At 43.2% G+C, this 111,274-nt stretch overlaps 1 protein-coding gene across 2 annotated transcripts; it reads left to right on the top strand.

Moving 5' to 3' along the window:
* The first annotated feature begins 21,987 nt into the window (after positions 1-21,987).
* On the top strand, positions 21,988-91,448 carry GNPDA1 (glucosamine-6-phosphate deaminase 1). 2 transcript variants are annotated; one of them, XM_075860032.1, is made up of 7 exons: positions 21,988-22,144; positions 32,998-33,127; positions 36,076-36,177; positions 54,419-54,601; positions 82,696-82,880; positions 83,798-83,972; positions 90,706-91,448. In XM_075860032.1, exons 2-7 carry the CDS (start codon positions 33,004-33,006, stop codon positions 90,804-90,806), a joined length of 870 nt encoding a protein of 289 aa, XP_075716147.1. In that variant the 5' UTR covers positions 21,988-22,144; positions 32,998-33,003; the 3' UTR covers positions 90,807-91,448. The 2 variants fall into 2 exon arrangements, with proteins under 2 accessions (XP_075716147.1, XP_075716148.1); XM_075860033.1 differs by lacking the exon at positions 32,998-33,127 and having other exon boundaries at positions 21,989-22,144.
* The last annotated feature ends 19,826 nt before the right edge of the window (positions 91,449-111,274 follow it).

The raw sequence follows: 111,274 nt of genomic DNA, 5'->3' as shown, positions 1-111,274 counted from the left end.
CTGCACGTAGTCCAGCCTCCTACGATGACGTTGCAGGCCATGTGACGCTGCAGCCTGTGACTGGCTGCAGCGGTCACATGGGATGAAACATCATCCCAGAAGGCCAGACTGCAGGAAGAAGGAGAGCGTTCTGGCTAAATATGATTTATTTATTTATTTTTTTCCGGAGTTGCGACTTTTGTGGTGTAATCGCTGCGATTATACTGCAAAAGTCGCAACACTTGGCTTTCTGTTGCAGGTTTTGCATCCCCATTGAATTCAATGGGGAAAACCTGCAACAGAAAATCAACAAAAACACCGCATAAATTGACATGCTGCGGAATTAAATTCCACACTGCAGGTTAATTTATTAATGTTTACGCTGCGTTTCTTTTCCGCAGCCGGGGCATGAGATTTGCTAAATCTCATCCACTTTGCTGCTACTGTAAATGCTGCGGAATTTCCGCACACAATCCCGTTGCAGAAATTACGCTACTTGGGAACCCGGCCTTTGTGGAAGATTTTTGAGCCAAAGCCAGAAGTGGGTCCAAAAGGAAGGAAAGGTATAAAGAAAAGTCCGAAAGTTTGCCACGAAGCCTGAACAATTTGATCTACATGCCTAAGATTTTTTTTTAAAAATACACTTTTATTTGCAAGGTGTGGTGCTATAGATCCTTTAAAGGGAGTCTGTAGAGCTGCTCTTAATGACATCAGTCAGGCGGCGGCACATTGGGCCAGCGAGGCTCTATGTAGCATGTACTAAAGCTGCCCAGCAATCACACACTTGTGGATCAGCACAATAATCACCCACTTTCTCCACAGTGCCTCCTCCCCACAGTGCCCCCTTAGTTACATATACTGTATAGCTGCTGTAAACGCTACGGTTAGTAAATAGTGTAGGGCAAACACTGTGGTTAGTCAGATTGTGGACTCCTGCAATGTTTACTGCAGATATACAGACAGAGGCCGCACTAAATTAATCGCCATACAACAAATTAAATTCTCCTACTTGACTAAAAATACTCCTTAACCCCTTAACGACCAGCACTCGTTTTAGTCTTTTCAGTGTCCCATTCCAATAGCCATAACTTTTTCATTTTTCCATCTACATGTTTTTTGCAAAGCCAGTTGTATTATTCTTTGGCATTATTTGAAGGTACATATAATTTATTAATGAACTTTTATTAACTTGTTTGTTTTGTTATGTTTTACTATTTTTGCATCCTTGGGCCATAACTTTTGAATTTTTCAGGTTGTTATGATTACTGCGATACAATTTATGTGTAATTTTGTTTGTCACACTTTTTCAAAATAATATCACTTTTTACGGGAAACAAAAATTCTGTAAATTTTTTTTACTGTGCACTTTCTGTTTTTTAAGAAACTATATTTCACTTAATTTTTTTTGTCCCACTAGGGGAGTTCAAAAAGCGATATTCTGATCACTGATATAATGCTTTGGTGTACTGTGTAAAACATACAACTAGTCCGGCAAAAACAAACTCTTACATGACTTTTGGAATAGCCAAAGTTATGGCTTTTGGAAGACGGAGAGGAAAAATTTTAATTTTAAAATCGCTGCGGAGGCAAGGGGTTAAGTTATAAGAGAATGTGGTGGTCAAGGCTCTTAAAGAGAAACTTTCACCAGCCCATACATGTGCATCTGAGTGCAGCATGTAATAGGCAGGGCTTCATAAACACTGTCTCACTTTACATTTTTTTCCTATCTTCCTCCGTTATTTACATATCGGTGCTATTATATTTGGCGCCCGATATGTAAATAAGCCACTGAACTGTCAATGGGGTGTTTCTATCTAACTAAATGGCAAGGGGGCGTGATCTCTTTGCTCTGACACTGTCCAATCAACTACGGACAGTGTCAGGGCGGCTTGCGCTGTGTTCCCTCCCGCGAGAACACACACAGACAGAGAACGTTCTCTGCAGAACCACCAGCCTGTGTGTGTTCTTGCGGGAGGGAACATAGCGCAAACCGCCCTGACACTGTCCGCAGCTGATTGGACAGTGTCAGAGCGAAGAGATCACGCCCCCTTGCCATTTAGTTAGATAGAATCGCCCCATTGACAGTTCAGGGGCTTATTTACATATCGGGCGCCAAATATAACGGCACCGATATGTACATAATGGAGGAAGATAGGAAAAAAATGTAAAGTGAGACAGTGTTTGTGAAGCCTTGCCTATTACATGCTGCACTCAGATGCACATGTATGGGCAGGTGAAAGTTTCTCTTTAAGAGCCTTGACGACCACATTCTCTTATCACTTAACCCCCATTGACAGTTCAGGGGCTTATTTACATATCGGGCGCCAAATATAACGGCACCGATATGTAAATAACGGAGACAGATAGAATTTTTTTTAAAATGAGACCGTGTTTGTGAAGCCCTGCCTATTACATGCTGCACTCACCTGCACATGTATGGGCAGGTGAAAGGTTCTCTTTAAGGCCCTTACGGGTGCTTTTGAACTGATTTTTATTTTAATATAAAAAGATAATCTATCTTGAGTGGATAAACACATTTGGATAGATGCCTTGACAGGCTGCTTTTTTCATTCCTGGGTCATTGGTGCATGCAACAGAGATTCCCCAGGGCCTATTGATTCACTTTTTGTTTGTTTAATTATTTTATGCAGCTTTATTTAAGCGCTGCTGATGTTTTGCATGCATATATATATATTTTGACTTAAGCACACGCTCCATGTACTGCTTTAGTTTGCATAATATTAAGTGTTTTGCACAAGTATGGTCAAATAATAATTTTTTTAATCTTTATCCGCTTTTTAATTAAACAGAAAGAAAGCACACAACCAAACTGCTCTGACACACAGGACAGGATTAAATATACAGGTTAAAATCAAGATACCCACACAAGGGCTTCCCATAGTCCACAACAAAACCCAAAGAACTGAGCAATTAAGTAAGATATCCGTAAAATATCAAATAAAACAAGAAAGAGGAAGGAAAAATCCAGAGGAAACTATCAGGGAGAAGGGAAGAGGAAAAGAGAGTTAGGGTATGTTCACATGACTTAGTTTTGGCCATTTTTCGAGCCGTAAACATAAGAAAAACGGCCGAAACATCAGAAGCAGAACGCCTCCAAACATCTGCCCATTGATTTCATTGGGAAAAACGTTGTTCTGTTCCAAAGGGGCATTTTTTTGCGCAGTCGTTTTTCAAAACGGCAGCATTAAAAAACGCCCATGAAAGGGAACTGCAAGTCACTTCTTGAGCCGTTTTTCATTGACTCTATAGAAAAACAGCTCCAAAAACGGCAGTAAAAAACGCCACGTAAAAAGTTAATTAAAAAACGGCTGAAAATAAGGAGCTGTTTTCCCGTGAAAACAGCTCCGTAATTTTCAGACATTTTTTACTAAGTGTGTGAACATACCCTTAAACAAAAGGGGCTGGGGAAGAAAGAGAGAAGTTAAGCACACTCAGCCCATATATGACCTGAATGCCACATAGTTTTAAAATGTTAGCCAGTAATGCTAGGATTTGAAAAACTAGCCATGAATGCTTCTAAGCGCGACAGTTAGGGTATGTGCACACACAAAATAAAAAACGTCTCAAAATACGGAGCTGTTTTCAAGGGAAAACAGTTCCTGATTTTCAGAAGTTTTTTAATCAAAGTCTCGTTTTTCGCAACGTTTTTAACGGCCGTTTTTGGAGATGTTTTTTTATAGAGTCTATGAAAAACGGCTCCAAAAAACGGCTGAAGAAGTGACATGCACTTCTTTTTCGTGGCCGTTTTTTCACGCGGCTGTTGTAAAGAAGCCATTTTTTTTATTGAAATCAATGGGCAGATGTTTGCAGGCGTTCTGCTTCCAATTTTTCTGACGTTTTTCAGGAAGTTTACGGCCCGAAAAACGTCTGAAAACACTACGTGTGCACATACCCTAACATGACCTCCTGGATCTTATTAAACCTTATTGGAATCGAAAGAGAAATGGTCTGTCTCCATAGTGCCATTATGCAGACCCTAGCAGCGTTCGCTAGATGCCGAACCACAGAGCGGTTATACGTATTAAGTAAAATGTCGCAGAGATGGAGCAGGATGGGAGATTTTGGCAAAGGAAAGGGGGTAAACTTATGTTATGCGCCACATATCTGACCAAAAGCCATTCAACACGGGACACTCCCAAAGAACATGCAGAATTGTACCTGTCTCGATTCCGCACCTCCAAAAGAGAGGGGAAGCTGACTGTATAAGGCCGGATTCACATGAGCGTGTGCATTTTGCGCGCGCAAAAGGTCCGTGTGTCATCAACATATGATGCGTGGCTGCGTGATTTTCGCGCAGCCGGCATCATTATGACACTCTGTTTTTATGTTTGTAAACCGAAAAGCACAAGTCCAAGTGGGTGTGTTTAAAAGTAAAAGTCCAAGTGGGCGTGTATTATGTGCGTACATCGGGGCGTTTTTAATACTTTTACTAGCTGGGCGCTCTGACGAGAAGTATCATCCACTTCTCTTCAGAACGCCCAGCTTCTGGCAGTGCAGATCTGTGACGTCACTCACAGGTCCTGCATCGTGTCGGACACATCGGCAACAGAGGCTTCAGTTGATTCTGCAGCAGCATCGGCGTTAGCAGGTAAGTCGATGTAGCTACTTACCTGCAAACGCTGATGCTGCTGCAGAATCAACTGTAGCCTCTGATGCCGATGTGTCCTCGCTCGTCTGACACGATGCAGGACACATAATACACACCCACTTGGACTTTTACTTTTAAACACACCCACTTGGACTTTTGCAAGCCTCATTTGCATAACTACAAAAATGGTCATAACTTGGCCAAAAATGCTCGTTTTTAAAAAATAAAAACGTTACTGTAATCTACATTGCAGCGCCTATCTGCTGCAATAGCAGATAGGGGTTGCAAAATCTGGTGACAGAGCCTCTTTAAACTCTGCCTCTTTAAACTCTGCTAAAGACAGAAGATCCTTGAGTCAATGTATACAATCGGTCCCTTTGTGCAGCCATAAAGGAGATATGGAGGTCCCTCTCCTAATTAAGTATATATGTCGGGGGCGATGAGCCCATTCGTGAAATCAGAAGTCCATAAATTGAAGAAAGTGTATCGTGTGCCACTCCCGATGCAGTACATAGTGATTTGAAGGCAGTTTTGGTTCTAGAGTAGCCTCTGTGACAATTCAGAAAACTCAAAAGTATGTGGGGTTCCGTCACTGTTGGCAAAGTCCGAGAGTAAAGTCAAATTATTAGTCACAAAGTTATTGTGTTTGACATCTACATTCATACAATCCTTGAATCAACTGTATTACTTTACACACCATCATTTCCACCAATTACTGCACCTGCTGTGTTGCACAGTGCCCCCAAATACTGTACTTCAGAAACAATGAGTTCATAACTAAAATTACCACAATAAAATAGTACCACACAGACAAACAATAGTGCCAGATAAATAGTGACCCCAAACAGTGGGGGTATTTTCACACGGCTTATTTTCGTAAGAACGCAGAATGCCTTCAAACATCTGTCCATTGATTTCAATGGGAAATACGGAGTTCTGTTCCGACAGGGCGTTTTTTTACGCCTCATTTTTGGAAAACGGAAAAGTGCATGTCACTTCTTGAGCCGCTTTTGGAGCCGGTTTTCATTCACTCTATAGAAAAACAGCTCCAAAAACAGCTGTAAAAAATGCCGCAAAATACGTCTACCCCCTAAATGTATGTGCACACACAAAATCCAAAACGTCTGAAAATACGGAGAGGTTTTCAAGGCACTTTACTCATTACTGCCCCCTATATTTCACTTATATTATTACACTTGCACATACACTATTCATTTATTATTTCTTACTACACATCCCATGCACCACACACCACTCCCCTCAAGACGGAGTGGCTATTATTATTTAAAGCACCTGCTCACTCTCCTTCATCAGCGTTTCTGACCTGGCTGTGTCCATTTGTAAGTATGGCCTTTTTCTGAGTTTTTGTATATATGTCCCCTTGTTTTAATCTGTTTTACTCCACAAAAGTAGTAAAACATTAAAAAAAATACATGTTTGTATCGCTGTAATTGTACCGACCCGTAGAATGATGGTAACATGTTATTTATGCTGTATGGTGAACAACGTAAATTTAAAACACAAAAAAAGCTAATGAAAGTTAATCAATAATCTATATGCACACAAAATGATTCTTTAAAAAAATATGACTCATCCTGCAAAAAAAGCTCTATACAGTTACATAATAATGACTCCCTTTGTGCCCACTACACAGTAAAAATGCCCCCTTTCAGTCTCAAAACAGTAATAACAATCCCCTTAAAGCCCTAAACCGAATCCCACGATGAGCCTATGGCTTCCTGCTCTGCCATAGGTTTTAACTGGATACACGTCATGAGGACGGCGATACAGTAGAAAGTGGCGCAAAGGAGCCGGCGATGTGCCCCGAATGCTCAGTGCTAGCAATGCCACTCGCTAACAATGCCACTGTGGTGCAGGTGGCCCGGTCGCAATTGCAACCGGGCATACAGCATGTTATATTTTAAGTCAATGTCTATACAGAAGGGATCGAGACTAAAATAAACCAGAAAGAAACGCTTGGGTGCCTTTGACTTTTCACCCTAAAAATGTAGGAGCCAAATTATATTTTTTGGCCGCATTGGACCATTTTAGTCGCCAACTGGAACGATGCACTTACAGTGGAGGAAATAAGTATTTGATCCCTTGCTGATTTTGTAAGTTTGCCCACTGTCAAAGTCATGAACAGTCTAGAATTTTTAGGCTAGGTTAATTTTACCAGTGAGAGATAGATAATATTTAAAAAAAAAAAGAAAATCACATTGTCAAAATTATATATATGTATTTGCATTGTGCACAGAGAAATAAGTATTTGATCCCCTACCAACCATTAAGAGTTCAGCTTCCTCCAGACCAGTTACACGCTCCAAATCAACTTGGTGCCTGCATTAAAGACAGCTGTCTTACATGGTCACCTGTATAAAAGACTCCTGTCCACAGACTCAATGAATCAGTCTGACTCTAACCTCTACAACATGGGCAAGACCAAAGAGCTTTCTAAGGATGTCAGGGACAAGATAATAGACCTGCACAAGGCTGGAATGGGCTACAAAACCATAAGTAAGATGCTGGGTGAGAAGGAGACAACTGTTGGTGCAATAGTAAGAAAATGGAAGACATACAAAATCACTATCAATCGACATCGATCTGGGGCTCCATGGAAAATCTCACCTTGTGGGGTATCCTTGATCCTGAGGAAGGTGAGAGCTCAGCCAAAAACTACACGGGGGGAACTTGTTAATGATCTCAAGACAGCTGGGACCACAGTCACCAAGAAAATCATTGGTAACACATTACGCCGTAATGGATTAAAATCCTGCAGTGCCCGCAAGGTCCCCCTGCTCAAGAAGGCACATGTACAGGCCCGTCTGAAGTTTGCAAATGAACATCTGGATGATTCTGAGAGTGATTGGGAGAAGGTGCTGTGGTCAGATGAGACTAAAATTGAGCTCTTTGGCATTAACTCAACTCGCCGTTTTTGGAGGAAGAGAAATGCTGCCTATGACCCAAAGAACACCGTCCCCACTGTCAAGCATGGAGGTGGAAACATTATGTTTTGGGGGTGTTTCTCTGCTAAGGGCACAGGACTACTTCACCGCATCAATGGGAGAATGGATGGAGTCATGTACCGTCAAATCCTGAGTGACAACCTCCTTCCCTCCACCAGGACATTAAAAATGGCTCGTGGCTGGGTCTTCCAGCGCGACAATTACCCGAAACATACAGCCAAGGCAACAAAGGAGTTGCTCAAAAAGAAGCACATTAAGGTCATGGAGTGGCCTTGCCAGTCTCCAGACCTTAATCCCATCGAAAACTTATGGAGGGAGCTGAAGATCCGAGTTGCCAAGCGACAGCCTCAAAATCTTAATGATTTACAGATGATCTGCAAAGAGGAGTGGGCCAAAATTCCATCTAACATGTGTGCAAACCTCATCATCAACTACTAAAAATGTCTGACTGCTGTGCTTGCCAACAAGGGTTTTGCCACCAAGTATTAAGTCTTGTTTGCCAAAGGGATCAAATACTTATTTCTCTGTGCACAATGCAAATAAATATATATAATTTTGACAATGTGATTTTCAGTTTTGTTTTTTTATATAATCTATCTCTCACTGGTAAAATTAACCTAGCCTAAAAATTCTAGACTGTTCATGTCTTTGACAGTGGGCAAACTTACAAAATTAGCAAGGGATCAAATACTTATTTCCTTCACTGTATATCTAACGCTCACTACTCACAACATCTTCTTTCAGATTGTCCTGAACTTTACAACCTCTGACTGCATGGAAAGACCCACTTTTTATTTTCTTCTTTAACTCCCATTCGCTCTATTAACCCCTTCAGGACTGAGCCTGTTTTGGCCTTCAGGACGAAGCCGATTTTTCAAATCTGACGTGTCACTTTATGTGGTAATAACGCTGGAATGCTTTTACCTACCCAAGCGATTCTGAGAATGTTTTCTCGTGACATATTGTACTTTATGTTAGTGAAAAAATTTGGTTGATACATTCAATATTTATTTGTAAAAAACACCAAGATTTAAAGAAAATTTGCAAAAATTTGCATTTTTCTAAATTTAAATGTATCTACTTGTAAAACAGATAGTAATACCACACAAAATACTTACTAGTTTATATTTCCCATATGTCTACTTTATGTTTGCATCATTTTTATGAACATCCTTTTATTTTTCTAGGACGTTACAAGGCTTAGAACTTTAGCAGCAATCTCTCATATTTTCAAGAAAATTTCAAAAGGCTATTTTTTCAGGGACCAGTTCAGTTCTGAAGTGGCTTTGAGGGCCTTATATATTAAAAAGTCCCCATAAATCACCCCATTTTTAAAACAGCACCCCTCAAAGTATTCAAAACAGCATTCAGAAAGTGTTTTAACCCTTTAGGCGTTTCACAGAAATTAAAGCAATGTAGTAGTGAAATTGACACATTTCTTTTTTTTTTTTTGCCAAAATTCATTTGTAATACATTTTTTTTGTACCACAGAAGGTTTTGACCCAAGAAACGCAACTCAATACTTATTGCCCAGATTCTGCAGTTTTTATAAATATCCCACATGTGGCCCGAGCGTGCTAATGGACTGAAACACTGGCCTCAGAAGCAAAGGAGCACCTAGAGGATTTTGGGGTCTCATTTTTTTAGAATATATTTTAGGCACCATGTCAGGTTTGAATAGGTTTTGTGGTGCCAAAACAGTAAAGACCCCCAAAACTGACCCCATTTTGGAAACTATACCCCTCAAGGAATGTATCTAGGGGTATAGTTAGCATTTTGAACCCACAGTTTTTTTGCTAAATTTATTTGAATTAGTATGTGATGATGAAAATCTACTTTTTTTTTGAAAAAACATAGACATTTCTAATTTTTACAAGCAATAAAGTAGAAAAAACACCCCATCATATGTAAAGCAATTTCTTCCGATTATAGCAATACCCCATATGTGGTAATAAACTGCTTTTTGGTCCCACAGCAGGGCTCAGAATGGAAGGAGCACCATTTGGATTTCTGATTTTGCTGGAATCGTTTTCAGTGCCGCGTCACGTTTGCAATGCACTGGAGGGATGAAAACAGTGGAAACCCCCCAAAAGTGACCCCATTTTGGAAACTACACCCCTCAAGGAATTTTTTTTAGGGGTAAAGTTAGCATTTTGACGCCACAGTTGTTTTGCTGAATTCATTGGAATTAGTCTGTAAAGGTAAAAATCTACTTTTTTGCTGAAAAAACTTAGACATTTTTCATTTTTACAAGGAATAAAGGAGAAAAAGTACCCCAGCATTTGTAAAACAATTTCTCCCGATTACGTAAATACGCCATATGTTGTAATAAAGTGCTGTTTGCACCCACAGCGGGGCTTTGAAGGGAAGGAGCACTATTTGGCTTTTGGAGCTCAAATTTAGCTGGAATAGTTTTTGGGTGTCATGTCGAATTTGCAATGCCCCCGAGGGGCCAAAACAGTGGAAGCCCCCCAAAAGTAACCCCATTTGTAAAACTACACCACTTAAGGAATCTATCTAGGGTTATTGTGGGCATTTAGACCCCACAAGTCTTTTGCAGTATTTATTAGAATTAGGCCGTAAAAATTAATATCAACATTATTTCCAATTTTTTCAATTTCACAAAGGATAAATGAGAATAAGCACCCCAACATTTGTAAAGCAATTTCATCCGAGTACGGCAATACCCCACATGTGGTCATAAATGCTTTTTCATTAGAAAGTAATTAATCCTTTCTGGACTGATCCATGTTTTGCTTTTTCTTTTTAATTTTTCCCTCCCCGCTTTCGGAGAGCCATAAAGTTTTTATTTTTCCATCAACAGAGCGGTGTGAGGGCTTATTTTTTGCGGGACGAGCTGTAGTTTTTATTGGTACCATTTAGCACTTTTTATTACATTTTTTGGTAGAGCCAAGGTGACCAAATATCAGCGATTTTGCCGTTTTAAATTCTTTATTTTTCACGGCGTTCACTGTGCGAGTTAAATAATGGTATATTGTAATAGTTTGGACTTTTATGGACGCAGCTATACCAATTTTGTGTGTTTTTTTTTTTTTTTTACATTACTTTAAAGAAAAAAATGTGAAAAGGTTTTTTTTTGGGGACTTTTGGATTTTTTCCACTAATAATAAGTATTTACTTTTGTTTTTACACATTTTATTAGTCCCCATAGGAGACTTGAACCAGCGATCGGTAGATCACTGGTAGAATACACTGCAATACTAATGTATTGCAGTATATTGTCATTTTTACAGGCTCCTGTAACAGTGCAATCGCTGTTTCTGTCCGTTAGTCCCAGATGTCAGCTGTAATACACAGCTGACACCCGCAGCGTATGGCGCGGGCTCAGTGCGTGAGACGCTCCATACATCACCCCCCACACCACGACATGCTATTAAGTCATGGTGCACGAAAGGTTTCATGCGCAGCGGATGGTGCAAAGTGAAAATTAAAATTTTCGACTGATGTGCCATTTCAGTGTACAATATGTTGTGCCCAGTTTGTGCCACAAATAAAATATTGACCGGGTTCTCCCGGGTATGGCGATGCCATATCGGTGGACGTAAACGGCTGTTTGGGCACGCTGTAGGGTTTAGAAGGGAGGGAGCGCCATTTGGCTTTTGGAGCACAGATTTTCCTTGGTAGTAGCTCTGGCGTTTTGCTGGTATTTCAGTTTATAATGGGGTACATGTAGGCTGGGCAGAGTACATCAGGGGCATAATAAGAGGGTATAATAATGGGGTAAATAAATAATAATCCGCAGATATGTGCCCAGTGTCGCACTTATAAATGGCGCTTGATCTTATCCGCTTTTGGAACACAGCACATTTTGCATCGCTATATTCTGGGAGCCAGAACGGTTTTATTTTTTTCACCACCAGAGCTGTGTGAGGGCTTATTCTTTGCGGGACAATCTGTAGTTTTCATTGGTACCATTTTGGGGTACATGCGGTTTTTTGATCACTTTTTATTCAATTTTTTGGCAAGCACGGTGACCAAAAACCATTAAGGCTGGGTTCACACGACCTATTTTCAGACGTAAACGAGGCGTATTATGCCTCATTTTACGTCTGAAAATAAGGCTACAATACGTCGGCAAACATCTTTTGATCACTTTTTATTCCATTTTTCGGCAAGCAAGGCAACCAAAAACTATAAATTCTGACAATGTTTTTCATTTATTTTTACGGCGTTCACCCTAGGCTATAAATGACCATTATATTTTATTCTGTGGGTCGATATGATTACGCCTATACCATATGTATATAGTTTTTTTATGTTTTGTGGCGTTTGCGCAATAAAATAACTTATTTATAAAATAAACTATTTTTTGTGTCACCATATTCTGAGAGCCATAACTTTTTTATTTTTCAGTCAAAAAAGCTGTGTAAGGGCTTGTTTTTTGCGGGACGGGATGTAGTTTGTATTGGTACAATTTTGGCGTACATGTGACATTTTGATCACTTTTTATTGTATATTTTGAGAGGCCTGGTGACCAAAAAATTGTGATTCTGGCATTGTTTTTCGTTTATTTTATTTGCGGTTTTCACCGTGCGGGAAAAATAATATAGTTTTATAGTTGGGGTCGTTACGAATGCGGTGATACCAAATATGTGTACTTTTTTTTTACTTATTCATTTTTTTTCCTATAATAAAAGACATAGGAAAAAAAGCAGTTCTTGTTTATGTCACTTATATCTTTTATTTTTACACTTTCTTTTAAATATTTGTATTCTTTTTTTAACTTTTTTTACTTGTCCCACTAGGGGACATTTAGACTTGCAGCTCTGATCGCTGCTAGAACACATTACACTACCTACTTAGTATAATGTATTCTAACTGTCATTGTGACGTGACCGTCACTCTGACAGGAAGCCTACAACGACCAGCCTCTGGCTGGTCCTCATAGGCTTCGGTACATGGCAGCGCGGAAGCCATTATCTGGTGTCCAGTTGCCATGGGTACCATCGCCAGCCCCCGTGATTTCACGTGGGGGCTGCCGATCTCCGCTAAACTCCTTAAATGTGGTGATCGGAATCTACCGCCGCATCGAAGGGGTTAACTGCCAAAATCAGCGGCGATGGGCAACAGGGAATGCAGGGCAGACACCCTGCACAATTAACCGCCGCTGCGGTGTAGCGCTGCGTGGCGGTTAACTGTCAAAGCACTGACGTAACTGCACGTCGAGGTGCGCGAAGTTACTGCTCATCTCGACGTGCATTAACGGCAAGGTGCGGGAAGGGGTTAAATAAATTATGTAAATAAATATAGACTAGGACACTTCTTTATTGTAAATCTGGGGAATAGCCACAGCTTTATTAAAATAACCAATTAGACGATTGGCCTGGAGGCTTAAATTAACAATCTCTTCCTCCTTTCCCGATACGTGCCAGCTGCTGCCCAGCAGCAGGCATGTAGGGTATCCTATCCCTCCTTCAAAACCATAGCTCCACCAAGGTGGAGAATCGAGAAACCTCCTCGAATCACCGACCACCCCCACCCAAAATCGCCAAACCCTTCACAGCACCATCCATGAGGCCCAACAAGAAAATGTTCAAGCCGATCTCATTCAGATGCACGCCATCAGGACCCAACAGACCTTTGTTATCCCCTTCCAGCTCGTGATGCCGGATCGCGACACCACCCAGGGAGCGGACGAAACGAGAGATACGGATATTCAACAAACTTTGTGCCCTTTCAATACCGTCAACATTCCTCGCATTCCTCCAAAATGTACGCTCAACTATCTCCGACCAAACTAAAATACACCGGTTGAAGAGTGAACGCAAATGATCCAGATCAGTCTTTATCAACAATAATAGTTCCGCTAATTTAATTTGTCCCAAATCATTGCCCCCGGCGTGAACTATAATAACCACCGGCCCTGACACATGCCAGCTAATGGCGACTATTTCGGGCTACACTTTTACCCACCGTAAGCCCCTAATGCCTCTCCAATACACGTCGCAGTTCCTAAGATACAACGAAGCACCATGGGGGTGCCAAGAAGCACGTTCGGAAGCCCAATGAACATATGAATGCCCAACAATCCATACTTGGGGCCTGGAAAAACCTACTAAAACATAATCGGGAGTTACTGGCCATCAAATTGGCTCTGGAGGAGTGGAGACATTTACTAAAGTGCGCAGCTCATCCCATTCTAATTTTTGCGAACCACAAGAATCTTACCTACCTCCAGACGGCCCAACGGCTGAATCCCCGTCAGGCCAGGTGGTCGCTGTTCTTTACCAGGTTCCAGTTTGCGCTCCATTATCCCCCGGCTGACAAAATTGTGAGGGCCGATGCCTTGTCCAGGTCTTTCGAGACAGAAGACACCATGGAAATTCTACAGAACATTATTGATCTTTCTTGCATTGTTTCTGTCAACCCCCTGCAAGTTGGGGACATTCATCCAGGGAGGACTTTTGTGCGCATGGCTGACAGAGGGAGAATCCTCCGCTGGGGAGACACTTCTAGACTGGTAGGTCATGCGGGGATCCGTAAGACCCGAGATCTGATTGCCCGTAATTTCTGGTAGCCCACGCTGCCCAAAGACATTATAGACTTTGTTTCTTCCTGCTTTGTGTGTGCGGCTAACAAGGTCGCTCACTCCAGAACTGCTGGTCTGCTCCAGCCATTGCCTGTGCTCGATGCTCCCTGGCAGCATATAGCTATGGACTTTATCACTGACCTGACTCTCTCTGCTGGATCCAGTACTGTCTGGGTGGTGGTGGATTGATTTTCGAAGATGGCCAACTTCGTTTCTCTGACCGGTCTTCCTTCTGCTCCTCAACTGGCCAAGCTTTTCATCCAACACATCTTCTGCCTGCATGGCTTGCCATAGTATATTGTGTCTGATTGGGGGGTTCAGCTCACCTCGAAGTTCTGGAGAGCCCTCTGCAGACTCCTAGGTGTAAAGTTGGACTTTTCCTCAGCCTACCATCCTCAGTCCAATGGTCAGGTCGAGACGATCAATCAGATCTTGGAGAACTACCTACGCCACTTCATCTCCAAGCAGCATGATGACTGGGTGCAGTTGCTCCCGTGGGCTGAATTCTCATACAATAATCACACCAGCGAGTCCACAAGGAATACACCGTTCTTTATTGTCTATGGCCAACACCCACCAATTCCTCTCCTGGTGCCTGATATGTCCGAGGTACCAGCTACTGACACTGCTTTTAGGGACTTTCTGCAGATCTGGCAGCAGCCTCAATCCTCCATCCTGCTGGCGGTTGACCGCATGAAATGGAAGGCGGACACAAGGAGAAGAGAACCTCCACAGTTTCTGCCTAGCATGAAGGTCTGACTGTCCTCCAGGAATATTCAACTGAGGGTGCCATCATACAAATTTGCTCCCAGGTTCCTCGGACCCTTCGAGATCCTAAAGCAGATCATCCCTGTCGCCTACAAGCTTCGGCTGCCTCCTATCCTCAAGATCCCCAACTCCTTCCATGTCTACCTCCTGAAACCAGTGGTTCTAAACCGCTTTAGCAAGACTCCTAGCCCTTTGGTTGCCTCCATCGGCCCTTTAGACACCTTCGAGGTTAAGAAGATCTTGGACACCAAGAAAGTAAGAGGAAATACTTTTTATTTGGTGGATTGGAGGGGGTTTGGTCCTGAAGAGAGGTCCTGGGAACCTCAATGCTCCTACCCTTCTGAAGAAGTTTCTCTCTCGCTCTGGCCCCAAGAAGAGGGGGCGTAAGAGGGCGGATACTGTCATGTCCATGGCCGCGGGCCGTCAGGCTCACTCATCTCCAGACGGCCGCAGTCATGGGTCTGCGAGCGCTGGCCCCAGTCTTCTCCTCAGGGGACGCCACCGCTCAGTTCCGCTCACCTCGGCCGGGTGCCGTAGGCTTCGCGCTCAAGCTCGTGCCCGCTCTTAAAGGGGCAGTGCACGCGCCGGACTTTAATGTAAAATTAGCCCATGAGTACCCTGGACTATAAGAAGGGCCCAGCCCTTTCCTCCCATGCTTGAGCGTTGTCATACCCAAAGTTTTTTATCTATGCAAATGGTCTCCTAGTGTTTTCCAGTTCCCAGTGTTTCCCGTACCTGTATCCTGTATCCTGTCCTATCCTGGTCAAGTGCCGCACTGAGATGTAGTCATGCTGTGATGCATACCACGCCTGTCCTGCTACACCACGCCTGATGTCTGCCTGCTGCCTAGTCCCAGCCGAGCCTGCCTTGCTACTGTCCAAGCTGCCACAGGTACACTATACAAACTATAGACTGTTACCTGCGCCCTGTTGGCCAGCTGCCATACTGTAAAGGCGGTATGGCCCATTGGGTCCATTAACCCAACGTGACACATGCATCCGTTGCCTTTGAAGCCCAAAAAATCTTGGGCGACAAAGACAAACGGCAACTAAATTCTTTGTCGTAGTACCACCAAGGCGCACCCCCGTGCAGCCTGTGGGCGCTAAAAATGGTGTCGAAGTACACGAACAGCTCTGCACCCTTTTCGGGATGACACTGACAGACTATTTGCACCAGGGTAGCGAAACCCTGGAGCCAATTATTGAACGTTCTAGCAACTTTAACCTTTTTATCCGAACCTTTTTCGAAAGTGTGCTCTTTATCCACCGTCACCTGTTCTACCGAGATCAAGGACCAAATATCTACAAACTCGTTTTTCCAAATCTTTTCCTTGGTGTCGGATAGATAGATGAGTGCATAGAGGAGCCACTCCACAGAACAGGGAATCCCTAAAAGTCAAACAAGATAAATTAGCTTACCTCGCAGACGAGGGCTTAGTCCTCCTGGTGGAACAGAAGGCACAGGTGCACCCTCACGTTTTTCCAAACCTGCCACCACGGCCTTTAGAACCAACACCAAATAATTTCCAGACAATAAAGATTTAGAAAGCCAATGTGTCTGCGCATGAGGACTCACCGAGTGCAGGGACCCCCGCCACTCCCGAAGCTACTTCTTCCACCGCTGGCGCCGCCGGAACCAAGGACTGCTCCCCATTTGGTGCCCGAGCCGAGGAGCAAACCCGGGACGACCCGCCCAGGTCTTTTTCTGCCCGCTGGGTGTCGCCATGTTGCCGTCTGTGGTTACGCCTGTCATCAGCATGGCTTGACTTCCTTGCCGGGGAAGATGATGCAGATGATGATGGCGACGAAGAAGAGGAGGATTGTCACTCAGAAGATGACGAGGGCGATCCCCGAGAACGTTCACCTCTGCCGTGTTGATTCTTGCGCCGACCATGTCTGAACCCACCTCCGGATATGCGTTTCCTCCCTCTTTTCGACGCTTCCTTTGCCGAACCTGAAAAAGAAAAAAGGTACAATGCAGAATCGCGTCCAACATCACATCGATACCCCTTTGCACCAACAGCATGAGCAACCATCCCTGCTCAAACCCTTCTGCAGCAAGCCAGAACTGGACGGTAAATTCAATAAATTATACAGTTGTGAAGGAGACCGCAGCCCTGGCTGAGACCGGACGACATCTTCTTCAGCTCTTGTCCTCTGATAGGGGGTCGGGCCATGCGATGCCCCTGCTGCAGTGCCCCTGCGGCGTCTCCTCTGGCCGGCCCTCCCTCCCTCCCCCAGTACCTCCCGACACCCTAGCCGCTGACCCCGCTTCCTCACCTGATCCAAGCTGAAGCATTGGTGCAGCGGCGCAGGGTCCCGTATCAGCGGTGTAGGCCACACGCAGTGCGCCTGCGCGGCCCATCTCTGCTGCGCAGGACTAGGTACGCTATCAGGGCGACCATGTCTTCCGGAGCCATCCCACCCCCATCGGAGCTCAGCGGGCGGGTAGCAGAGGCGCCATACGCCGCCTGGCTGACAGCCGGCGGCACTACACTCCGGCCATTACCCAGGTAAGTAGCAGGGAGGGGCGCAGCATGGGGAGGGATTCCAGACACAGACGAAGGGCTAGGGGAAGGGGGAACCACCTCCCCCGAAGATGTAGACGGCGAAACAGGTCAGGCCCGGCCTGTCTGCCTCCCTCCGCTGACAGGGAGAGCAGCCCCTGCTGAGTGGGTAGCCCTGGGAAGGGGACTGGGGCTTAATCTAACGGGAGGGTGGGTGATTCGCTGCGGCCTACCTCTCGTCTCTCCAGCCGCGGGTCCAAGTCCAGGGCCTGTTGCAGCATCCTCACTCTCTTTCTTTTTCAACAGGTCCTCCAGCCAGGTGGTGCCTTCGACTGCCACCTGCCGTGCCGCTTGCTGCAATAGCTCATCAGCCATGCTGGAAAGAAAAGGAAAGAGACCGAAATGAAGAAAAAAGTGAAATAAAATCTTCTTACCACACGGAGTGTAACTACAAGTTTTTACTTCACGCTGCAGCAGAAGGTACAGAGGGAGCTCTGCCCTTGAATTCTACCCTATATCCCTTATGCCACTACTTTAGCACATTGGCCCAATCACGCTCATGGACATTTTTTCAACTTTGTAACCAACTACTCCACGTCCCTGCAGTCCCTGGCGCTCTCCCTATGCGGTTCAGCGCCATCTAGACTTGGAGTATTCCAGCTTCTGCCTCTATGAATACCTCATTATCAATGATACGGAAAGAAATTGATTTACCATTGCTGTACAGATACTGCTAGAACGGTCTCATGCCAACTATTATCTCCACTAGAAATGTTCTCCTGCTAGAATTTTGCACTGACAAATGTTTCAACATGGCCGGCTATATGGCTAGCTTTTATTTTGATAAGAAAATGTGGAGTTTTTATGTGTATGTATATACATGTGTGATCCTGTCTGATGGGCCCTGTATCTAAGCCTGCCACAAGGTAGGCTTAGATACAAGACCCCAGCAGACAGTAATCTTATACAGTATAAGATTACGGTCTGCTGGGGCCCTGTATCTAAGCCTACCCTGTGGTAGGTTAGATACACAATCCAACAGACAGTATCACACATGGGCCCTGTATCTAAGCCTACTAGATGTGTTACTAATGTTTTTTGTTTTTTTTGTGTTTGTGCTTTTTTTTTTTACAGGTTTGGATGAAGGATTATGTTGGATTTGAGGACTACTTCGAGGATGTCATTTTTTATTTTCAATAAAATGGTTAACGAGGGTTGTGGAGGAGTTTTTTCTTTCAATAAAATATTTTTTCTATGTCTTTGTATTTTTTTAAAACTTTATAAGCCTTAGTAATGGCTGATAGACAGCGTCCATTACTAAGACGGGGCTTAGTGTTAGCTTGTGCAGAGGCTAGCACTAACCCCCACTATTACCCCGACACTCACCACAACCAGAGGTACCGGGATGAGCTGGGTGCAATCCAGTTGCCGACTATTTTTAGTGATGATCGGGCACTAGGGCGGCCGCAGGCTGGTACTATTATGCTACGAAAGACCAAGAACAGTGGCCTTCACACCCTGGTAATGCTAGGCTGCTGCTGCTATGTTGTATCTGGCTGGTTATGAAAAATGGGGGGGGCCCCACGTCATTTAAAAAAAAACTAATAATAATAATTGGAAAAACTATGTGGGGGGCCCCCCTATTTTTCATAACCAGCCAGATACAACATAGCAGCGGCAGACTAGCATTACCAGGGTGGGAAGGGCTGAGGTTTGTGCGCTTTTCCAGCCTAATAACACCAGCCTGCGGCTGCCCCGGTGCCCAACTGTCACTAGAGATGGTCGGGGACTGGATCACACCTGGCTCTTCCAAATAGACCCTGGTGGTGGTGGGTACCAGGGTAATAAGGCGGGGTTAGTGCTAGCCTCTTCACCGGCTAACACTAAGCTCCGCCTTAGTAATGGACGCTGTCAATCAGTCAGCGGCCATTACTAAGGCGGGAGTAATAAAGTTTAAAAATACAAGGACAAAATAGTTTATTGAAATAATAAAAAAAACACACAATCCTCGTTCACCATTTTATTGAGAATAAAGAAACACTGTGATCGAAGTAGTCCTCGAATCAGAAGTAGTCCAACAACCGAACTAGTAAAAAACACAAACACACAAAAAAAAAATTGTAACACATAAAAAAGCAAAGCAATTATTATACTTACCTTTCTTGGGTCCGGTGCAGGAGCTGCAATGTCAGCGAGCTGGGTCCTATATCTAATCCTATCATGTGTAATACTGTCTGCTGAGCTACTGTATCTAATCCTATCATGTGTGATATTCTTCTGCTGTGCCACTGTATCTAATCCTATAATGTGTGATGAAGTCTGCTGAGCCACTGTATCTAATCCTATCCATAGCTATAGGGTCGTAGTTCTACAGATATGCTGTCTCCCCTGACATTTTAAGACCTTAATGACGCCCCTGGCTGCTAGTTCTGCATCGTTGAGTGACTTAGGAGACCCAGCAATGCAGCTGAAAGCTGCGGGCCATCGACCATGAGAAGACGTTGGAAGGCCCAAGAAGGACTTTTGCATCGGGGCCCAAGAGCCTTTAGTTACGCCCCTGCATATTGCCACAATTCCAATACTAATAGGCAGTGGTGTGTATATATACCTAATTGGAGGTGATGTAGGGACCATATGAAGAAAAATATATATATTATTTGAAAAAAAAAAAGTGCTTTTTATACAGATTCGTTCAAGTCCCAACAATGAAGGCGTAAAGAGACAGGTTTCTATGACCATAATAAGAGGACCAAACCATCCAATTATGGTAGAAGTAAACCCCTCACACATGGCCCTGTCACGGCTCCAGAGACGGATATATAATCCGACATTAAGCCCTAGTAATGGGCCAACCTGTCCTGTAAAATAATACACCATATACAAATCAGGGTAAAGAACAAGAATATCTAAAAGATAACATCTCCAAATATGTCACTCTCATTCCATAGAAGGGAAGAAATGCAGATATCTATAAAATACTAAATGTCATACCAGATTCGTTAGATCATACAAAAAAATTTAATATTTATAAAAAAGGTATTAAGTAGTTACAAGAAGAGAAGGCTTCTTTCTTTTATTGAGAACAAGAGTGATCACATCCTGGTAATTACAGATGTTCAGTAGGGTGAGTGCTTAGCTGTGGATAAATGATGTGTATAAAAAACGAAACAAAAAAGATTAATATTACCATATTCCTAATAGTATATAAAGCTATATACAAAAAACACTCGCCCTAAGGACTTGTCCACATGTAACTGATTTGCTGCAGAAATTTTCTGCAGCATTTCCACTTAAGGGCTTATCTACACGTAGTGGAATTGCTGCGTTTTTTCCGTCCAGAAATGCGATCGGAAAAAACGCAGCAGAATACAGTAGCAGCAAAGTGGATGCGATTGACTAAAATGGACCTTTCTGCAGCATGTCAATTGTATTTGCGTAATCGCTGCATATTTGCTGCGGGTTTTAACCATTGAATTCAATGGGGAGGTAAAACCTGCAACAAATAGCAGTTTTGCTTCAAAAAACGCAACTCTGAATAAAAAAACACTATACTTACCTAGGAGTCTGTGTTTCTTCCTCCAAGCCGGCCTTCTGGGGTGACGCTTCATCCCGTGTGACCGTTGCTGCAGTCAATCACAGGCTAAAACGTCTTCCCAGGAGTGTGGCCTGCTAATGCGGCAGTTTTCCGCAGCGGACATTCCGGGCGAAAAACTACACCACAGTTTGGTGCGTTTTTTTGCCCGGAATTCCCTGGAGCGCACAGGGCGGATATTCTGTGTGCTTGTACACAGCGTATCCACCCCATGTGAACCTGTAATAGCAGGCAACGTATCCGCCCTGTGCGCCACAGGGAATTTCGGGTGAAAAAGCGCACCAAACTGTGGTGCAGTATTTTGCCCAGAATATCCGCTGTGGAAAACTGCAGCACTTAACCGGCCTGCTAGCATGCTGGCCTCCTGGGATGACGTTTCATCCCAGGAGACCGCTGCAGCCTGTGATTGGCTGCAGCGGCGGTCACATGGTAAATCACAGCGAACCCGCTGCAAAAAACGCAACAGCTGCTATTTGTTGCGGGATTTACCTCTCCATTTAATTCAATGAGGAAAACCCGCAACAAATAAGCAGCGTTTACGCAAATACAATTCCGCACCGCAGGTCAATTTCTGAGCGTTTTCTACGCTCCTTATTTACGCAGCGTATGGATGAGTTTTGTTTTATGTCATCCACTTTGCTGTTACTGTAATTGCTGCGGTTTTTCCGCAACTAATTCCATTGCGGAAAATCCACAGTATTTACGCAACGTGTGAACTAATCCTTATAGTGTATAACTAGGCAGATTGCCTTACAGGACCCTTTTAAAGCTGGACGACGAGCGCTTTGGCAGCCATGTTAGTTTTTAGCCAGCTTTTCCAGAAACAGGTAGAAAATAATTTTTATCAACTTGAGAGAAGAGGTAAAGCAATTGGGAGTCCTGCAGTTGTGCTCACTTCACAGTCTTTACCCGCCAAGGGACATTTTTATGTTGCATAACAACTCGATGGACGCAAGCAATGCAAACGGCTACCAGCAGAGGGAGCTCTTACATTTCTGCTCTGAAGACATAACAGATAGTGTCCGGAGCTGTACTACAGGACGCCATAGAGAAAATAGTTCATCTGCTGAGGAGGGCGGCCTGCTGCTCTGGACTGAGGGAGGAAGTAGGGAGCATCGTTCACCGAGGCAAACCTAACAAAGCAGCGGGAGGACGCAGACGCCCGCAGCCTCATGTGAGTCGTTCTTACACACGCTGATACCTTGCTGTATTCATTACAATATATGTATTTGCGCTTTATGAATTTTTAAATTTTTTTATATAAACTGCATTGCACTACTTTTATTACTTTATACTCTGGACAGATTACACACTACATAGATTAGTTATGTTACAGTTTCCTATTGTAATTCTTCATTACAGAGTTAATTCTTTATAGTTCTGCTGCCACTTCTAATACAGTGGCTTATTACATTTGAGTTGTTGCTTAGTAACAGAAGACCCAGCTGGCAGGGGACTACTTCACATCTGACACTGTTCACATGCAGCAGTTTTCTGACAGAAATTTCTGCCACTGAAAATCTGTTCCATACTTCTGAGTTGGGTTGCTACTGCAGCATATACATGGATTTCTGCAAATCCCATTCAGATATATGGGACAATCACAAAAATTTCGGCAACAAATCTGCTGTGTGTGAATATACTGACTATTGGCATGTGGGGATCGTGGATTTGATGGTGTTTATGGTATATTTTTAATGGCCGGTCAGGGAGATGCATTCAGGTACATCTAGCAATAGTAAGAAGAACGTCTTAAGTTTGGAATTTAAAGGGGTTCTCCGGGACTCTTACATTGATGGCCCGTCTTTAGGAGACCTCAAAACGTGACCCCCTTTATGACCAGGCCTTTTTGCTCGTTAATGACCAAGGATTTTTGTTCTGTTTTTTTCTCCACTGTCGCATCGCAAGAGTCGTAACTTTTTTTTTTATTCCGTCGATGTAGCCGTTTTTTGTGGGACGAGTTGTATTTTTCAATTACGTCATTTTAGGATGCATACAATACATTGATTAACTTTAATTTAGGCGGGAATTGAAAATAAACCGCTATTCCAGCATTGATTTTCATGGTATAAATTTATGCCACGTAAATAAGGCTTCGTTCACATCTGCGCTAGGGCTCCTTTCCGACGTTCCGTTGGAGCTTTCCGTCGGAACGGAGCCCTGACAGACGGAAACCATATATTTACGTTTCCATCACCGTCGATTTCAGTGGTGACGGATCTGGTGCCAATCGTTTCCTTTTGTCTCCGTTGTGCGAGGGTTCTGTCATTTTGACGGAATCAATAGCGTAGTCCACTATCGATGGTGATGGAAACCTCTTGGTTTCTGTCAGTCAGGGTCCCATCTCGACGGAAAGCTCAGACAGAACGTCGGGACGGAACCCTGGCACAGATATGAACGAAGGCTAACATGTTACCTTTATTCTATGGGTCGGCACTATTACTGGGGTACCAAATATATAAAGGTTTTATGTCTTCCTACATTTGCATTAAAAAAAAAAACCCTCCTAAAAAAAGTTACTGCATTCCAAGAGCCGTAACTTTTTTTATTTTTCTGTCGATTGTAGCCATCAGGGGACTTGGTTATTGCGGGACAAGGTGTAGTTTTCATAGGTACTGATTTGGTGTACGTGGGACTTATTGATTAACTTTTATTTTATTTTTTTGGGGGGGGGAATGGGAGAATAAAAAATGAATTTTGCCGTTTTTTGCATATATATTTTTTTGGACGCCGATCACTCGGCAGTTTAACGTATTAAATTTATTGTTTGAGTAGTTACGATCGCGGCGATACCATACATGTGTATGTTTTTTTTTTTCACTTTTACTAAATAAAACTACTTTTTGGGGAAGGAAAAGTGGTTTTATTTTTATTGTAATCCTTTTTTTTTTTCTTAATAAACTTTACTTGACTATTTAACTTTTTTTTGGTCCCACTAGGGGACTTCACCATGCGATCTGCTGATCGCTTATATATTGCTTTTGTATACTTAGTATACCAAAGCATTATTGCCTGTCAGTGTAAAACTGATAGGCAATTGCTGAAGGCAGACCTGGGGGCCTTTTTGTTAGGCCCCCGGCTGCCATGGAAACCCATCAGAGCCCCGAGATCTCGTTGTGGGGGTGCCAATGGGGTGACAGATGGTGCTCCCCCTGTCCAACACATTAAATGCTGTGGAAGTTATTGACAACGGCATCTAATGGGTTAAACTGCCGGAATCTGAGAGCGCTTCGACTCTGGCAGTTGCGGCAGGAGCATGGCTGTGTATAACAGCCATGCTCCTGCCGCTGATCTCTGGGTGCAGTGGCAGTAGCCACGAGACCAGAGTGACCGATATTTCCGTCACTATGCAGGCACTAGCTCGTGCTTGGTACGGATATATCAGTTCTTCGTCGTTAAAGGGGTTTTCCAGCTTCTGACCACTGCTGACCTATCCACCGGATAGGTCATCAGTACATGATCTATGGGTGTCCGACACCCGAACCACGCACAGATCAGCTGGTCCGGTGCCTCTGTGCACTGGACGTACAAGCCGGAAGCAGCTAGCTCCGGCCAAGGAATAGCGGCCAAGCTGCAGTACTGCAGCTCTGCTCCTATTCAAGTGACTAGGAACAGACCTGCCAACTGCTTCCAGGCTCTGTACATAGCATTATGTGCCACCACATCCAGTGCCCGCAGGCACTGATAGCACCCTGACACATTCATTTCTATGGGGCTATGCACACGTCCGTTGTTTTGACGGGTCCGTTCCATCAAAAGTAGTGCATGTCCTACTGTTGTCTGTCGTTCAGTGACCGTGGGGCTCATTGAAGTCTATGGGTCCGTCAAAAAAACGGACGGCACACAGAAGGCATCCGTGTGCCGTCCGTTTGTCACGGATCCGTTGCTAAGCAATGGCAGAGCTTGCCAAATTTCCCTGCATTCAACACACGATGAAATTTAACGGACCGTTTAAAACAGAAGACAAACGGAAGCACATCATCTGTTTAAAACCGAGGAACAGACACGGAGTGACAATGGAAACCACACGGATGTCACAACGGACACACGGATCAGTTTTAAACGGACGTGAAAACGGTCAAGGCTATGTTCACCTTTTGAAAACGTGTTTGTTTTTATTCCCCTATAAAACAGTGTATCGGTGTGTTTGGTGAAACTTTCTAATAACTTATTAAACTTTATTTTTACTTTTTTAGATACATCTGCTTTTTATTCTGTATACAGAGCAGCTGCATCCTGCACTGAAACCTGTATCCGTCAGGTCAGCGGCACTGAGGGTATGTGCACACGGTAGCAGGCTTTTACGTCTGAAAAGACAGACTGTTTTCAGGAGAAAACAGCTGCCTTGTTTCAGACGTAAAAGCTCCTCCTCGTATTATGCGAGGCTTCTCTGACAGCCGTAAATTTTGAGCTGTGCTTCATTGAGTTCAATGAAGAACGGCTCAAATTACGTCTGAAAGAAGTGTCCTGCACTTCTTTTGACGAGGCTGTATTTTTAACGCGTAAATGACAGGTCATCGGCACAGTACGTCGGCAAACCCATTCAAATGAATGGGCAGATGTTTGCCGACGTATTGTAGCCCTATTTTCAGGCGTAAATCGAGGCATAATACGCCTCGTTTACGTCTGAAAATAGGTCGTGTGAACCCAGCCTGATGGGTTCAGTGTCAGCAGGTCCTGCGTGGATCCACCTGTAATCAATCAGATCTTGGTTATAAACCTATATATGATCTATAACCGCTCTGACATGCAGGACCTGCTGGCACTGAACCTGTCAATCCCTCCTCGACAAACTTTTGAAAGGTTTCCCTTTGACCTTTTTATTTAAAAAAAAAAAAAACGTGTGTTTGAAACTTTATAATTAGGTTTTTATTCAAAATAATTTTTACTTTTTGAGATTACTGGTCTGTGTTCTGCAGCTGTATCTGTACCCATCAGATTCGCAGTTCAGTAAAAGCGGGTCCACGCAGGATCCACCTGTTATCCATCACATCTAAGATCATAACTTAGATGTGATGGATAACAGGTGGATCCACGCAGGACCTGCTGACAGAACCTGTCAGGTCGCCGGGACTGACGGATTCAGGTCTTAGCGAATGATACAGCTGCTCTGTATGCAGAATCTAGAGCAGCTGTATCTCAAGAAGGAACATTTTATTTTTAATCTAAACTAATTATAACGTTTCTCCAAACACACTGACCTTTTTATTAAAAAAAAATATCCCTTTCAAAGTTTAAACTTGGCTATTGGAGTCAGAAGAGTCAAACAAAATGGCTGCTATCTTCTGCAGAACACACTTTTTATACCTCAATGTTTTTTCAATAAGCTCTTCATCTTTTTTGTGTCCTTTTTATTTATTTTATTACTTTCAAATCTAGTGAAATTTAGAAAAACACTACATACAAAGCAGTTTGGTTTTTGGTGTCAGTGGTGTTTTTAAAAATGCAGCCTCCTTTTAGGTAAGGCATTTTTTCTGAAAATTTTCTCATAACCTTCCTTATAGGACTTTTAAAACGAAAAAAACCTTTAAACAGTCATTTAAAAACAGCTTGAAAATCATGGCCGTTTTTTTTTAAATAAATGCTTACAAATGCAATAAAAAAAATAGTGTGTGTGAAGGAGGCCTAAATGGGGTATTCCCATTTTCAGCATTAATGGCAAGTACACAGATTATGTCAAATGGTTGATAGGTGTGGGTCCCACATCTGGGATAGTATGGAGACTGGCGGCTGGTAATTGGCAAACAGAGTTCCCGTTCTCCTGATAGGTGAGGGTCCCAGATATGGGATCCGCACCTATCAAGCATTTATGCCAAACTCTGTGGCTGTGCTATAAGTGCTTAGGATGGGAATACCACTTTAGGGTAGGAACACGCACAGCATAAACACTGTGGATTTTCCGCCACTGATTAATTGCGGAAAATTGCAGCGTATTACAGTGGCAGCAATGTGTGTGAGATTTCAACAAATCTTGCCCACATACTGCGGTAAATATCCGCCCAAAAAAAACCCCGCAAGAATCGCAAGTAAGAAAAATAAATAAATAATAAAGTTATACCTACCCAGAGTTCCCTGCTTCTCCAGTCCGGTCTCCCGGGATGACATGGCAGGCCATGTGACCGCTGCAGCCAATCACAGGCTGCAGCATCACATGGCCTGCAATGTCATCCCAGGAGGCCAGACTATGTGCCGAAAAGAGGGAGGGGGTAAGTATGAACAGCGTTTTTTTACTTTTCTGGCACCCCCTTCGCAGCGGAAATCCTGCCGCAAAAAACGCATCACGATGTGGTGGTGTTTTCCGGACGACATTCCCTGCGGTGTTCAGGGTGGATACGCTGCGCAGCTTAACGCAATGTATCTGCACTGAATACGCGGTGTGTGTTCCTACCCCTAAATTGCAGTTTATAGTTGCTTGGTGTACAAATCTATTTCTCTGCTGTTTCATGTGAAATTCATTAAAGCTCATGTTTTGCTGACCTCAGCCACTTTACTGCAGGAAAAAGCAAAAGGCGGCTGTAATGATGGGGAATATGAGTCAGCAGAATCTCAATGCAAGCTAAAAGAAAACAAATATTCTGTGGGTTTTTTCATTCCACCGGAAAACTGCAGAAAATTGAATAGGTCAGCGTTTTAACTGCTTGTTTCCGAAATGTCTGCACATTTACTAACCGGAAGCCGGCAATGCATAGAGAATGCTTCCCCCGTACATGTCCCTAATGTCCTGACACGTTCCTAAAGTGTTTACATACACAGAATACGATGTAGCAACTGGTGATGTGCACTAGGCTAAGTTCATACATGCGTTGTATAATGCGATACTCTGATCTGTTTTTATATATCCACCGATGGTATCAAAATAACGGATGCAAACTTACTACAATCTGTATGTATCCATTTTACATTGACACCAATGATATAAATAACCCATCCATTAGACGTTAGTTCTTTTTGAACAGAGATAAAGTCCTGTAGTCTGCACTTTTATCTCTGTCAAAAAACGGATGACTAATATAACGGACGCAAACGGCAGCAATTAAAAATCCCATTGATTTTCAATGTGCTTTTTAACGGATCTGTTTTGATCTAAAAACGGATCAGCGTAATGGATTATACAACGTAAGCCTCATGTGCACGACCGTGCAGTATTTATGGTAAGTAAATGCTGCACGGACAGGCCGCAAAGTGCCACCCGCATTCGCAGAGCGTGCTCACAGTAATAAGTATAGGAGCACGGTCCGTAACTGAAAAAAAAAATAGGATATGTCCTATTTTTTTGCAAGTCGTTTCTACGGCCTAGACACTTACACGTAAGAATGTTGAAATGTGTCCGTGGCCAATAAATTAATGGGTCAGTATTTTATCCGCAGTTACGGATCCGTAATTGTGGATAAAAATTACGGTCCTGTGCATGATGCCTTAGCCACTTGGCTTTATAAATGAATTTCATGTTGGAAAATGACGTTTTCCTATCTAAGTTATATTTGTGTAAGCAGGAAAGCAATAACGTGTAAAAGCAAAATATCACCCTGTTTTGGGTCTTCAGGACACAGATTTATTTTATTGATCGTTTTTTGGCGGGGGATAAGTAACATCTATTGCTGGTAATCTGTTAAAACACAGATTCTGTGTCTAAGGTCGAATTCAGATGAACGTGGGGAAACTCGGACGTGGAAAAACTGCCGTTTTTCACGTCTGAGTTGCCCCCTTACGGGTTCTGTTTTAACGGATCCCCACAGACCTGAGTCTATCTAATCAGACGTGTTCTATTTTTCAACGGACCCTTCGCTTATTTTCGTCCGTTTTCCGGACATCTGCTCGTTGATTTCAATAGAAAAAAGGTGTTCTGTTCCAACGGGTGTGTTTTTACGCAGCTGTTTTAGAGAAACTCCCGCGTTAAGAAAATGCCCGCGAAAAAGAAGTGCATGTCACTTCTTGAGCTGTTTTTGGAGCCGTTTTTTGGAGCCGTTTTTCATTGACTCAATAGAAAAACAGCTCCAAAAATGGCTGTGAAAAACGCTAGTTAAAAAAACTGCTGACAATCGGGAGCTGTTCCCTTAAAAACAGCTCCGTATTTTCAGACATTTTTTGGTAAGCGTGTGAACATACCCTAAGGTATGTTTTTTGGTAAGTGAAAACAGCTCCTGAATTTCAGACGTTTTTGAAGCCGCTCGTGTTTTTCGCTGCGTATTTTACGGCCGTTTTTCAATGGAGTCAATGTAAAACGCCATTTTACGCGCTGTATTTTGACAGCGACGCGTAAAATAAAGGCCCGTGGGAATAGAACACCGTAAAACCCATTGAAAGCAATGGGCAGATGTTTGTAGGTGTAATGGAGCCGTTTTTTCAGGCGTAATTCGAGGCGTAAAACGCCCGAATTACGTCTGAAAACACTACGTGTGAACATACCCTAACACTAATGTGAGCAGGCCCTAAGATACTTGCCACAGAAGTTCTGTCCAAAGAGCAGTTCTTGGGCCTTATTCACACACACGTGTCAGTTTTGCGTGCGTACAAAATTCAGCGTTTTTCTTGCGTTGCAGTTCCATGTGACATCCGTGTACAGTGCGGGTCTGCGTTTTCTTCTCGCGTATGTCATGCATTTTTTTACATCCTCAAAAGAAACTGAATGTGTTTTTTTCCCCTCATCATTTCTTTAGCAACTGTTGCGTGAAAAACGCATAGAACACGGATGTGCGTCTGTGCTGTCCGTGATTTTCACGCACCCGTTGACATCAATGGGTGCGTGATGTGCATAAAACGCACAGGTATAGGACATTCAGTGAGTTTCACGCGCTGAGTGAAAAACACACTGTCTGAATGGCCCCATTGAATTTCATAGGTACGTGTGACGTCCGTTGTTTTAATGCGTGTGATACGGACATGAAATACGTTCGTGTGAATAAGGCCTAAATCACATGCAGACTTAGGCCCTATTCACATGAAAGGGATTCTCGGCTGCGTGACGGCGGTTTTTTGAACAGCCGTCACACAAGGGGGCTGTGTAGCACTACCTCTTGAGGAGAAGTCACTGACTTCACTCTCCATATATGGAGTGGAATCACCGGCCCTAGCGTCGACCGCTGTGGCCGGGGATTCTGCTTGAGGAGAAGTCACTCACTTCACTGTCCATATATGGACAATGAAGTCAGGGACTTCTCCTGGAGCGGTCCCCTACAGTGGCGTGATCTACGGGAAGGTGGTGTGTCATCTGTGTAATGGCGAGCTATGTACGAGGGGCTGTGTGACTTCGTGCTATGTACAAGGGGGGCTGTGTGATGGCGCTCCCCCCCCCCCTATGAGGGGGCTGTGTGACGTTCTCCCCTACGAGGGGGCTGTGTGACGGCGAAGAATTGACAAATTAAATTCATCAGTTTTTAAAACGGACAGGGAAAAAAAACAAATGGAAAACAGGTCAAAATCGGGCGTTAAAAATGGAAAAATTGCTCAGAACGGAAACTGATGCAAAACGGGTCAAAATCGGACGTGAAAAACGGCTCAGAACGGGAACTGATGCAAAACGACCGAGAAAAACGGACCAAAACGACCCTGTCGTGTGAATAAAGCCTTGGGTTGATAAATTATCCCCATTCTACACCTGTTTTCTGGCGTAGATAAGTCAGTTTGCTGTGCAAATTGCGACTTTTGCCCTTTTTGTGCCACTGGCGACTCTTTTTTTTGTAGAACGGGCCGTGACCTCTGGGGAAGAGAGATTATAATTTACGGCAAGCGAATTGTAACATAAGGACAGGTTAAGCATGTACGTCTGGAGCTTTCCTGACGTACACGCTAACTGTAGAGAAAAAGTGATTTTTAATGGGGCCTTACGTGTTTTTTTTTTTTTCTTTTTTTCGTTTTTTTTAACCTCAAGTCTCACTGTTCTCCTGCTGCTTCTATATGCACCATACCATTTATATACTGTATATTGTGTACTAGCGCATATATATATATATATATATATATATATATATATATATCAATATCATACCCACCCAGCCCCTGTCTTGGTATCTTTGTTCAGTTTATGTAACAAAATTGAGATTCAAATCTAAAATCGTCCATAGTGTTGGAAAAAATCTATTTGATTTTTTTGGCAAAATCACCCAGCCCTACTTCGGCATAAGAAAAATGTGACGTGAACCAGGCCTAATCTGTTAGAAACAGGAAGAGGTTTCGCCCCACGTGACCTAAGCACAACCTGCGGAATTTTAAGGGAAGTCAGTAAATTATTGGAAAATGACAAAAAAAAAAAGCAAAGTTAGGCAACTTTTCATGCATGTTCTTTTTGTGACTTCACCCGCAACAACCATACACACGCCATACGACTAGCTGCTCCCATCCTTTTCTGTTTATAGTAATCTGTAACGAGTCCAGGCTCACCATGACCTCTACCCAAACATAACCCTTTCCCGTCCTTGTTTCGTCTTCCTTCTTGTTTTTCCTTTGCCGCTTCTTTTGTCTGTTTAGATGAGGTTTCGCGTCCTGTGATAGTGTTCGATGGATGCCGATGCACTTTATGTTGCGCAGGAGATTAAGCTGTTATATCTCTTTTCCATTTCCCTGTATTGCTCCTGTTAACTGTCACCACATTATAAGTGGCCTACCTTCTACATAATGTGATTGGCGCTGTAATGTAGATTTACAGCAGTGTTTTTTTATTTAGAAAAACGATAATTTTTGACGGAGTTATGACCTATATTAGCTTTGTGCTAATGAGTTTCTCAATGGACAACTGGGCGTGTTTTACTTTTTTACCAAGTGGGCGTTGTGGAGAGAAGTATATGACGCTGACCAATCAGCGTCATACACTTCTCTCCATTCATTTACACAGCACCGTGTTCTTATTACATCACTATGTGCAGCCACATACATGCACACTAACGTTACTCAAGTGTCCTAACAGTGAATATACATTACCTCCAGCCAGGACGTGATGTCTATTCAGAATCCTGACACTTCTGTAGCGTCTGTGTGATATTTACAGCAAGGCAAGCGTAATCTCGAGAGATTACGATGTAATCTGTCATTTAAAACGAGATTACGCTTGCCTTGCTGTAAATATCACACAGACGCTACAGAAGTGTCAGGATTCTGAATAGACATCACGTCCTGGCTGGAGGTAATGTATGTTCACACGGCCTATTTACGTCCGAAAATGCGCCTCGATAGCGTTGACAAACATCTGCCCATTGAAAGCAAAGGACTGACGTTTGTCTGTTCACACGAGGCGTATATTTAAGCGCCGCTGTCAAAAGACGGCGCGTAAATAGACGCCCGCGTCAAAGAAGTGACCTGTCACTTCTTGGGGCGTAATTGGAGCCGTTATTCATTGACTCCAATGAAAAGCCGTGCCAATTACGTCCGTAATAGACGCGGCGTTCAAGCGCCTGCACATGCCGTTCCGGCTGAAATTACGGGGATGTTTTCTCCTGAAAACATCCCCGTAATTTCAGCCGTTACGGATGCTGCCATGTGAACATACCCTTAGGACACTTGAGTAACGTTAGTGTGCATGTATGTGGCTGCACATAGTGATGTAATAAGAAAACTGTGCTGTGTAAATGAATGGGGAGAAGTGTATGACGCTGATTGGTCAGCGTCATACACTTCTCTCCACAACGCCCACTTGGTCAAAAAGTAAAACACGCCCAGTTGTTCATTAAGAAACTCATTAGCATAAAGCTAAAATAGGTCATAACTGTCAAAAATGATCGTTTTTCTAAATAAAACACTGCTGTAAATCTACATTACAGCGCCAATCACATCATGTACAATATAGGCCGCTTATAATGGGGTGACAGAGCCTCTTTAATTTTGCTCCCACACACTGATATTGTGTATCGTCACTTGTCATAGGCTGTGGTTCTCACCTTCTTGTCGGGGCTCTACCCCTTTTTGTTATTTTTTCCCCCTTTTTTGTGTAAGTTCTTCCAAATGTTTTTATATATGACAGGGCTTAAATATTTTTGCGCCATCAGTAAGAGGAGAAGCGTTGCTTATATTTGTCTTTTTCTTGTTTCTTATTTATAGATAAAGATGAAACTCATCATTTTGGATGATTATGACCAAGCTAGTGAGTGGGCTGCTAAATATATTAGAAATCGCATCATACAATTTAATCCAAGTGCTGAGAAATATTTTACATTAGGCCTTCCTACAGGTGAGATGTTTCAGTCCGTTTTGTTGTTTTTGAGATCTAACAAATGCTTTATTAAAGAGGACCTGTCACTTCTATGTCTGTTTTAGAAAACTCTTCCCCATGAAATAGCAATACTGAAGCATCTTTTCTTAGAACTTTTGCCTTGTGCTGTTTCTATAATAAGGATAGGCCATCAATATTATAGTACCAGAAAACCCCTTTCGGGTATGTTCACACAGGACGGATACGCTGTGTAAAAGTATGCACCGTATCAGACTTGGAAGCCACAGGGAATTCCAGCCAAAAAACCGCAGCCAAATTGTAGTGCAGATTTTCGGGAGGAATCTCCACTGCGGACAACAGAGAAGAAAAAAAAAGCCAATGTGAAGTAATAGGATGCAATAATATTATTAATTCATATACATTAAATGGAATAAAATTCTGGATAACGGAACAAGAGAAGGACCTGGGTTTTCTCGTTACAAATAAGCTAAGTCGCAGTACTCGCTGTCAAGCCGCAGCTGCAAAAGCAAATAGGATTTTAGGGAGTATAAAAAGATGAAAAAACCGAGATTAAAGTGTAATATTACCCCTCTGTAAATCCCGCGTGAGGCCACATCCTGAATATGGAGTTCAGTTTTGGGCTCCACATTGCAAAAAGCATATCTGAGAATTGGAGAGGGTTCAAAGGCGGGTGACTAGATCATTAAATGGGATGGGAGGTGTCACTTAGGCTAGATTTACACGAGTGTTTCCGTTTTGTGTCCCCAAAAAACGGACACGTTTTTCATGTGTTCAGTTCTGTGTGCCATCAGTTGTTGATGTCAGTGTACACATCTCTTTATTTTATTTTTTTCTCTGCAAAACAAGGCACTGGTGCGTGAATCATGGAGAGCACATGGATGTGCGTCCGTGTGCTATCCGTGATTTTCACTCACCCATTGACTTCAATGGGTGCGTGATTCCCCATAAACCAACAAGAGTAGGACATGCAGTGAGTTTCACGCAATGGAAACACGCTGTGTGAAAACACCATGTCTGAATGGCCCCATTGAAGTGCATAGGTTCGTGTGATGACCGTTGTTTTAATGTCGTCTCACGAACCAATTAGGCCCTGTTCACATGGAGTTTTTTGGAGGCAGAAAATTCTGCCTGGAAAAATCAGCTCTGTTTTTTTTTTTTTTTTTTTTTTAAGTGGTTTTGCACCACAGGTGTTTTTTGCAGTGTTTTTTTTTTTTAACCTATTTCTTCAACAGGCAAGGGGAAAAAACGCGAGAGGTTTTTGACAAAACGTGTCAAATGCGTGAGCCCTTTTTTTTCTGTCGCCTATTGATTTCAATGGGGTTTTTGAGTAGGAAAACGCCTCAAGATAGGGAATGCTGCTGCTTTTTCCTGCGAGGGGGGAAAAAAAAAGTGTCTCCACCTCCCATTGAAAACGATGGGAGGCAATTTTGGCCATTATTTGCAACGTTTTTTGCCGCAAAAAATGTGTCTAAAGACTCCGTGTGAACAGGGCCTTAAGCTTTAAGAAAAGAAGCTTAATTTTCAGCGTCAAAAATGGCCGAAAATTATAAAGCTGTTTTTGAAGCTGAAAATTAAGCTGCCTTTCTTTTGAAGCTTATTTTGAGGTTTTTTTTTATTTTATTTTTTATAGTGTTCAATAAAAAATCAGCTCCAAAAAACACCAAGAAGTGACGTGCTACTTCTTTTTACGTGCCGTTTTTTAAAACCGCAGCATAAAAATATGGCCCGTATGGACTAAATATTTTTCCCATTTATTTCAATGGGCAGAAGTTTGTAGGCGTCCAGCTACCGTTTTTAAACTCCCCGAAATACGCCTGAAAACACAGCGTGTGAACATACCCTCACAATAACAGGCTAAAGAAAAAGACTTCTTGGGGTATGTCCACACGGCTTATTTTCAGCCGTTCTGCTAAAAATATGGAGGCTGAACGCTTCCAAACCTCTGCCCACTGATTTCAATGGGAAAAACGGCGTTTCATTCCCACGGGGCGTTTTTTTACGAGGGTGTTTGTAAAAATGGCGTGTAAAAAAACGCCCTGTAAAAAATAGTGCATGTCACTTCTTGAGCCATTTTTCATTGGGTCAATAGAAAAACCGCTCCAAAAACGGCCGTAAAAAAACGCTCGATGCTTAAATGCCTGAAAATGAGAGGCTTTTTTCCCTTGAAAACGGCTCCGTATTTTACAGCCGGTTTTTGTTTAGCATGTGAACATACCCTTAGAGGGGATCTTATTAACATGTATAAATGTGTGGTCAATACAAAAAACTAGCACATAATCTTTCAAAGGACTCTGAGGACATCAATATAGGAAAGGGTTCTTTGCAGTTAAGAGTAGTCGAGCTACAGAATGCTCTTCCCCAAGAGGTAATGATGGCAGATACTATGTCAGCATTGAAAAAAAAAAGGCTAGTTTATTTACTGACTAATGGCATTGAGGGTTATGACTAATGAAGCAATAAATGACGTGTAATCGATTGAGAGGTTGAAATTGATGGACCTGTGTCTTGTTAGATGTGTTTATTTAAAAACTATTTTAAAGGTGTACATAGCCTTTAGTTAGAATACAAGTAAGCAAAATGTTTAAAGACATTCAGAGTAATACAGTATGTAATGTTACATTTTCTGGTCTGTTCACATCAGAGTTGTCATTCCGTTGAGGGGTTCCGTCGGAGTCGACTGAGCTATTGATTCCGTAAAAAAAACGGAACCCTTTCAAAACCATGACAAACGGAAACCATTAGCAAAGTATCCATCACCATTGAGCTCAATGGTGATGCAAATGGAAGCTATGATTTCCGTTTACCTCTCCGTTGAGGGGTCCCCCGATGGAAAGCTCAGACGGAACCCCATAACGGAATGACAATGCTGATGTGAGCAGGCCCTTATTCATACATTGATTTCCATGTGTTTTTATTTTATTTTTTTCACCCTTTCAACCATACAGGTAGCACTCCCCTGGGATGTTACAAAAAACTTATCGAATACCATACAAATGGAGATCTCTCCTTCAAGTATGTGAAAACTTTTAACATGGATGAGTATGTGGGTAAGTATTAAAGGAAAGCCATCTGCGCTCTTACATTTTTATAAATGTTACTATCTTTCTGATGTCCTGATGCATTTTATTAGGGAGGATGCTATCAGTTTTGACATGAGTAGAAATTTCATAATATGTAATTATTATAATTTCTTAATATATGCGGGATCACACATATAATAAGGGCTTTGGAGGCTCAAATTCCCTGCCGTAGTCATAGAAGCACCATCAACAAATTCTAGGTGTGGTTTATGGCAGCAGCCTGTATTCTGCCAATGTTCTACTGATAGAGGTTCTATGGTGTATTTCAGAACATCACCGATCACTAATAAGGTTATAATTACCAATGCCCTTCAGAAAGACTGTAGAGGAGAAATAGTTTTTTTTTTAATCCCTTTTTGACGCTCTTGTGATTGGAAAATGGTCACCTTCTTGTTTCTTCCATGTTAGTTTTTGACGCTACTAAAAAATGCCCTTCTAGTATAAGGACTTTGCTTGATAACAACTCGTATCACAGCTTCCTGGACCTCTTTGTGTGACTCCAAGGGAAGTATGACATTTGGCTTTTACTTCACTTACACAGACATTTTGGTTCATTTAGGATCCCTATATATTTTCTACCCAAAACAGGATTGAACCCCATCAGAAAAAATGCAGAATACACAAATTGTAGCATGGCGTGTGATGCTTGAATTTTTAGGTCTTGAATAAAGACTAACTCTAACCCTTTAAAGGGATATTCCCAACTTAGACATTTATGGCATATCCTGTGGATATGTCTGAAAGATGTGTTCTATCTATCCTCGGATCAGAGACTCAAACCATTTTTCACGGACGCGATTCACCCGCTAAAGTGAACAGGTCCGTGAAGACTGTCTGGTGCCACTCGGATGTCATCATAAAACGGCCCGAATGGCACAACGGTGTGTGCATGAGGCATAAGAGTGACCGTATACCAGTCAAGTCATAACTTTATTTTTTTGTTGACAAAGCTGTATGTTGGCATTTCTTTGGTAACCTTTGTGAGGGTGCATAGGGCTCATTAATTAGCTTTTTTTTTGGGAGTGGGGTGATAAACAAAAACACTTTACAGTATTTACTGTGCAGGAAGGAAGTCCTTTTATATCACGCGTTATTCCGGTTGCAGACACTATTCCCTCTAAGTTATGTGGTGGCACAGCCGCTGAGGTACTATGCCCGCTCAGTAAAAATCTGTACCCGCACCGACTACCTGAGCTTTCCCCTTTAATAATCGGGCAGACCGCTCTGCCGGATTCCCTGCAGTTATCGCTATGATCAGTGCAGGGAGGAAATGGGAAGCTTAAGGACTTCGGACGTCTTTTTGGTAGCCTTTTTTTAACCCCTTAAGGACACAGCCTGTTTTGGCCTCATGAACCAGGCCGTTTTCTTTTCAAATCTGACGACCATTTATGCGGTAATAACTTTGGAATGCTTTTATGTATCCAAGCGATTCGGAGACTTGTGACACATTGTGCTTTATGTTAGTGGTAAAGTTTGATCAATTCATTGTTTGTCAAAAACACAAAAATTCAGAGAGAATTTGAAAAAATGTGAATTTTTCTAAATTGTAAATATATTTGCTTGTAAGACAGATGGTAATACCACACAAAATAGTTATTAGTTAATATTTGCCGTATGTCTACTTTATGTTGGCATGGTTTTTGAAAAAAAAATTTTTTCTTTCTCTCTAGGATGTTAAAATTCGAGGGAACTTTAGCAGCAATTCCTCACATTTTCAAGAAAATTTCCAAAACCTATTTTTTTTTAGGGACCAGTTAAGTGGCTTTGAGGGGCCTATATATTAGAACCGCCCCCCCCCCATAAATGGCCCCATTTTAAAGACTGCACCCCTCACAGTATTGAAAGAAGCATTTAGAAGGTTTCTTAAGCCTTTAGGTGTTTCACAGGAATTAAAGTGGAGCTGAAATATACAAAATTATAATTTTGTTTTTTTTGTGAAATTTCATTTTGATACAATTTTTTTCTGTAACACCGGTTTTGCCAGAGAAAAACGCAACTCGATATTTATTTCCCAGATTCTGCAGTTTTAAGAAATATCCCACATGTAGCCCTGAATGTTTTTAACATTCCATCAGTTCAGAATCAACTCGGGTAGCAGTCTGTAGACTCTTCCCTCTAGTATAGACCGTATATTAAAGAGACTCTGTCACCACATTATAAGTGCCCTATCTCCTACATAAGGAGATGGGCGCTGTAATGTAGGTGACAGTAATGCTTTTTATTTAAAAAAACGATCTTTTTTCACAACGTTAGGAGCGATTTAAGTTTATGCTAATGAGCTTTCTTAATGCCCAAGTGGGCGTACTTTTACTTTCGACCAAGTGGGCGTCGTACAGAGGAGTGCATGACGCTGACCAATCTGCATCATGCACTCCTCTCCATTCATTTACACTGCACTAGCGATATAGATATATCGCTATGTGCAGCCTCATACACAAGCTCTAACATTACTAGTGTCCTGATAATGAATACACATGAAATCCAGCCTGGACGTCATGTGTACTCAGAATCCTGACACTTCTGACTCTTTTTTGTGAGATTCCAGCAACGGATACGAAATCTCGCGAGATCTCGGAGCTAAACGAGATTTGGTTTAACTTGCCGGAATCTCACAAAAAAAGTCAGGATTCTGAGTACACATGACGTCCAGGCTGGATTTCATGTGTATTCATTATCAGGACACTAGTAATGTTAGGGCTTGTGTATGAGGCTGCACATAGCGATATATCTATATCGCTAGTGCAGTGTAAATGAATGGAGAGGAGTGCATGATGCTGATTGGTCAGCGTCATGCACTCCTCTGTACAACGCCCACTTGGTCGAAAGTAAAAGTACGCCCACTTGGGCATTAAGAAAGCTCATTAGCATAAACTTAAATCGCTCCTAACTTTGTGAAAAAATATCGTTTTTTTTAAATAAAAAGCATTACTGTCACCTACATTACAGCGCCCATCTCCTTATGTAGGAGATAGGGCACTTATAATGTGGTGACAGAGTCTCTTTAAGCGTACTGCTGTCAGCAGAGACTGACCATTACATCTATATGAGTGATAACGTTTTTGGGCTCATGGGTTGTTTTTAGAATATAGGGTACGTGCATGTGAATAGAACAATTCAATACCTTCTGTTAGTGTAGAAAATAGGGTTAGTTGCCTTATAGGCAAATTGTGTTTTGTCATAAAATTTAACTGCCACCTATTAGGTCAAATGTTTTTACTTTATTTTCAGTTTATTGTATTAGAGCTCTTTAAGTACCTGGCATAAACAATGGACTGTAGGACAAGGTGTGGAACAGGGTGTAGAGTAATTTTTGAATAGTAGCATTGAGCTTCGTAATAAGCAGAGCATACTGCCAATTGAACAGATCATACTAACCTTAATATAAATATTGCATCACATCGAATCCATAGTCCGACGCAATAAGACTTCATTAATTGACATTAAAGTACATGTAACCTAGGCTTTGCCAGAAATAGGTGATATATTATGTTTCAGAACACATTTTCCACTATACTGTGTAGTCTTGCCGTTAGAGAAATGCATAGTATCTGTTTCTAGGTTTTATAGTTACCTTTAGAAAGTTTGTTGTATTAGTAGATTTTATTGTGTAGATCTCATGATGTAATCAGATGGCGTTCAGCCTAAAAGTGGCCATAGATCTAAAATAACTGTCAAGGCCCATTTACACGGAACAAGTACAAGCGTTCTTCTAAATTTTCGTTTCCGATTATTGGCCGTGTAAACAGGGCAGCGGTCAGCCGACAAACAAGCCAGTCCTATTTGTCAACTGAGCGCATAGTTTTTGCAGTCTATAAAATAATCGTCGGCAGCACATGGCGAAATAGCGCCTGAGCAAACGTGACATTTTCAAAGGGTTGGGACATGTTGGTGACCTAATTTGTAGTGCCTTTTTGCGGATCCAGTAAATACGCATGCACTACGTATTTGCGGACAGGGTGCCAGATGTGCACATGACTACGAATCCGTATTTGCGGACAGTAAATAAAAACCACTATGGTCGTGTGCGTGAGGCCTGGCTCCCCCATAACCCTGCATGCTCAACTTATCCCCAAGTGTGCATGTTTATTTCAATGAGAAGAGGGGTATAAGCCACAGTGTAAAGGCTGGTGTACACGGGCAGATTTTTTTTTTTTTTTGCCATAACGAGCGCCATTCGACAATATAACCATTCGATCAGTGCTTGTTAACGGATCCTTTTACATGGGCCGATGCTTTCTGTATGGGGAAGAACAATCGTTAAATAGTAAGGCCGGGTTCCCACAGGCTGGATATGCCCTCGTAAAAATCACGCAGAATATTAGATGCGGAAGGAAGCCGTTCATGTTTAGCCCCTTGGATTTTTCTGCGTGTAGTCCGCCCTCCTACGATGACGTTGCAGGCCTATGTTCACAGTTGGCAGCTCTTTTCTTCCTCCCCAGCAGCCAGCGGTGCACAGTGTACTGCAATCACTGCACAGCCTACTACCAGAAGGCAGCAGTTACAGAAGTCAAGGACCTTCTGTTTGAGCCTGCAAGCTGCTTTTGAATAAAGCCAGGGATCTGTCTTCAGTGTGCTGCTGCACTGGCAGGACTCCTAAAGATCCTGTCTGCTCCTCCCTCTCCTGCAATGTTACAAGAGCCCAGCTTCTTGCTGTAACATGGAACAGATTGCTTTGTAGAGCAGTGTAGGAAAACCGATACAAGTCTCTTGTCCTCTGCCTCCCCCTCCTCTAGCTGTTCTCTACTGGCCCCTGCCTCCTCCCTCCTCTAGCTGCTCTCTCCTGGGGATGGGAAAGGGCCCATACTTAAAGGCTCTGTCACCACATTATAAGTGCCCTATATTGTACATGATATGATCGGCGCTGTAATGTAGATTACAGCAGTGTTTTTTGTTTAGAAAAACAATCATTTTTGACGGAGTTATGACCTATATTAGCTTTATGCTAATGAGTTTCTCAATGGATAACTGGGCGTGTTTTACTATATGGCCAAGTGGGCGTTGTACAGAGGAGTGTATGACGCTGACCAATCGGCGTCATACACTTCACTCCATTCATAACGTTACTGCAGTGTCCTGACAATGAATATACATTACCTCCAGCCAGGACGTGATGTGTTTCCATAATCCTGACCACTTCTCTGCACTTCTCAGTGATTTACAGCATAGCAGGCGTAGTCTCACGAGATTACGCTGTAAACTGTCATTTACAGCGAGATCTTGCTGTGCTGTAAATCACAGAGAAGTGGTCAGGATTCTGAATACACCTCACGTTCTGGCTGGAGGTAATGTATATTCCTTGTCATGACACTGTAGTAATGTTAGTGTGTGTTTATGTGGCTGCACATAGCGATATAGCTATATCGCTATGCAGAGTAAAGGAATGAAGAGAAGTGTATGACGCTGATTGGTCACTGGTTGGTCAGCGTCATACTACAGTCCTGTAAAACGCCCACTTGGCCATATAGTAAAATACGCCCAGTTGTCCATGGAAAAACTCATTAGCATAAAGCTAATATAGGTCATAACTCCGTCATAAATGATCGTTTTACTAAATAAAAAACACTGCTGTATTCTACATTACAGTGCCGATCACATTATGTACAAGATAGGGCACTTATAATGTGGTGACAGAGCCTCTTTAAGGTTTCCTTCATGTCAGAGGTCCAGATATCCGCTAACCGCAGAAAAGATAAGTGCCTGTGTATAAATACGATCTATGTGCATGTAATATCTATAAAGTGTGTGTGTGTAATGTGTATCATTTGTATGTGAATTCATATTGGGTATACATGTGTATGGTGTAAAATGTATGTGTGTAATACGTATGTATGGAATGTGTACATGTGCGTGAAATGTGTACTATTATATGTACACTGTATGACACTAAATTTTGCAGTGTATGTCCTTATTTTATCTCAATTGTTATCTTCAGCAGGTCCCCATTCTCTTTCTGCTCTGCACATATATTTCAAAACCGTTAATCAGACAGTTTATGTATTTGAGTCGTAACTAGTGTATATCTTCTGCTTGTTACATTCTTCTCTCATTCAGCAGTCCTGTGGGATTTACTGATTTATGAAATATCTGAGCATAGAAAGAAATGGCACTTTAAGGAACATTGAGAACTCGGTTCAGGCATTGAGAATTCTACACTGAACATGCAATATTTTTGTTTAGATGGAGGGGAGGCCCTCCGAATGAATTCATCTGGTGGGCCCAAGTATTATAAGTGACAGCCAGCACGGTTTTACGAAGGACAGAAGTTGTCAAACTAACCTGATCTGTTTTTATGAAGAGGTGAGCAGAAACCTAGACAGAGGGGCCGCTGTGGATATAGTGTTTTTGGACTTTGCAAAGGCATTTGACACTGTCTCTCATAGACGTCTAATGGGTAAATTTAGGACTATAGGTTTAGAAAATATTGTTTTTAATTGGATTGAGAATTGGCTCAAGGACCGTATCCAGAGAGCTGTGGTAAATGATTCCTACTCTGCATGGTCCCCGGTTATAAGTGGTGTACCCCAGGGTTCAGTGCTGGGATCACTATTATTCAACTTATTTATTAATGATATAGAGGATGGGCTTAATAGCACTATTTCTATTTTTACAGATGACACCAAGCTATGTAATATAGTTCAGTCTATGGAAGATGTTCGTGAATTGCAAGCTGATTTGAACACAGTTGGCAAATGGATGCCACTTTTTCAACCGTACTAACTATGTAACATTGGTCTGCCATTTGCTTTAATGTAAATAAATGTAAAGTTATGCACCTGGGTACGAACAACCTGCATGCATCATATGTCCTAGGGGGAGCTACACTGGGAGAGAAGGATCTGGGTGTACTTGTAAATCATAAACTAAATAACAGCATGCAGTGTCAATCAGCTGCTTCAAAGGCCAGCAAGATATTGTCGTGTATTAAGAGGCATCGACTAGCTGGACAGGGATATAATATTACCACTTCACAAAGCATTAGTGAGGCCTCCTCTAGAATATGCAGTTCAGTTCTGGGCTCCAGTTCATAGAAAGGATGCCCTGGAGTTGGAAAAAATACAAAGAAGAGCAACGAAGCTAATAAGGGGCATGGAGAAAAAAGACGACTAATGGGGGACATGATTAATTTATATAAATATATTAATGGCACATACAAAAAATATGGTGAAATCCTGTTCCATGTAAAACCCCCTCAAAAAACAAGGGGGCACTCCCTCCGTCTGGAGAAAAAAATGTTTAACCTGCAGAGGCGACAAGGCTTCTTTACAGTGAGAACTGTGAATCTATGGAATAGCCTACCGCAGGAGCCATCACTGCAGGGACAGTAGATGGCTTTAAAAAAGGGTTAGATAATTTCCTAGAATAAAAAAGTATTCGCTCCTATGTGTAGAAATTTTTCCCTTCCCTTTTCCCTTCCCTTGGTTGAACTTGATGGACATGTGTCTTTTTTCAGCCGTACTAACTATGTAACTATGTTTTACTAGAGAAATGCATCTCAATATTCATTGCCCAGATTCTGCAGTTTTTAGAAATATCCCATATGTGGCCCTAGTGTGCTAATGGACTGAAACACAGACCTCCGAAGCAAAGTAGCACCTAGTGGATTTTGGGGTCTCCCCTTTTTTTAGAATATATTTTAGGCACCATGGCAGGTTTGAAAAGGTCATGTGGTGCCAAAACAGCGGAAAACCCCTAAAAGTAACCGTATTTTGGAAATTGCACCCCTCAAGGAATTTATCTAGTCGTGTAGTTAGCATTTTGACCCCAGTTTTTTTTGCTAAACTTATTGGAATTATTCTGTAAAAAAATAAATCTACTTTTATCTGAAACCACAACAACAAATTTTTAATTTTTACATGGAATAAGTGAGCAAAACCACCCCAACATTTGTAAAGCACCTTATCCTGATTACGGCAATGCCACATATGTGGTAATATACTGCTATTTGGACCCACGGCAGGGCTCACAAGGGAAGGAGCACCATTTGTATTTTGGAGAGCAGATTTTGCTGTAATCGTTTTCAGTGCCATGTCGTGTTTGCAACGCCCTGGAGGGACCAAAACAGTGGAAACACCCCCCAAAAGTGACTCCATTTTGGAAACTACACCCCTCAAGGAATATTTCTAGGGGTATAGTTAGCATTTTGACCCCACATGGTTTTTGCAGAATTTATTGGATTTATGCAGTGAGATTGAAAATTATTATTTTATTTTTTTAATAAAATGTCGTTTTAGCTCATTTTTTCATTTTCACAATAAATAAATGAGAAAAATCACCCCACCAATTGTAAAGAAAACTCTCTTCTGAGCACACCAATTCTCCATATGTGGTGGTAAACTGCTGTTTGGACACACGGCAGGGCTTAGAAAGGAAGGAACACCATTTGACTTTTGGAGCTCAAGTGTTGCTGGAATGTTTTGCGGTGCCATGTCACATTTGCAAAGTCCCTGAGGGGCCAAATCAGTGAAAACCCCGCAAAAGTGACCCCATTTGGGAAAGTATACCCCTCATGGAATTTATCTAGCGGTATAGTGAGCATTTTGACCCCACTGGTTTTTTTTGCTGAATTTATTGGAATTAGGCCTCATGCATTCGACCGTATTTTTGTTCACCCGTAAATACGGGTCATTGGTCACACGTATTCGACCCGTATTGCACTCGTATTTACGGGCACGTTTTTGGCTACAAAATTGCACTGCACTAATCGGCAGCCCTTCTCTCTATCAGTGCAGGATAGAGAGAAGGGACAGCCCTTTCCGTAATAAAAGTAAAAGAAATTCATACTTACCCAGCCGTTGTCTTGGTGACGCGTCCCTCTCTTGACATCCAGTCCGACCTCCCTGGATGACGCGGCAGTCCTTGTGACCGCTGCAGCCTGTGATTGGCTGCAGCGGTCACATGAGCTGAAACGTCATCCCAGGAGGCCGGACTGGAGGAAGAAGCAGGGAGTTGTGGGTAAGCATGAACGTCCTTTTTTTTTTTTACAGCTTTATCTATATTGTGATCGGCAGTCACTGTCCAGGGTGCCGAAACAGTTACTGCCGATCGTTTAACTCTTTCAGCACCCTGGACAGTGACTATGTACTGACTTCGCCTAGCAACGCTCCCGTAATTACGGGTGCACACGTAGTCGCCCGTAATTATGGGAGCCCCATAGACTTCTATGGGCTGCCCGTGCCGTAATTACGGCCTGAAATAGGACATGTTCTATCTTTTTCAACGGCACGGGCACTTTCCCGTAAGCATATACAGGGAGCTACCCGTGGCCAAACGAAGTCTAGGGGCCTGTAATTATGGCCCGTAATTACGGGAGTTTTTACGGTCGTGTGCATGGGGCCTTAGACTGTGAAAATGAAAATCTACTTTTCTTTCCACTAAAATGTTGAATTTTTTTATTTTCACATGGAATAAAGGAGAAAAAGGACCCCAACAATTGTAAAGCAGTTTCTCCCGGCTACAGCAATACCCCATATTAGTAATAAACTTCTCTTTGGACAAATGGCAGGGCTCCGAATTTTGGTTTGATTGGTTTTTGGGCGCCATGTCACATTTGCAGAGCCCGTGAGGAACCAGTACAGTAGAAACCCCCGAGAAGTGACTCCATTTGGAAACTATACCCCTCAGGGAATTAATCTAGGGGTGTAGTGAGCATTTTGATCCCACAGGTGTTTCATAGATTGTATTAGAATAAGGCCCCATGCACACGACCTTAAAAACTCCCGTAATTACGGGCCCATAGACTTCTATTGGCCACGGGTACCTCCCCGTATGCTTACGGGAAGGTGCCTGTGCCGTTTAAAAAGATAGAACATGTCCTATTACAGGCTGTAATTACGGCACGGGCAGCCCATAGAAGTCTATGGGGCTCCCGTAATTACGGGTGACTACGTGTGTGCACCCGTAATTACGGGAGCGTTGCTAGGCGACGTCAGTAAATAGTCACTGTCCAGGGTGCTGAAAGAGTTAAACGATCGGCAGTAACTATTTCAGCACCCTGGACAGTGACTTCCGATCACAATATAGATAAAGCTGTAAAAAAAAAAAGATGTTCATACTTACCCAGAACTCCCTGCTGCTTCTTCCTCCAGTCCGGCCTCCTGGGATGACGTTACAGCCCATGTGACCGCTGCAGCCAATCACAGGCCAATCACTGGCTGCAGCGGTCACATGGACAGCTGCGTCATCCAGGGAGGTCGGACTGGATGTCAAGAGAGGGACGCGTCACCAAGACAATGGCCAAGTTACGTATGAACTTTTTTCTTACTTTCAAACGCTGCGGAAACTCTGGCCGAAAGGGCTGCCCCTTCTCTCTCTCCAGATAGAGAGAAGGGACTGCCGATTAGTACAGAGAAAACGGGTCTGTAAATACGGGCTGTCCCTTCTCTCTATCCTGCACTGATAGAGAGAAGGGCTGCCGATTTTAGTGCAGTCCAATTTTGCAGCCAAAAACGTGCCCGTAAATACGGGTGACACCGGACTCGTATTTACGGGCAAGGGTCCGTAAATACTGGTGCAATACGGGTCGAATACGTGTGACCCAAGGACCCGTATTTATGGGTGGACAAAAATACGGTCGTGTGCCTTAGGCAGTGAAAATAAAAATATTTTTTTTCAAAATATATGTAGTTTTACTCCCAATTTTAAATTTTCACAAGGGGTAATATGAGAAAAATAAACACACAATCCGTTACCCAATTTCTCCCAAGTACGGCAATACGCCATGTGTGGCCCTAAAGTGCTGTTTGGGCACATGGCAGAGCTCAAAATGGAAGGAGAGCCAATTGGCTTTCAGAGCCCAGATTTTGCTGGACTAGTGTACAGGAGCCATGTCACATTTGCAGAGCTCCCTTAGGTACTAGAGTAGAGTGGGAAACCCAGAGAAGTGACCCCATTTTGTAAACTACACACCTCCGCATTTCTCATTCGACTGAACATATGACACGGCTTAGGAGGAGTGAAAGAGCAAGTGCGCGTGTGAGGGCTATTTTGTTGATTTTCAAAGCATTGGCCCACAATGGCAGGGCTCTGGGGTCAAATAATAAAACAAACACAAGTAGTAACCCCGTTTTGGAAACTGTCTCTAGACAGCTGTATCACGGAGCTCCTCACAGTCGGCACGTAAGCGCTGCTGTTGGGAGCAATGTGATCGTTGTGACAGGTTGACATTCAGCGTGGTCTCCGGTTAAAGTTCCATGATACAGCTGTCTAGAGACAGCTGTATCACGGAGTTAAATGCCGCTGGGGAGCGACCCTGTAGAGTAAATTGCAGACCGCCCGGACGTGGCTAAACAGATGAGGAAACACGTGGTACAGTTACGTTATTTGTGACGTAACCGTACACTCTGCTAACCGGAAACCGGAAGTTGCTTATCGAAGCTAATGGACGGGTCTGCAGAGGAAGTGTCAATTTTGGATTAGAAAGCGGTCACGTGACTGAAGATGGGATATGCCACTACATTCATCAGATCCAACGTAAGTATATTGCAAAGTTACTTGTTTTGCATTGTTTAGTTTAACTAAATGTGATTGTTTGCTTCCGGAAAACCCCTTAAAGAGGCTCTGTCACCAGATTATAAATGCCCTATCTCCTACATAATCTGATCGGTGCTGGAATGTAGATAACAGCAGTGGTTTTTATTTTGAAAACGATAATTTTTGAGCAAGTTATGAGCAATTTTAGATTTCGTTTCTTAATGCCCAACTGGGCGTGTTTTTACTTTTGACCAAGTGGGTGTTGTAAAGAAGTGTATGAGGCTGACCAATTGGCCTCATACACTTCTCATTGTTCTAGCCCAGCATGATTCACAGCACAGTGAGATTGTGCAGTGAAAGAAGCTGGGCTGGAACAATGAGAAGTGTAGGACACCGATTAGTCAGCCTCATACACTTTTTTACAACACCCACTTGGTCAAAAGTAAAAACACGCCCAGTTGGGCATTAAGAAACTAAATCTAAAATTGCTCATAACTTGCTCAAAAATTATCGTTTTTCAAAATAAAAACCCACTGCTGTTATCTACATTCCAGTGCCGATCAGATTATGTAGGAGATAGAGCACTTATAATGTGGTGACAGAGCCTCTTTAAGGCAGCTTTTTTGTTTTTTTTCTTCTCCGCATTCCAAAAGGCATAGCTTTTTTTTTTTAACTTTTCATTGATTGTGGCTTGTTTGTAGCGGCATGAGTTGTATTTTTTTTAGTGCCGTTATTTTTGGATACATATAATGAATAATGTAGGAGCTGTTCTCACATGTTTGTACCTGTCTCGTGTTTGTGTGTATTTGGGTGTGTGTGTTTATTTAACTTCATTAACACTGACTATATCTGACAGAGACAGGCAGCTATATTATAAATCCTCTAGACTGTGAATACAGGCACAGTGAAGTAGTTTATCATTATAAGACCACTAGTCCTATTCACTTAGCCCATGGATGTATCCTCATGTTGCTGCAACACATATGTCATGTAACTCTGCCCTAGCATTCAGTTAGCAACAGAGGTGTAGGTCGGTTCTCCTGCACTCGAGGCAAAGCTTCAGCTTGGCACCCCCCCTCAAACTCTTTCCCGACATCTCCTTCCCACTCACCATGTTTGCTTTCTCTACGAATCAATGAGGTGTATTTTTATTTTTTTTACTTTTATTTTAATATAACTGAAGCATAAAGCCATTTGTACATTTTACAAGCAGTATAGTTCTATGTGCGGTCCTTGTTTCATGGATCCGTGATATGCAGCCGTATAAATGGCAACGAATGTGTGCTTGAGGCCTTCGGCCTCATGCCCACTTCAGATTTTTCATCAGGGTGCTATCCGTTGTTTGAACGGATAGCACCCTGACACATTCATTTCAATGGGGCCATGCACACTTCTGTTGTTTTAATGGAACCGTGCCACCGTTCCCTCAAAAATAGGGCAGGTCCTACTCCTGCCCATTTTTTATGAAAGTCTCGGCCTTTGCATTGATTTGGTCCGTGAAACAACGGACTGCACACGGAAGCCATCAGTGTGAGGTCCGTGATTCACGGAACAGTCATTAGCGGCCGTACAATGGCCGACGGAAGTGTATATGAGATCATACAGTCAAATCCTTCCTCCCCACTAAAACCATTTATACAGAATCCCCTCACCCCACACAAAAACGATTTATAAACACACACCCCCACCTGACAGCTCCCCCCTATTCACATACACAGCTGTACTTATCAGTCCAGAGCTCCGTGGAGGAATCTTCATGTTATGAGGGTTCACACGTTGCAGGCAGGAGGACAGCTGTGTGTAAGACTGCTCCTCCCCAGCCCTCTCTTCCTCCATCCTCCCTGCCGGTCTGCTAGCTGGGGCTGAACACTTCAATGGTGTTCTCCTCACAGGCATAGTGTACGGCCGGCTGCATTATATGACATCACATGTGATGTATAAAGCAGTCGACCGCAGCACACATGCTGTGCCTGTGCAGGAGAACATCGTGCATTACATTACACCACTCCTGTCCCATGCGCTGCCCCAGCTTTTAAATAAATGTAACAGCAATGGGTGGCCATGCCACTAAATGTCTATGGGGTACCGGCCCGGAGGGCACGTGCCTCCACTCGCCTGGTCGGCACCCCCCCCAGCTACGCCCCTGGCTTGGGTTGCACTATGTGTGTTTGTGTGTGAGGGGGGGGTGTCACTTGACTGACGCCATGTCTGGTCCTATCCGGTTGGCCTGTGGGTGCATTACACAGGACTATTCTAAGGGCTATACCATTCTACTGTGACGGGGGTTTCATGCACTATAAGAAATGTACGTGAGCAGAACTTCTAATACGTGTATGCTTGAAAACTGTATGACTTCCTATTCTACAAATAAGTAAAAATGTCTGACTATATGTCCAGATTGCAAGCACTTAACCACAATCACGCCCTGACTTTAAACTGTCACCATGTTAAGTGACACTGAGTAACTGTTGCGATCAGGACGCTGACACAGTTGCCGGGCAGGACTCACTGGCACGGGACCAATCGGAATGGTCTCATGTCGTCAAGCGCTGTAATGGGCCAGTCAGTACTGACTGGCCAATCACAGCACAGGTGGCAGGATTCAAAAACATCGCCGGCTCTGACCAGCTCTGTTGTGTGTGGGAACTTGCCCGAGTCGGTCGTAGTTAAGAATAGTGAAGTATAAAACATTCAGATCTGCCCACTGACCAGTGATCACCACCTTTGGTGCCCACTGGTCATCTGATTCATCCACCCAAAGTGACCTGTGCCTAGCCAACAACTGTTGTGCTGTGTCCCTAGACTGCCCATTGCCCGAGTTCCCTGTTCGGTAGCAATGACACCTCATTTAGAATTTCCCTGGTAGGTAGGGTATCCTCACTTATCAAATACAGCAGGGTCGCCGGTCTGTTCTCTTTGCTCACTTGGAAGCAGCAGGGTTTTTCTTGTTAAAAAAAAAAACCACAAAAATTAGCTTAGGCATTTTTGGTTTTAGTTCTTGTTCGTAAAATCTCCCAATATGGCCAGGACGTCTTTCACAGCTGAGGAAGCATGTGAAATCCTCTGCTCAGATACGAATAGCGCAAGTGAAGGTGAAGCGTAGTTCATGCTCTCATCTTCGTCCATATCCAGCGACTTAAGTCTGCACCCCGCCATCAGTGCAGTAAGGCCGTAGGTCCTGTTCTGCCCGAGCTGACGGGTAGCTGCGGACAATTATACCCCCCAGGTGCTTGAATTTAAAGCCACCTCAGGCATTCAAGTTGATGATCTATGGGGCTGAACCCTGTACTATTTAAAAAAAATATATATATCTTTTCTGACACCCTTTTAAATTTAATGATCCAGCAGTCCAACATATATTCAGGTCAGTTCATATCCCAGAACCTCGACTCGTTTTACACGAGAGGCCAAAATTGGACCCCCACAAACGCAGTGGAATCAGAGAAATTTTGGGGCCAATATTTAAGCTTTGGTGTCAGAAAGCCAACTATTTGAAAGTATTGGTCCCCTGATATTTTATAGAATATCCCCCTGTACCGCATAATTATGAGCAGGACAGGTTTTGAAGCGATCCTGAAGTTCCTGCACTACGACAACAGTCTCTGCCCATCCCCACAGGACCCAAGTTTTGATAGGCTCTATAAAATTTGACCGGTAATTGCCCACTACTCAAAGTTTTTCCCAAGTTCATACCCCCCAACAAAACGTTGCAGTAGATGAGTCATTAGTGAGCTTCAAGGGTAGACTGCAGTATCTACCCAATAAAACTTGTGTGAAAGTGCTGCCGGTTACACCCGCTCTTTTAGAGTTTGAGGGGAAAACCTCCCATATAGATGCCCCAGAATGCCCCCCCCCCCCCAAGGAATTAGTGGAAAGATCATATGGGATCTTGTTCATCCTTTGCGCGGCAAAGGATATCATTTATATCTGGACAACTTTTACAACAGTGTCCTGTTGTTAAAAGTTCCCACGTCCAGATCCACATTGGCGTGCGGAACAATCCGCAAGAATCAGAAGGGCCTCCCCAAAACTTTGCTGGGTCAGACACTGAAATTAGGTGAGAGCAGAGCTATCTGCAGAGACTATCTTCTGCTCCTGAAATATAAGGATAAAAGGGACGTCCTTATACTGACCAGCATTCAGGACAGCAGCTGCAGCCTTGTCCCTGTATGCGGATCCACCACCCAAGTCCCCAAACCATTTTGTGTACAGCAGTACAATAAATACATGGGTGGCGTTGACCTGTCTGATCAGGTCTTTAAAACCATACAGCGCCATGCGCAAGACAAAGGTATTGTATAAAAATATTTCTGTGCATCTTACACAGATGGCTTTATAAAACGCCTTTGTCCTCTGCAGATATGCCGGCAGTAGGGATACGTTCCTGCAATTTCAGGAAAAAGTCATCACGGCTCTGATATTTGCTGACCGGGGAGGGCAGCTCATCTGGTGCACCCGTCAGCAGGATGATTCCCGGCCAGCATTTCCCCACAGAAATCCCCCCCCCACTGAAAAAAAAAAAAAGCCACCAAAAAATTTAGTGTGTGTGCGCCAAGCGAGGCATTCATAAGGACACCACGTACCAATACGAGATGTGTCCCACAAAGCCCGGCCTGCGCATGAAACAATGTTTCAAAATATATTATACGTCCTTGGATTTGAGTGGATCTCATCCAGATTGCAAAACTGGGTGAGAAGAATAAATTCAGATGAGATTGGTTGTGCCAGCAAATCTTTTTTCTACTGAGGCCTTTGATTTATTTTTTTTGGGCTGGATTTTATGGAATGGTGGGTAGGTTGGTAGTCCATTCAGTCTCCCTCCATTGCGGGTTTTCCAGGTAGTCCTTAGTTACTGCACAAATGAAAAAACTCTTTACTATACGTCTAGGTAAATACCTAGGGGGCTGTCACTTCACAAATTAAATTTTTTTGCCGTACCCCTAGATGAATACCTTGAAGGGTGTTACTGTTCAATATAACATTTCTCACTAAAACACTAGATGAATTCGTTTAGGGGTTTAGTTTCCAAAATGTGGTTTCTACTATTTTGACACCCCAGAGCCTCTTCTTTCATGACACTGGAAATAACACCATAGTAGGCCTCCAATGTAGCATATTGCTCTATATGTTCTTAGCCCTTCCGTATACTCAAACAGCCGTTCCGTGACCACATATGGGGTATTGTTGTGCTCGGGAGAAACTTATTTTAAGAAATGTTGGGGTGCTTCTTCTCCTAGTTCTTGTGGAAATTAAAAAAAAAATTGGCTAAACCTACATTTTATTGAAAAAAAATGTAGATTTTAATTTTCACGGCCTAATTCCAATAATTTATGCAAAAAGCCTGTGGGGTCAAAATACTCCCTCTACTCCTAAATAATTTCCTTGTGGGGTGTAGTTTCTAAAATGGGGTCACTTGTGGGGGTTTCCACTGTTTTGTCCCCTTAGGGGCTTTGCAAATGTGACGTGGCCTCCGCAAACCATTCCTGCTAAATTTGAGCTCCAAAAGCCAAATGGCGCTCTTTTCTTTCTGAGCCCTGCCGTGTGTCCAGCCGATAATGACCACATGTGGGGTATTGTTTTACTCGGGAGAAATTGCTTTACAAATGTTGGGGTGCTTTTTATCTTTTGGTCCTTGTGGAAATGTAAAAAAAAATATTATTGGAAAAAATTGTATTTTTTTTATTTTCACGGCCCAATTCTAATAAAATCTATGAAACACCTGTGGGGTTAAAATGCTCATTACACAACTAGATACATTTCTTGATGGGTGTAGTTTCCAAAATGGGGTCACTTTGGGGGTGTTTCCTTTGTTTTACTACCACAAGACTTCTTCAAACCGGACATGGTGCCTAAAATATATTCTAATAAAAAGAATTACCCCAAAATCCACTAGGTGCTTCTGAGGCCGATGTTTCAGTCCACTATCACACTAGGACCACATTTGGGACATTTCTAAAAACGGCAGAATCTGGGCAATAAATATTAAGTTGCATTTCTCTAGTAAAACCTTCTGTGTTCGAGGAAAAAAATGGATTAAAATTGAATTTCTGCAAATAAAATGACGTTTATAAATTTGACCTCTACATTGCTTTAATTCTTGTGAAAAGCCTAAAGGGTTCAGCAACTTTATAAATGGTGTTTTAAATACTTTGAGGAGTGCAGTTTTTATAATGGAGTGATTTATGGGGTTTGTGTTGTATGGGCCCCTTTAAAGCCACTTCATAACTGAACTGGTCCCTGTAAAAATAGCCTTTTGAAATGTTCTTGAAAATGTGAGAAATTGCTGCTAAAGTTCCTTGCCTTGTAACGTCCTGGAAAAATAAGTGTGTTAAAAAAAAAAAACGATGCCAATATATAGTAGACATATGGGAAATGGTAATTAGCAACTATTTTGTGTGGTATAACTGCCTGTCTTAATTCAAATTTATAAAAATGCAAATTTTCAAAAAAAAAATTTGCTACATTTTGGTGTTTTTCACAATTAAATACTGAATGGATCAACTAAATTTTACCACTAACAAAGTCTAATGTCTTAAGAGAAAACAATCTGCGAATCGCTTGGATAGGTAAGAACATTATTCCAAAGTTACCAGATAAAATGACGCATATCAGATGGGGCTCTGCGGTGGGAAGGGGTTAATAATAATGTTGACAAGTTGTTTATAATGCAATCATGTGACCAAGGCACCTTCTATCTTAATATATAGATTATATTTAATTTTTTTTCTCTGACTTACAGGACTACCGAGGGATCACCCAGAGAGCTATCACTCCTTTATGTGGAATAACTTCTTTAAACACATTGATATCAGTCCTGAGAATGCTCATGTTTTGGATGGAAATGCTCCAGAACTTCAGACTGAATGTGAATTATTTGAAGAAAAAATTAAGGCTGCTGGTGGAATAGAGTTATTTGTTGGAGGTAAGAAAATATTAAGGTTGCCATTGATTGCAGGAGCAGAATGAGAGACCCACGAGACACTGCTGCAGTTTCTAGTAGGGCTGGCACAATACCAGAATTTGGACTACGATACCGATACTGCGTGTATTATTGTGATACTCTATACCAAAACGATACTTTACCAACAATGATAATAATAATTTAAAAAAAAAAAAAAAAAAAATGCTTCCCGTGGTTTGATGACTTTTGAACCTCCATGTGCCTCACATTAAGGGCCAGTTAACACGTTGCGTAGATACTGCGGATTTTCAGCAACTGATTTTGTTGCGGAAAATCCGCAGCAAATACAGGAGCAGTGAAGTGGATGAGATAAAACAAATGTCATCCACACGCTGCGTAAATACTGAGGAGAAAACGCTCAGAAATTTACCTGCGGTGCGGAGTTTTATTCCCCAGCATGTCAATTGTATTTACGTAAAGGCTGCTTACTTGTTGCGGGATTTCCCCATTGAATTCAATAGGGATGTAAATCCCGCATCAAATAGCACTTCCGATTTTGCGGCAGGTTCGCAGCAATCCCACCGCAAAAAACGCAACTCAGAAAACAAAAAATATCTATTTAACTTACCTAGGCTTCTGTGTTACATCCTCCTGGGATGACTCTTCATCCCATGTGACCGTCGCTGCAGCCAATCACAGGTTGTAGCGGCAGTCCCAGGAGACCGGCCTGGATGACGACAGAGGGCCTGCCTCCTGGGATGACTCTTCGCCCAATGTGACTGCCTCTGCTGTCACACAGGCTGATGGGGTTAGTTACTATCCATGTGAGGCACATTAAGGCTCCATGTCCTACCACGTGCCTCACGTTAAGTGAAAGAAAGCGTTTTTTATTTAATTTTTTACAGCATATATATCATGGATGACAATATTAATTTGTTGTGCAGGTTATTAGTCGCGACTATACCGAATATGTGAATTTTATATATTGAGACTTATTTAAATGTTTATTGTAAAAAAAATGATTTTTTTATTTTTATTTTTTTTACCTTTTTCTATTTTTAAACTTTAATGTACTGGCATAAATCTACTGTATAGGCCAGTACATTAGCCTGTAGTATGCCTTAACAGGAAATCTAGTCAGACATCACTAGGGTCCTACAATGGATCCTGGGCTGTTTACCCACATATGGTATGTCCCTCGATCGTGTCACAGGGATTCCTTATGACATGATCCAAGGGGCATCCCCCGTCTCATTTTCCCCTTGAATGCTACAGTCAGCTTTGATCGAAGCATTCAAGGGAATAGCGGTGGACACCTGAGGTTTCTCTGATCTCCGCCGTTATAGCGGGGCTTCGGCAGTGTAATAGTCATTGTCTTCAGGGCTGGACCCGCCGCTCTAATGAGCGTGCTGACCACACGCGCACACTTGTCAGGAGTGGGCAATGGCTGTATTACACTGCCGCAGCACCGCTGAAACTAATGTGTTACAATACTATGCTCTGCGGCTGCACATCTTTGTCTAAATAAATTAATTAACTGTATTGAATCGGCATCGAAATAGATATTTCGATACATCGTGCAACCCTAGTTTCTAGTAAGTGTTAGATATTACCCCAGTGCTGGATTCACTGCTACATTTCTCATTATTACTATGATGTCCTCCGAGCTGATATTGCTTCTTTATGTGCGATCGATAGAAATAGAAGAGCAGGATTCTCCTTTTCTCTCTGCACTATGTATGGGAGACAACACAGCAGTTAGGCTTCATCCACTAGCTCACGGAAAGCTGAGAATTAGAGAGAGAGCAAACAGAGGGGAAAACGGGTGAAAAATATAAGCTACAAATCATACAATGGCCAGAAATGGTGTTAGTCTTCCCATACACACACATGATGGCTTATTCTGAAAAGTCAACTGAAAGGTTATGTAAACTTTAAAGGTGTTAATGTCCTAGGATAGGCCATCAATGTATGATCATGGGGTTCGGTCCTCGCTGATCCGAAAATAAAGGAGCATTCAAGAGAGCTGGGCTGAGCTGAAGTACCAGGCACAGCCAAACTTGTATTCAATTGTGCCAGGTACTGCAGTGAAGGACCTGCGACGCTGATCGCTGGGGTCTGATTACTACCAATCAATCAGTGTAAAATCCCAGAAAACACTTAAATGAATATCATTATGTCTAAATTGTTTAGATGGTCCGTTCCTACTCGTAGAAATGTGTGCCATTGTTTGTAATGGTTTAAGGACTTGCTTTAAATCTTTGTCATTACTGATCTCTGCGATAGGAGCATTAAGTGATTTATCATACATGTTTTGCAATGCACATAGACATTGGATTACAACAATTTTCTTTGCGGCAAATTGTTTTGACCATTTCGTATATTTAGCATCAAATGCCCTTTTAAAGACCAGCATCCCCCCAATAGTGAGAAAAATAAGAAGGCTGGTTGGATTGAAGGCAAATTGAGATGTGTATGGCTAAATGAAGGGCATGGTTTTATCACTGGCTATCTGCTTTTCTTGCTCCGTTCAGTACCGCTTTAAGTGGAAGCAGACATGGGATGGTAATTCAGGTAAGGCAAGACAATTATTAGTTGTAGGGGATTCTATAATCCGGAAGACTGATGGAATAATTTGCCGCCAAGACCGCCTTAACCGAATGGTTTGCGGTCTCCCTGGTGCCAGGGTTCGGCATGTGGTGGAACGGGTAGATAAATTACTGAGAGGGGCTGGCGATGATCCAGCTGTCGTGGTCCATGTGGGAACCAATGACTGAATAAATGGTAGGTGGAGGAGCCTATTACGTCATGCTGACCGCACCGTTTGCGCTCAGTGACGGAGTAGTACATCACGGGGAAAATGCATCGCCATTTTCCGCCAGCACGTTCACGAGCTGTGACAGCTGCTGTTTCGGACAGCAGGCTATCACAGCTCAATACATCGGGACCTATCGCGATGGTCCCGCTGCCTCTATCGCCGCTATTGGTGAGTCAGTGACTAACAGTCTAATAGCGGTGATCGGTCTCTTCACTTCCTCTGCCTGACATCACATCCTGCTGCAACCGCCCTGAACGCCTCTGTTGGAGATAGCGAGGCGTTCAGAGCAGTTGTGAGAAGAGCGAGAGAAGAGCAAAGTGCAAAAAAAGTTTAAAAAAACCAATTGTCGTTTTTTGCTAATTTCTGTTCCTCCCCACGTTTTTGGTCAGTGATCTCCTATCACTGACCACTTCTTAGTCTTCAGGACCAATTTCTTGGTCCCTGGAGATTAATTATTTTTTTTATTTTTTTTCCTTTATAAAATATATAAAACCTATAAAAAAAAAATTAGTTTACACAATTTAGACAATTTAACTAGTTAGTTTAGTATTAGGGTTAGTTAGTGTTAGGGAACCGTCAAAAAGCTTAGTTAGGTGTAGCATCATGGAATTTATCGTCCGGAATCCGTCACCGTAGTTAGATCTAGTGTTAGGGGTCCATCACCGTAAAGTTTAGCGTCGGGAAGCTCGGAATAATCTAGTGTCAGGCACCCGTCACTGTAGTTAGGTTTAGTGTCAGGGATTAGTTGCCATAGTTAAATTTAGTTTCCGGAAAGTTCAAATAAAATCTAGTTAGGTTTAGTGTTAGGAACCCTCGCCCTAGTTAGGTTTAGTCTCAGGGAAGCCCATTCGTTCTATAAAAACACCAATTTTTTTTGGGCTGGCTTAGGTAGCAGCCTATTGCTCCTAGTTAGGGAAGCAAACAAACATGTCCCAACGGACATTTACTGCCCAAGAGGCATATTCATTTCTTGCCTCTGACACAGACTCATCGGATGGTGAGACTCTGTTTTATTTATCCACCTCCTCATCCAGTGATGAAGAAGAGGAACCCCCTAGGAGACGCCCCAGGACCACCACTACAGTTGAAACCTCTGAGCGAAATGACCCAGCCGCAGTTCAAACCCCCGAGCGAGGTAACCCCTCTGCAGTTGAAACCCCAGAGCGAAGTGACCCCATTTGGACCCACACACCACACATTTATGAGCCCCAAAACAGAGTACACAGGCAGCCCGGAGATCAAATTTAATACGGCAGAGCTCCGTGAAATGAACTTTTTCAAGTTCTTCTTCACTGATGATTTTATAGAGCTTATGGTCTCCCAGACAAATTGATATGCCCAACACTATATTACTAAGCACGCCACCTAATTTTATGCCCATTCCCACAGGTGGACTCCTGTAGATGCAGCAGAATTGGGCAAGTGCTGGGGACTTCACTTGAACATGGAGCTTCTGAAAAAACCGTCCATTAGGACCTACTGGAGCACAGACATCTTATATCACACCCCGATGTACCGTATGGCCATGTCCAGGATGCGTTATGAGGCAATACTTTGCTTATTACATTATACTGATAATGAGCAGTGCCCACCCAGAGAACCCCAGTTTTGACAGTTTGTATAAATTGAGACCCCTATTAGACCATTTCAGTGCCCGGTTTGCCCAAGCATACACCCTGGAGAAGTGTATTCCTGTTTGAGTCCCTGGTACATTTTAAAGGGAGGCTTCAATTCCGCCAGTACCTGCAGAGTAAGAGGGCAAGGTATGGCGTGAAGATGTATAAACTGTGCGAGAGTGCATCAGGGTATACATACAAATTTAGTATATATGAAGGGAAAGACAGCAGTATTCAGCCCCCAGAATGCCCCCCCCCCCTTACTAGGAGTTAATGCAAAAATTGTGTTGGATTTGGTGCACCCACTGCTGGACCAAGGTTACCACCTCTACCTGGATAATTCTTATACCAGCGTCCCACTCTTCAAGTGCCTCGCTTACAGCGCATGCGGCACTTCTAGAAGAAATCTGAGAGGCCTCCCTAAGACTCTGCTTGGGCAAACGAGAAGGGGTGAGAGCAGGGCACATTCTAGCAGCAACATATTGTGTGTCAAGTACAAGGACAAGAGAGATGTCCTTGTATTGACAACAATACATGGCCACACCTTTTACTCATGTACCAGTACGGAGACCCCCCCCCCAAACCAGACTGCATCCTGGACTACAATGGGTACATAGGAGGGATGGACTTGTCAGGTCAAGTCCTGAAGCCCTACACTGCCATGCGGAAATCGAGGGTGTGGTATAAGAAACTGGCCGTGCACATCATACAGATGGCATTGTACAATGCGTACGCGCTACGTCTATGTGCAGGCTAGAGAGGAACTTTCCTGGAATTTCAAGAGGTGGTTATCAAGAACCTAATATTTAGGGACCGTGAAGAGGGGGCACCCAGTACTTCTGGAAGCGAGACCGTACGCATTGTACCAGGGCAACACTTTCCAGGAGAAGTCTCCCCCCCCCCCCAAACTGGCAAGAAGGGGGAAAAGTCAAGAGGTGCAAAGTCTGCTATAAGTGGGGGATAAGGAAGGACACAATATATCAATGTGACGCGTGTCCCGAAAAACCAGGGCTCTGTATGAAAGGGTGTTAAAAAAAAAAAAATCAAGGGATGTATGATAAATTTTATCTACCCCAGTTTTACTTACCCTGATGCACTTAGCACAGCTTATCCCCCTCATCTTTCCCTTCTGAGACCTGCTGTGTGCACAGGCAGCTGTTAACAGCCACATGTAGGGTATTACCATACCAGGGAGAACCCACATTTCAGTTTATGGGGTATATGTCTCCGGTGGCACATGCTGGGCACAATATATCGGATACTAAATTGGGATATATGTATAGAACATGGCAAATCTCACTCTGCACCATCTGCTGCGCATTATCTTTTACACAATACCTGTGGGGTCAAAATGCTCACTACACCTCTAGATGAATGCCTCAAGGGGTATAGTTTTGAAAATGGGGTCACTTCTCGGGGGTTTCAACTGTACTGGTACCTCAGGGGCTTCTGCATACATGACTTAGCAACAGAAAATCCTCAGCAGGCCAAATGGTGGTCCTTCCCTTCTGAGCCCTGCCGTGTGCCCAGGCAGCAGATAGCAGCCACTTGTAGGGTATTGCCATACCTGGGAGAACCCACATTACAGTTTATGGGGTGCATGTCTCCGGTGAATCTGGACAATACATATTTAGTAGAGTTTCTCTGGTAAAAATTGAATAAAATTGAAATTCAGCAAGAAAAAAATAATTAGCAAATTTCACCTTTACTTTGCTTTAATTCCTGTGAAATGCCTAAAGGGGTAAAAAAAAACTTTATAAATGCTGTTTTGAATCCTTTAAGGGGTCTAGTTTTTAAAATGGGGTGTTTTATGGGGGTTTCTAATACATAGGCCCCTCCAAAGCCACTTCAGAACTGAACAGGTACCTTAAAAAAAGCTTTTGAAATGTTAAAAATATGAGAAATTGCGGTTTATCTTCTAAGCCTTGTAACGTCCAAGAAAAATAAAAATGTTCAAAAAACGATGCCAATGTAAAGTAGACATATGGGAAATGTGAACTAGTAACTATTTTGAGTGGTATAACATCTTCCTTACAAGCAGATTCATTTAAATTCAGAAAAATGCAATTTTTCTCCTACATTTTCTCAAAATGTTGCCATTTTTCACAAATAAACGCTGAATATATCGACCAAATTTTACCACTAACATAAAGCACAATGTCTCACAAGAACAATCTCCGAATCGCTTGAATAGGTTTAAGCATTCCGAAGTTATTACCACATAAAGTGAAATGTCAGATTTAAAAAATGGTCTCTGAGCCTTAAAGGGAAGGTGTCCTGAATTTTTTATTTTTTTTTATCATATTGCTTTTAATATGCTATTAACATAAATTTTATTTGTGTTCTCATGTTCTACTTTTTATTTTGTTCTTACTTTTACTTCTCTATGGGGGCTGCCATTTTTTTTTCATCTCTGTGTCGATTAACGACCCGTACAGAGATGGAAAACAGCACATACAACCCCATAGAGAATGCGAACGGGAGCCGTTCCATTCTCTGAAGCGTACGCCGTCTGTGTGGGAACGTCGCATGCGCCGCTCCCACACAGACCAAAACTAAGCTCGTTCGCAGAGCGAAATCCGGCGCCATTTTCATGTGGACCGGAAGCCGCTGCCGGACTGTAAGATGACTACTTCCGGCCATATATTCAAGGAAGCGAAGGCGCAAGGAATAGGAGCGGAGGCGGCGGCAGGAGGAGGTAATTTATGTTCGTGTATGTGATGTGTGTATTATGTTCGTGTTCTACTGTCTGCTGAGCACTGTATCTAATCCTACACTGAGCAGTCGCTCAGAAAATGGCGGCACACAGTGTAGGAGGTTTGAAGATTCAAACCCCTCCTTCTCCTGGCACTAGCCGGAATAAGGGAGGGGGAATTGTGTGAGGACACTAGAGTGTGTCTACCCCAAATTTACAGCATAAAGCAATGAGGTTGCTTTACCACATTGACCATGCTGCAATTTTGGGAACTGCTCCCTCTAGTGGCCAGCACATGGAAATGTTATAAATTAGAAACAAACTTATAATATTTCCTGACTTGTGAAAAAAATTAACAAAAATTAAAACAATGTGTAATCACTTAAATTAATAGTTTAACTAAAAAAAAAATAATAATTTCTAGCGACCCATTCCCTTTAAGGCCAAAACAAGGCTGCGTCCTTAAGGGGTTAAAGAACTAGGCTAATACTAGTGTATGTTCACAAATGCCAGAAGTCTAGCAAGTAAAATGGGGGAGCTGGAGGCCTTGGTGCTAGAGGAACATATTGATATAGTTGGTGTTGCAGAAACATGGCTAGACTCTTCACATGACTGGGCTGTAAATCTATAGGGTTTTACCCTGTTTTGGAAATACAGGGCAAATAGGAAAGGCAGCGGTGTATGTCTGAGAAGTGATATGAAAGTGAGTGAAAGAGACAATAGTGGGGGAAGATTCTGAAGAGATTGAAACCTTGTGGGTGGAATTACAAAGGGAGGTAAACACTGAAAAAAATTACTTTTGGTGGGTTCTATAGTGATAATAGGAGCTTTTAATTACCGGGATATTAATTGGTGTCATGCTTCAGCGAAGGGGAAAATGTCCTCAACCTGTTGCAGGAAAATTTTATGGACCAGTTTGTGGAAGTCCCAACTAGAGGTGAAGCTCTGTTGGATCTGGTGATTTCTAATAATGCAGAGCTTGTTGGGAATGTTAATGTTCGTGAAAACCTCGGTAAAAGTGATCACAATATAGTTACATTTTACGTATACTGTAAAAATCAAACAAGCTGGGAGGGCAAAACACTTAATTTTCAAGAAGGCCAATTTCCCCAGGATGAGGGCTGAAATTCAGGATATGGACTGGGAAGAACTAATGTCAAATAATGGGACAAATGATAAATGGGAGATTTTCAAATCCACTTTGGGTAATTATTATGCAAAATTTATTCCTATAAGTAACAATTATAAAAGACTAAAATTAAACCCCACATGGCTTACACCTTCTGTAAAAAGGGCAATATGTGAGAAAAAAAGGCATTTGAAAAATACTAATCTGAGGGTACAACTGTAGCCTTTTTAAATTAGAGCTTAATAAAATCTGGAAAAAGGTAAGTGTCAGTGAAAATACTAAATGAAAGGCGGGTGGCCAATGATGGTAAAACAATTCCCCCAAAAATTCTTCAAGTATGTAAATGCAAAAAAAAACCAAGGTCTGAACATGTAGGACCCCTAAATAGTGGTAATGGTGAGTTGGTGACAGGGGATCAAGAGAAGGCAGGGTTACTAAATAGGTTATTTTATCTTCTGTATATGCAACAGAAGAAAGAGCAGCTGATCTAGCCATTGCTGTTAATATATCAGTTGATTGACTAAATTGGCTGAATGTAGATATGGTGCAAGCTAAGTTAAATGTACACAAGGTCCTGGGACCAGATGGCTTACACCCTAGAGTTCCTACAGAGCTTAGTTCAGTTATTTCTGTCCCCCTCTTCATAATATTTAGAGATTCTCTTGTGACTGGTATAGTGCCAAGGGACTGGCGCAGGGCGAATGTGGTGCCTATTTTCAAAAAGGGCTCTAGGTCATCCCTGGGTAATTATAGACCAGTAAGCTTAACATCCATTGTGGGGAAAATGTTTGAGGGACTATATACAGAATTATGTGACAAAAAATAGTATCATAAGTGACAGCCAGCACGCTTTTAAGAAGGACAGAAGTTGTTAAACCAACCTGATTTGTTTTTATGAAGAGGTGAGCAGAAGCCTAGACAGAGGGGCCGCTGTGGATATAGTGTTTTTGGACTTTGCAAAGGCATTTGACACTGTCCCTCATAGACGTCTAATGGGTAAATTAAGGACTATAGGTTTAGAAAGTATAGATTGTAATTGGATACGGTCCTTGAGCCAATTCTCAATCCAGAGTTGTGGTCAATGTTTCCTACTCTGAATGGTCCCCGGTTATAAGTGGTGTAACCCAGGGTTCCATGCTGGGACCACCATTATTCAACTTATTTATTAATGATAGAGGATGGGATTAATAACAATATTTATATTTTTGAAGATGACCCCAAGCTATGTAGATGGAAGATGTTCGTGAATTGCAAGCTGATTTGAACACACTAAGTGTTTGGGCATCCAGTTGGCAAATGGATGCCACTTTTTCAACTGTACTAACTATGTAACATTGGTCTGCCATTTGACTTAATGTACATATATGTAAAGTTATTCATCTGGGTACAAACAATCTGCATGCATCATATGTCCTAGGGGGAGCTATACTGGGGGAGTCACTTGTTGAGAAGGATCTGGGTGTATTTGTAGGTCCTAAACTAAATAACAGCATGTAATGTCAATCAGGTGCTTCAAAGGCCATCAAGAAATTGTTGTGTATTAAAAGAGGCATGGACTCGCGGGACAGGGATATAATATTACCACTTTACAAAGCATTGGTGAGGCCTCCTCTAGAATATGCAGTTCAGTTCTGGGATCCAGTTTATAGAAAGGATGCCGTGACGTTGGAAAAAATACAAAGAAGAGCAACGAAGCTAATAAGGGGCATGGGGAATGTAAGTTATGAGGAAAGATTAAAAGAATTAAACCTATTTAGCCTTGTATGCGACATGGAAAGCCAGTGCTTCGCGCAAAATGTTGTATACTTACGACAAATGCTTCGCACCGGCTCAGAAGCGGAGTCGGTGCCATCATCCCCGGATGTCAGCTATATCTGACAGCTGACATCCTGCTGTAACGATAGCTACATTTAAGGCGTTTGCAGCTCATCGACACCCCAACAATGAAATCGCCGGGGTGTCGGTGGCTGCAATGGCAGCCAGAGGCCTAATACTGGCCTCCCGGTGTGCCTAGCATAGAAAACGTCCAGTCCCCGCCCGGAGGCGGGGCCTGAAAGGCTTCCGTAGTCGCAGGCAAGATGGCGCCGGCTCAGGAGCGGCGGATACCAGCTGTATGTTACAGCTGACAACCACCTGTAACGGCGGGAACCGGAGCTAGCTCCGATCCCTGCCATTAACCCCTCAGATGCAGCGATTTGATCCGATCGCTGCATCTTTGTGGTTGCTATCAGATCGGCAGCTGTGCCCTGCAATCGCACGACTACCGACTGCTATTATGACACCAGGAGACCTAACAATAGCCTCCTGTTTGCCATTACGGAAGCCGATTAGGCCCCGCACGGATGGGCGAAGCCTAATCGGCTTGCTGTCAGTGAATGACTGACTGATAGATCTAATACATTGCACTACGTATTTTTTCGGGAAAAAAAATCTGACAGTTGGACCTTCAAGTCCCCTAGTGGGACTAAAGTAAAGTGTGAAAAAAAATAATAAAAATTTTAAGTACTAAAATAAAACACAATTTTCCCTTATCAAGTCCTTTATTATTGAAAAAAACTAAATAAACCATACATATTTGGTATCGCCGCGACCCTAACGGCCTAAACTATAAAAATATTATATTTATTCCACTCAGTGAACGGCATAAAAAAAACCGTAAAAAATGCCAGAATTTCTGTTTTTTGGTCACCTTGCCCTACAAAAATTGAAATAAAGTGATCAAAAAGTCGCATGTATCCAAAAATGGTGCCTATAAAAACTATAGCTCGTCTCTCAAAAAACAAGCCCTCCTACAGCTCCGTCGACGAAAAAATGAAGTTATGGTTCTCACAACATGGTGACAGAAAAAATACATTATTTTTACAAAAGTAATTTTCTTGTGCAAAAACTTGTAAAACATAGTGCTATAAATTAGGTATCGCCGGAATCGTACTGACCTGCAGAATAAAGTTAACATGTAATTTATAACGCGTGGTAAACGCTGTATAAAAAAACCCTAAAAATCTATGGCAGAATTGCAGTTTTTTGGTCACCTTGCCTCTCAAAAAATAGGATAAAAAGTCGCATGTACCCCAAAATGGTACCAATAATAACTACAGCTCGTCCTGCAAAAAAACAGCCCTCATACCACTACGTCTATTAAAAAATAAAATTAGTTAAGGCTTCCATAAGTCAGGAAATAAAAAATATGCAGTTGTGCAGATCAGAGGGGAACATTTCGTCTGTTTCAAGGGGCGATTTATCGGGAACATATCTGCTAGAAGCGAGGGTCCCGTATTATACCAGGACAACACTTCCTATCAAAATTCCCCAAACTGCAATGGTGCAGAGTGTGGACCAAAAGGGGGATAAGTAAAGACACCGCTTATCAGTGCCACACGGGCCTGTGCAGAAAGGATTGTGTCACAGCGTAACACACATCTATGGATCATTTTATTGTTTACCCCATTATTATACCCCCTGACTATGCCCCTGATGTACTCTGCCCAGCTTACATATGCCCCACATTATAAACTGAAACACCAATAAAACTCCAAACAAAACTAGCACCAAGCAAAATCCACGCTCCAAAAGCCAAATGGCGCGCCCACCCATCTGAGCCCTACAGTGTGCCCAAACAGCAGTTTACTTCCACATATATGGCACCGCCATAGCCTGGAGAACCCTTTTAACAATTTTTGGGTTGTGTGTCTCCAGTGGCATAAGCTGGGCACGACATACTTGCCACTAAATTGGCATATCTGCACCATCCGCAGCGCAGTCATTTATGGAAAAGACCTGTGGGGTGAAAATGCTCACTACACCCCTTAATAAATGCCTTGAGGGGTATAGTTTCTAAAATGGGGTCACAACTGGGGGGTTTCTTTTATTATTTTCCCATCTGAGCATCTGAAATTGTGAACCAATTCTGTGTAAATTGCCAAATTAGGCCTCCATTTCGCATGGTATTCTCTCACTCCTGAGCCCTGTCAAATGTCCAGGAAAAAGATTAGTGCCTCATGTTGGGGGATTCTAAAACTGGGAAACACAGCATAATAATTAGAGAGCTGTCCTGTTATGGTGGCACAAGCTGGGCACCACATATTGGCATATCTATTGAAAAATCCAATTTTCACTCTTGCATAAATTAGTGTGCACTCGATATTGCAAACACCTGCGGGGTTAACATGCTCACTACACCCCTAGGTGAATACCTTGAGGGGTGTAGTTTCCAAAATGAGGGTCACTTTTGGGGGGTTTACACTGTTTTGATCCCACAGGGGTTTTGCAAATGCTACATAGCAACCAGAAACCAATCCAGCAAAATCTGTAGTCCGAAAGCCAAATGGCCCTCCTTCCCTTCTGAGCGCTGCCGTGTGCCCAAAAATTAGTTTATAACCACATATGGGCTATTGCCATACTTGGGAGAACTTGCTTAACAAATGTTGGGGTTCGTTTTCTGCTTTTATTTTTTGAGAAAATGTAACATTTTGCACTAAAGCTACGTCTTATTGGAAAAAAAATGTTATCTTTATTTTCACTGCCCAGTTCAAATAAAATCTAAAACCGCTGTGGAATCAAAATGCTCACTACACCCCTAGATTAATTCCTCAAGGGGTGTAGTATCACAAATGGAGTCCCTTTTGGGTAGTTTCCACTGTACTGGTACCTTAGGGGCTTTGCAAAAGCGACATGGTGTCAAGAAACCAATTCAGCAAAAAATTTATGACCACATATGGGGTATTGCCTTACTCGGGAGAAGTTGCTTTACAAATGTTGGGGTTCTTTTTTTCCTTTGTTGAGAAAATGACAAATTTTGAACTAAAGCTACATCTTATTGAAGATTTTCACTGCCCAATTCTAATAAATTCTATGAAACACCTGTGGGGTCAAAATGATCACTACACCCGTAGATTAATTCTTCAAGTGGTGTAGTTTCCAAAATGGGGTAACTTTTTGGGCGTTTTCATTGTTTTGTCCCCTCAGGAGCTCTGCAAATGTGACATGGCCTCTGCAAACCATTCCTTCTAAATTTGAGCTCCAAAAGCCAAATGGCGCTCTTTCCCTTCTCAGCTATGCCGTGTGTGCAAACAGCCGTTTATTACCACATGTGGGGTACTATTTTACTCGGGAGAAATTGCTTTACAAATTTTGCGGTGCTTTTTCTCCTTTTAGTCCCTTTGGAAATGAGAAAAAATTTGCTAAACCTACATTTTATTTGAAAGAATGTAGCTTTTCATTTTCATGGCCTACATCCAAAAATTTCTGCAAAAAAAACTGTCCGGTCAAAATGCTTACTTTACCCCTAAATTCCTCGAGGGGTGTAGTTTCCCAAATGGGGTCACTTTTGGGGGGTTTCCACTGTTTTGGTACCACAAGAGCTCTTCAAAGCTGACATGGTGCCTAAAATATATTCTAATAGAAAGGAGTGTCCAAAATCCACTAGGTGCTCCTTTGCTTCGGAGGCCGGTGTTTCAGTCCATTATCACACTAGGGCCACATTTGGGATATTTCTAAAAACTGCAGGACCTGGGCAATAAATATTGAGTTGTGTTTCTCTGGTAAAACTTTGTGTTACAAAAAAATGCATTAAAAATGAATTTCTGCAACAACCAAAAATTTAATTTGTAAATTTCGCCTCTAGTTTAGTTTTAATTCCTGTGAAACGTCTAAAGGGTTAAGAAACTTTCTAAATGCTGTTTTGAATACTTTGAGGGGTGCAGTTTTTAAAATGGGGTGATTTTTTTTTTTGAGGTTTCTAATATATAAGGCCCTAAAAGCCACTTCACAACTGAACTGGCCCCTGTAAAAATAGCCTTTTGAAATTTTCTTGATCATGTGAGAAATTGCTGCTAAAGTTCTAAGCCTTGTAACGTCCTAGAAAAATAAAAGAATGTTCAAAAAACAATGCAAATCTAAAGTAGACATATGGGGGATGTTAATTAGCGACTTATGTGTGGTATAACAGCCTGTCTTACAAGCAGATACATTAAAGTTTAGAAAAATGCACATTTTTGCAATTCGCTAAATTTTGGTGTTTTTCACATTTAACCCCTTAATGACCGCCGATACGTCTTTTTACGGCGGTCATTAGTGGGCTTTATTCCAGAGCGCCGCTATTCTACGTCGCTGCTGTAGAATAAAGTAAACAGAGCAGGGAGCCGTGAAATCTCCCTGCTCTCGGCTGCCAGAGGCAGCTGAGGGCTGGGGGCGTCCCTGCTCTGCCGGGTGAGATCGATATTAGTATCGATCTCACCCGTTTAACCCTTCAGATGCGGTGCGCAATAGCGAGCACCGCATCTGAGTGGTTTTGGAGAGAGGGAGGGAGCTCCCTCTCTCCCCCACCGACACCCGGCGATACGATCGCCGAGTGTCTGTGTCTCCAATGGCAGCCGGGGGTCTAATAAAGACCCCCAGGTCTGCCTGGAGCGAATGCCTGCTAGATCATGCCGCAGGCATGACCTAGCAGATGCCTGTCCGTTTTAAACGGACAGGCAGTAATACACTGCAATACAAAAGTATTGCAGTGTATTATAATAGCGATCGGAGGATAGTGAAGTCCCCTAGTGGGACTAGTAAAAAAGTAAAGTTTAATAAAGTTAAACAAAAAAAATGAAAAACCCAGCTTTTCCCCTTACAAAATGCTTTACTATTAAAAAAAACTACAATAAAGCAAAAAAGTTACACATATTTGGTATCGCCACGTCCGTAACGACCCCGACTATAAAGCTGTTAAATTATTTAACCCGCACGGTGAACGCCGTAAAAAATAAAATAAAAAACAATGGAAAAATTGCTGTTTTCTGTTAATCCTGACTTAAAAAAAATGTGATAAAAAGTGATCAAAAAGTCGCATCTACTCTCAAATGGTACCAATAAAAACTGCAAGTCGTCCCGCAAAAAACAAGACCTTATACAGCTATGCCGACGCAAAAATAAAAAAGTTACAGCTCTTCGAATGTGACAATGGAAAAATGTAAAAAATGGCTTGGACATTAGGGCCCAGAATGCAAGCAGGGGGAAGGGGTTAAATACTGAATGTATCGGGCAAATTTTGCCAGTAACAAAGTCCAATGTGTCACGAGAAAACAATCTCAGAATCGCTTGGATAGGTGAAAGCATTCTGAAGTTATTACCACATAAAGTGAAACATGTCAGATTTGAAAAATGAGGCTCTGTCCGGAAGGTCAAAAGTGGCTAAAGAGGGAAAGGGTTAAAAAAGGCTTAGATAATTTCCTGGAACAAAAAAATATTCGCTCCTATGTGTAGAAATTTTTCCCTTCCCTTTCCCATTCCTTGGTTGAACTTGATGGACATGTCTTTTTTAAACCATACTATGTAACATTGGTCTGCCATTTGATTCAGCCAGTTGTCAGCAGCATTCTCTAAGACCTCATGCACACGGCCGTCCCCGTATTCACTCATATAAAGTATGGGAGCACGGTCCGTAGAAAAAGCAAAATATAGGACGTGTCCTATCTTTTGCAGAGGCTTTCTAAGGCCTGGACACCTTCCCGCAAATATACGTGAAGGTGTCCGTGGTCAATAGAAATGAATGGGTCCGTAATTACGGATGAAATCTATGGTCGTGTGCATGGGGCCTAAAGGGAATGTGTCATCAAAAAAATTACCTACTTTTTAAAAAATGTTTAACATAAAAACGTCATATCAAGTATTTTTATTTTATTTTTTTTCTTTGTCCGCTATACTAAAAAAGATAACACCGGATCCACCATTGACAATGGGTGATGGGCACAGCTCCCCTTCTATTCTTTCCGGCACAATGACCTCTGCACAGGTTACAGAACATGCCTAGAAAACTCTCCCATAGAAGTCAATGGGTCCTCTCCTGTTCACCGGTTCCTATGATCCATGTGGTCACTGTCAAGCGTATCTCTAAATGCTGCTAACAGCTTAGGGAAGATGGCTGCCCCCATAATCGTACAGAAAATAAAATGAAAACATCTACAATCAAAAAAATAAGAACAGATTAGAAAAATATATTGTTTCACTATCTGGTTTTAATTATGAAAACAAATATATAGGTGTTACATTTACTTTTAAATCAGCTTGACATACTCCGTGAAAGAATGAGACTAGTATGGGGAGTGAAGAAGGCACTGTAACGCATAGACCAGTAGTAGAAATGAGTATAAGAATACAGACATGAGGTTATGCTGAGCTAGTTGTGAGCTCCCACCAGGTAAGAATACGTACAGCTGGTGTCTGGGTCTTAGAGGCTGGGGAATAATGTAGATGGCTACTACCAATGTAGTAGGGGGTGCTCCTATGTATAGTGGTGAATTGCTCGTTTATGGAAGTGCTTGGTAAATAAGTATATCAGAAATAGTAGTGTAGGCATTCTTCAAATAACTCCTTCCTGCCCTGCCCTTCTAAGGCCGGGTTCAGACGTTATGGATTAATAATCTGCAGCAATTTATAGTACAGTACTAAATCCTATCTGCTTGAAGCGGAAAAAAAATGTCTGCACGAATATCCGAGCATGATGCGGACATGGAAAAATCTGCAGTGGAAATTATCCGCCATCTCCGGATTAATAAATAACGTTTTCGGCTCGTTCCTGTGACCTGTCGTACTATTGCGGCGCATTGATTGTTTTATCACAGTAGCTGTGCCTTTACTTGCAGGTGTCCGCTGTATTATATAGCTGATGACTGGCGCAAATGGCCAGAAAATCCCTTTATACCAGAGCAGCCTGATAAATTCCCTAGATCAAATTGTAAACTTTCTTCTGTTGATTGTTACGGTCTATACAATTAGTGATACAATACGTTTCCAGGTCCTTTTTGTTAAATCTTGTATACATCTCTTCTAATAATTAAAATATAAAAATATTGGGCAAAATTAAGGCTACCCCAGGTTGTTCCAGTCCCATATTCAGTGTCTGACTGCCCAGGATATCCTTAGAAGGCATTCCATCAGGTAGGTCTTGACAGACGATCTACCCAACTTCGGAAACGCTGTTGTGGAAAGTGTGGAGCCATTTTGGTCTGTAGACTTTTGCTTTGCCATGAAATTTTTGCTGTAGTTCTGAAAATAAGTTTTAGAAGAAAGGACTAGCAATGTTGTTGTAATAGTGTTTCGTAACATGTTTATCTTCAGCAATTAAAATGTGTTTATGTACTTAGAGGACCTGTCACCTCTCCTGACATGATTTTTTTTTTTTTTTTTTTTTCTGCGTAAATACTTTCCCATGAAATAATTATGGAACATAGTTTTAGATAAAAATTCACTGTAGTTTCGATATATGATGTCGTTCATAAACATTAATTAGTAGATTCACCGCCTGAAAGAACGATTAAAATATTTTTATTATCAATTTGTTAAAAATGGCTCAACCAGCCACTACTTCCAAGAAAACAGGCATAAGCAAGTGCTAGACGAAAAGGGAAGTGTCCAGGGTAATGGTATGTTTCAAAACACCCAGGACTAACTCTCCCTATTTATGATATATTGATTCGCTACACTCTTGCCAAAAATGTCAATGTATCAAGATCCTAGGCGTTTCAGCATTGTCACTAAAACAATACCTCATCAGGGATTGATAAACATAGGTAGTTAAATTCTAAAGATAGAACACTGGATAGCACTGTTTGTGTGCTTATTTTAACCTCCAGCCACGTATACGGCTCTGATGTACTGGCCGCACACGCGCCGGAGAAATCATGGGCTTTTAAGGTTAAGAGCCCGCCCTTCCGACGTCGTCATCGGGGGCAGCCGCCAATCCAAGTTCGACACGGCACAGCTGTGACGTGCAGGAGGCGGCTTGCCTCCTTCTTGCCGACCAATCAGGGCGTCCGGACAACACGAGTGTCCATAGTAACCAGGGGACGCTAAACGCGGCTCCTGTAATGTCAATCGACAAAAACACAGAGTGAATGGGTAACGATCATGTTCCCCTCCTGTACTCACCACCACTGTCCCACGCAACCAGGCACATTGAAGGAACAAGTGGGACATAACGCACTCACCAGGGGCAAATCTCGGGGCACGGACTGTCAAATCAATGACTACGTTGTCCCGCACCGTAGATACACATAAAGCCACAGAGTTCTTAAGAATGACAACAGCCCTGGATATCATAGATCAGATTGCCCATACAAGACCAGTAAGGATAGATATATTAACAACCAAGGGGCGCTGTTCCGAAAAGAGTCACTAAATGACCCCCTATAGTTGCCCAGAGGCGCCTCGTCAAAAAACAACTAGGGCGCTCGGTCATACCCCAAAATTAGAGAAAACAGGAGTAGGAAATTTGTTCATTCAGGCCATGAGGGTTGATGGTCTGCAAGCGGAAAATCCATTCCGCCTCTTTTTGTAGAATCTTTCTATCCAGATTCCCCCCTCTCAGGAGTGGTCTAATGTGTTCAATTCCCTGAAAGGCCAGAACTGTGGAATCCCCATCATGGCATGACCACACATGTCGCGCCACCGGGGTGTCCACTTTCCTTCTGACATCCCCTATGTGGTCGCGAATCCTCCTCCTGAACTCCCTACCAGTCTTACCCACGTATTGTAGACCACACTTACATGTGATAAGATAAACAATTCCTTTCGTCTTACAATTAATGAATGACCTATTGTCAAAAATTCTTCCAGTTTTAGTGCTCGTAAATTTCCTACTGCACAATACAGACTCGCAAGCTTTACATGTCCCGCATCTAAAGGTCCCTTCAGTACTCTTCAACCAAGTGTTGACCTGAGTCTGCGGTTGTAAATGGCTGTGAACAAGACGATCCCTCAGGTTGCGTCCCCTCCTGTATGTTATCAGAGGGTAATCCCCCACCAGGTCCCCTACGTCCGGGTCAGCTTTTAAGATACCCCAAAATTGTTTAAGGACTTCCCTCACCTCCCTGTTCGCCGAATCGAAGGTACCTATCATCCTGATGGATTCCTCTTCCATTTTTTTCGGTTTAGGGTTTAGGAGGTCATTCCTATTGCAGCCCAGGGCATTCTGAAATGCCCCTTTTAGTACATTCCTGGGGTATCCCCTGTGTCTAAATCTGTTCTCCAGCTCCCGTGCAGAGACCCTGAAGTCGGTGATAGTCGAGCAGTTTCGGCGTGCCCTGAGATATTGGCCCTTCGGTATTCCTCTTTTGAGGTTTGTCGGGTGCCAACTTTCCCAGCGCAACAAACTGTTCGTTGCCGTTTCCTTGCGGTACATGTTCGTCTGTATGGTTCCAGAATCCGTCTTGGAGATCAAAATATCCAGGAACGTAATTTTAGTATCCTGGATTTCAGAAGTAAAAAAGAGTCCCAGCTCATTAGCATTCAAGACCTCAACAAACTCCTGAAACTCCCCCTTAGTGCCAGTCCAGAGGATCAGCACGTCATCAATAAATCTGATCCAGAGTAATATATAGGCTGACCATCTATCCATTAGTTCACTAAACACAACTTCCTTTTCCCACCATCCCAAGTATAGATTGGCAAAGGTGGGGGCACAAGGGCTGCCCATGGCCACCCCACGGAGCTGATGGTAGATCTTTTTATCAAATAAAAAGAAGTTGTGTTCTAGGACAAATCTCAGCAGGTCAATGATGAACTTATTATGGGCCTGGTACTGTGTTCCTTTGTCCCTCAGGAAGTATTCAACAGCTCTACATCCGTGATTGTGTGGGATGGAGCTGTACAGAGACTCTACGTCTAGGGACGCTAGCAGCACACCATGATCACAGCGTATACCCTCCAACCTTCTCAGCACATCCATGGTGTCCCTCACATAAGATGGCAGGGACACCACAAAAGGTCTAAGGACCTGGTCCAGGTATAGGCTGGAATTCTGCGTCAGGCTGTTGATCCCCGACACAATAGGGCGGCCTTTAAGGGGAGTTACCCCTTTGTGCACCTTTGGGAGACTGTAGAAGGTTGCTGTCTGTGGGTGTTCCGTCAGCATAAAATTCATTTCCCTGTCATTTATAAGGTTGCCCACTTTTGCCGGGCCAAGAATAATTTTAAGCTTCTCTCTAAAAATGGCGGTGGGGTTACTGGTTAGCACCCCATAACAATTTCGATCACTAAGTATGTCATAGCACATCCTGCTATACTGTGATCGATCCATTATTACTATATTCCTCCCTTTGTCAGAGGGCTTAATTATAATGTTATCATCCCTTTCTAGGGATAATAAACCCGCCATTTCCTTGCTAGACATATTGGAACAGTGCTCTCTCTGGTTTATCAGTTTTAGTTGGTCCTCCACCACCTTGACAAAAACATCAATGGGAGTATTGTCACTAAGGGGTGCATATTTCGTGGACGGGACCCTGAGTTGAGTAAATGGGCCCAGACCCTCCTCCCTCTGGCCTTCCTCCAAAAGACCCTCCAGTAATCTGAGGTGTGGAAGATCCTCTTCTGTAATCCCCAGGTCGAGACACTGTCGTTTATTGTGTATGTTGAAGAATTTTTTCCACTTCAACTTTCTAGCGAAAAGATTCAAATCCTTGACCCACAGAAATAGATTGAATTTATTTGTCGGGACAAAAGATAGGCCCTTACCAAGCACCTCAATTTCCTCCCTTGTCAATTCTCGGGTAGACAGGTTCACTACTTGGAGCCTATCTTGATCCCCTCCTAGAGGGGCTACAATTCCCTTCTGTCTCGCAAGAGATAGTCCGAAATCGGGTGGTTCTTTGCTAAAAAACCACCACGATGCTGATTCTTTCCTCTCCCCCTCCCTCTTGTATTGTTACGGGTAGAGTATCTGCCTTGCTCACTCCCTCCCCGTCCCCTTCTGGGTGGGTTCCTGCCAAACTCAGAGTCCGATTGTTCCTGCTCCGATGATGATGGATCGGTTTCAGGTTCATGGGATATCCCCGCCCTCGCACTGTAGTCAAAGATTCTACCTTCTTTAAAATCCAACGTGTCACGTACAAATTGGAAATGTTTCCTTTCTTTTATGTGACACGTGAATTTTTCCACTGCTTGTTGTAGAATAACCTCTTTTCTTTCGTACTCTACATTATTATTGAATTTTTTAACCGCAATGATACACTCCTTAAGTTCTTGAGTGGTACGTGCTAGGCAGATGTTTTCTTCTTCAAGCAGAATCCCCATAAACCTTAGTGAGGACTCGATAGATTCTTTCTCCCACTTTCTAAGAAGTTCAGGAGAACGAACCCTAGTTGCAGGAATGAGGGAGATTCTAAGACCCCTAGGAACAATTTTATTTTTCATGTAAGTCTCTAACGTTTGGATCTCCCACCATGATCTGATATGGTCTTTATACACCTTGGTGAGTTGTCGAAATGAAGCAGTGATACTCAGATTGTGGGACTGTGACACCAGTTCCTGATCTGAAAAGACCTCCCTAGCATCTGTCAACCATTTTTCTGTGTTTATGTCATTGGTCAGGAATCCTGCCATCCCCCCTCAATTCAAAAGTTTAAGATAAAAATTCACTGTAGTTTCGATATATGATGTCGTTCATAAACCTTAATTAGTAGATTCACCGCCTGAAAGAACGATTAAAATATTTTTATTATCAATTTGTTAAAAATGGCTCAACCAGCCACTACTTCCAAGAAAACAGGCATAAGCAAGTGCTAGACGAAAAGGGAAGTGTCCAGGGTAATGGTATGTTTCAAAACACCCAGGACTAACTCTCCCTATTTATGATATATTGATTCGCTACACTCTTGCCAAAAATGTCAATGTATCAAGATCCTAGGCGTTTCAGCATTGTCACTAAAACAATACCTCATCAGGGATTGATAAACATAGGTAGTTAAATTCTAAAGATAGAACACTGGATAGCACTGTTTGTGTGCTTATTTTAACCTCCAGCCACGTATACGGCTCTGATGTACTGGCCGCACACGCGCCGGAGAAATCATGGGCTTTTAAGGTTAAGAGCCCGCCCTTCCGACGTAGTCATCGGGGGCAGCCGCCAATCCAAGTTCGACACGGCACAGCTGTGACGTGCAGGAGGCGGCTTGCCTCCTTCTTGCCGACCAATCAGGGCGTCCGGACAACACGAGTGTCCATAGTAACCAGGGGACGCTAAACGCGGCTCCTGTAATGTCAATCGACAAAAACACAGAGTGAATGGGTAACGATCATGTTCCCCTCCTGTACTCACCACCACTGTCCCACGCAACCAGGCACATTGAAGGAACAAGTGGGACATAACGCACTCACCAGGGGCAAATCTCGGGGCACGGACTGTCAAATCAATGACTACGTTGTCCCGCACCGTAGATACACATAAAGCCACAGAGTTCTTAAGAATGACAACGGCCCTGGATATCATAGATCAGATTGCCCATACAAGACCAGTAAGGATAGATATATTAACAACCAAGGGGCGCTGTTCCGAAAAGAGTCACTAAATGACCCCCTATAGTTGCCCAGAGGCGCCTCGTCAAAAAACAACTAGGGCGCTCGGTCATACCCCAAAATTAGAGAAAACAGGAGTAGGAAATTTGTTCATTCAGGCCATGAGGGTTGATGGTCTGCAAGCGGAAAATCCATTCCGCCTCTTTTTGTAGAATCTTTCTATCCAGATTCCCCCCTCTCAGGAGTGGTCTAATGTGTTCAATTCCCTGAAAGGCCAGAACTGTGGAATCCCCATCATGGCATGACCACACATGTCGCGCCACCGGGGTGTCCACTTTCCTTCTGACATCCCCTATGTGGTCGCGAATCCTCCTCCTGAACTCCCTACCAGTCTTACCCACGTATTGTAGACCACACTTACATGTGATAAGATAAACAATTCCTTTCGTCTTACAATTAATGAATGACCTATTGTCAAAAATTCTTCCAGTTTTAGTGCTCGTAAATTTCCTACTGCACAATACAGACTCGCAAGCTTTACATGTCCCACATCTAAAGGTCCCTTCAGTACTCTTCAACCAAGTGTTGACCTGAGTCTGCGGTTGTAAATGGCTGTGAACAAGACGATCCCTCAGGTTGCGTCCCCTCCTGTATGTTATCAGAGGGTAATCCCCCACCAGGTCCCCTACGTCCGGGTCAGCTTTTAAGATACCCCAAAATTGTTTAAGGACTTCCCTCACCTCCCTGTTCGCCGAATCGAAGGTACCTATCATCCTGATGGATTCCTCTTCCATTTTTTTCGGTTTAGGGTTTAGGAGGTCATTCCTATTGCAGCCCAGGGCATTCTGAAATGCCCCTTTTAGTACATTCCTGGGGTATCCCCTGTGTCTAAATCTGTTCTCCAGCTCCCGTGCAGAGACCCTGAAGTCGGTGATAGTCGAGCAGTTTCGGCGTGCCCTGAGATATTGGCCCTTCGGTATTCCTCTTTTGAGGTTTGTCGGGTGCCAACTTTCCCAGCGCAACAAACTGTTCGTTGCCGTTTCCTTGCGGTACATGTTCGTCTGTATGGTTCCAGAATCCGTCTTGGAGATCAAAATATCCAGGAACGTAATTTTAGTATCCTGGATTTCAGAAGTAAAAAAGAGTCCCAGCTCATTAGCATTCAAGACCTCAACAAACTCCTGAAACTCCCCCTTAGTGCCAGTCCAGAGGATCAGCACGTCATCAATAAATCTGATCCAGAGTAATATATAGGCTGACCATCTATCCATTAGTTCACTAAACACAACTTCCTTTTCCCACCATCCCAAGTATAGATTGGCAAAGGTGGGGGCACAAGGGCTGCCCATGGCCACCCCGCGGAGCTGATGGTAGATCTTTTTTTCACTAAGGTTTATGGGGATTCTGCTTGAAGAAGAAAACATCTGCCTAGCACGTACCACTCAAGAACTTAAGGAGTGTATCATTGCGGTTAAAAAATTCAATAATAATGTAGAGTACGAAAGAAAAGAGGTTATTCTACAACAAGCAGTGGAAAAATTCACGTGTCACATAAAAGAAAGGAAACATTTCCAATTTGTACGTGACACGTTGGATTTTAAAGAAGGTAGAATCTTTGACTACAGTGCGAGGGCGGGGATATCCCATGAACCTGAAACCGATCCATCATCATCGGAGCAGGAACAATCGGACTCTGAGTTTGGCAGGAACCCACCCAGAAGGGGACGGGGAGGGAGTGAGCAAGGCAGATACTCTACCCGTAACAATACAAGAGGGAGGGGGAGAGGAAAGAATCAGCATCGTGGTGGTTTTTTAGCAAAGAACCACCCGATTTCGGACTATCTCTTGCGAGACAGAAGGGAATTGTAGCCCCTCTAGGAGGGGATCAAGATAGGCTCCAAGTAGTGAACCTGTCTACCCGAGAATTGACAAGGGAGGAAATTGAGGTGCTTGGTAAGGGCCTATCTTTTGTCCCGACAAATAAATTCAATCTATTTCTGTGGGTCAAGGATTTGAATCTTTTCGCTAGAAAGTTGAAGTGGAAAAAATTCTTCAACATACACAATAAACGACAGTGTCTCGACCTGGGGATTACGGAAGAGGATCTTCCACACCTCAGATTACTGGAGGGTCTTTTGGAGGAAGGCCAGAGGGAGGAGGGTCTGGGCCCATTTACTCAACTCAGGGTCCCGTCCACGAAATATGCACCCCTTAGTGACAATACTCCCATTGATGTTTTTGTCAAGGTGGTGGAGGACCAACTAAAACTGATAAACCAGAGAGAGCACTGTTCCAATATGTCTAGCAAGGAAATGGCGGGTTTATTATCCCTAGAAAGGGATGATAACATTATAATTAAGCCCTCTGACAAAGGGGGGAATATAGTAATAATGGATCGATCACAGTATAGCAGGATGTGCTATGACATACTTAGTGATCGAAATTGTTATGGGGTGCTAACCAGTAACCCCACCGCCATTTTTAGAGAGAAGCTTAAAATTATTCTTGGCCCGGCAAAAGTGGGCAACCTTATAAATGACAGGGAAATGAATTTTATGCTGACGGAACACCCACAGACAGCAACCTTCTACAGTCTCCCAAAGGTGCACAAAGGGGTAACTCCCCTTAAAGGCCGCCCTATTGTGTCGGGGATCAACAGCCTGACGCAGAATTCCAGCCTATACCTGGACCAGGTCCTTAGACCTTTTGTGGTGTCCCTGCCATCTTATGTGAGGGACACCATGGATGTGCTGAGAAGGTTGGAGGGTATACGCTGTGATCATGGTGTGCTGCTAGCGTCCCTAGACGTAGAGTCTCTGTACAGCTCCATCCCACACAATCACGGATGTAGAGCTGTTGAATACTTCCTGAGGGACAAAGGAACACAGTACCAGGCCCATAATAAGTTCATCATTGACCTGCTGAGATTTGTCCTAGAACACAACTTCTTTTTATTTGATAAAAAGATCTACCATCAGCTCCGCGGGGTGGCCATGGGCAGCCCTTGTGCCCCCACCTTTGCCAATCTATACTTGGGATGGTGGGAAAAGGAAGTTGTGTTTAGTGAACTAATGGATAGATGTCAGCCTATATATTACTCTGGATCAGATTTATTGATGACGTGCTGATCCTCTGGACTGGCACTAAGGGGGAGTTTCAGGAGTTTGTTGAGGTCTTGAATGCTAATGAGCTGGGACTCTTTTTTACTTCTGAAATCCAGGATACTAAAATTACGTTCCTGGATATTTTGATCTCCAAGACGGATTCTGGAACCATACAGACGAACATGTACCGCAAGGAAACGGCAACGAACAGTTTGTTGCGCTGGGAAAGTTGGCACCCGACAAACCTCAAAAGAGGAATACCGAAGGGCCAATATCTCAGGGCACGCCGAAACTGCTCGACTATCACCGACTTCAGGGTCTCTGCACGGGAGCTGGAGAACAGATTTAGACACAGGGGATACCCCAGGAATGTACTAAAAGGGGCATTTCAGAATGCCCTGGGCTGCAATAGGAATGACCTCCTAAACCCTAAACCGAAAAAAATGGAAGAGGAATCCATCAGGATGATAGGTACCTTCGATTCGGCGAACAGGGAGGTGAGGGAAGTCCTTAAACAATTTTGGGGTATCTTAAAAGCTGACCCGGACGTAGGGGACCTGGTGGGGGATTACCCTCTGATAACATACAGGAGGGGACGCAACCTGAGGGATCGTCTTGTTCACAGCCATTTACAACCGCAGACTCAGGTCAACACTTGGTTGAAGAGTACTGAAGGGACCTTTAGATGCGGGACATGTAAAGCTTGCGAGTCTGTATTGTGCAGTAGGAAATTTACGAGCACTAAAACTGGAAGAATTTTTGACAATAGGTCATTCATTAATTGTAAGACGAAAGGAATTGTTTATCTTATCACATGTAAGTGTGGTCTACAATACGTGGGTAAGACTGGTAGGGAGTTCAGGAGGAGGATTCGCGACCACATAGGGGATGTCAGAAGGAAAGTGGACACCCCGGTGGCGCGACATGTGTGGTCATGCCATGATGGGGATTCCACAGTTCTGGCCTTTCAGGGAATTGAACACATTAGACCACTCCTGAGAGGGGGGAATCTGGATAGAAAGATTCTACAAAAAGAGGCGGAATGGATTTTCCGCTTGCAGACCATCAACCCTCATGGCCTGAATGAACAAATTTCCTACTCCTGTTTTCTCTAATTTTGGGGTATGACCGAGCGCCCTAGTTGTTTTTTGACGAGGCGCCTCTGGGCAACTATAGGGGGTCATTTAGTGACTCTTTTCGGAACAGCGCCCCTTGGTTGTTAATATATCTATCCTTGCTGGTCTTGTATGGGCAATCTGATCTATGATATCCAGGGCCGTTGTCATTCTTAAGAACTCTGTGGCTTTATGTGTATCTACGGTGCGGGACAACGTAGTCATTGATTTGACAGTCCGTGCCCCGAGATTTGCCCCTGGTGAGTGCGTTATGTCCCACTTGTTCCTTCAATGTGCCTGGTTGCGTGGGACAGTGGTGGTGAGTACAGGAGGGGAACATGATCGTTACCCATTCACTCTGTGTTTTTGTCGATTGACATTACAGGAGCCGCGTTTAGCGTCCCCTGGTTACTATGGACACTCGTGTTGTCCGGACGCCCTGATTGGTCGGCAAGAAGGAGGCAAGCCGCCTCCTGCACGTCACAGCTGTGCCGTGTCGAACTTGGATTGGCGGCTGCCCCCGATGACGACGTCGGAAGGGCGGGCTCTTAACCTTAAAAGCCCATGATTTCTCCGGCGCGTGTGCGGCCAGTACATCAGAGCCGTATACGTGGCTGGAGGTTAAAATAAGCACACAAACAGTGCTATCCAGTGTTCTATCTTTAGAATTTAACTACCTATGTTTATCAATCCCTGATGAGGTATTGTTTTAGTGACAATGCTGAAACGCGTAGGATCTTGATACATTGACATTTTTGGCAAGAGTGTAGCGAATCAATATATCATAAATAGGGAGAGTTAGTCCTGGGTGTTTTGAAACATACCATTACCCCGGACACTTCCCTTTTCGTCTAGCACTTGCTTATGCCTGTTTTCTTGGAAGTAGTGGCTGTTTGAGCCATTTTTAACAAATGGAACATAGTTTTCTTTAACTATGGTGTCGTTCCTCTGTTCCTCCTAGAAATATATGAATAAATTGACAACTGGCTGTTACCATTCTCCTCGTTAAAGTGGTGTGTCCCTACAGTCTTATTCTGTCAGCACTGATTGGACAGTGTCACTGTATAGGGACATCCCCCCCCCCCCCCCCCCCAAGCTGGTAATACCCAGTTGACAATTTATTAATAAATGTCTAGGAGGAGTAATAGAGGAACAGCACAACATAGTTCTAAGGAAATATTCTTCAGAATTGTTGTTTCATGGGGAATACAACGTTACTATTCCTATTTCGCTACAAGTACATACGTGTCAGGAGAGGTGAAGGGTCCTCTTTATTAAAATGTAATGCCCATGTAACTTGTCAGTCATATTGGTTTGTATCTCTGTACAGACTTGTGCTCGTGGTTTTTTTTTTGTGACAGGGATCGGGCCTGATGGTCACATAGCTTTTAATGAACCGGGGTCCAGTCTGGTATCCAGAACAAGAGTGAAGACATTGGCCATGGACACTATATTGGCGAATGCACGTTTTTTTGACAACAATCTTTCAAAAGTACCCACCATGGCTCTGACTGTTGGCGTGGGAACCGTGATGGATGCCAAAGAGGTAGGGGACCTGTCTTTTTTTTTTTTATTTTATTTTTTCATGTAAGTGAAAACCTAAACGGTTTCCATTCTGAAATTTTTGTGTGGATTTTATGAATGGCTTATTAAAAACTTCAATAGCTGCACATAATGAATTTATACAATGATAAAACAATCAACCTTTTTTCAATTGTTCAGTTTATTTATAAATACTAGTTCGCGTCAATTGTACTGTATATTTACAAGGAGCTGTAAGGGTATGTGCACACACACTAATTACGTCCGTAATTGACGGACGTATTTCGGCCGCAAGTACCGGACCGAACACAGTGCAGGGAGCCGGGCTCCTAGCATCATAGTTATATACGATGCTAGGAGTCCCTGCCTCTCTGCAGGACAACTGTCCCGTACTGTAATCATGTTTTCAGTACGGGACAGTAGTTCCATGGAGAGGCAGGGACTCCTAGCATCGTACATAAGTATGATGCTAGGAGCCCGGCTCCCTGCAGTGTGTTCGGTCCACTACTTGCGGCCGAAATACGTCCGTCAATTACGGACGTAATTAGTGTGTGTGCACATAACCTTACCAGCAGAGCAATTCCTCTTGCACCAACTACCAATCATGAGTGTACAATCAAGTAAACTAAATAAATTTACATTTTTATTGTGCTTCTTAGAGCAAAAAGAACTACACTAATTTGTTTAAAATGAGAAACCTCACCTCCGTTTGAAATTGAATTGACTGTGCATGATTGGTAGTTGGTGCAAGAGGAATTGCTCTGCTGGTAACAGCTCCTTGTAAATATATGGTCATTAATTCCTGCCAACTGCCGGGGTCTTCCTTTTTCATATGTCGTCAATTGTACTGCACACAATGTTCTGCTGAGGGTATGGATCACATCTGAGTCCGCCATTTAACTGTTCTTTTGACTTCCATAGGTAATGATACTCATCACTGGCGCACATAAGGCCTTTGCCCTATACAAGGCTATAGAGGAAGGAGTAAACCACATGTGGACAGTGTCTGCCTTCCAGCAACACCCCAGTACAGTGTTTGTTTGTGAGGAGGATGCAACGCTAGAGCTGCGAGTAAAGACAGTAAAATACTTTAAAGGTATATTTTTAACACACAACATATTATGAAGTTATTTATATTTGATCAATTTTCATTGATTTTTGTAAATAAAGTAAAGAACGACGGATCAGGTCACGCAGGGCCTTACAATAGACCAACAACAAACACTATATTAATACAAAAAAGACATACCCTCCCACCATAGTTATTTGACAATAGGAGATGTAAGTTGGTAAAGATCTGTCAAATTTGATAAAGAAGCTGTTTACTGCAATATAGTCTATGCAGACAAGGCTGTAATCTGTTCCGAGGTCAGAAGTATACAGCCTGATGCCTGGGGAATGGAGGATAAAGAATATTAATTCAAATATAAAATAGAAGTGGAATGAAAGAGAAGAATAAATAAGCGCTTTTTCACGCCAGAGGAGTTTCGGTTATCCCTTACCAGGATGACTTTTTGGTGAAAGTCTCCTCCAGAGAGGAAAATCTTTCCAGTCTCAGGATCCACTTAGATACTTTTAAAGAGATTCAGATTGATCATCAACGAAGAGCAGTCTCTGCTGCCATTCCAGCACATGGAGTTCCTGGGTAGAAGAGCTCTTTGGGCTATGATCACTTTGCACCATGCTGTGATCACACCACATGCAGAAATCTCTAAAATGAATTGAATTCCCCCTGATGAATCCTTGTTGCTACAGGGTAATTCTAGGATCAAACGCGTAGGGACATTCTATTAGCAATCTTTTAGGGCCTGTTCACTGTAGGCAGGTCTTTGCGATCACTCGCTCTATACAAACACAGGCTTTTTTTAGGGCTGGTATAAGGTAGTGTTTGGACCCATCCCATTGCTGCCTTCCACGTCAGTGAGGACATGGTCTTCCCTTTCTTTTTGCACATTCCTGTCCCACCCACTGCAAGGTGCACTCCATTATCTTGATGTGGTTAGAAGTTTGTCTACCTTGCAGCAACTGAATCCCTCAGATGCTCTCTCTTTTTGATTCCTGAGGATCTGCGCAAGGGTTTGGTGGCTTACAAGGCTACCATTGCTCATTGGATTAGGTCTGTGATCCAGGAATCCTAGCGTTACAAGGGCAAGGTTCCTCCTTTTTGGGTTACCAGCCCATTCCACAAGGGCTGTCTGTGCATCCCGGAATGTACGACACGCCAAGCTTCAGTCTCTCAGGTTTGTAAGGCTGCTAACTGTTCTTTCCTGCATACCTTCATGAGGTTCTACCCAAAAGTATACTCCTGGTTTCCTCTAAAGCCAGCTTGGGTTATAAGGTACTTTAAGCTGCTGTGCGTTACGTGGATCACCTTTTTCTTTATCCACCCTCTCCCATGGTGCGGTGTCCCCTAACGATATTAACAAGAAAATTGGATTTTTGTACTCTTAAATACTTTCACCGTTATATTTATTGGGGGGGATCCCGGCCCTTTTTTTTATTTATTTTTTCCCCCTGGGCCCGGGACTTTAGTTTCTGAATGTTTGTTGATATTCTCCCAGCGCCGTGGATGTGCTGTTGTCTTCTCCTACTGCTTTTTTTTTACAAATGGATTAGCTTCGTGTCTGTGGGAAGGGCTATGGCCTACCTGAGCCTGTAGGTAAGAAAAGTGTCACCCCCCCCCCTAGTGGCAAGGACCTGTACCCCTGGTGCGGAATTCCGCAATGAATTCAAGTTTTTACAGTGAGTACAAATATCCAATAGTTTACCTTCATCTGTCACTGGTTTTAATGTTATGGTTGATTTGGCTTATCTACACACATTTATATCTACACACATTTATCTAAGGCCTCATGCATACGGCTGTGACCGTATTCACGGGCCGTGTTTGCGGGCACGTCTGGCCGCCGGCTGTTTCGGACAGCTGCCCGCATTTAAGGCCCGTGCTCCCATACTAAGTATGGGAGCACAGACCGTAAAAAGCAAAAGATCAGACATATCCTATATTTTACAGTACACTTCTACGGCCCGGACACTTTCCCGTAAATAAACGGGAAGGTATCCGTGGACAATAGACGTGAATGCGTCATGTGCATGGGGCCTAAATTTGCACTGTTAGGCCCCATGCACACGACCGTAAAATCGCCCGTAATTATGGCTTGTAATTACGGACCTTTTCATTTCTTTGGCTGATTGACACTTTCCCGTATATTTACGGGAAAGTGTCCGTGCCATAGAAACTTTCCATAAAAAATAGGATGCCCCTATTTTTTATTATTTTATGGACTGTGCTCCCATACTTATAATGGGAGCACGGCCCGTAAAATGCGGGTGGCTGTCCGCAACCGGCAGTGCCTGGAATTACGGGCATGGTCATGTGCATGGGGCCTTACTGAGCACTGCGACTTATGAAAGGGTATTCAAACTGAAAAATGCGGTTAGTGCACATATTTTTAAATTTTTACTACTGGTGCCCGTTTGTAAACTTTCATATTTTTTTGTGTTTTTATTTGTTGTTTTGCTTTCTGCTGCCACCATGTATTGGTATTTATAATATGCAAAATAGCTACACCAGAAGGAAGAAAACCCTCTCCGTGGTGATTGACAGGCTGCTGTGTATATGTGCACTGTGAGGGTGACGGGGGAGCGCTCTCCTTATGAATACACTCATAAGTATGATTCCACTGTATTCTTTCTTTGCTCCGATTACCCAAATGGCACAATTTTTTTGTGCACGGTTTTGCATACTAGGAGTATGGCCCTGTAGCTGGAATATGCTCACCTATAGGGCATATTTAGCTAAATAATCCGCTTTAAGGTTACAAAGGGGAATTTTGCAGTGGAAATAAAACTATGGAATTTGCAAATTCTAAGCAATTGAAGTAAAGTATAATATGGAAATATTCACTCATCTGTTAATCATGAGTGGTGGAACATTAGAACTAAACCTTAAAACATTAATGCCTCTAACATGTTGCCGACTACCCGCAGTATATATGCGGTCGAGGTCTTTAAAACCTGCGATATAGTGTATTTAAAGGGGTTTTCTGGAACCTGACATGTAAAGTTCAATCACCTACAACTGCCAATACAAGTCACTTTTCAAATTACTCACGCTGGAGACTCTGCACGGTTTTCCAGATCGCATTGCCGGTCACGTGACTCCAACCTCATCCGATTTTCACTCTTTCAGTGAATTCCCATCCGTTCACGGTCCACACTTCCTTCCGGCCTGCTCAATGTACGGAACGTCATTACTGACGTCATGTACAAGGGTGGGGGCCGGATACACCATCCTTGACAGAGCATGCGTGGTTCAAACTAATTGTTTCCTCCACGCCTGCTCAATCCATTGCCTCTACTGCACCTGCGCCATTCCCAGTGACCAATGGAGCACCAATGTGCGGTCTTTCTGAGAACAGAGGTGGTGTGCGAAGCGGGTCTGGGGCTGGCTGAAATACCAGCTCTATGCACTGTGGTAAATGTAGTCCAGGAGGGACCGGAAACTGACGTGGACTGGAACTCCTTGATGTAAACAAAGTTAAAATTTGCAAGGAAAGGAATGATGAGGAAAACCTCAACCAAGAAGGTGGCATTTGAGGGGGGGGGGGGGGGTTATTGGAAGATATTTAGTGTGCCCAGATCTTTTGAATTTGAGCGCTGTGTATAGGCTAGAGGCAGCATCGCTGCCTCGATTGGTCCCGGTGATCGTGACAGGATGCAGTTAGTGCCAGGCTGCTGTTGGGTCTAACTAGACCCAGCACAGCCCTATTAGTGACAATGGTCACGATAAGAGGGCTGATTTTCCCCTGTAACTGGGGCTGCTGTGCAAAAACATGGTGTCAAAGAAAAAAAACTATTCCCCTAAAGGTCTTTTTTTCTGACCTTTTGAGGGACAGACCATAATAATAATAAAAAAATAAACTAAATAATAATTACACATAAAATACCCACCCAAAAAAAAAACATTCCCCATGCCAATCATTGTCGTAACGCTAGCCCTGACCGAATTACCCTAAAATAGAAATGGAATATATCAAAATTTACGCTAGACAATGATGATCACAAATAAAAGGTCTATTTTAGGGTAAAACAATATTATTACAAGAAAACATTCGCTGAAATGTTAAACTATATTTTTTCACTATTTTCGAACTATAAGCCTGAAAAAATGTGTATAAATATGATAAAAAAAAACCTACATTGTTTACGGGGAAAAAAAAAAACCCGCAAAAATCAAGTCGCTAGACCAACAATTAAAGAAGTTATAGCCGTTTAACACATGCTAAAAATGACTAAACGGTGTCCTGGTCCTAAAGGTTTAAAATAGCCCGGTCCTGAACCGGTTAATCTACATCTGACTTGTGCAACTTCTGAGGCGCACAAATAAACGGACCAATATGTGCTTGAAGGATACTTTTTTTTTTTTTTTGGAAGTGAAATGTGTAGTCCATAGCGCCAAATTAATTCCACAATATTGGCTGAACAGCACTGAAGAATGAAGTACCAGCTTTCTGTGACGTGTCCTGGTTACCATGGAGCCAGGACGTCACATAGGGAGACAGCCCTCAGTAGATAAGGCCACATCTATGAAGACTGTTCATACGTCAGTGCACATGTGAGGGAATACACTGCAGCTACTGAATAGGGACAGTTTGTACAGTAGCTGGCATTGATCACTGCCACTTTTAGAAAGGTGATGGTAAAGTATAGGAACTGAGAAAAAGTGGTGGGAGATGTTTATACACGACATTTATGCTCAAAGGCTTTTTTTTTTTCTCCCTCTTCTGTGCAACTACCAAAAAACAACATATAAATATTCGATATAGATTCCTCAACATTGAAATTACAACACCAAGAAGGAAACGTTTTGGAATTGTAGAAATCGCAGGATCGATAGACATGTGAATGATATGCAAATGATGGAAAAAAAAAAAAAGGGGAACAAAATATTCCAAACATTTTGATTTATTCCGTATCTAGTATGAGCACCACACGCAGAAATACATGCACTTACAATCCTTGGCATGCTATCAATGAGGTTATTAATGGCTGTCTGAGGAGTGTTATGCCATGCTGAATACACTTGGGCATGCAAATTATCAAGATTGGCTGGTGGCAGCTCCCTTTGCAAGTGCTGATTTATGACGTCCCATGGTAGCACGTATAAGGCTGCTCACAGTAGCACGAGCAAAATGCAGCCTGGTGATGTCCTGTTAAAACTGCTTGTAGGACACTTTGGAGAGGTGGCCATACCACTGGTTCCATGACCAAGTCTATGTAACACAGAGCTATTGGTGTACCTGAAATGAAGACTAGAGGGTCCTGGCTACCTTACATTATGCCACCCCAAACCATGATCCCAGGAGTAAGACTGATGTGATGTTCCCTTGTGAAGGCCTCATCGTGGCGTTGCCCACTTGGTCTCCAGACCAATCTCCGTGAATCATTGCATCCAAGACAAAAGCAGGACTCATCGCTAAAGAGGATAGACCTCCATTCCAGGCTCCATTGCCGCCTTTCTGTGCACTGTGATAGCCTTTGAGAGCAGTGGTGTGTGGTCAATGGAACACCTGTAGCTGGACGTCTCGGCCTAATGTCGTGCAAACTCTTTCTGATGGTTTGTGTCGACACTGGTTGCTGCCCTAGACTCGGGTTGTGACATTCAATTTCACTTGCAGTGTAGAATGGATCATTTTGCGCCATCTTCAATTTAGATGATCCGTCCGTGCAGAGGTTCGCCTCCGCGCACTTCTTACTGTCATTCCTGTTCGTTTTTGTTCTCCCAACGTCCGGGACACGGACACGCAACGTTGAATAGTGCTAATATCTCGGCCTAGGCGCTTGGCAATCTTCCAAAGTGATATACAAGGTCTCTCCGTTCAAGGATTCTGTCCCTCTACATTTGCGATAAGTGGCGATAACTGGCACGTTGACAAACAGGAGGCATCGCACAATCATCCCACACCACTTGATTTTTTTTTTTTGTGGCTAAAAATCTTTGCTTTCCACCTGGCCTTTATGCCGCTCCCAAATGTCACAGATTGGGGCTAGGTGCTTGAAAATTTGATCATTTGCAGATCTTGGTGACACCTGCTAATTCATCGATTTGCATAACCTTTCGGCTTGTCCTCCTTGGTGTTGCAATATCAATGTTGAGGAGTATTGAAAAGGGAAAAATCACACTGTAGTCTGTCAGTCTATTCTACCCACTCATTGGGGGGGAAAAAAGGCAAACCTGATCCTATTAGTTTCAGTGGGATCCATTATGCTTACAGTATATACAAACGAAACGTAAGCGGATCAGTCAGAAACTGAAGCCTTGGTGTAGATGTGAATAGAACCTAACCCAATGCTTTAAAACTGTGTGAAAATGCCCTTGTAGGAAATGGGAGACACAAGAATTTTACTTGCAAATACTCAAAATGACTCTGCCCTATTAATATATGTCTAGTAAAGGTTGCACTATAACCACACAGGAATGCAAATCAACACAACCTAAAAATTCCAGGCATGTTCTGAATATTTCTTTTCAGTTTATGCTTATGTTTAGGTCCTCTTCTGCAGTGTTTAGAACACGGTCCCACACTGTTGGTCATACCATGGTGCAGCACAATTGCTTCCCATGTCTTTTCCCTATTTCTGATGCCGAGATTGGGTTAAATTACAAAATAAGCCCGTTGCAATGCAGCCGTGATGCGATTCTGCTGTTGTGGCTCAAATATCCAAAGCATTGTGACTTTGCAGCAGATTATTTTTGTTCTACTTGCATTAAGCCAAGTCCTTTACTTATATCCATGGATTAATGACTGTGCCCTTTTTGTTTACAGGTTTAATGCATGTTCACAATAAACTGGTTGATCCATTGTACAGCATAAAGGAGAAAGGAACTGGAGTTGGACAGACCCCAAAGAAACCATACAGTGATTGAGAGGAGCAGAGGAGTTGTAAGATGATGTGATACAGGATCAGATTGTATACCTTTACTTCTTGAAGAACATGGTCTGCTACTTCCCTGACTAGGCAGTCAAGACGAGGACAGCCTCTAAGTGCTGTGTGGACCAGTACGATGATATTACACTATTACTAATATGAACTCTGTGAATGGTTTCCGCTGCTTAGGTTGCATTCATACAGTCGAATTGCCTTTTGGGATGGCCCTTTGGGCCAAATTTTCCTAATCTTGTATTTTTCTGAAAAAGATTAATAAAAATACTCTAATTTAAAAAAAATATATGTATGTATGTATGTATGGTCAGTTTCACACAAGTGTAATATGGCCACATTTTTGCACACTAATTACGGCTGCAAATCTTATCCCAACCGCAGAACTAATAACCAAAACTTTTCATTATCATAGAGGTTTATGATGCTGTTAGTTTGGTTCATCAGACGCGTGTGAAACCAGCCCAACACAGATTACTATGACTGTATGAATACATCCCTTAACCAATCCTTTATTATTTTTTTTCATAACTCACTTTTTTGGGTTCAAAATGTATTTTTCAAACATTGCCGATGTTTTGTATTAGAGAACAAAATAAATTTTGTATTCCACTACTCTTGTAGTTTGCGATGTTTACAGCACTGATTTTTATTATTATTTTTTTTTTCTAACCAGGATTAGTTTCCTCACAATACATGGGGCTAGTCCCCCTAACAGCTACTGATGCAAGCAAGTCACCCCTAATAATATCTTTTTTCTCACAGGTAATGCTTTGCAAAGGCCTCTTAAATACTACAATTGCTTGCCTTAAAGGGGTTTTCCAGCTTCTGACAACTGATGACCTTTCCACCGGATAGGTCATCAGTACATGGTCTGTGGGGGTCAGACACACGGGCGCCGCACAAATCAGCTGGTGCATCCGTGCATTGGACGTACAAGCTGGAAGCAGTTGGCTCCGGCAACGGAATAGCGGCCGACCTGCAGTACTGCAGCTCTGCAGCACGGCCGCTATGCTATGTACGGAGCCATCTGCTTCCGGGCTCTGTACATAGCATTATATGCCACAACATCCGGTGCCCGCAGGCCACAGGAGCCGGTTATCGGTGTGGGGTCCGGGTGTCTGACCCACACTGATGACATACTGATGACCTATCCGGTGGATAGGTCATCAGTTGTCAGAAGGTTGACAAGCCCTTTAAAACGTGTGGTCACCGCACATTGGTTTTCCTTTCCTGTTATGGAATCTACGCTTGTATTTGACAAGATATGTATATGCAACATAAACCAAAAATACGGGGCATGACTACTTAAGATGGTGTGGTTAATTTCCGCGAAACCGTGCCATTCTGCTGCAATTTCATGATAATAAACCGATTTGACAGCGCCGTCAGAATGGCCTCATGCACACGACCGTAGTGTTTTTCTGGTCCGCAAATTCCTGAACGTGGTCCGTATTTTGCGGTTGAAATGACATCCGTTGTGCATCCGTATGTCATCCGCAAAATGCGGATCATTTAAAAAAAAAAGTGCAAGGAAAACAATGATGCTGACTTCCTGTCGTCTTAGTAACACTTCTGCAAATTACACGGAGGTGTATCTGCAGTTTCCACGGGCCCATTTACTTCTATGGGCAAGTCCGTAGCGAATTTGCGGGCCGTAATAAGACGTCCTGAGTGTCTGCGGCTCATGTTTGCGGTCCTGAAAGGAACCGTAAAAACCACGGTCGTGTACTTGGTGCCATAGCAATGAATGGGTCCGCAGTTCACCCGCACATTTGCCTTAGGCCTCATGCACACGACCGTAGCCATGTGCACGGCTGTGATTTCCGAGTCGGCCGGCCACGGAGTGACAGCCACGAGCCCCCCACAAATCGCGGACTGTGCGATTTTATTTTCAATGAGCCCGGGCTCCGGGGCCATGCACGGACCGTGAAAACCACGGTCGTGTGCATGGCCCCATAGGAATGAATGGGGCCGCAATTCTCCCGTGGATTTTCGGGGGAATCGCAGCCGCAAAAGCATGTTCGTGTGCATGGGGCCTTACACTTTTATACCTCCTATTCCAACATTGCTGCATTTAATAGACTAGGAGGAGGCATTGAGAGTGAAGTCCATCTGCTACTCTTTCCGTGTGCATGTTGGGACGGAGCTGCTAAGGCTGGGTTCACACGACCTATTTTCAGGCGTAAACGAGGCGTATTATGCCTCTATTTACGCCTGAAAATAAGGCTACAATACGTCGGCAAACATCTGCCCATTCATTTGAATGGGTTTGCCGATGTACTGTGCAGACCTGTAATTTACGCATCGTCGTTTGACAGCTGTCAAACGACGACGCGCAAAATGACTGCCTCGGCAAAGAAGTGCAGGACACTTCTTTGCAACGTAATTTGAGCCGTTCTTCATTGAAGTCAATGAAGAGCAGCTCAAGATTTACGAGCGTCAGACGCCTCGCATATTACGAGGAGGAGCTTTTACGTCTGAAACGAGGCAGCTGTTTTCTCCTGAAAACAGTCTGTCTTTTCAGACGTAAAAGCCTCTCATCGTGTGCACATACCCTTTAGGTTAGGGCTACAGTTAGCCCTAGCACAGATTAGCAGAGGCAACAAGGAGGACACCGGTAAGTTAAAAAATGAAAGTATTTTTATATTCTAGAAGCAATGCAAATTACTATTCCCAACATCTGCACTTTCTGTATGAAAATAATTAGTAGGAAAACCCTGTAGACACTGCGGAAATTCCAACCGGCTTTTCCGTGTGGAAATTCCCCAGCGTTTACAGTAGCAGCAAAGTGGATGAGATTTAAACGTCTCAATCACACTCTGCAGAAAAAACATGCAGAATATACACGTCAATTGGCATTTTCTACGGAATTTCATTCTGGTGCATGATCGTTTAATGTTGTGAAAACACTAGAATTTCTGCATGGAAAGTGTGACTGGAAATTCCACAGTATGTATGCTACATGTGCCTTACTCTTAACCCTTTCACGACTGCCATATGGCTAAATATTTTCCAAATGTCGATGCCCTGTGCAGTTGTCACGTATATAAACGTTGGCAGCCTGGGACGGGGCTTAATAAGTGCAGTGCAGTTTCAGTGTAAACAGCGCTGCACTCTCATGGCTCCCAGGGCTTTGAGAGCCCAGGAATACACCCCGGGGATTCTGTTCCTAGAGGGAGCCCCTGACACGTCCTGTCCATATTTGGACAGTGAGGTCAGTGGCTCTCTAGGAGCGGACGCTTTGGCAGGGGATTCTGCTACTGGAGAAGCTCCTGACGTCACTGTCCATATGTAGACATCAGGAGCACCCTCTAGGAGCGGAAACCCTGGCCAGAGGGATTCCACTCCTACAGGGAGCTATGGTGGTGTGATCTACAGGAAGGGGTTGCCATTTAGAGACTATCTGCAGGGGGAGTGCGGTACTATCTACATTGGGGGTGCTATGTACAGGGTGTGTAGGACTATCTACATGAGCACTGTGGCATTATATGGGCACTACCTACAGGGGCTGGGACAAAAAAAAAACAACTAACTAATAAAATTCTTAGAGCTGCAACAGGATAGATAGAATTGCAAAAAAAAGTGTTTCACATTTTTTGTGATTTTTGTCTGCTCAGAAGTTAAAAATACGGAATTTATTAAACTAATCTAGAAAATGAAAGCCTCAAACTTGTAAAAATAGTTGTGATACTCAAAGCGGTTGCAAAGATATATTATTGTTTAAAGAAGTGCATATCAAAAATGGAAAATTTGACCTGGACACAGGGGCATCAAAGACCCTTGGTCATGAAAGGGTTAATGTACCTCTGAAATCTCTTTATGCTCCGATCCACTTTCACACACAGTGGGGGAGATCGACGATGCAAAAAACGCTAGAATTCTGGCACAGTTTGTGCCAAAAAATTGGCGTACGTTGTGTGCGAGAAATTTGTTGTGTTTTTAGACACTTTTTGCATTGTCCTAGATAGTTGTAGAAAAGTGTATTGAAAAAGAGGCATGGCTTAAAGCGTGCCAAATTTGTTAATGTCATGCTCCCATTTTTTTGGCCGCGTAAAGAAGAAAAAAAAAGTGTGTACCTTGTCTAGCAAGATGCGCCAAAATGATCATATATGTGCCATTGTGATCAATTTGGCGCAGCTTCTGCCTGTCTGGTTTAGTTTTATCCTGTCTATCTTTAAGACTGTATTAATAAATCTTCCTAAGTATGCTTTCTGCTGATCAAGCGTTAACAAATGGAGACTTTTGTTTGCTTACATTGTCTGGAGGAACAAAGTACTTTAGTCATATGATCTGGCTTTATAAAGCAGAAGCATTAAAGAGGCTCTGTCACCAGATTTTGCAACCCCGATCTGCTATTGCAGCAGATCGGCGCTGCAATGTAGATTACAGTAACGTTTTTATTTTAAAAAAACGAGCATTTTTGGCCAAGTTATGACCATTTTTGTAGTTATGCAAATGAGGCTTGCAAAAGTCCAAGTGGGTGTGTTTAAAAGTAAAAGTCCAAGTGGGCGTGTATTATGTGCGTACATCGGGGCGTTTTTAATACTTTTACTAGCTGGGCGTTCTGATGAGAAGTATCATCCACTTCTCTTCAGAACGCCCAGCTTCTGGCAGTGCAGACACAGCCGCGTTCTCGAGAGATCACGCTCTGTCGTCACTCACAGGTCCTGCATCGTGTCAGACGAGCGGGGACACATCGGCACCAGAGGCTACAGATGATTCTGCAGCAGCATCGGCGTTTGCAGGTAAGTAGCTACATCGACTTACCTGCTAACGCCGATGCTGCTGCAGAATCAACTGAAGCCTCTGGTGCCGATGTGTCCGACACGATGCAGGACCTGTGAGTGACGTCACAGATCTGCACTGCCAGAAGCTGGGCGTTCTGAAGAGAAGTGGATGATACTTCTCGTCAGAGAGCCCAGCTAGTAAAAGTATTAAAAACGCCCCGATGTACGCACATAATACACGCCCACTTGGACTTTTGCAAGCCTCATTTGCATAACTACAAAAATGGTCATAACTTGGCCAAAAATGCTCGTTTTTTAAAAATAAAAACGTTACTCTTATCTACATTGCAGCACCTATAGCAGATAGGGGTTGCAAAATCTGGTGACAGAGCCTCTTTAAACAGGTTTTTTGCTCAGTCAGCTAGTTATATGATCAAACTGCTCATATTGATGCAGCCTACATGTCGTTCTAGTGCCCTTATGCAGGAAACAGGAAATAATTCCTGATGCTAGACATACAATGTAACTTATCAGTCAAAATCGCAACGCTGTACAAACAGGTGTGCTAGACCAAGTTTACACTGTATCAACGGTATTTCTGTTGTGCCTAGGCAGTGTACATATGTACTATCCAGGGGCGGACATGAACAGCAGAGGGCCTCCATCAAGAAGAGTATATGGATGCCTTAAGGGGGTTTTAAACTGGGCAATTATCGGGCAAACAAGTGTTCATAGAATGCTCATTCCCGATAATTGGCTTGTGTAAACAGGGCAGTGATCAGCAGATGAACGAGCAAACGCTCAACAATGTCTCGTTGATTGGTGCCTCGCTACTCCGGCTGATTATCGGCTGGTGTAAAAGGGCCTTTACTCTCCAATAGCTCATCAAAGAAAACCCTGCCCTTAACAGCTCTTTCACACGAGAGATCAGGCTGTGAAAAACGATCCATGTGTCGGCCAGATTTCTTGGCCCGACCAAGGTACAGATAAACGGGACTCCTGCCATCATGGACATTTATGATGCGAAGAGTCTCTGCCTCCCCACGGAATTGCTGTTCTGCACTGTATAATTATGTTCAGTGCGGAACAGCAGTTCTGTAGGGAGGCATGGACTCCTAGCATCATAAACGTCTATGATGCCAAGAGTCCTGTTCACCTGTACCACGGTCGGGCCAGGAAATCCAGCCGACCCATGGGCCGATTTTCACAGCCTGATTTCAGTCGTGTGCAGGAGCTGTAAGGCTATGTTCACACGGCTTATTTTCGGCCGAATAATCTGAAGGAGAATGCCTCCAAACATCTGCCCATTGATTTCCAAGGGAAAAACTGCGTTCTGTTCAGACGGGGCGTTTTTTACGTGGCAGTTTAAAAAAAAAAAAACACTCCGTATTTTCAGACTTTGTTTTGCTAAGCGTATGAACGTACCCAAAGTCTCTAACAATCCACCAATAGTTGTGAGCCATTGAAGCTAACACACGCAATCCAACAGAGTTTAAAGGTGGGCGCCCCTACCTACTGGGCCACTGTGCAGCTGCACAGGTTGCACCATTGGTATATCCGCCCCTGGTACTATCGCGAGTCACAAGTGCAAATCCAGCCAAGGTAACTTCTCCATGTAATGTGCATCTTCTCCCCAATGTTTGGCAGGCTGGATAATATGCACTGAAAAGTACAAGGTTTACTGGAGTTATAGTTTATCCATTGTCACTTATCAGGATAGAGTTAAAGGGATTTCCAAGTCCATCAAAATTGTGGCCATAGGAGCCACATAGGAGGGGGGATGCAATAAAACAAAAAAAGCCATTACTTACCTGACAAATCTCTTGGTGTTCCAAAGCTGCCTGCTTCGGTCCTGCACGCAACGGTTTGTTGACAAGGCTGCAGTGAGGACCTGCCTGTATGCCCACTTAATTACTCCAGTCAATCACTGACCTAAGTGGGTATTCAGCCCGGGACTGCTGAGGCCAGTAATTTGGCTGCAGCGATCATGTGTGTGTGTGTGTATATACGGGCACTTCGTTGCTGCAGCTATGTCAATAAACCGCAACAAAGAGGACCGGAGTGGCTGTGCTGGAACGCAGGGGGATTAATGGAACGTCAGGTGAGTAATGACTTATTTTTTTCCTCAAATTCCCAGCCACTTCTCACATGGCCACATTTTTGATAAACATGGAAAACCCCTTAATGTCATTAATGGTACTTATGCCACAGTGCCGTGAAAAGGCGGTGCTGTGACATAAGACCCACACGGGTGCCCCGGGTCTCAGGTTGTCTAAGGACTGCTCGGCACCTAATCTAGCGGGCGGGATCGAAATTAGCATGGAAATTGGCAAAAATGTGACTAAAATGCAATTAAGTCGTATGTACCCCAAGTGATAAAAACTACAAGTCGTCCCTCAAAATATAAGACGTCATACAGCTACATAAAGGCTAACAAATGTATGGCTCTTGGAATATAGCAAAACGCAACCCACTTTTCTTAACCCCTTAATGACATATCCCGTACATGTCTGTGGTAGCCGTTAAGGGGAAGTATGAAGCGGGCTCACTGGTTGAGCGCACTCCATACTCAGTGGGTGATGGCTGAGTAATGCAGTCTACACCAGAATGCAATGGGTGGAATTAAAGATTACATAGATTCCGCCCGTTTGCAACACCTTAAATACTGCGGTCAATGGCGACCGTGGAATTTGAGTTGTTAGAATCGGGGGTGCGATCAAGGGGTGCCGATGGTAGTCATGGCAGCCTGGGGGCGTAATGAAGGCCCCCCAGATCTGCCATCTTTGTACTCCTATACTGCAATACATTAGTATTACAATATTTTATGCAAGCGGCCCAACGATCGCTGGTTCAAGTCCTCGCGGGGGACTAATAAAAAGTAAAATACATGTCGATATTTTTTTTTATATGTTCCATAAAAAAAGGAAATTTAAAAAAAACGAAAAACTTTGCAACACACTTTGCTGCTTTTTGGCCACAAAAAGTCGCCCCAGAATGGTATTGGCAAAAATTACAGCTCGCCTCACAATATATAAGCCCTCATATCGCTAAATTGACGGAAAAGTAAAAGTTATTGCTCTCAGAATATGGCGACACAAAACATTTATTTATAAAAAAAATATATATAAATTTGGTATCACAGTAATCTTACCTGTAGAACAGGGGTCTCAAGCACGCAGCCTGCGGATGTCTGGGGCTTCCCCAGAGCGGAGTCCCGTGCAGAGCACTAGTACAGGCTCTCCTCCGGGACTCTGTGGAATTCCCTGACATCGCTGTCCATATATATGGACAGTGCGTCAGGGTCTTCCTCAGAGCGGAGACCCGGGCAGAGCGCTAGTATCGGCTCTGCTCTGGGACTCTGGGGAAACCTCTGACATCGCTGTCAATACACCGACAATGATGTCAGGGGCTTCCCCAGAGCAGGAGTCCCAGTGATGGCAGGAGCACAGCTGGAGTCCTAGGAAGAGCCTACGAGCACTCTGCCCGGGACCCCAGCTCTGGGGTTGTCCCTGACATCTCTGTCAATATATGGACAGTGATGTCAGGAGCAGAGCTAGAATCCCAGGCAGAGTACTAGAAGCAGCTCTCCTCCGGGACTCCAGCTCTGGGCAAGCCCCTGACATCACTGGCGGCGGCATTATCTACAGAGGGAGTGTTGCATTATCTATAGAGGGCACTGTGGCGGCATCTACAGAGGACAATGTGGCATTATCTAGGGGTGTGTTACATTATCTTCAGAGGGCACTGTGGCGGCATCTACAGAAGGCACTGTGGCATTATCTAGGGGTGTGTTGCATTATATACAGAGGACTCTGGCAGCATCCAGCGAAGGCACTGTGGCAGCATACACCGAGGGCACTGCGGCATAATCCACGAAGGGCACTGCGGCAGCATTCACCGAGGGCACTGTGGTCTAAAAAGGGGCCGCCTAATCTTGACGTGTGTCTGCCAAACACTGCCAACGGAGTTGCCGGACTGCATTTAGCGACACTTAAACTGGAAAACTGGATTGTTGAAATAAGCACGTGGAGAAATATCTCGTTTTAAACCTAGCGGTATTATTATAGTAATGTAGTATTATTATTATTATAGTAATATTGTGTTATAGTAGATCAAATAACTAACTGATTAACAATTTTGTATTGTATCAAATTTGAAAGTAATGCGGCCCATCAACTTCACACTTTTTCTATATGTGGCCCACTTACCCGGCCGAGTTTGAGACCCCTGCTGTAGAATAAGGTGAACATGTCGTTTTTACCGCCTGATGGATGCCGTAAAAACAAAACACCCCAAAAAATGGCGTAATTGCCTATTTCAAACTAGAATTTTTTTTTCAGCTTCCCAGTACATTATGCGGTACATTAACCCCTTAGTAACCAGCCTATTTCAGGCATTCATGACCAAGCAAATTTTTTTGTTTTTCTATCGCATTCAAAGAGCTATAACTTTTTTTTATTTTTCCATCAACATAGTTGTATAAGGACTTGTTTTTTGTGGGACATTGTATTTTTTTAATTGCACCATTTTGGGGTACATATTTATTAACGACTTTTTGGGTAGTAATAGAAAAAAAAATCTGAAATGTTACCATTCTTTTGCGTCTTAAATTTATGCAGTTTACTGTGTGCTGTAAGTAAAATAACTTTATTCTGCGGCTCGTTACGATTAAAGACATACCAAATTTATAGAATTTTATGTTTTATTACTCCAGCACAATAAAAACACTAACCCTTTAATGACCAGGTCAATTTGAGTTTATTTTTGTTTTTTCCTTTCCGCCTTCCTAAAGCCATAACTTTTTTCATTTCTTCGTCGACATAGCCGTATGAGGGCTCTTTTTTTTTTTTGTGGGACAAGTCGTAGTTTTTCATGACACCATTTAACAAGTTAGTGACCGCCCCATAGTGTTTTTAAGGCGACCACTATCTCCCTGCTCTCAGCTGCCAGTGGGACTAGTAAAAAAAAAAGTTTAATAAAAAACCCACTTTTTCCCCTTACAAACTGCTTTATTATTAAAAAAAAAAACAAAATAAAGTTTCACGTATTTGGTTATTTCATAATTTAACCCACACGGTGAACGTCGTAGAAAAAAACATGCAAAAATTGCTGTATTCTTTGAATCCAGCCTTAAAAAAAGTGATCAAAAGTGATCGAAAAGTCGCATCTACTCCAAAATGGTACCGATAAAAACTACGTCGTCCCGCAAATAAAAAAGCCCTCATACAACTGCATTGGTGAAAAAATAAAAAAGTTATGGCTCTTGAAATATGGAGACACAAAAACAAATAATTTTGGAAGAAAGTGTTTTCACTGTGTAAAAAAAAGTAGTAAAACAAACAAAATCTAAATAAATTTGGTATAGTTATAATCGCAACAACCCACTGTGTTATTTATACCACACGGTAAACGGCGTAAATTTAGGACACAAAAAAAGTGTGGTGAAATTGATTTTTTTTCTATTCCCCCACCCCCAAAAAAGTTAATAAAAGTTAATCAATAAAATCTACGTACCCCAAAATGGTGCTATTAAAAATTACAACTGGTCCCGCAAAAAGACAAGACCCTTTACAGCTATGTCGATGTAAAAATAAAAAAGTTATAGCTCTTTGAATGAGATGATGGAAAAACGTAAAAAATGGCTTGGTCATTAAGGTCTAAAATAGGCCGGTCTTTAAGGGGTTTAAAAAAATTATGTAGAATGGGGTGCATGCTGCAGATTTTGTAATCCGCATCATGTCAATTCTGTTGCGGATTTCACAGATTGCTATATACATTGCATTAGGAAAGTGTTTAGACCGTTCCATTTTTTCACATTTTGTTACGTTAAACGTTTTATTTTAGCACAAGGCCTCAAGTTTTTCCCTATAATTTTGCACTCAATAGCCCAGCACCTTTGGCAGTGATAACAGCCTCCAGTCTTCTTGGGTATGATGGCACAAGGTTTGCACACCTGGATTTGGGAATATTCTGCCATTTTTCTCCACAGATCCACTCAAGCTCTGACAGCTCGGATCGGGACCATCGGTGGAACGCCATTTTCAGGTTTCTCCAGAGATGTTCGATTGGGTTCAAGTCAGGGCTCTGGCTGGGCCACTCAAGGACATTCACAGAGTTGTCCCTAAACTCCTGTGTTGTCTTGGCTGTGTGCTTAGGGTCATTGTCTTGTTGGAAGGTCGGACTAGTTAACCTGATCCAGAGTGCTCTGGACTTTATTCATTAAGAATATCTCTGTACTTTGCTCCATTTTTCTTTCTCTCAACCCTGACCAGTCTCCCTGTCTCAGCCGCTGAAAAACACCCCCACAGCATGATACTGCCACCACCATGCTTCACTGTAGGGATGGTATTGGGCAGGAGATGAGCAGTGCCTGGTTTCCTCCAGACATGACGCTTAGAAATAAGGCCAAAAATTTCAAACACTATTCTGTCAGATCACAGAATCTTGTAGTCCTTTTAGGTGCTTTTTTTTTTTTTTGAAAACTCCAGGCGGGCTTTCATGTGTCTCTTACCGAGGAGAGGCTTATTTTTGGCCACTCAACCATAAAGCCCAGATTGGTGGATCTACACACAGGATCTTTGGGGCTTAGCTTACTTTCGTGGGGCGGTCAGCTCTAGGAAGAGTCCTGGTTGTTCCAAACATCTTCCATTTAAGAATTACGGAGCCGCTGCGCTCTTGGAAACTTTCAGTGCAGAAGAAATGTTTTGTACCCTTCTCCGATCTGTGACTCCACAAAATCCTGTCTCTGAGCTCTACAGGCAGTTCATTCCTCCTCATGACTTGGTTTTTGCTCTGATATCCATTGTCAGCTGTGAGACCTTATATAGACAGGGGTGTGTCTTTCCAAATCATGTTACATTAAATGAATTTACCACAGGTGGACTCCAATCAAGGTGTAGAAACATTTCAGAGATGATCTAGAGAAATGGGAAGTGTGTGTGAAAAAAATACACGGTTTCTGGATAGACATTACTGTTAGGGTATGTTCACACGACAGCGTCCGTAACGCCTGAAATTAGGGGGATGTTTCCGCCTGAAAACATCCCCCGTAATTTCAGCCGTAATGGCATGTGCAGGCGCTTGAATGCCGCGTCCATTACGGACGTAATTGGCGCTGCTATTCATTGGAGTCAATGAATAACGGCTCCAATTACGGCCAAAGAAGTGACAGGTCACTTCTTTGACGCGGGCTTCTATTTACGCGCCGTCATTTGACAGCGGCGCGTAAATATACGCCTCGTGTGAACAGACAAACGTCTGCCCATTGCTTTCAATGGGCAGATGTTTGTCAACGCTATTTTCGGACGTAATTCGGGGCAAAAACGCCCGAATTACGTCCGTAATTAGTGCGTGTGAACATACCCTAATACTAAGAGAAACCAGCACTGATCAGATGCAGATACACAACAAATACATCCATACCTCCATCCAGACTTCGGGTATGTTCACACGCAGTGACCAAAACGTCTGAAAATACGGAGCTGTTTTCAGGCGAAAACGGCTCCTGATTTTCAGACGTTTTTGTAGCAACTTGCGTTTTTTACGGACGTTATTGGAGCTGTTTTTCAATGGAGTTAATGAAAAACGGTTCCAAAAACGTCCCAAGAAGTGACATGCACTTCTTTTTCGTGGGCGTCTTTTTATGTGCCGTATTTTGACAGCGAAGCATAAAATTACATCTCGTGGGAACAGAACACTGTAAAACCCATTGCAAGCAATGGGCAGATGTTTGTAGGCGTAATGGAGACGTTTTTTCAGGCGTAATTCGAGGCGTAAAACGCCTGAAAACACAGTGTGAACATACCCTTACAGATGATGTCTTCGCTGAATGGAGACATTTTCACTCCTTATCTCCTACAATTGGCCCAGGCCGCAACAACACTTATTTCAGCCAATGAACAGAGTCTCAGCAGAGTTTGCTGCCCAGGCATCCTCACTTTTTCATAATCTTCCCCACCATCTAAACACAAACTTCCCATCCTGATGCTCTAATAGTGCCCCTAAAAATGTACTGCAGAGATAAGTGACAGATAGTTTCCCCAACGGTTATTAGTGCCACACATAGCACCGTCAAAAATAAGTGTGCCAAGCTGATCGTAATAGTGCTCCAAACAGTGCTTTCAAAAAAATTGTGCGATTCAGAGTGCCTCCATTAGTAATAGTGCTCCCATTAATAATATTGATCCTTCACAGTGCCCCATTAGAAATAGAGCTCCCCTCACAGTGCTCCCACACGGTGCCCCCGTCAGTAATAGTAGTGCCCCATTAGTAACAGTGCCCCCCACAGTTTCCCTATTCGTAATAGTACTCTTCATAGTGCCCTCAATTGAAAATAATACTCCCCCACGTTCTCTCCTCACCCACTTCGTTACAGACAGAGCCAATCACAGCTATTCTACTGATAGAGCGGGGGATGATGCGCACTGACACAGGAGCCCGCCCCTTTCCCAAGATCCTCTGCACAAGCATCAGTACATCAAGGAAGCGCCAAGGCAACCGGTAAGCCATGGACTCGTTCAGTACTGCAGATTGATTTTTAAACTACAGCACTGACAGAAGCTAGGGATGTACTCTGCACTCGTCCGCGATTGACGGTTTGCCGACCACTGGTTTAGAAGATCATTTTGATTGGATTTCAGGCTGTTTACCTTTGCAACCATTATTAATGCTTCTAAATTAAAAAATGAAATTTGTAAATTATATTGATGAAAATTATCCTACCATATTGTGTTTACAGCTCTTATGCAGACCTGTGTGTCTCCATGGATATAGACTACAAACAGTGTATAGTCTGATGCTGCATTCATGTGTTTTCTACATTGCCTCCGCCTCCTTTTCTTGGTAACCTATAGCTTGAGGTATCCTATAGACTGAGGAATTGGGTCAAAAGAAATTGGTTGCACGTGTACAGACCCTTTAACCCTTTCCTGCCCTGTACCATACATTTACTGCGCTGGTGGCTGGGCCTTAGTGCAAAGCTCTGTAAATGTACATCTGGGACCCACACCTATCAAGAACGGGACCCCCTAAACCCTGTTCTACCTTTCTCGGTTCCCGCTGCCTCCCAGGCCACTTCCTGATTACATGGTCGGAAATTACGAGAAGAGAATAGTTCGCTGAGTTACGCTGTTTTTGTAACTCCCATAGAAGTAAATGGCAGTTACGGAAACGGCGTAGCCCACATCCTTTGCTTCTTCCGTAACTGCCATTCACTTTGATGAGTTAAATGGTCAGAAATTACGAAGTGGCCTCAGAGGGAGCAGTAACCGAGAAAAGTAGAATGGGGTTTAGGGGGCCCCATTTTAGAGATAGGTGGGACGCGCATCTATCTGACATTTATGACATAGCCTGTGGATATGCCATAAATGTCCCTGTTGGACAAACCCATTTTAAGGGGGAACCTGTCACCAGCATTTCACCTATTGAACTCTATTCACCTCTCACTGGCTGCTGCTGTCAAAAGTTAATTGCCGTTATACCCTCTCCTAATCTTCTCCGACCGCAAATAAGGGTCTGCAAACATTTTGCGCCTTTTATGTTAATAATCCGGCAGTCTCGTTCGTTCCTCTTCTTATGCCCGCCCACCCACTGGCGTAGCTATAGGGGTCGCAGCGGTCGCCATTGCGACCGGGCCCCGAAGCCAGGGGGGCCCACGGCCCCCCGCACCACATCAATAAAAAGTTACTATAGTAACTCGGGCCGCGGGCCCCTGTTACTATAGTAACATACTTTACTTACCTTCCTGGTTCCGGATCGCAGCGGAGGTCCTAACGTCAAGCGCTGTGCGCAGCGCATGACGTCACAGCGCTATGCGCCGCGCACAGCATAGAGAGGACAGAACTCCCGCCGCGGATGAAGAAGGTAAGGTTAGCCCTGACTGGCGGCGTCCGACTCCCGGGACCCGCCAATCAGCTGTTTTGAAGGGGCCGCAGCACTCGTACGAGAGCTTCTCCCCTTCAATCCTGTCACTTCATTCCGGTCACACTGTGAATCTGTGTCGGCGATTCACAGTGTGAGCGAGTAGTGAAATGAAGGGGAAGCAGCTGTCGTACGAGTGCTGCGGCCCCTTCAAAACAGCTGATTGGCGGGTCCCGAGAGACACATCAGCTATTGATGTCCTATCCTGAGAATAGGCCATCAATGTTTAGGGACTGTACAACCCCTAAGCCTACGATGTAGCAGGCTTAGGGGGCCCATGAGACAGGATCACAGATTGTGTGATGCTGTCTGCTGGGCCCTGTATCTAAGCCAATCACATGGTAGGCTTAGATACATGGCCCATGCGTGATCCTGTCTGCTGGGCCCTGTATCTAAGCCAATCACATGGTAGGCTTAGATACATGGCCCATGCGTGATCCTGTCTGCTGGGCCCTGTATCTAAGCCAATCACATGGTAGGCTTAGATACATGGCCCATGTGTGATCCTGTCTGATGGGCCCTGTATATAAGCCTACCACACTGTAGGTTTAGATACAGGGCCCCAGCACACAGTAATCTTATACTGTATAAGATTACTGTCTGCTGGACCCTGTATCTAAGCCTTCCTTGTGGTAGGCTTAGATACAGGGTCCCACAGACAGTATCACACATGGGCCCTGTATCTAAGCCTAACACATGTGTTACTAATAATTTTTTGTGTGTTTTCTTACAGGTTCGGTCGTTGGACTACGTCGGATTCCAGGACTACTTCGATGACAGCTTTTTTTTTTATTGTTAATGAGGGTTGTGTGGGTTTTTTTTTTATTTCAATAAAATATTTTTCCTATGTCTGTGTTTTTTTTTTTTAAACTATATTACTACCGCCTTAGAAATGGCCGCCGGCTGATTGACAGCGTCCATTGCTAAGGCGGGGCTTAGTGTTAGCCAATGCAGAGGCGAACACTAACCCCCTTTATTACCCCGGTACCCACCGCCACGAGGGGTGCTGGGAAGAGCCGGGTACGATCCAGTACCTGACCATCTGTAGTGATGGTCGGCCACTGGGGTAGCCGCAGGCTGGTATTATCAGGAGGGGAAAGGCCAAAAACAGTGGCCCTTCCCACCCTGGTAATGCTAGGCTACTGCTGCTTTATTGTATCTGGCTGGTTATGAAAAATGGGGGGGACCCCACGTCATTTAAAAAAAATAAAAATAAATAAATAATTGGAAAGAACGATGTGGGGTCCCCCCCCCAATTTTCATAACCAGCCAGATACAACACAGCAGGCAGCATTACAAGGGTGGGAAGGGCCACTGTTTTTGGCCTTCCCCAGCCTAATACTACCAGCCTACGGCCACCCCGGTGTCTGACCGTCACTACAGATGGTCGGGTACTGGTTCGTACCCGGCTCTTCCCAGTACTGGTGGCGGTGGGTATCGGGGTAATAATTGGCGTTAGTGTAGCCTCTGCACCGGCTAACATTAAGCCCCGCCTTAGTAATGGAGGTTGTCAATCAGCCAGCGGCCATTACTAAGGCGGTGATAATAAAGATTAAAAAGATACAAGCACATAGAAAAAATATTTTATTGAAATAAAAAAAACACAACCCTCATTAACCATTTTATTGAGAATAAAAAAAATGCCGTCATTGAAGTCCTCGAATCCGAAGTCCAACAACCGAACCTGTAAAAAAACACAAACACACAAAAATAATCAGTAACACATAAAGAAGCAAAATTATTATTCTTACCTGTCCTGGGTCCAGCGCTGGAGACGCAATGTCAGCGAGCTGGGCCCTGTATCTAATCCAATCATGTGTGATACTGTCTGCTGAGCCACTGTATCTAATCCAATCATGTGTGATACTGTCTGCTGAGCTGTGTATCTAATCCAATCATGTGTGATACTGTCTGCTGGGCCCTGTATCTAATCGTATCTTGTGTGATACTGTCTGCTGGGCCCTATATCTAATCCGATCATGTGTGATACTGCCTTCTGAGCCGCTGTATCTAATCCTATCATGTGTGGTACTGTCTGCTGAGCCACTGTATCTAATCCGATCATGTGTGATAATGCCTTCTGAGCCACTGTATCTAATCCTATCATGTGTGATACTGCCTTCTGAGCCACTGTATCTAATCCTATCATGTGTGATACTGTCTGCTGAGCCACTGTATCTAATCCTATCCATAGTTTATAGGGTCGTAGTGCTATAGATATGCTATGCTGTCTCATATACACACTTTTTTTTGGGTGGACACATATGTATTGGGGCTATTTCCCCTGACATTTTAAGCCCTGAGGGTATGTTCACACGGCAGCGTCTGTTACGGCTGAAATTACGGTGATGTTTTCAGGAGAAAACAGCACCGTAATTTCAGCCGTAGTGGCACGTGCAGGCGTCTTTCGCTGCGTCCATTACGGACGTAATTGGAGCTGTTTTTCTATGGAGTCCATGGAACACGGCTCCATTTACGTCTGAAGAAGTGACAGGCACTTCTTTGACGCGGGCGTCTTTTTTACGCGCCGCCTTTTGACAGCTGCGCATAAAAAAAAATGACCGTCGGAACAGAACATCGTAAGACCCATTCAAATGAATGGGCAGATGTTTGCCAACGCTTTTGAGCCGCATTTTCGGACGTAATTCAATGCTAAAACGCCCGAATTACGTCCGTAAATAGGGTGTGTGAACCCAGCCTTAGTGACGCCCCGGCTGCTAGTGCTGCATTGTTGGGTCACTTAGGAGACCCAGCGATGCAGCTGAAAGCTGCGGACCGTTGGCCATGAGAAGTTTGCGGGGGGGGGGGGGGCAGTAAGAATTTTAGCATCGGGGCCCATGAGCCTTTAGCTACGCCCCTGCGCCCACCACTGAAAACTGGCCCGCCCTCTCGTCTAAGAGAGCGCGCATGTCCCTGTCAAGTATGGTCCGACAACCTTCCCTGCTTTGTCCGACTGCGCATGCGCTGCTATGGTGTCCCGTTGTGTGCACGCACCAGAACAGGACATCGATACGCAAGCGCGGGATTTCGTGTGTGCTGGGGGCAAAGTGAGGATCTGTCAATCAAAAGTAAGGAGGCGGGGTAAACTAGGAAAGGCTTGAAGAATGAAGATTTGACTCTTTTCGAACTAAGATATGACTCATGCTCATTAGCATACGGTACAGGAAGGCTGGGTTCATACACCCTATTTACGGACGTAATTCGGGCGTTTTAACCTCGAATTACGTCCGAAAATACGGCTCCAAAGCGCCGGAAAACATCTGCCCATTCATTTGAATGGGTTTTACGATGTACTGTGCCGACGGGCATTTTTTTTTAAAAAAGTAAAAAAGACGCCCGCGTCAAAGAAGTGCCTGTCACTTCTTGGGACGTTATTGGAGCCGTTTTCCATTGACTCCATAGAAAAACAGCTCCAATTACGTCCGTAATGGACGCTGCGAAAAACGCCTGCACATGCCATTACAACTGAAATTCCGGAGCGGTTTACTCCTGAAAACAGCTCCGTAATTTCAGGCGTATTGGACGTGTACGTGTGAACCCAGCCGAACATTAAAAAACTGAATACTAAAAGCTACAGAGCCTACTTAGAAGATAATCATAGGTTACATGAAAATGATTTTTCACCCGCGTCCACCAGGTGTTGCTGGTTTATTAGGTGAAATGCTGGGGACAGGTTCCCATTAAGTGCTGCAGTCAATAGCGACTCCGGTATCTAAGCGGCTAGACGGGGGTATGTACCCTCTGTCATCCCACATGACATGATGCCAATAGATTTTTACGGCAATCAAGCCTAATGAAGGGCTGGGCGTTAGTCCGAAGCGCCGTAAATGTACGGCGCTGGTTGAAGAGCAAAAATAATAAGTTATACAATACATAATACAGTATGTAGCCCAAAATGGTACAAATAAAAAATACAACTCATTCCGCGTAATAAAGACCTCATATGGTTATGTCGAGGGAAAAATAAAAAAGTTAAAGCTTTCAAAATGCGGATATAAAAACAGACCACAGGATAGGTGATAAATATCTGATCGCTGGGGACCCCAACGATCACTAGAACAGGGGTCGTGAGCTTGCGGTTTAAATGGAGTGGTAGTCCAGGATCCGGGTTGCTCGACGATTTAATTTCTACAGTTACAATTCCTGACAATTACATCTACACTCCTTACAAAAATAGTATAGCGTTATATATTGTATGTTCAACCATTAGCTCTCATTCTTCTGGTTGCCCTTCAGTAGTGTTGTGTAGAGTGCAGTGAACGGTGTTTACAGTGTTGTAGCGTTGCATACAGCATAGTGAGCTGTGCGTGTGTAGCGTTGCATGCAGCGCAGTGTCGATACATGCAGCACAGTGTGTGCCGATGTAGTATTGTATATAGGGCAGTAAGCTGTGTGTAGCGTTTTGTGAAGTTTTGTATACAGTTCAGTGTACAGTGTTAGTGTTGCATAAAGTGCAGTATATGGTGTATACAGTGCAGTGAGCAGTGGTGTTTACAATGTAGTGTTGTGTGCAGTGGTGTATACAGTGAAGTGTGTAGTGTTGCATAGTGCAGGGGTCTATACATTTCAGTGTGTAGTGTTGTATACAGTGCAGTGTGTAGCGTTGTATACAGTGCAGTGTGTAGTCTTGTATACAGTGTAGTGTTGTATAGTATACAGTGCAGTGTGTAGTTGTATAGTGTAATGAGCAGTGTTGTGTACAGTGTAGTGTTGTATACAGTGCAATGTGTAGTGTTGTATACAGTACAGTGTATAGTTGTATAGTGTAATGAGCAGTGTTGTATACAGTGCAGTGTTTTATACAGTGCAGTGTGTAGTGTTGCATACAGTGTAGTGTTGTATACCATGCAGAGTGTAGTGTTGAATACAGTGCAGTGTGTAGTGTGGTATACAGTGCAATCAGCAGCGTAGTGGTGTATACAGTGCAAAGAGCAGTGCGGTATACAGTGTAGTGTTGTATACAGTGCAATGAGCAGTGTATAGGTGTATACAGTGTAGTGTTGTATACAGCGGAATGTGTAGTGCTGTATACAGTGCAGGGAGAAGTGCTGTATACAGTGTAGGGTTGTATACAGTGCAATGAGCAGTGTTGTGTACAGTGTAGTGTTGTATACAGTGTAATGAGTAGTGTATACAGTGTAGTGGTGTATACAGTGCAGTGTGTAGTGTCGTATACAGTGTAGTGTTGTATACAGTGCCATGTGTACTGGTGTATACAGTGCAGTGTGTAGTGTCGTATACAGTGTAGTGTTGTATACAGTGCCATGTGTACTGGTGTATACAGTGCAGGGAGTAGTGCTGTATACAGTGTAGTGTTGTATACAGTGCAATGAGCAGTGTAGTGGTGTATACAGTGCAGTGTGTAGTGGTGTATACAGTGTAGTGGTGTATACAGTGCAGTGTGTAGTGGTGTATGCAGTGTGTAGTGGTGTATACAGTGCAGTGTGTAGTGGTGTATACAGTGCAGTGTGTAGTGGTGTATACAGTGCAGTGTGTAGTGGTGTATACAGTGCAGTGTGTAGTGGTGTATACAGTGCAGTGTGTAGTGGTGTATACAGTGCCGTGTGTAGTGGTGTATACAGTGCAGTGTGTAGTGGTGTATACAGTGTAGTGTGTAGTGGTGTATACAGTGCAGTGTGTAGTGGTGTATACAGTGTAGTGGTGTATACAGTGCAGTGTGTAGTGGTGTATACAGTGCAGTGTGTAGTGGTGTATATAGTGCAGTGTGTAGTGGTGTATACAGTGCAATGAGCTGTCTAGTGGTGTATACAGTGCCGTGTGTAGTGGTGTATACAGTGCCGTGTGT

This window comes from Rhinoderma darwinii, chromosome 3 (genome assembly GCF_050947455.1).
Source record: "Rhinoderma darwinii isolate aRhiDar2 chromosome 3, aRhiDar2.hap1, whole genome shotgun sequence".
Taxonomy (NCBI): domain Eukaryota; kingdom Metazoa; phylum Chordata; class Amphibia; order Anura; family Rhinodermatidae; genus Rhinoderma; species Rhinoderma darwinii.
This window is presented reverse-complemented; position numbering and strand designations above follow the sequence as displayed.

Coding starts and splice junctions, on each gene's coding strand:
- GNPDA1 (XM_075860032.1), top strand. CDS start 33,004: ATGAAACTCATCATTTTGGATGATTATGACCAAGCTAGTGAGTGGGCT. Junction 36,178..54,418: donor TAACATGGATGAGTATGTGG/GTAAGTATTAAA, acceptor TCTGACTTACAG/GACTACCGAGGGATCACCCA. Junction 82,881..83,797: donor CCGTGATGGATGCCAAAGAG/GTAGGGGACCTG, acceptor TGACTTCCATAG/GTAATGATACTCATCACTGG.